This window comes from Pristiophorus japonicus, chromosome 1 (assembly GCF_044704955.1).
Source record: "Pristiophorus japonicus isolate sPriJap1 chromosome 1, sPriJap1.hap1, whole genome shotgun sequence".
Classification (NCBI taxonomy): domain Eukaryota; kingdom Metazoa; phylum Chordata; class Chondrichthyes; family Pristiophoridae; genus Pristiophorus; species Pristiophorus japonicus.
Genome location: NC_091977.1, coordinates 439,941,946 through 440,086,124, shown reverse-complemented (window position 1 = coordinate 440,086,124; position 144,179 = coordinate 439,941,946). Strand labels below are relative to the sequence as shown.

Sequence of the window (144,179 nt, the reverse complement as noted above, 5' to 3'; positions counted from 1 at the left end):
AGGTGCAACCTGATCCATCTTTATTCCAGCCCGAGAGTGCCTAAGTGACAAAGACATCCAGCTTATATACAGGTGACCAAGCACACATGCCACATGCGTACAACCCGATGACCTCCGATCACCCTCTGGTGTCTGGTGGCCCCCAAGCATTAATACATAACAGTAGTGTATATGGATTTTAGCAAGGCTTTTGATACGGTCCCACATGGCAGACTGGTCACGAAAGTAAAAGCCCATAGGATCGAAGGCAAAGTGGCAAGTTGGATCCAAAATTGGCTCAGACGCAGGAAGCAAAGGGTAATGGTTGATGGGTGTTTTTGTGACTGGAAGGCTGTTTCAAGTGGGGTCACAAGAACACAAGAAATAGGAGCAGGAGTAGGCTATTTTACCCCTCGAGCCTGCTCCACCATTTAATAAGATCGTGGCTGATCTGATCATGGACTCAGTTCCACTTCCCTGCCCGCTCCCCATAACCCTTTATTCCCTTATCGCTCAAAAATTAATCGATCTCCGCCTTAAATTTATTCAATGTCCCAGCTTCCACAGCTCTCTGCGGCAGTGAATTCCACAGATTTACAACCCTCTGAGAGAAGAAATTCCTCCTCATCTCAGTTTTAAATGGGCTGCCCCTTATTCTGAGACTATGTCCCCTAGTTTTAGTTTCCCCCATGAGTGGAAATATACACTCTGCATCTATCTTGTCCAGCCCTCTCATTATCTTATATGTTTCGATAAGATCACCTCTCATTCTTCTGAGCATCCAACCGACTCAACCTATCTTCATAAGTCAACCCCCTCATCTCCAGAATCAACCGAGTGAACTTTCTCTGAACAGCCTCCAATGCAAGTATATCCTTTCTTAAATACGGAGACCAAACGCCATAGTACTCCAGGTGTGGCCTCACCAATACCCTGTACAGTTGCAGTAGGACTTCTCTGCTTTTATACTCTATCCCCCTTGCAATAAAGGCCAACATTCCATTTGCCTTCCTGATTACTTGCTGTACCTGTATACTAACTTTTGTGTTTCATGCACAAGGACCTCCAGGTCCCTCTGTACTTTGCAATTTTTCTCCATTTAAATTATAATATACTTTTCTATTTTTTCTGCCAAAGTGGATAACCTCACATTTTCTTACATTATACTTAATCTGCTAAAGTTTTGCCCACACACTTAGCCTGTCTATATCCCTTTGCAGATTTTTTGTGTCCTTCTCACAATTTGCTTTCCCACCCATCTTTGCGTCATCAGCAAACTTAGTTACATTACACTCGATCCCTTCATCCAAGTCATTAATATATATTGTAAATAGTTGAGGCCCCAGCACCGATTCCTGCGGCACCCCACTAGTTACTGTTTGCCAAACGGAAAATTACACATTTATCCCGACTCTGTTTTCTGATAGCATGGATTGCGGATTGGCTAACTAATATATTACTCCCAACCCCGTGGACATTTATCTTGTGCAGTAACCTTTTATGTGGCACCTTATCTGTTGTGTATCTGTAAAGCATGCACTCCCATGTTCCGCCACCAGGGAGTGCATCCCCTGAAGTCCAAAGGGATCCCAGCATCCCTTGGGAGCACTGTATATAAGCCGCACCTAAGGCCTGTTCCTCACTCTGGAGTGTCTTAATAAAGACTCAGGTCACTGTTACTTTAACCTCCCTGTGTGCAGTCTCATCTGTGTTAGGAACACAATAACTGGCGATGAGTATACGAATCCAACGCAAAGATGCAGCAAACTGTGGACATCCTGGCGAACTTCTCGGAGGGTGAGGACTGGGAAGCCTATGTCGATCGGCTAGACCAATACTTTGTAGCCAACGAGCTGGACGGAGAAGGAAGCGCTGCAAAAAGGAGAGCGGTCCTCCTCGCGGTCTGCGGGGCACCGACCGACAGCCTCATGAAGAATTTTCTGGCTCCGGTGAAGCCCACAGATAAGTTATATGAGGAGCTGTATACACTGGTTCGGGAGCATCTTAACCCGAGGGAGAGCGTGCTGATGGTGAGGTATCGGTTCTACACGTGCCAGCGATCTGAAGGAGAGGAAGTGGCGAGTTACGTCGCCGAGCTAAGGCGACTTGCAGGACAATGTGAGTTTGATGGCTATCTGGAGCAAATGCTCAGAGACTTTTTTGTACTGGACATTGGCCACGAGACCATCCCACGAAAACTTTTGACTGTAGAGACACTGACCCTCAGTAAGGCCATTGCGATAGCACAGGCGTTTATGTCCAGCAGTGATAACACCAAACAAATCTTTCAGCACACAAGTTCATAAATTAACTGGAACTGTGTTTGCGAGCAGAAATGTACAGTGCAGAACTCACGAGTCTGCAACTACCAGCAGGCCTCAGGTGACCCAGATGACTGAGTCCCCAACAAAGGATGAATGCAAGACAATTCACACCTTGTTGGCATTGTGGAGGCTTCCATTCAGCCTATTCATGCCGCTTCAAAGGGTATGTTTTGCAAGAGCTGTGGAACAATGGGGCACCTCCAACGAGCTTGCAGACGAGCTGCAAGCTCTGCAAAACCTGCTAACCACCACGTGGCATAGGAAGATCGGTCCATGGTGGACCAAAGCCATTTCGAGCCTCAGAGAGAGGAGGCAGATGCTGAAGTACACGGGGTGTACACATTTGCAACAAAATGTCCACCTATAATGCTAAATGTAAAATTGAATGGCTTACCCATAGCCATGGAACTGGACACTGACGCTAGCCAATTCATCATGAGTAAAAAGATGTTTGAGAGACTGTGGTGCAACAAGACACTCAGACCAGCCCTGAGCCCCATCCATACGAAACTGAGAATGTACACCAAAGAGCTTATCACTGTCCTGGGCAGCACCATGGTCAAGGTCACCTACAAGGGCACGGTGCATGAATTGCCACTCTGGATTGTCCCGGGCGATGGCCCCACACTGCTTGGAAGGAGCTCGCTGGGAAAAATCCACTGGAACTGGGATGACATCCGAGCGCTATCACATGTCGATGAGGCCTCATGTACCCAGGTTCTTAACAAATTTTCTTCCCTTTTTGAGCCAGGCATTGGAAACTTTTCTGGGGTGAAGGTGCGGATCCACTTGGTCCCAGAGGCACGACCCATTCACCACAAAGCACGAGTGGTACCTCACATGATGAAGGAGAGAGTGGAAATCGAGCTGGACAGGTTGCAACGTGAGGGCATCATCTCCCCAGTGGAATTCAGCGACTGGGCTAACCCGATTGTTCCAGTACTCAAAAGAGATGGCACGGTCATGATTTGCGGCGATTATAAAGTAACTATTAATCGTTTCTCGCTACAGGACCAATACCCGCTACCTAAGGCAGACGACCTATTTGCGACGCTGGCAGAAGGCAAGACTTTCACCAAGCTCGACCTGACTTTGGCTTACATGACGCAGAAGCTGGAGGAGTCTTCGAAGGGCCTCACCTGCAACAACACGCACAAGGGACTGTTCATCTACAACAGATGTCCGTTTGGAATTCAGTCGGCTGCGGCGATCTTCCAGAGAAACATGGAGAGCCTACTCAAGCCGGTACCACGCACGGTGGTTTTTCAGGACGACATATTGGTCACGGGTCGGGACACCGTCGAGCACCTACAAAACCTGGAGGAGGTCCTCCAGCGACTGGATCGCGTAGGGCTGCGGCTGAAGAGGTTGAAATGCGTCTTCATGGCAACAGATGTGGAGTTTTTGGGGCGAAAGATTGCGGCAGACAGCATTCGGCCCACAGACACCAAGACAGAAGCTATCAGGAACACGCCCAGGCCACACAACGTCACGGAGCTATGGTCGTTTCTGGGTCTCCTCAACTATTTTGGTAACTTCCTACTGGGGTTAAGCACCCTCTTAGAGCCCCTACATGTGTTATTGCGTAAAGTTGAGAATTGGGTATGGGGAAAAAAACAAGTAATTGCTTTTGAGAAAGCCAGAAACATTTTATGCTCCAACAAGCTGCTTGTATTGTATAACCCGTATAAAAGACTTGTACTAGCATGTGATGTGTCGTTGTACGGAGTCGGGTGTGTATTACAACAAGCTAACGTTGCGGGGAAGTTGCAACCTGTCGCCTATGCCTCCAGGAGCTTGTTTAAGGCCGAGAGGGCCGACAGCATGATTGAGAAAGAGGCATTAGAGTGTGTGTTCGGGGTAAAGAAAATGCATCAGTACCTGTTTGGCCTTAAATTTGAGCTGGAAACCGATCACAAGCCCCTCATATCCCTGTTCACTGAAAACAAGGGGATAAATACTAATGCCTCAGCTCGCATATAAAGGTGGGCATTCGCGCTATCAACGTATAACTATACCATCCGCCACAGGCCAGGCACCGAGAACTGTGCGGATGCTCTCAGTCGGCTACCATTGCCCACCACGGGGGTGGAAATGGCGCAGCCTGCAAACTTGTTGATGGTGGCGCAGCCCGCAGACTTGTTGATGGTCATCGAAGCGTTTGAAAATGATAAATCACCTGTCACGGCTCGCCAGATTAGGACTTGGACCAGCCAAGATCCTCTGCTGTCCCTAGTAAAAAACTGTGTACTGCATGGGAGCTGGGCCAACATCCCCGTTAAAATGAAAGAGCTAATCAAGTTGTTCCAGTGGCGAAAGGACGAGCTATCCATTCAGGCAGACTGCCTGTTGTGGGGTAACCGCGTAGTGCTACCCAAAAAGGACAGGGACACGTTCATCTCGGATCTCCACAGCACACACCCGGGTATAGAAATGATGAAAACGATAGCCAGATCCCACGTGTGGTGGCCTGGTATCGACTCTGACTTAGAGTCCTGTGTACAGCAATGCAGCGTATGTGCTCAGTTGAGCAACGTGCCCACAGAGGCACCACTAAGTTTGTGGTCCTGGCCCTCCAGACCACGGTCAAGGATCCATGTCGACTATGCGGGCCCATTTCTCGGTAAAATGTTCCTGGTGGTGGTGGATGTTTTTTCAAAATGGATTGAATGTGAAATAATGTCGGGAAGCACCGTCACCGCCACCATTGAAAGCCTGAGAGCCATGTTTGCCACCCATGGCCTGCCTGACGTACTGGTCAGTGACAACGGGCCATGTTTCACCAGTGCCGAATTTAAAGAATTCATGACCCGCAATGGGATCAAACATGTCACCTCGGCCCCATTTAAACCAGCCTCCAATGGGCAGGCAGAGCAGGCAATACAAACCATCAAAGAGAGCCTTAAACGAGTCACAGAAGGCGCACTCCAAACCCGCCTGTCCCGAGTACTACTCAGCTACCGCACGAGACCCACTCGCTCACAGGGATGCCCCCGGCTGAGCTACTCATGAAAAGGACACTTAAAACCAGACTGTCGCTGGTTCACCCCAACTTGCATGATCAGGTAGAGAGCAGGCGGCAGCAACAAAATGTAAACGATGGTCGCGCCACTGTGTCACGGGAAATTGATCTGAATGACTCTGTATATGTGCTAAACTATGGACATGGTCCCAAGTGGATCGCAGGCACGGTGATAGCTAAAGATGGGAGTAGGGTGTTTGTAGTCAAACTAGAAAATGGACAAATTTGCAGAAAGCACCTGGACCAAACGAGGCTGCGGTTCACAGACTGTCCTGAACAACCCACAGCAGACACCACCTTTTTCGAGCCCACAACACACACCCAAAGGATCAATGACACCACCGCGGACCAGGAAATTGAACCCATCACGCCCAACAGTCCAGCAAGGCCAGGCTCACCCAGCAGCCCTGCAGGGCCAACAATACGCCAGCCCAGCGAGGGCACAGCCAACACATCAGAACAGACAAATGTACCGAGGCGGTCCACCACGGAAAGAAAAGCTCCCGACCGCCTCACCTTGTAAATAGTTTTCACTTTGACTTTGGGCGGGGGAGTGATGTGTATCTGTAAAGCATGCACTCCCATGTTCCACCACCAGGGAGTGCATCCCCTGAAGTCCCAAGGGATCCCAGCATCCCTTGGGAGCAGTGTATATAAGCCGGCCCCTAAGGCCTGTTCCTCACTCTGGAGTGTCTTAATAAAGACTGAGGTCACCGTTACTTTAACCTCCCTGTGTGCAGTCTCATCTGTGTTAGGAACACAATACTATCAAATGCCTTCTGGAAATCCAAATACATCACATCCACTGGTTCCCCCTCATCCGCCTGTAGGGCTCAGTACTAGTTCCCTTGCTTTTTGTAGTCTATATCAATGATTTAGACTTAACTGTAGCGGGTATGATTAAGCAGTTTGCAAATGATACAAAATTTGGCTGTGTGGTTGATAATGAAGAAGATAGTTGTAGACTGCAGGAAGATATCAATGAACTGGTCATGTGGGCAGAACAGTGGCAAATGGAATTCATTCTGGAAAAGTGTGAGGTCATGCATTTGGGGAGGGATAACAAGGCAAAGGAATACACATTACATGGTAGGACACTAAGAAGTGTAGAGAAACAAAGGGACCTTGGAGTGCATGTCCACAGATCCCTGAAGGTAGCAGACCAGGTAGATAAGGTGGTTAAGAAGGCATACGGAATATTTGCCTTTATTAGCCAAGGCATAGAATACAAGAGCAGGGAGGTTATGCTTGAACTGTATAAAACATTAGTTAGGCCACAGCTAGAGTACTGCGTGCAGTTCTGGTCATATTACAGGAAAGATGTGATTGCACTAGAGAGAGTACAGGGGAGATTTACGAGGATGTTGCCCAGACTGGAGAATTTTAGCTATGAGGAAAGATTGGATAGGCTGGGTTTGTTTTCTTTGCAACAGAGAAGGCTGAGGTGAGACCTTATTGAGGTGTATAAAATTATGAGGGACCTGGATACAGTGGATAGGAAGGACCTATTTCCCTTAGCAGAGGGTTCAACAACCAGTGGGTATAGATTTAAAGTAATTGATAGGAGGATTAGAGGATTTAGGGGATTTGACAGGACATTTTTTTACCCAGAGGGTGGTGGGGGTCTGGAACTCACTGTGCAAAAAGGTGGTAGAGGCAGAAACCCTCACCACTTTTAAAAGGTACTTGGATATGCACTTTAAGTGCCGTAACCTACAAGGCTATGGACCAAGAGCTGGAAAGTGGAAGTAGGCTGGATAGCTCCTTGTCGGCCGGCGGGGACACAGTGGGCCAAAATGGCCTCCTTCCGTGCTGTAAATTTCTATGATTCAGCGCTAAAACCGCTGCTTATTGCCTTACTGCTCAACAGGTAGGCCAATTTTTGGTGCAGCTTAATTCCCAGTCATGTTTGGCCTCGGCTTTATCCAATACATAAAGGGGAGGAGCATTGACGCAGCAGCACCTCATTAGCATTCCACATGGAAGCAAACGCGATTGCAAAGAGATAGCTGAGAGACTCAACACAGGGAGAGAGCAAGGAGGTTCTCAGACACGACTCTGGAGGCACTGGTGGCTGTGAAGAAGAGGTGGGCTGCCCTCTTCCCACAAGCTGGCATCGGCACATTTTTAAATTAATTCACAGAATGTGGGCATCGCTGGAAATGCCAGTATTTATTGCCCATCCCTAATTGCCCTTGAGAATTGCTCTATTTATTGCCCATACCTAATTGCTAATGATCCACTTTACACAACTGAGTGGCTTTCTCGGCCATTTCAGAGTCAACCAAATTGCTGTGGGCCAGACCAGGTAAGGGCAGCAGGTTTCCTTCCCAAAAGGACATTAGTGAACTAGATGGATTTTGTCACCATTACTGACAAGTGCTTTTTATTCCAGATTTATTTAATTGAATTGAAATTCCCCAGCTGCCATGGTGGGATTTGAACACAGTTCCCCAGATCATTAGTCCAGGTCTCTGGATTAGTAGTCCAGTAGCATAACCATTATGCAACCGTACCCCTTTGGGTATAGCCTAGATGTTATGTATGCAATAAAGGTTCAAACTGAGTACTGTTTAACTAAGCAAGGTACAGCCTTGCTTCTGCTTTATGAAGGCCCAAAGTGCCTGACTCACAAAGTGGCTGGCCTTTTATACCAGAGCAGCACCATGTGCGTGCTGCTCAGTGGCCTCCAACAATGACACCATCTGGTGGCTACAAACAGCATGTACATACATGACATACCCTCCTCTGAGATCTTATCACAGTCTTTCACAGGTTGAGACGGACCGGTGCTTTATGCTCCCGGGTTGAACGTCTCAGTTCGATTCTGGCCTTGTGTGACTGTGCGGAGTCTGTTGTGGCTGGTGGCTGGATAGCTGATTTGTTGGGGGTGGCGGTGGCCATGTCAGGAATTGCAAGTCCATTTTTATTGATGAACTTTGTGTCCACTGAAGGCTGCTGGTCGGTTGGTTGGTCATCGACGGTTTCTTCGTCCGACTGCTCTGGCCCGTCTGTGTGCCTCAGCTTTTTTTGATCCATGTGTTTCCTGCAAGTTTGCCCATTCTTGAGCTTAATAACAAATACTCTGCTGCCCTCCTTGGCCATGACCATACCAGCGATCCATTTGGGACCCTGACCATAATTCAACACACATACAGGATCATTAACAGAAATCTCACGTGACACAGTTGCGCGATCGTGGTACCCTTGTTGACTCTGTTTTCTGTATTCAACATGATTACTTAAATCCGGGTGTACATGAGATAACTTGGTCTTAAGACTTCTTTTCATCATCAGTTCAGCAGGCGAGACCCCTATGAGTGTGTGGGGTCTTGTCCTGTAACTCAGCAGTATGCAAGACAAGCGGGTCTGCAGTGACCCTCGGGTTACTCTCCTCGTGCTTTGCTTGATAATTTGTACTGCACGTTCTGCTTGTCCATTTGACGCAGGCTTGAACGGTGCTGACCTTACACGTTTTATGCCGTTAAGTTTTACAAACTCCTGAAACTCCCGACTGGTGAAGCACGACCCATTGTCGCTCACCACTATGTCAGGCAGACCACGTGTTGCGAACATGACATTGAGATTCTCTATGGTTGCCGTGGATGTACTGGATGACATGATTATGCATTCTATCGACTTCGAATAAGCATCCACCACCACTAAAAACATCTTGCCCAGGAAGGGACCTTCAAAATCTACGTGGATCCTGGACCAAGGTTTGGATGGCCATGACCAGAGACTCAGCAGCAATTTCGCTGGTGCTTTGCTGAGCTGCATGCAGCTGTTGCACTGATGCACGCATGCTTCCAGCTCAGAATCAATTCCTGGTCACTATATGTGGGACCTGGCGATGGCCTTCATTATCACCAAACCAGGATGTGTGCTGTGTAACTCATGCACAAACTTCGCTCTCCCTTTCTTAGGCATTACAACTCGATTGCCCCACAGTATGCAATCTGCTTGAATAGACAATTCATCCTTGCAACGAATGTACGGTTTGGCCTCCTCGCACATTTGCTTAGGTATGGCAGACCAATCCCCTTTGAGGATGCAACCCTTTACCACCAATAATATCTGGTCCTGGCTGGTCCAGGTCTTAACTTGTTGAGCTGTGACAGGGGCACCTTCACTCTCAAAAGCATCCAAGATTAACATTAAATCTGCCGGTTGTGGCGTTTCCACCCCCGGTGTGGGCATCGGCACAATTCTCTGTGCCAGGTCTGTGGCGAATGACATAATCATAGGCAGATAATGTCAGTGCCCACCTTTGGATGTGGGATGAAGCATTGATATTGATACCTTTGCTCTTGGCAAACAATGAAATGAGCGGCTTGTGATTGGTCTCTAATTCAAACCTCAGACCGAACAGGTATTGATGCATCTTTTTAATACCGTACACACACGCTAAAGCTGCTTTTTCTACCATACTGTAGGCTCTTTCTGCTTTAGACAAACTTTTGGATGCATACGTGACAGGTCGAAGTTTCCCCAACTCATTGGCTTGTTGTAGCACACAACCAATTCCATATGACGATGCGTCACAAGCCAAAACTAAATGTCTACATGGATAATAATGTACCAGCAGCTTGTTTGAGCAAAGCAGATTGGTGGCTTTCTCGAAAGCTCTGTCTTGCAATGCGCCCCACACCCAGGTGTTGCCTTTTCTCAATAGCATGTGCAGTTCTAGTAAGGTGCTCAATTTAGGTAGGAAGTTACCAAAGTAGTTGAGTAGACCCAGGAACGAACGCAACTCCATCACGTTCTGTGGCTTGGGTGCATTCTTGATGGCTTTGGTTTTCACGGCAGCGGCGATTTTCCTCCCGAGGACTTCGACCTCCGGCGACATGAAGACGCACTTCGAGCATTTCAGTCTGAGTCCCACTCTGTCCAAACGCAGTCGAACCTCTTCCAGGTTGTTCAGATGTTCCTTGGAGTCATGACCTGTGAGCAGGATGTCATCTTGGAACACGACAGTTCTGGGAATGGACTTCAGTAGACTTTCCATATTCCTCTGGAATATTGCTGTAGCTGAGCGAATTCCAATCGGGCACCTGTGGTAAATAAACAGTCCTTTGTGCGTGTTAATGCACGTAAGTCTCTTCGATGTCTCGACCAACTCCTGTGTCATATAGGCCGACGTCAAGTCCAGTTTAGTGAACGACTTCCCTCCGGCTGGCGTCGCAAACAAGTCAACAGCCTTCAGTAACGGGTACTGATCTTGTTTCGGAACCCTGTTGAGCGTAGCCTTGTAGTCTCCACAGAGTCTGACTGTGCCATCACTTTTCATCACAAGAACAATGGGGCTGGCCCATTCATTAAATTCGACCGGTGATATGATCCCTTCACGCTGGAGTCTGTCCAGTTCAATTTTGACCTTCTCCCTCATCATATACGGCACTGCCCGAGCTTTATGATGGATGGGTCTTGTCTTGCATCTGAGTCCACGTGGATCTGCACCTTGGCTCCCGTGAAGTTGCAGATACCCAGTTTGAACAGCGAGGGGAACTTGCTCAATACTTGGGCACATGTATTTTCCTCCGATGACAACGCCTTTATATCATTCCAGTCGCATCTGATTTTCTCCAACCAGCTTCTGCCGAGCAGCATTGCCTGGAACAATCCACAGCGGTAACTCGTGAACCGCACGAGTTCAACATATTACAACAAGTACAACATATTAATTTGTGCACTGCCAATCACCTTTATCAGTTCTTTGGTGTACATGCGCAGCTTGACATTAACAGTGCTCAGCCTGGACCTCACAGTCTTAGTATCCTACAGCTTATTAAATGCCCTCTCGTTCATGATCAATTGACTTGCCCCCATGTCCAGTTCCATCGATACCGGTATCCCGTTAAACTTCATATTAATCAAAATTGGTTTATTCTTGGGTATGAAAGAGTACAGTCCATATACTTCCTCCTCTGGCATCTCGGATTGCGTATCCAGATCCATGCTAGTCTGACTCTCATCCTCCACGTGGTGTGTCGCAGCTCGCTTGCTCATCTGCGGACACTTGCGCTGGAGATACCCCACTCTCAGACAGCCTTTGCAACTATATTGCTTAAATCGGCACTGCTTTGGGCAGCCACAGGTTTCGCGAATGTAGCCGGATAGGCCCTGCCATGTGCCGCTCTGCCGAACACCGAATCAATCACATTTACAGTACTTGCCGAGGTTCGGTTCTTCACCGATATTTGCTCTAAACTCCTGTCCATTGTCATACATGATTGAGCGATCTGGATGACCCTTTTTAAATCCAACTCCTCCACTGTCAGAAGTTTGTGCAGGATCACCTCGTGGTTGATACCAATAACAAAGAAGTCCCGCAGCATGTCTGCCAACACTGTCCCGAACTTGCACTGTCAAGCTAGACATCTCAGGTCAGCAACGAATTCCGCCGCGCTCTGGCCCTCCAATCGAACGTGTGTATAAAACCTGTATCTCGAGATGATGATGCCGTCGTCTGGCTTGAGGTGCTCCCGTACCAATGTACACAACTCCTCGTACGTTTTCTCTGTTGGACCACTAGGCATGAGTAGGTTCTTTATCAGACCATAGATCTTTGAACCGCACACAGTGAGGAACACGGCCAGGTGCCGATATGCATCGTTGACCCCCTTCATTTTGTTGGACACGAAGTACTGGTTCAAACGGTTCACATAGTCTGCCCAATCTTCTCCCTCTACGAATCGCTCTAAAAATCCAATCGTGCTCATATTGCAAACAAAGGTTCTTGTATTCTCATCACCAAATGTTATGTATGCAATAAAGGTTCAAACTGAGTACTGTTTAACTAAGCAAGGTACAACTTGCTTCTGCTTTATTTAGGCCAAAAATGCCTGACTCTCAAAATGGCTGACCTTTTATATTAGGGCAGCACCATGTGCGTGCTGCTCAGTGGCCTCCAACAATGACCCCATCTGGTGGCTACAAACAGCATGTACATACTAGGTTAGACCAATGCAGTCCTCCATACAATGCCACAAAGGTTTAATGATCTCACACGGCAGCTCGAAGTGAGTGAAGGCTTCATAAAATGCAATATCGCACCATCTGCACCACAAGCCTCACACTCTGCTCTATGCACCACATCCCCAGCACTCACCTATCAACAATCTCTATCTATTGCCACTCAAACCTCACAATCATAGCTTCACTTCAGTCTCACAACCTTACCACTGGTGCAACATTCACACCTCACCTTGCATACCTGACCTATTCAACTATGGCAGGCACATAACCCAAACACATTACACCACACTCACTCACATAATTCCCTTTCACTTGCAGGCTAAGGTAACGTATAATCACCGGGAGCAGCAGCAGCAGCAGACAGACCACTGAAGGAGCAAGTGCTGGACATCATTGCGCGGGAAGTCATGGCAGCCGTGGCAACGGGTGAGGTTGATGCCCTTGGGGACAACAAAGGTATGCTCATTCCTAATTTTTCTTCTCACATTCCACTTCCCCTCATCCCACCATCTCCTCTCATTTAAAAGTTGCTGATGCTGTATGATGCATAGACTGCTTCCTACCGCCACTGCCTCACCACCATAACCTGACTAATGCAATTCTGCTATCAGATAATCAAGACCAAGCACCAGCCCAGCATGTCCCCAAGTCAATGGAGGAAAGGGGGGAGAAGAAGACATAACGTCACTGCATCTGTCACTTGCAGAGACCAGCTCAGAAACTGTCATAATTTAGAGGAAGCAGGATCTGCTCAGGGTGAGGCATCGGGCATAAGTGGGGATGTGGTGAGCAACGGGACTTGGGGTTTCATTCGCTGGAATCTGAGTCTGATGAGGCGTTCATGGACAGCTCGTGCTGAAGGAGGATTTTCTGCCTGCCTCCTCCCTTCCTCCTTGTCCTCCTCTTTTTCCTTTTCCTCCTCTCCCTTGTCCTCTACATGAAGTGGTCCCACAATCCCTGCTGGAAAGGGCTGTGCCCTCATGATGGCCAAGTCGGGAAGCATGCAGCAGACCACCATAAAATGGGACACCTGCATCGCCGAGTACTGGAGGGCTCCTTCCGAGTAGTCAAGGCATCAGAACCGTTGCTTCAGGTCTGCTCGATGATGTTCCTGGCGGCAGCATGGCTCTCATTATATGAGTGCTGGGCAGGAGTGGTGGGGTTGCGGAGAGGAGTCATCAGCCAGGTGCAGAGTGGATAGCCCTTACCTCTGAGCAGCCACCCTCGGGATTGTTGTGGTGGCTGAAAGATTGCTGGCACACTGGACTGATGCAGGATGAAGACGCTTGCATCTGCGCACACTCGGAGGCCGAACTCCAAACCATCGTCAACACCTTCACAGAAGTATATGAGAGCATAGGCCTTACACTAAACATCGGTAAGACAAAGGTCCTCTACCAACCTGCCCCCGCCACATAGTACTGCCCCCGATTATCAAAATCCACAACGAGGCCTTGGAGAACGTGGACATAGAAACATAGAAACATAGAAAATAGGTGCAGGAGTAGGCCATTCAGCCCTTCTAGCCTGCACCGCCATTCAATGAGTTCATGGCTGAACATGAAACTTCAGTACCCCCTTCCTGCTTTCTCGCTATAACCCTTGATCCCCCGAGTAGTAAGGACTTCATCTAACTCCCTTTTGAATATATTTAGTGAATTGGCCTCAACTACTTTCTGTGGTAGAGAATTCCACAGGTTCACCACTCTCTGGGTGAAGAAGTTTCTCCTCATCTCGGTCCTAAATGGCTTACCCCTTATCCTCAGACTGTGACCCCTGGTTCTGGACTTCCCCAACATTGGGAACATTCTTCCTGCATCTAACCTGTCTAAACCTGTCAGAATTTTAAACGTTTCCATGAGGTCCCCTCTCATTCTTCTGAACTCCAGTGAATACAAGCCCAGTTGATCCAGTCTTTCTTGATAGGTCAGTCCCGCCATCCCGGGAATCAGTCTGGTGAATCTTCGCTGCACTCCCTCAATAGCAAGAATGTCCTTCCTCAAGTTAGGAGACCAAAACTGTACACAATACTCCAGGTGTGGCCTCACCAAGGCCCTGTACAACTGTAGCAACACCTCCCTGCCCCTGTATTCAAATCCCCTCGCTATGAAGGCCAACATGCCATTTGCTTTCTTAACCGCCTGCTGTACCTGCATGCTAACCTTCAATGACTGATGTACCATGACACCCAGGTCCCGTTGCACCTTCCCTTTTCCTAATCTGTCACCATTCAGATAATAGTCTGTCTCTCTGTTTTTACCACCAAAGTGGATAACCTCACATTTATCCACATTATACTTCATCTGCCATGCATTTGCCCACTCACCTAACCTATCCAAGTCACTCTGCACCCTAATAGCATCCTCCTCGCAGCTCACACTGCCACCCAACTTAGTGTCATCCGCAAATTTGGAGATACTGCATTTAATCCCCTCGTCTAAATCATTAATGTACAATGTAAACAGCTGGGGCCCCAGCACAGAACCTTGCGGCACCCCACTAGTCACTGCCTGCCATTCTGAAAAGTACCCGTTTACTCCTACTCTGTGCTTCCTGTCTGACAACCAGTTCTCAATCCACGTCAGCACACTACCCCCAATCCCATGTGCTTTAACTTTGCACATTAATATCTCTTGTGTGGGACCTTGTCGAAAGCCTTCTGAAAGTCCAAATATACCACATCAACTGGTTCTCCTTTGTCCACTTTACTGGAAACATCCTCAAAAAATTCCAGAAGATTTGTCAAGCATGATTTCCCTTTCACAAATCCATGCTGACTTGGACCTATCATGTCACCATTTTCCAGATGCACTGCTATGACATCCTTAATAATTGATTCCATCATTTTACCCACTACTGAGGTCAGGCTGACCGGTCTATAATTCCCTGTTTTCTCTCTCTCTCCTTTTTTAAAAAATGGGGTTACATTGGCTACCCTCCACTCCATAGGAACTGATCCAGAGTCAATGGAATGTTGGAAAATGACTGTCAATGCATCCGCTATTTCCAAGGCCACCTCCTTAAGTACTCTGGGATGCAGTCCATCAGGCCCTGGGGATTTATCGGCCTTCAATCCCATCAATTTCCCCAACACAATTTCCCGACTAATAAAGATTTCCCTCAGTTCCCCCTCCTTACTAGACCCTCTGACCCCTTTTATATCCGGAAGGTTGTTTGTATCCTCCTTAGTGAATACTGAACCAAAGTACTTGTTCAATTGGTCTGCCATTTCTTTGTTCCCCGTTATGACTTCCCCTGATTCTGACTGCAGGGGACCTACGTTTGTCTTTACTAACCTTTTTCTCTTTACATACCTATAGAAACTTTTGCAATCCGCCTTAATGTTCCCTGCAAGCTTCTTCTCGTACTCCATTTTCCCTGCCCTAATCAAACCCTTTGTCCTCCTCTGCTGAGTTCTAAATTTCTCCCAGTCCCCAGGTTCGCTGCTATTTTTGGCCAATTTGTATGCCACTTCCTTGGCTTTAATACTATCCCTGATTTCCCTAGATAGCCACGGTTGAGCCACCTTCCCTTTTTTATTTTTACGCCAGACAGGAATGTGCAATTGTTGAAATTCATCCATGCAGTCTCTAAATGTCTGCCATTGCCATCCACAGTCAACCCCTTAAGTATCATTCGCTAATCTATCCTAGCCAATTCACGCCTCATACCTTCTAAGTTACCCTTCTTTAAGTTCTGGACCATGGTCTCTGAATTAACTGTTTCATTCTCCATCCTAATGCAGAATTCCATCATATTATGGTCACTCTTCCCCAAGGGGCCTCGCACAATGAGATTGTTAATTAATCCTCTCTCATTACACAACACCCAGTCTAAGATGGCCTCCCCCCTAGTTGGTTCCTCAACATATTGGTCTAGAAAACCATCCCTTATGCACTCCAGGAAATCCTCCTCCACCGTATTGCTTCCAGTTTGGTTAACCCAATCTATGTGCATATTAAAGTCACCCATTATAACTGCTACACCTTTATTGCATGCACCCCTAATTTCCTGTTTGATGCCCTCCCCAACATCCCTATTACTGTTTGGAGGTCTGTACACAACTCCTACTAACGTTTTTTGCCCTTTGGTGTTCTGCAGCTCTACCCATATAGATTCCACATCATCCAAGCTAATGTCTTTCCTAACTATTGCATTAATCTCCTCTTTAACCAGCAATGCTACCCCACCTCCTTTTCCTTTTATTCTTTCCTTCCTGAATGTTGAATACCCCTGAATGTTGAGTTCCCAGCCCTGATCATCCTGGAGCCACGTCTCCGTAATCCCAATCACATCATATTTGTTAACATCTATTTGCACAGTTAATTCATCCACCTTATTGCGGATACTCCTTGCATTAAGACACAAAGCCTTCAGGCTTGTTTTTTTAACACCATTTGTCCTTTTAGAATTTTGCTGTACAGTGGCCCTTTTTGTTCTTTGCCTTGGGTTTCTCTGCCCTCCACTTTTCCTCATTTCCTTTCTGTCTTTTGTTTTTGCCTCCTTTTTGTTTCCCTCTGTCTCCCTGCATTGGTTCCCATCCCCCTGCCATATTAGTTTAAATCCTCCCCAACAGCATGAGCAAACACTCCCCCTAGGACATTGGTTCCCGTCCTGCCCAGGTGCAGACCGTCCGGTTTGTACTGGTCCCACCTCCCCCAGAACCGGTCCCAATGCCCCAGGAATTTGAATCCCTCCCTGCTGCACCACTGCTCAAGCCATGTATTCATCTGCGCTATCCTGCGATTCCTACTCTGACTATCACGTGACAATTTTCCATACCTCGGGAGTCTACTGTCAACAAGGGCAGACGTCAATGACTAAGTCCAACACCGCCTTCAGTGTGCCAGTGTAGCCTTCAGTCACCCGAGGAAGAGTGTTTGAAGACCAAGACCTCAAACCCGGCACAAAGCTCATAGTCTACAGAGCAGTAGTGATACCCACCATCCTATATGCTTCAGAGATATGGACTATGTATAGCAGGCACCTCAAAGCACTGGAGAAGAACCACCAACGCTGCCTCCGCAAGATCCTGCAAATCCATTGGCAGGATAGGCGCACCAACGTCAGTGATCTCACTCAGGCCAACATCCCCAACATCGAAACATTCACCACGCTCGATCAGCTCCATCATTATCCGCATGCCCGATACGAGACTCCCAAAACAAGCGCTCTACTTGGAGTTCCGGCACGGCAAGTGAGCCCCAGGTGGACAGAGGAAATGCTTCAAAAACACCGTCAAAGTCTCCATGAAAAAGTGCACCATCCCTACCGGCACCTGGGAATCCCTGGCCCAAGACTGCTCAAAGTGGAGGAGACGCATCCGGGAAGGCGCCGAACACCGCGAGTCTCTTCGCCGGGAGCAAGCGGAGGCCAAGTGCAAACAGCGGAAGGAGCGCATGACAACCCAAGCACCCCACCCACCCATCCCTTCAACCACCGTCTGCCCCACCTGTGTCAGAGACTGTAGATCCCGCATCAGACTCATCAGTCACCTAAGAACTCATTTTTAGTGTGGAAGCAAGTCATCCTCGACTCCAAGGGACTGCCTAAGAAGAAGTAGAGATCCTCAGTGACCTCTCGGATGCAGCGATGGACAGCGAACTGTGAGATGTTAGCTATTTCTCCTGCTGCAGACTGGAAGGATCCGCTGGTGAAGAAATTGAGGGGCTCCAGTGACCAGGACTACTGGGAGAGCTATGGTCGCCCTGCTTTCAGGCTGCAAGCCTGGTTGCAGGAGGTGGCAGAGTTCTGTAGGTGACCCAATATCACGAGTGGCTCATGCTAATTAAAGGCATGAGGTGCATTGTGGCTGCAAGAGGTGGTGGTGTCCTTTTGAAAAGTGAATCTGTGTTATGATACTTTGAGGAATGGTTCAACATACGAGAGAGCATGCACCAAGGTTTTCTGATAATGCACTGGAGGTCTTAGTGCAAGACGTGGAGAGGAGAGACATCCTGCATCCACAGGGTGCAGGAGGCCCTCCAGTGGGAAGAAGTTGTGGCGGAGACCAATGCTAGGATTATACCTCCAAGAACAACAACATAGATGCCACGCAGGAAGAAGTTTAATGATCTGACATGAGTTGTCAAGATGAGTGAGTTCAATCTTCAAATGTTATATCCTACCATCGTCACCACTAGCCCCAACCACTGCTCAATTCACTACACCCCCAACACCGACCTACCAATAATCTCTATTACTCAGTACTGAAGACTTCAATTCATAACCTCACCCTTACACTTAGCACTGTTCCAAGCCTTGCACCCACAGCTAACAGCTCGTAGACATTGGCAGCTGTTCAACCATGACAGTTGCAGACAATGCTGCTGTGGCCCTGCTTTGAGGCTGCAGTTGTAGCTGCAGCAGTAGACAGATTTCAGTCACGACCTTTTCTATGAAGCGAAGACATCTCATGCATTGGTCCGATCTGACATTGAGATTAGAGAATTTCTCCCTGAAGACCCTCCACGGATATGGCCTCCTACTGAGAGCCCTACTCCCCCCTCCTGCTCTCTCTCTTCCAGCAGCTTGTCCTGCCCTGCGTGGCCTTTCTTCATTCTCCTAGTTATGTTCAATTCCCAGAGGACACCCTACCAGGCCATCCATGTCTGGAAGAAACTTTTGTCAGCATAAGATTTTAAATGACCAACATCGCTAAGCCTGGACCATCGCTCGGGCCCAAAAAATGAGCGATGGTCCAGGCTTAGCGATGTTGCAGCCTTAGCGATGTTGCAGCCTTCATCGCTGGACCATCGCCCATTTTTTGGATCGCGACTTTCAGCTCGGCGATATCCCAACGATGTGAAATGGGCGAAGCGAGAGCCCAGAGATGTGACACGCCCAGCGATAGTGAAGGCAAAAGCTTCCCTAGCAATGGCCTTCTGCGCATGCGTAAATTAAAACATTTTTTTTTTTGGTGGCCATGTTTTCCCGTGTTTTAGGAGGTCAGGGGTCATCTACACATGCACAGAAAGAGGAGAGAGGTCGAGAGAGAGAGAGATGGAGAGAGAGAAGGAAGGCAGTGACAGAGAGGTAAGAGAAAAGAGAGCGAGAAAAAAACAGAGAAATATGTCTAATAGCGATGAAAGTGGGAGACATGTGGAGAGGGGACGGAAGAGGGCCAAACCCTTCTCCGAGGAGGCCAACGAGGCCCTCGTGGTGGAGGTGCACTCCCGGTGGGCCCAATTGACCGGGGGGGCGTGGAGGGGAGGAGAAGTGGTGGGAAACCAGCACCACGGGTGTATCGCAGTTAATGGGGCGAGATAGCCGATGTCGTCTCGTCTGCGTCCCACGAGCCCAGGGGCTCCGACCAGTGCCGTAAACGCTGGAACAGCCTCGTTGTTTCAGCAAGAGTAAGTATGACTTTATATTTTATTGATGAACATTCTAAGTGTTACGTATGTAACCCTTGGCAACCTGTATCATACCACCACCAGAGGGCCTACCTGTTGGAGTCCCAAGCGATCCCAGCATCCCTTGGGAGCACTGTATATAAGCAGGCCTCCCATGCTGTACCAACACTCTGGAGTTTAATTAAAGGAGCTAAGGTCACACTTACTCATTGCATACAGTACTCAGTTGTATCACTTTATTATGAGCCTAACAATTGGCGATGAGATAACGAACAACCACGCGAAAATGCAAAGAACTGTTGGTATCCTGGAGAAATTCTCAGAAGGGGATCATTGGGAGGTCTTCGTGGAGAGACTCGACCAATACTTCTTTGCCAATGAGCTGGAAGGGGACGAGAACGCTGCCAAACGAAGGACGATCCTCCTTACCTTCTGTGGGGCAACAACCTATGGCCTCATGAAGAATCTTCTTGCTCTGGTGAAACCAACAACCAAATCCTATGAAGAACTGTGTACGCTGGTCCGGGAGCACCTAAATACAAAGGAGAGCTTTTTGATGGCATGGTATCTGTCATGTATTCAACCAGCATTGTAACCCATGTATAATCTGATGTAAGTTGTGCACTGTGAGAACAATGACCACTAGGTGGGAGACACTCCTAACCTGGACCTTCAGGTATAAAAGGGGAAGCTCCACCCACCTTCATCACTTGAGTGCTAAGAAATAAAGGACAGGTCACAGACTGACCTTCTCTCAAGCATGGGCCTCGTGTGCATTTATACTGTATAGTAAGGACGTATCAATGGCAACGAGAAACTGGGATTTAAACCACGCGAGCATGGCCACGAGCAGAACTGTGTTCAGGAATGGTTGGGACAGAGATTCAACATTGTTAAAGCAGCACACAGTTCTCCAGGGAGACAAGGGCAGTTGGGCATGATCCAACATGCAGTCGAACCCAGAGGGGGAGTTCGACAGAGACAATGGCAAGCTGAACAGTGATTCACGCCATTGCAAGGGACAATGCGGCCAGTAATGGGGCCATCGACACCTGTTAATGGCGCACTCAAGGTCAGTCACAGGGGCAGTCAGGAACGATTGACTGGCAAGGGACCTTTTGTTTCCAACAGCAGCTCATGTTAGAGGCGTGGAGGCACACACTCAGCCGGAGTTTGCAGAGATGAGCAAAATACCTGCAGAAATTGCAGAAATGAACGCTGGGGGAAATCGCTGGAAGCTGAAGTTCAGCGAGTTCATGTGGAGCACGTATACAGTTCATCCACCAGGACGCCACCGATAATGATGAAAGTGCTCCTCAATGGCAACCCAGTATCAATGGAGCTAGACACGGGGGCCAGCCAGTCCCTGATGGTTATCAAACAGTTCGAAAAGTTGTGGGCGTCCAAGGCCAGGAGGCCAAAATTATCGCCGATTGACGCACAGCTACGGACTTACACAAAGCAGATCATTCCGGTGCTAGGCAGCACCACGGTAGTCGTGACACACAAAGATTCGGAGAACAGGTTGCCACTCTGGATTGTCCCAGGGGACGGTCCCACACTACTGGGGAGGAGTTGGCTTGCTGTCATGAACTGGAAATGGGGCGATGTCAATGCAATTTCCTCTGTGGAGAGAGTATCATGCTCACAGATCCTGGACAAACTTGACTCATTATTTCAACCCGGCATCGGCACTTTCATGGGGGCCAAGGTAGTGATTCACATAAACCCGGACGCCAGGCCAGTACACCACAAGGCCAGAGCGGTGCCGTACATGATGCGGGAAAAGATAGAAGGCGAATTGGACCGCCTGCTGAGGGAAGGCATCATCTCGCCAGTCGAATTCAGTGACTGGGCGAGCCCGATCGAGCCGGTGCTCAAGGCAGATGGGTCGGTCAGGATATGTGGTGATTACAAGGCCACCATCAATCGGGTGTCACTCCAAGACCAGTACCCGCTACCGAGAGCGGTGGACCCCTTTGCGACGCTATCCGGTGGCAAACTTTTTTCAAAATTGGACCTGACCTCAGCTTACATGACCCAAGAGCTGGCGAATGAGTCGAAGAAGCTGACCACCATCACGACACACAAGGGGTTGTTTGAGTACAACAGATGTCCGTTCGGGATTCGCTCGACAGCCGCGATCTTCCAACGAAATATGGAAAGCCTCCTCAAGTCGATTCCAGGGACGGTGGTTTTTCAGGACGACATCCTCGTCACGGGTTACGATACTGAAGAACACCTCCACAACCTGGAGGAGGTGCTACGCAGACTGGACCGGGTAGGGCTGCGACTGAAAAAGGCGAAGTGCGTCTTCCTAGCTCCAGAGGTAGAATTCCTGGGGATGAGGGTAGCAGCAAACAGGATCAGCCCTACTGCGTCCAAGACAGAAGCAATCCAGAGAGCACCCAGACCACGTAACACGACAGAGCTGCGTTCGTTCCTGGGGCTCCTGAACTATTTTGGTAACTTTCTTCCCAAATTGAGCACGCTGCTAGAGTCGCTACACGTGCTCCTACGCAAAGGTCGTGAATGGGTCTGGGGGGACAGCCAGGAAAGGGCTTTTAATAGAGCACGCAATTTGTTATGTTCCAACACTTTGTTAACACTATACGACCCATGTAAGAAACTTGTTTTAACGTGCGATACGTCGTCCTATGGTGTCGGGTGTGTGTTGCAGCATGTCAATGTCAAGGGTCAGTTACAGCCAGTAGCTTATGTCTCCAGAGGTCTGTACCAGGCAGAAAGGGGTTACGGGATGGTAGAAAAGGAGGCACTCGCATGTGTATCTGCTGTAAAAAAAATGCACCACTACCTGTTTGGCAGGAAGTTTGAGCTGGAGACAGATCACAAACCCCTAACGTCCCTTTTGGCCGACAACAAGGCCATAAATGCAAACGCGTCGGCCCGCATACAGAGGTGGGCACTCACGTTAGCCGCCTACGACTACACAATTCGACACAGACCGGGCACTGAAAACCATGCCGATGCACTCAGCAGGCTTCCACTAGCCACCACTGAGGGGGCTACCGAGCATGGTGCTGAGATGGTCATGGCTGTTGAAGCTTTCGGAAGCGAAGGCTCACCCGTGACAGCCCGTCAGATTAAAGTCTGGACTAATAGAGACCCGTTCTTGTCTCTAGTCAAGAAATGTGTCCTGAATGGGGACTGGGCAGCCACATACAGGGCATGCCCTGAGGAATTTAAACCATTTCACATGCGCAGGGATGAACTCTCGATCAGGCCGATTGCCTACTGTGAGGAAACCGCGTAGTCATGCCCCAGATGGGCAGAGAGGTGTTCATCAGAGAACTCCACAATGAGCACCCGGGCATTGCCATGATGAAGGCAATTGCCAGGTCACACGTTTGGTGGCCAGGGATAGACGCAGATCTGGAACTTTGTGTTCGCAGGTGCAACACGTGTGCCCAGCTGGGCAATGCGCCCAGGGAAGCCCCCCTTAGCCCCTGGCCATGGCCCGCCAAGCCTTGGTCATGCATCCATGTGGACTACGCAGGTCCTTTCATGGGAAAAATGTTTTTGGTTGTAGTAGACGCCTACTCCAAATGGATCGAGTGTGACATTTTAAATTCAAGCACATCCTCTGCCACGGTAGAAAGTCTACGGGCAATGTTCGCCGCCCACGGTCTACCGGATGTCTTGGTCAGCGACAATGGCCCACGCTTCACAAGCACTGAATTCCAGGACTTCATGGCAGGCAATGGAATTAACCATGTCAGAACAGCACCGTTCAAGCTGACCTCAAACGGCCAGGCAGAACGAGCAGTGCAGATAATCAAACAGGGGATGCTCAGAATCCAAGGGGGTTTTTAGGGAACCCCCTTGGATTCTGAGCATCCCCTGTTTGATTATCTGCACTGCTCCTGTTGGCCTATAGATCCCGACCACACTCGCTCACAGGGGTTCCACCCGCAGAGCTGCCAATGAAAAGGACGCTCAAAACCCGGCTATCCCTTATACACCCCACCATGAAAGAAATTGTCGAGAGCAGGTGCCAGCCACAATATGACTACCATGACAGGGCACGATGTATTGATGTAACTGATCCTGTTTTTGTCCTCAACTACGCTGCAGGGCCCAAATGGCTCGCAGGCACTGTGATTGCCAAAGAGGGAAATAGGATTCTGGTAGTTAAACTTACCAATGGACAAATCTGCTGCAAACACGTGGATCAAACAAAAAGGAGGTTCAGCAACCCCATAGAAGCAGCAGAGGAAGAAAACGATGTAGAGTTCACTCCACCACAGATGACCGCACACCGGAACCAAAGGGAGGAGAGTCCAATCACTGTGGGCTGTCTGGATAGGCCTGAGGCACCGCAAACAGCAGACACTCAGGCCAGTGCCCAACAACCAGAGCCCCAACTCAGGCGCTCGACAATAGAGCGTAAACCACCAGAGAGACTCAACCTGTGATCCCAATAAGACTTTGGGGGAGAGGTGATGTCATGTATTCAACCAGCATTGTAACCCATGTATAATCTGACCTAAGTTGTACACTGTGAGAACAATGATGCTGAGAATGACGTGAGTAGCACGTGTCGCGAGTTGGTCTTATCGCAGGTGAAGGGTCCACAGCCAGATAGGGAATGGAAGACCAACAGGAAGAGCAGTGCAAGGAAGGTAGTGCAGAGGTCCCCTGCGATCATCTCCCTGCAAAACAGATACACCGTTTTGAGTACTGTTGAGGGGGATGACTCATCAGGGGAGGGCAGCAGCAGCCAAGTTCATGGCACTATGGCTGGCTCTGTTGCATAGGAGGGCAGGAAAAAGAGTGGGAGAGCGATAGTGATAGGGGATTCAATTGTGAGGGGAATAGATAGGCGTTTCTGCGGCTGCAACCGAGACTCCAGGATGGTATGTTGCCTCCCTGGTGCAAGGGTCAAGGATGTCTCGGAGCGGGTGCAGGACATTCTAAAAAGGGAGGGAGAACAGCCAGTTGTCGTGGTGCACATTGGTACCAATGACATAGGTAAAAAAAAGGGATGAGGTCCTACAAAACGAATTTAAGGAGCTAGGAGCTAAATTAAAAAGTAGGACCTCAAAAGTAGTAATCTCGGGATTGCTACCAGTGCCACGTGCTAGTCAGAGTAGGAATCGCAGCGCAGATGAATACGTGGCTTGAGCAGTGGTGCAGAAGGGAGGGATTCAAATTCCTGGGGCTTTGGAACTGGTTCTGGGGGAGGTGGGACCAGTACAAACCGGACGGTCTGCACCTGGGCAGGACGGGAACCAATGTCCTAGGGGGAATGTTTGCTCATGCTGTTGGGGAGGAGTTAAACTAATATGGCAGGGGAATGGGAACCAATGCTGGGAGACAGAGGGAAACAAAAAGGAGACAAAAGCAAAAGACAGAAAGGAGATGAGGAAAAGTGGAGGGCAGAGAAACCCAAGGCAAAGAACAAAAAGGGCCACTGTACAGCAAAACTCTAAACGTACGAAGGGTGTTAAAAAAACAAGCCTGAAGGCTTTGTGTCTTAATGCAAGGAGTATCCGTAATAAGGTGGATGAATTAACTGTGCAAATAGATGTTAACAAATATGATGTGATCGGGATTACGGAGACGTGGCTCCAGGATGATCAGGGCTGGGAACTCAACATCCAGGGGTATTCAACATTCAGGAAGGATAGAATAAAAGGAAAAGGAGATGGGGTAGCATTGCTGGTTAAAGAGGAGATTAATGCAATAGTTAGGAAGGACATTAGCTTGGATGATGTGGAATCTATATGGGTAGAGCTGCAGAACACCAAAGGGCAAAAAACGTTAGTGGGAGTTGTGTACAGACCTCCAAACAGTAGTAGTGATGTTGGGGAGGGCATCAAACAGGAAATTAGGGGTGCATGCAATAAAGGTGCAGCAGTTATAATGGGTGACTTTAATATGCACATAGATTGGGCTAGCCAAATTGGAAGCAATACGGTAGAGGAGGATTTCCTGGAGTGCATAAGGGATGGTTTTCTAGACCAATATGTCGAGGAACCAACTGGGGGGAGGTCATCTTAGACTGGGTGTTGTGTAATGAGAGAGGATTAATTAGCAATCTCGTTGTGCGAGGCCCCTTGGGGAAGAGTGACCATAATATGGTGGAATTCTGCATTAGGATGGAGAATGAAACAGTTAATTCAGAGACCATGGTCCAGAACTTAAAGAAGGGTAACTTTGAAGGAATGAGGCGTGAATTGGCTAGGATAGATTGGTGAATGATACTTAAGGGGTTGACTGTGGATGGGCAATGGCAGACATTTAGAGACCGCATGGATGAACTACAACAATTGTACATTCCTGTCTGGAGTAAAAATAAAAAAGGGAAGGTGGCTCAACCGTGGCTATCAAGGAAAATCAGGGATAGTATTAAAGCCAAGGAAGTGGCATACAAATTGGCCAGAAATAGCAGCGAACCCGGGGACTGGGAGAAATTTAGTACTCAGCAGGGTTTGATTAGGGCAGGGAAAATGGAGTACGAGAAGAAGCTTGCAGGGAACATTAAGACGGATTGCAAAAGTTTCTATAGATATGTAAAGAGAAAAAGGTTAGTAAAGACAAATGTAGGTCCCCTGCAGTCAGAATCAGGGGAAGTCATAACGGGGAACAAAGAAATGGCAGACCAATTGAACAAATACTTTGGTTCGGTATTCACTAAGGAGGACACCAACAACCTTCCGGATATAAAAGAGGTCAGAGGGTCTAGTAAGGAGGAGGAACTGAGGGAAATCCTTATTAGTCGGGAAATTGTGTTGGGGAAATTGATGGGATTGAAGGCCGATAAATCTCCAGGGCCTGATGGACTGCATCCCAGAGTACTTAAGGAGGTGGCCTTGGAAATAGCAGATGCATTGACAGTCATTTTCCAACATTCCATTGACTCTGGATCAGTTCCTATCAAGTGAAGGGTAGCCAATGTAACCCCACTTTTTAAAAAAGGAGGGAGAGAGAAAACAGGGAATTATAGACTGGTCAGCCTGACCTCAGTAGTGGGTAAAATGATGGAATCAATTATTAAGGATGTCATAGCAGCGCATTTGGAAAGAGGTGACATGATAGGTCCAAGTCAGCATGGATTTGTGAAAGGGAAATCATGCTTGACAAATCTTCTGGAATTTTTTGAGGATGTTTGCAGTAGATTGGACAAGGGAGAACCAGTTGATGTGGTATATTTGGACTTTCAGAAGGCTTTCGACAAGGTCCAACACAAGAGATTAATGTGCAAAGTTAAAGCACATGGGATTGGGGGTAGTGTGCTGACATGGATTGAGAACTGGTTGTCAGACAGGAAGCAAAGAGTAGGAGTAAATGGGTTCTTTTCAGAATGGCAGGCAGTGACTAGTGGGGTACCGCAAGGTTCTGTGCTGGGGCCACAGCTGTTTACATTGTACATTAATGATTTAGACGAGGGGATTAAATGTAGTATCTCCAAATTTGCGGATGACACTAAGTTGGTTGGCAGTGTGAGCTGCGAGGAGGATGCTATGAGGCTGCAGAGTGACTTGGATAGGTTAGGTGAGTGGGCAAATGCATGGCAGATGAAGTATAATGTGGATAAATGTGAGGTTATCCACTTTGGTGGTAAAAACAGAGACAGACTATTATCTGAATGGTGACAGATTAGGAAAAGGAGAGGTGCAACGAGGTGTCATGGTACATCAGTCATTGAAGGTTGGCATGCAGGTACAGCAGGCGGTTAAGAAAGCAAATGGCATGTTGGCCTTCATAGCGAGGGGATTTGAGTATAGGGGCAGGGAGATGTTACTACAGTTGTACAGGGCCTTGGTGAGGCCACACCTGAAGTATTGTGTACAGTTTTGGTCTTCTAACTTGAGCAAGGGCATTCTTGCTATTGAGGGAGTGCAGCGAAGGTTCACCAGACTGATTCCCGGGATGACGGGACTGACATATCAAGAAAGATTGGATCAACTGGGCTTGTATTCACTGGAGTTCAGAAGAATGAGAGGGGACCTCATAGAAACGTTTAAAATTCTGACAGGTTTAGACAGGTTGGATGCAGGAAGAATGTTCCCACTGTTGGGGAAGTCCAAAACCAGGGGTCACAGTCTAAGGATAAGGGGTAAGCCATTTAGGACCGAGATGAGGAGAAATTTCTACACCCAGAGAGTGGTGAACCTGTGGAATTCTCTACCACAGAAAGTAGTTGAGGCCAATTCACTAAATATATTCAAAAGGGAGTTAGATGAAGTCCTTACTACTCGGGGGATCAAGGGGTATGGCGAGAAAGCAGGAAGGGGGTACTGAATTTGCATGTTCAGTCATGAACTCATTGAATGGTGGTGCAGGCTAGAAGGGCCGAATGGCCTATTCCTGCACCTATTTTCTATGTTTCTATGTTTCTATGACCACTAGGTGGGAGACACTCCTAACCTGACCTTCAGGTATAAACGGGGAAGCTCCACCCACCTTCATCACTTGAGTGCTAAGAAATAAAGGACAGGTCACAGACTGACCTCTCAAGCATGGGCCTCGTGTGCATTTATACTGTATAGTAAGGACGTATCAGTATCGGTTCTACATGTGTCAACGGTCTGAAGGCCAGGAAGTGGCGAGCTACGTCACCGAACTAAGGCGCCTTGCAGGACATTGCGAATTCGATGGATTCCTTGAGCAAATGCTGAGAGACTTTTTTGTGCTTGGCATTGGCCATGAGGTTATCCTTCGCAAACTATTGACTGTTGAAACACCGAATCTGAGCAAAGTCGTAACGATAGCCCAGGCATTTATGTCCACCAGCGATAACACCAAACAAATTTCGCAGCATAAAGAGGTTTCGGCAAGTACTGTACACAAAGTAACATCGTTTTCAGACAGAAATGCGTATGGCAGAACGTACACGCCGGCAGATGCACGATCTCAGATGACTCAGAGTCTGCCATCAATCGTTAATGCAAGGCAGTTAACACCTTGTTGGTGCTGTGGAGGTGATCATCGAGCCCATAAATGCCGCTTCAAACACTATGCGTAAAAAGGCTGTGGAACAATGGGACACCTCCAGCGAATGTGCAGACGAACTGCAAACCCTGCAAATCACCACGTTGCAGAGGAAGATCGATCCATGGTGGATCAGGCTGAACTAGAGACTGGAACCGAGGAGGCAGAAGTGTACAGGGTACACACCTTCACCACGAAATGTACACCAATCATGTTAAAAGTTGAACTGAATGGAATTCCAGTGTCCATGGAACTGGACACGGGTGCGAATCAGCCTATCATGAGCAAAAAGGCCTTCGAGAGACTGTGGTGCAACAAGGTACACAGGCCCAAGCTCAGACCCATTCACACCAAGCTAAGAACTTATACCAAAGAGCTGATCCCTGTTATTGGCAGCGCAGAAGTAAAAGTCTCCTATGATGGTGCAGTACACGAACTACCACTATGGATTGTGCCAGGAGATGGCCCCACACAGGTCGGCAAAAGCTGACTGGGAAAAATTCGCTGGAACTGGGACGATATCTGAGCACTCTCATCTGTCGACGATGCCTCACGTGCCCAGGTTCTGAGCAGGTTCCGTCGTTGTTTGAGCCAGGCATTGGAAGTTTCTCGGGGGCAAAGGTGCAGATCCACTTGGTTCCCGGTACATGACCCATCCACCACAAGGCACGTGCGGTGCCATACATGATGCGAGAGAAAGTTGAGATCGAGCTGGACAGGCTGCAGCGAGAAGGCATCATCGCGCTGGTGGAGTTCAACGAGTGGGCCAGTCTGATTGTTCCGGTTCTCAAAGGCGACGGCGCGGTTAGAATTTGTGGAGACTATAAAGTAACGATGAACCGTTTTTCGCTGCAGAACCAGTACCCGCTACCCAAGGCAGGCGACCTACTTGCGACCCTGGCTGGAGGGAAGATGTTCACCAAGTTGGACCTGACCTCGGCCTACATGACGCAGGAGCTGGCGGAATCTTCGAAAGGCCTCACCTGCATCAACACGCAAAAATGTCTGTTCATCTACAACAGATGCCCATTTGGGATTCGTTCGGCCGCGGCAATTTTCCAATGGAACATGGAGAGCCTGCTAAAGTTGGTTCCACGCACCGTGGTCTTCCAGGACATCATACTGGTCACAGGTCGGGACACCATCGAATACTTGCAGAACCTGAAAGAGGTTCTAAGTCGGCTAGATCATGAGGGACTCAGGTTGAAACACTCGAAGTATGTTTTCCTGGCGCCAGAGGTCGCAGCAGATGGCATCAGACCCACCGACGCCAAGATGGAGGCCATCAAGAACACGCCAAGATCACAGAATGTGTCGGAGCTGCGGTCGTTCCTGGGACTCCTCAACTATTTTGGTAATTTTCAACCCGGGTTAAGCACCTTGCTAGAACCCCTACATGTGCTACTGCGCAAGGGAGATGACTGGGTATGGGAAATCACAAGAGGCTGCTTTTGAGAAAGCCAGAAATCTGTTATGTTCCAACAAACTGCTTGTTCTGTATAACCCATGTAAACGATTAGTGCTAGCTTGCGATGCTTCATCATACGGGGTCGGGTGTGTGTTACAACACGCTAACGAATCGGGAACATTGCAACCGGTCGCCTATGTATCCAGGAGTTTGTCCAAGGCCGAAAGGGCTTACAGCATGATTGAAAAAAAAGTTCTGATGTGCATTTACGGGGTGAAAAAAATGCACCAGTACCTCTAGCTCAAGTTTGAGCTGTAAACTGACCATAAGCCGTTCATATCGCTATTCTCAGAGAGCAAAGGGATTAACACCAATGCCTCTGGCCGCATCCAAAGATGGGCACTCACTTTGTCTGCATACAACTATGTAATCCGCCACAGACCAGACACAGAGAACTGCGCTGATGCTCTCAATCGGCTACCATTGCCCACCACCAGGGTGGAAATGCCACAGCCTGCAGACTTGCTCTTGGTGATGGATTATCCAGAAAAAGCAGCAAACCTGGGGACTGGGAGAATTTTATAATTCAGCAGAGGAGGACAAAGGGTTTAATTAGGAGGGGGAAAATAGAGTATGAGAGGAAGCTTGCTGGGAACATAAACACTGACTGCAAAAGCTTCTATAGATATGTGAAGAGAAAAAGATTAGTGAAGACAAACATAGGTCCCTTGCAGTCACATTCAGGTGAATTTATAATGGGGAACAAAGAAATGGTGGACCAGTTGAATAAATACTTTGGTTCTGTCTTCACGAAGATAACCTTCTGGAAATACTAGGGGACTGAAGGTCCAGTAAGAAGGAGGAACTGAAGGAAATCCTTATTAGTCAGGAAATTGTGTTAGGGAAATTGATGGGCTTGAAGACCGATAAATCCCCAGCGCCTGATAGTCTGTATCCCAGAGTACTTAAGGAAGTGGCCCTAGAAATAATGGATGCATTGGTGATCATTTTCCAACAGTCTATCGATGCTGAATCAGTTCCTATGGACTGGAGGGTAGCTAATGTAACACCACTTTTTAAGAAAGGAGGGAGAGAGAAAATGGGTAATTATCGACTGGTTAGCCTGACATCAGTAGTGGGGAAAATGTTGGAATCAATTATTAAAGATGAAATAGCAGCGCATTTGGAAAGCAGTGACAGGATCGGTCCAAGTCAGCATGGATTTCTGAAAGGGAAATCAAGCTTGACAAATCTTCTCGAATTTTTTGAGAATGTAACTGGCAGAGTGGACAAGGGAGAACCAGTGGATGTGGTGTATTTGGACATTGAAAAGGCTTTTGACAAGTTCCCAGACAAGAGATTGGTGTGCAAAATTAAAGCACATGGTATTGTGGGTAATGTACTGACATGGATAGAGAATGGTTGGCAGACAGGAAGCAGAGAGTTGGGATAAACGGGTCCTTTTCAGAATGGCAGGCAGTGATTATGGGGTGCCGCAGGGCTCAGTGCTGAGACCTCAGCTATTTACAATATACATTAATGATTTAGATGAAGGAATTGAGTGTAATATCTCCAAGTTTTCAGATGACACTAAGCTGGGTGGCGGTGTGAGCTGGGATGAGGACATTAAGAAGCTGCAGGGTGACTTGAACAGGTTCGGTGAGTGGGCAAACGCATGGCAGATGCAGTATAATGTGGATAAATGCGAGGTTATCCACTTTGGTGGCAAAAACACAAAGGTAGAATATTATCTGAATGGCGGCAGATTAGGAAAAGGGAAGGTGCAACGAGACCTGAGTGTCATGGTACATCAGTCATTGAAGGTTGGCGTGCAGGTACAGCAGGCAGTGAAGGTGGCAAATGGTATGTTGGCCTTCATAGCTAGGGGATTTGAGTATAGGAGCAAGGAGGTCTTACTGCAGTTGTACAGGGCCTTGGTGAGGCCTCACCTGGAATATTGTGTACAGTTTTGGTCTCCTAATCTGAGGAAGGACGTTCTTGCTATTGAGGGAGTGCAGCGAAGGTTCACCAGACTGATTCCCGGGATGGCTGGGCTGACATATGAGGTGAGACTGGATCAACTGGGCCTGTATTCACTGGAGTTTAGAAGGATGAGGGGGGATCTCATAGAAACATATAAAATTCTGACAGGACTGGACAGGTTAGATGCAGAAAGAATGTTCCCGATGTTGGGGAAGTCCAGAACCAGAGGACTAAGGATAAAGGGTAAGCCATTTAGGACTGAGATGAGGAGAAACTTCTTCACTCAGAGTTGTTAACCTGTGGAATTCCCTACCACAGAGAGTTGTTGATGCCAGTTCATTGGATTCAAGAGGGAGTTAAATGTGGCCCTTATGGCTAAAGGGATCAAAGAGTATGGAGAGAAAGCAAGAAAGTGGTACTGAGGTGAATGATCAGCCATGATCTTATTGAATGGTGGTGCAGGCTCGAAGGGCCGAATGGCTTACTCCTGCACCTATTTTCTATGTTTCTATGTTTCTATGTTTCAATGATGCATTCGGAAACAAAATGTCACCCATTGCAGCCCGCCAGATCAGGACCTGGACCAGCCAGGATCCTTTACTGTCCCTGGTTAAAAAAAAACTGTGCCCTACATGGGAGCTGGTCCAGCGTCCCAGAGTAATCGCGTGGTTTTGCCTAAAAAAGGCAGGGAAATGTTCATACACGGACACAGTACCCACCCAGGCATAGTAATGATGAAAGCTATAGCCAGATCCCATGTGTGGTGGCCCGGCATCGACTCAGACTTAGTCATGCATGTGCCAATGCAACACTTGCTCTCAACTGATCAATGCACCCAGAGAGGCACCACTAAGTTTGTGGCCATGGCCCTCCAAAACGTGGTAATGGATCCACGTTGACTTTGCGGGCCCAGTCCTAGGCAAAATGTTCTTGGTTGTTGTGGATGCTTATTCAAACTGGATTGAATCTGTAATAATGTCTGTAAGCACGTCCACTGCCACCATTGAAAGCCTACGAGCCATGTTTGCCACACATGGCCTGCCTGATGTCCTTGTTAGCGACAATGGGCCGTGCTTCACCAGTGCTGAATTCAAGGAATTCATGACCCGCAATGGGATCAAGCACGTCACACCTGCCCCGTTCAAGCCCGCATCCAATGGCCAGGCAGAACGTGCAGTCCAAACCATCAAGCAAAGCTTGAAACGTGTCTCGGAAGGCTCCCTGCAGACCCGCCTGTCCCGAGTCCTGCTCAGACCCCACTCATCACCAGGGTTCCCCCAGCCGAGCTGCTCATGAAAAGGGGGCTCAAAACAAGCCTCTCTCTTGTCCACCCTGATCTCCATGATCATGTCGAGGGCATGCGGCATCAACAAAGCATATACCATGATTGCGCAAATTTGTCACGCGATATTGAAGTCAATGACCCTGTATTTGTACTCAACTATGGACAAGGTCCCAAGTGACTTGCTGGCACGGTCATAGCCAAAGAAGGGAGTAGGGTGTTTCAGGTCAAACTTGCCAATGGATTAACGTGCAGAAAGCATTTGGACCAAACCAAATTGCGATTCATAAACAGCCACGAGCAACCCGAAGAGGACACCACCAACTTTGACCCTCCAACACACACATAAGTGGCAACCGACATCACGGTTGACCACGAAGCTGAACTTGCCATCCCCAGCAGCCCGGCAAGGCCAGCTGCCCAGCAGACCAGTGAAGAATCAACTAACTCACCCACACCTGAATTTGTACTGAGACGATCGACAAGGGAGCGAAAAGCCCCAGATCGTCTCACCCTGTAAATGTGTATTATTGACTTTGGGAGGGAGTGTTGTTATGTATGTAACCCTTGGCAACCTGTATCATACCACCACCAGAGTACCTACCTGTTGGAGTCCCAAGGGATCCCAGCATCCCTTGGGAGCACTGTATATAAGCAGACCTCCCATGTTGTACCAACACTCTGGAGTTTAATTAAAGGAGCTAAGGTCACACTTACTCATTGCATACAGTACTCAGTTGTGTCACTTTATTATGAGCGTAACACTAAGTATAATAATCATTATAATGGTAATTCTCCTGGATTGAATGTAAGCTTGTTATTCTAACATAGATAACATATATCATTCTCGCTAAGAACTGGACAGGGCCATGAACCTGTGCCCATTTTAAGTCTCTCTGGTCACTTACACAGGGACCCAGCATGGACTGGGGGAGAGCTGCCTTTGCTCACTTGGGACACTTTTGGAAATTAGCTACTGTCATTGCCGACTTCAATGTAGATTGTATTCGAGAGAGATGTATGTGGCAAGCATTAGCCTCTAAACACACTGATCTTTGTTATAACCGTGCATCAATTGTGGACACAACCCCTATTAGCATATAAAGTTTGAAATTGTTGTGTACAAATGACATAACCTAGTCAAGTAGCTTATGCCATACTCTATTCACGTTTGCAGAGGAAGATATCTCATAATCGGGCACAGCAGAGGTGCACCGGGGGAGGCCCTGCTGTAATACAGCCACTGACCGACCTGGAGGAACGTGCTGCAGCACTAGTGGGGGCCCACAGTCGAACGGTCACCACCCGTGGTGTTACCGGACCATCCCATGCGCCGCGTGAGTAATGTGTCAAGCAGTGTAAATGCTATGTGACATTACTTCATTCTCAGACCATAGACGAATGATATCATGTTATGCATGCAGTCTCTGTGCGACTCTCTGCCACGCTTAGGTTGACAACATAAGAACATAAGAGCAGTCCATCTGGCCATCTGTCTCCTTCTCTGTCCGCACCCCATAAACCCTCGCTCCCTTATCATTCGGTTTATCTGTGACTGATCCAGCCTCCACAGCTCTCTGGCGCAGTGATTTCCACATAGATGTACTGCCATAGATACCACCATATGATGCATTAATATGTAACGTTTCTCGGTCACATTTATGGGATTAGTGCTGCTCCTCCTACATATGCCAGCGTGGCACAACAATGCTTTCTGCTCTAATAATCTCAATTGTGTTTTGCAGTTTTACCAGCTCCAGAGGCGTAACGGGAGGACAGACGCTCACATGGACCTGACCCACTGCATGCGTCATTCACCACGGGTGGTGAAGAGGAGGAGACCACCGAGCCCGAGGAGGAGGAGGAATACCTGGAGACACAGGAGGATGCCCCTTGCATCCCTCTGTCTGGGGAACCAGCGGACCTGATGGGGATCCCAACTGAGGAGGTACCGGCACCAAGCGGCATGCAGTTGTCGACAACAAGGCACACATTGGTGCTGTCGCAGACCTCATGTAGGCCAGGTCAGTGGCTTGAGCAAAGGCCTACCATGGACGACCGCATGGAGAGACTGACACGACTGTGCGAGGAGTCTGTCGTGATCCAGCGCGAGCAGCTCCAGGTGTTTGTGGAGTTCACGCAGGAATTGTCCCGGGTGTCTGCTCGCCAAGCAGAGGCAACGCAGCAGATGATCCTGGAGTTGCGTGAAACCCCTGCCTCCAACCATGCCATGCGGCATGTGTTCTTGGCGGTACATGGCACTGCATCCCGGGCTCCCGTGACCACAAGCACCGGCACACAGGCGGGTCAGGAGGATGCACCACCTCTTGACTCGGAAGGTCATCCCCGTTTTGTCTTCCCCTCCAACAGCCCCCCAACAGGCGATCGTCCCAGCATGTCCCCCACCACGGCAGGAAGTCTTGCCATCGCCCACTGTATGCCGACTTCGCAGCAGCACCCGGGGACCAAAACGGGTGGGTGAGGTAACGACATGGGAGGGGGTCCAGGATCTGGAGGGAAACGTGGCCGCAGGTAGGGAGGGGTTGCACTCTTTTTAATATTGTTCCTATTGTTCACATTTATTATTGGTGTTTTTGTGGGGTGTTGGTGAGGTCGGGGGTTGGGGGGGGTGGTTGGGGCTGGGCGGGGGTGAGGGTGTTTTGTTGTTTGTAATTGAAAAATAACGTTCAAAAATTGTCATTTTATTAAAACCATTTTATTTCACTTTACAACTGTTGTGCAGTGTCTTCTAATAATGTAAGTTAAAATAGAACATTAGTGCAACTGTTGTTAAACAATGTCCAAGTAAGTATGAAACGTCACTTACTTATATAAATATAATAAAACGTCTAATTGTGAGTGTATCTATCGTTTAAAGAACCTTAAATAATTCACAAACTATCTAAGCCCCTGTTTAAGAGGCCTCCTCTCTTCCTCCGATGTTCAAAATGGTGTCCATAGTGCCGAGGTCTGTGAGGAAGGCCAGGCAATAGCAACTATTCTCCAGCGATGTTCTTGGCGAGCGATCAGCCCAGCGACGTACCGGCAATGTGCCGAAAGTTGGGCTGGGCGATGTGTGGGTGATCACCTCAGTGATGTGAGCCGAAAGTTGGGCCGGGCGATCAACTCAGCGATGTGTCCAACTTTCCATTTTGGCCGATATCAGCCCTTTTTGGGTGATATATGGGCACTAGCCCAGTGATGTGAAGTGGAAAGTCTAGCCCTAAACTACTCCATGACCAACCATCCTGTAGAGTATTTAAACTTTAGCCAAGTATAGGAAAGCTCCAAAACAACGTACAACTGTACCAACAGCCAGAAGAAATAATCCAGCAACTAACCTGTAAGTAGTTCATAATCCCTTTAAATAATGCTGGTGGAGGTCCTTCATTCCATTAAATGTTGTGTTCAGCTGTGCAAGGTTAAGAGGTTGGCTAGAGTGTGGAGTTCGAAAATGGCAGTGATGGCACAAAATCAGCATTGCACACTGATTTGTGTCATCATCTCGCAGCGCTACATGTTGCTGGCAGTCGTTAAGCACACCTGCGCACAAATTCCTTTACCAAGATGGCATCCTGCCCACTTCACACTGGAAATGTGCATCTTGGACCTCATTTTCGATCCTTATGCGGCCGTGTAGCCATATAAAACGGGTGCTACATGGTCCAATTTAGCTCCCCTAGTGTTCCCATGTGTGTAGTACTCTTCATTAGTTGTAACACAGTACCTCCCTCGCTCCAAATAGACAACATTAAGCTTCCTTGAATTCAGTCAATTGAATCATACAGTTAGGTATTTCTTCATCCAATTTTAAACCACAAGCTGGTAATGCGCTTTTCAGCACATCACAGCAGCATAGTCATGCTCCACTGTTCCTGGAACAACATGAGATATCTGGGGCTTTCCAGACTTCCTCTATTCCCTAAACAATATCTTCTGAGTTCACAAATTCTTAATGCACATCATCTTCCAGCAAGCCTAGCGACTCAACCTTAAATACTTCAAGAGGTGTTCAATAAGTAAAGAGCAAAGGTATTGCCACTATCACAGGGATCTGCCCTGATAATAACGTCACTGTGTTTGAATGACATTCTGGCATTATATACAGATCCAAATCTACACCAATCCTTATTCCTGTCTGATTTCCGATTTTTCATTTGTTTATCTACTATAAAATTTGGGATTGGTGTAACCACAAGTGCATTCACCAACTCTTCAAAACTATATCGACACTGCTGGCTTTGCATCTTTTCTGTGATCTCCCACTCTGAAGTCAAATTTTCACGAGTCTCAGCTTTTAAATCAAGTCCACATTGTTCACACAAAGACAGCACCAATATATGCCCTCACGTCGGTGCCAGAAAAGGAGAAAGTTAGTTCTTATGCAGCGCAGATTCTTAAGGTCACCCTGGCAAATCAGCGTACCATGATATGGAATCCCTAGTCAAGGTTCCATGCTGACTTCTCTTTTGATCCTTTCCTGAAGAACGCCACATTCAAATCTACCACCAAGTGTTAACCGGAGCAATGTCCCCATAAGTGCAAATTTGCGGTAGTAATATTGTTGAGGCTGTCGGCGCACGCCATTATTATTGGGTAAAACTGACAGCAACTTCTGGCATCCACACATGCGCAGTTAAATATGGAAAACCAGAAGTTGTTTTCAGAGGTACCCTGCTCTTCCACAGGGTACGGTGTTGCAGTCTTCACTGATGGAATCAACACAAAATCACTGATTCGGCATGAACTTAAACTAATTACCCACTATTCTTACTCGAAAGACTGATGAAAAAAACTTAAGCCTTGTTCAATCAGGAGTAACTGAGTTTTTAAAGGTGTACTAAGTCATCATCATAGGCGGTCCCTCGAACGAGGATGACTTGCTTCCACATGAGTGCACAGGTGTTTCAATGAAGGACCCGATGTTCCAGTCCTGAACGCCAATTGAGGGGGTGGAAGATGCCTGTGCGTGGATTTTTTTAACGTGCGGTGACCGTTGCACATGGGCTTGACAAAGCTAGGCCTTTATCCAATGGCAAGGGTTAACCAGGACGACTGGAAACCTGCTCTGCTGCACGGACCTAGTGCGCACACATATCGCAATGTGGGCAGGCCCGTGCTGCCCCTGGGCCCTCGGCTCTTCTGGGCCCCATACCCTCATTCACCGCACTTCCGCCACGATGCCTCACCGCTCCTCCGCTACAAAAACACTCGCCGCACCGAAGTCATAATTACTGCTGAACAACCTCTTTGGCCCTGAAAAAATAACTTTACAACTGTGGAGTCTCATTCCCTTAGAGTATAGTGTGAGGTCATGCACTTTGGCAGAAAAAAAATCAAAGAGCAAGTTATTATTTAAATGGAGAAAGATTGCAAACTGCTGCAGTACAGCAGGACTTGTGGGTACTTGTGCATGAAACACAAAAGGCTATTATGCAGGTACAGCAAGTGATCAGGAAGGCCAATGGAAACTTGACCTTTATTGCAAAGGGAATGGACTATAAAAACAGGGAAGTCTTGCTACAGTTATACAGGGTATTGGTAAGGCCACACCTGGAATACTGCGTGCAGTTTTGGTTTCCATATTTACGAAAGGATATACTTGCTTTGGAGGCAGTTCAGAGAAGGTTCACTAGGTTGATTCCAGAGATGAGGGGGTTGACCGATGAGGAAAGGTTGAGTAGGTTGGGCCTCTACTCATTGGAATTCAGAAGATTGAGAGGTGATCTTTGTTATGTATGCAACACCTTGTAACCAGCATTCTACCGCCACCAGAGGGCGCATCTGTTGGAGTCCCAAGGAATCCCAGCATCCCTTGGGAGCACTGCATATAAGCAGGCCTCCCATGCTGTGTCAGCACTCTGGAGTCAGAATAAAGAGACTAAGGTCACACTTACTCAAGTCTATAGTACTCAGTCACATTGCTTTATTTGAGACTTAACAATTGGTGATGAGTAATAGATAACGAACCATCATGCGAAAATGCAGAGAACTGTTGGTATCCTGTAGAAATTCTCAGAAGGTGATGATTAGGAAGCCTTCGTGGAGCGACTCGACCAATACTTCGTGTCCAATGAGCTGGAAGGGAATGAGAATGCTGCCAAACGAAGGGCGATCTTCATCACCGTCTGCGGGGCAACAACCTATGGCGCCATGAAGAATCTTCTTGTCCGGTGAAACCAACAACCAAAGCGTATGAAGAACTGTGTACGCTGGTCTGGGAGCACCTAAATCTGAAGGAAAGCGTTCTGATGCCAAGATATCGATTTTATACATGGTCTGAAGGCCAGGAAGTGGCGAGCTACGTCGCTGAACTAAGGCGCCTTGCAGGACATTGCGAATTCGGTGGATTCCTGGAGCAAATGCTAAAAGACTTTTTTGTGCTTGGCATTGGCCATAAGGTTATCCTTCGCAAACTATTGAAACACCGAACCTGAGCAAAGCCATAACGATAGCCCAGGCGTTTATTTCCACCAGCAATAACACCAAACAAATTTAGCAGCATAAAGATGCATCGGCAAGTACTGTACACAAAGTAACGTCATTTTCAGGCAGGAATGCATATGGCAGAATGTACACGCCTGCAGCTGCACGACCTCAGATGACTCAGAGTCCGCCAACAAGTGTGAATGCGAGGCAATTAACACCTTGTTGGCGCTGCGGATGTGATCTTCGAACCCATCAATGCTGCTTCAAACACTATGCATGCAAAGGCTGTGGAACAATGGGACACCTCCAGCGAGTGTGCTGACCTACAAACCACCATGTTGCAGAGGAAGACCGATGCATGGCAGATCAAACTGAACTAGAGACTCAAACCGAGGAGGCAGAAGTGTAGGGGGTACACACCTTCACCACGAAATGTCCAGCGATCATGTTAACAGTTGAACTGAACGGAATTCCAGTATCCATGGAATTAGACTGACTCGCATACGAGTCTATCATGAGTAAAAAGGCCTTCGAGAGGCTGTGGTGCAACAAGGCACAAAGGCCCAAGCTGAGCCCTATTCATACTAAACTGAGAACTTACACTAAAGAACTGATCCCTGTAATTGGCAGTGCAGCAGTCAAAGTCTCCTATGATGGAGCAGTGCACGAACTACCACTATGGATTGTACCAGGTTATGGCCCCACACTTTTCGGCAGAAGCTGGCTAGGAAAAATTCGCTGGAATTGGGACGACATCCGAGCGCTTCAGTCCGTCGACGACGCCTCATGTGCCCAGGTTCTGAGCAAGTTTCCGTCGTCGTTTGAGCCAGGCACCGGAAATTTCTCTGGAGCGAAGGTGCAGATCCACTTGGTTCCCGGTACACGACCCATCCACCACAAGGCACGGGCGGTGCCATACATGATGCAAGAGAAAGTGGAGATCGAGCTGGATAGGCTGCAACGAGAGGGCATCATCGCGACGGTGGAGTTCAACGAGTGGGCCAGTACGATTGTTCCGGTTCTCAAAGGCGATGGCACGGTCAGAATTTGTGGGGACTATAAAGTAACGATTAACCGTTTTTCGCTGCAGGACCAATACCCGCTACCCAAGGCAGACGACCTATTTGCGACGCTGGCAGGAGGGAAAATGTTCACCAAGTTGGACCTGACCTCGGCCTACATGACGCAGGAGCTGGCGGAATCTTCGAAAGGCCTCACCTGCATCAACACGCACAAAGGTCTGTTCATTTACAACAGATGCCCGTTTGGGATTCGATCAGCCGCGGCAATTTTCCAACGGAACATGGAGCGTCTGCTAAGGTCGGTTCCGCACACCGTGGTTTTCCAGGACGATATGTTGATCACAGGTCGGGACACCATCGAACACTTGCAGAACCTGGAAGAGGTTATAAGTCGGCTAGATCGTGTGGGACTCAGGTTGAAACGCTTGAAGTGTGTTTTCCTGGCGCCAGAGGTCGAGTTCTTAGGGAGAAGAATTGCGGCAGATGGCATCAGACCCACCGACGCTAAGACGAAGGCCATCAAGAACGCGCCAAGACCATAGAACGTGACAGAGCTGCGGTCGTTCCTGGGACTCCTCAATTACTTGGTAATTTCCCACCCAGGTTAAGCACCTTGCTAGAACCTCTACATGTGTTGCTACGCAAGGGAGATGATTCGGTATGGGAGAAATCACAAGAGACTGCTTTTGAGAAAGTCAGAAATCTGTTGTGTTGCAACAAACTGCTTGTTCTGTATGACCCATGTAAATGTTTAGTGCTAGCTTGCGATGCGTCTTTGTACGGGGTCGGGTGTGTGTTACAATAAGCAAACGAATCGAGAACATTGCAACCGGTCGCTTATGCGTCCAAAGGTTTCTCCAAGGCCGAAAGGTCCAACAGTATGATTGAAAAAGAAGCTCTAGCATGCGTTTACGGGGTGAAAAAAATGCACCAGTATCTGTTTGGGCTTAAGTTCGAGTTAGAAATTGACGATAAGCCGCTCATATCGCTATTCTCAGAGAGCAAAGATATTAATACCAGTGCCTCTGCTCGCATCCAAAGATGGGCACTCACGCTGTCTGCATATAACTATGTAATTCGCCACAGACCAGGCACAGAGAACTGCGCTGATGCTCTCAGTCGGCTACCATTGCCCACCACCGGGGTGGAAATGGCACAGACTGCAGACTTGCTCTTGGTGATGGATGCATTTGAAAACGAAAAGCCACCCGTTACGGCCTCCCAGATCAGGACCTGGACCAGCCAGGATCCTTTACTATCCCTTGTAAAAAACTGTGTCCTCCATGGGAGCTGGTCCAGCATCCCAACAGAGATGCATGAAGCGATCAAGCCATTCCAGTGGCGCAAAAGACAAAATGTCCATACAGGCAGACTGTCTTTTGTGGAGTAATCGCGTGGTTTTGCCTAAGAAAGGCAGGGAAACATTCATACGTGACCTACACAGTACCCACCCAGGCATAGTAATGATGAAAGCTATAGCCAGATCCCATGTGTGGTGGCCCGGCATCGACTCAGATTTGGAGTCTTGCGTGTGCCAATGCAACACTTGCTCTCAACTGAGCAATGCACCCAGGGAGGCACTGCTAAGTTTGTGGTAATGGCCCTCCAAACCGTGGTCTAGGATCCACGTTGACTTCGCTGGCCCGTTTCTAGGCAAAATGTTTTTGGTTGTTGTGGATCTTATTCAAAATGGATTGAGTGTGTAATAATGTCTGTAAACACGTCCACTGCCATCATCGAAAGCCTACAAGCCATTTTTGCCACGCATGGCCTGCCTGATGTCCTGGTAAGCGACAATGGGCTGTGCTTCGCCAGCGCTGAATTCAAGGAATTCATGACCCGCAATGGGATCAAGCACATCACATCGTTCAAGCCCGCATCTAACGGCTAGGTAGAACGGCAGTCCAAACCATCAAGCAAAGCTTGAAACATGTCTCGGAAGGCTCCTGCAGACCCGCCTGTCCCGAGTCCTGCTCAGCTTTCGCACAAGACCTTACTCACTCATCGGGGTTCCCCCTGCCGAACTGCTCATGAAAAGGATACTCAAAACAAGGCTTTTTCTAGTCCACCCTGATCTCCATGATCATGTCAAGGGCAGGCGGTATCAACAAAGCATGTACCATGATCAGGCAAATTTGTCACCAACGAAGACACAAATAACCTTCCGGAAGTACTAGGGGACCGAGGGTCTAGTGAGAAGGAGGAACTGAGGGATATCCTTATTAAGCGGGAAATTGTGTTGGGGAAAATGATGGGATTGAAGGCCGATAAATCCCCGGGGCCTGATAGTCTGCATCCCAGAGTACTTAAGGAAGTAGCCCTAGAAATAGTGGATACATTGGTGATCATTTTCCAACAGTCTATCGACTCTGGATCAGTCCCGATGGACTGGAGGGTAGCTAATATAACGCCACTTTTTAAGAAAGGAGGGAGAGAAAATGGGTAATTATAGACTGGTTAGGCTGACATCAGAAGTGGGGAAAATGTTGCAACCAATTATTAAAGATGAAATAGCAACGCATTTGGAAAGCAGTGACGGGAACGGTCCAAGTCAGCATGGAGTTAAGAAAGGGAAATCATGCTTGACAAATCTTCTGGAATTTTTTGAGGATGTAACTAGTAGAGTGGACAAGGGAGAACCAGTGGATGTGGTGTATTTGGACTTTCAAAAGGCTTTTGACAAGGTCCCACACAAGAGATTGGTGTGCAAAATCAAAGCTCATGGTATTGGGGGTAATGTACTGACGCGGATAGAGAACTGGTTGGCAGACAGGAAGCAGAGAGTCGGGATAAACGGGTCCTTTTCAGAATGGCAGGCAATGGCTGTGGTGCCGCAGGGCTCAGTGCTGGGACCCCAGCTCTTTACAATATACATTAATGATTTAGATGAAGGAATTGAGTGTAATATCTCCAAGTTTGCAGATGACACTAAACTGGGTGGCGGTGTGAGCTGTGAGGAGGACGCTAAGAGGCTGCAGGGTGACTTGGACAGGTTAGGTGAGTGGGCAAATACATGGCAGATGCAGTATAATGTGGATAAATGTGAGGTTATCCACTTTGGTGGCAAAAACACGAAGGCAGAATATTATCTGAATGGCGGCAGATTAGGAAAAGGGGAGGTGCAACAAGACCTGGGTGTCATGGTACATCACTCATTGAAAGCTGGCATGCAGGTACAGCAGGCGGTGAAGAAGGCAAATGGTATGTTGGCCTTCATAGCTAGGGGATTTGAGTATAGGAGCAGGGAAGTCTTACTGCAGTTGTACAGGGCCTTAGTGAGGCCTCATCTGGAATATTGTGTTCTGTTTTGGTCTCCTAATCTGAGGAAGGACGTTCTTGCTATTGAGGAAGTGCAGCGAAGGTTCACTAGACCGATTCCGGGAGGGCCGGACTGACATATGAGGAGAGACAGATCGACTGGGCCTGTATTCACTGGAGTTTAGAAGGATGAGAGGGGGTCTCATAGAAACATATAAAATTCTGACGCGACTGGACAGGTTAGATGCAGGAAGAATGTTCCCGATGTTGGGGTAGTCCAGAACCAGGGGACATAATCTAAGGTTAAGGGGTAAACCATTTAGGACTGAGATGAGGAGAAACTTCTTCACTCAGAGAGTTGTTAACCTGTGGAATTCCCTACCGCAGAGAGTTGTTGATGCCAGTTCATTGGATATATTCAAGAGGGAGTTAGATATGGCCCTTACGGCTAAAGGGATCAAGGGGTATGGAGAAAAAGCGGGAAAGGGATACTGAGGTGAATGATCAGCCATGATCTTATTGAATGGTGGTGCAGGCTCAAAGGGCCGAATGGCCGACTCCTGCACCTATTTTCTATGTTTCTATGTTTCCATCTTTACCTCAAAAACACATGCTAATGTTTCTTTTTCGATCATGCTGTAGGCCTTCTCAGCCTTAGACAGACTTCTGGATGCATAAGCAACCGTTTGCAATTTCCCAGATTCATTACCCTGTTGCAATACACACCCGACACCATATGACGACGCATCACATGCTAGTACCAAACGCTTACATGGATCATACAACACAAGCAATTTGTTTGAACATAACAGTTTTCTAGCTTTCTCAAAGGCATTTTCTTGGCTTTTACCCCATACCCATTCATCTCTTTTACACAGTAAAGAGTGCAGTGGGTCTAAGTGTGCTTAGCCCGGTAAAATGTTACCAAAGTATTTCAGGAGTCCAAGAAACGACCGCAGCTTCGTCACGTTCTGTGGTCTCGGTGCATTCTTGATTGCCTCTATCTTCGAATCGGTGAGCCTGATGCCTTCCGCCGCGATTCTTCTCCCAGGAACTCTACTTCAGGTGCCAGGAAAACGCACTTCGAGCATTTTAACCTGAGCCCCACACGATTAGGCCGACTAAGAACCTCCTCCAGGTTCTGCAGATGCTCGGCGGTGTCCCGACCTGTAACCAAGATGTCGTCCTGGAAGACCATGGTGCACGGGACCGACTTCAGCAAGCTTTCCATGTTCCTCTGGAATATCGCCGCGGCTGATTGAATCCTAAACGGGCATCTGTTGTAAATGAAGAGACCTTTGTGCATGATGATGCAGCTGAGGCCCTTCGATGATTCCTCCAGCTCCTGCGTCATGTAGGCCGAGGTCAAGTCCAGCTTCGTGAACGTATTTCCTCCCGCCAGCATCGCAAATAGGTCGTCTGCCTTTGGTAGCGGGTATTGATCCTCCAGGGAGAAACAATTGATAGTTACTTTGTAATCGCCACAGATTCTGATGGTGCCGTCTTCCTTGAGGACTGGAACAATCGGACTAGCCCTCTCATTGTATCCGGTCCAGCTCGATCTCCAACCTCTCTCATCATTTACGGTACCGCTCTCGCCTTGTGATGGATGGGTCGCGCCCCCGGAATCAAATGGATCTGCACTTTTGCTCCTTGGAACTTCCCAATGCCCGGTTCGAACAGCGAGGGGAACTTGTTTAAGACCTGGGCACATGAAGTGTCGTCGACGGACGAGAGTGCTCGGACATCGTCCCAGTTCCAGCGTATCTTTCCCAGCCAACTCCTGCCGAACAGCGTGGGGCCATCACCCGGTACCACCCAGAGTGGTAATTTGTGCACCGCTCCATCGTAGGACCCCTTTACGGTAGCACTGCCAATTACGGGAATCAGTTCCTTTGTATACGTTCTCAGTTTAGTACGAATTGGAGTCAGGACTGGCCCTGAGCCTTTGCTGCACCACAGTTTATCGAAAGTCTTTTTGCTCATTGTGGACTGGCTCACGCCCGTGTCCAGCTCCATTGACAGCGGGCGTCTATTTAATTCAGCCTTCAGCATTATCGGGGGACACTTTGTGGTAAATGCGTGTACCTCGTATACCTCTGCCTCCTCAGCCTGAGGCCTGGTTCATCTTGATCCATCGTGGATCTGTCCTCTACAACATGGTGGTTTGCAGGATTAGCATAGAAACATAGAAAATAGGTGCAGGAGTAGGGCATTCGGCTCTTCGAGCCTGCACCACCATTCAATACGATCATGGCTGATCATTCAACCTGAGTACCCCTTTCCTGCTTTCTCTCCATACCCCTTGATCCCTTTAGCCGTAAGGGCCATATCTAACTCCCTCTTGAATATATCTACGAACTGGCCTCAACAATTTTCTGCGGTAGAGAATTCCACAGGCTAACAACTCTCTGAGTGAAGAAGTTTCTCCTCATCTCGGTCCTAAATGGCTTACCCCTTATCCTTAGACTGTGACCCCTGGTTTGGACTTTCCCAGCATCAGGAACAGTCTTCCTGCCTCTAACCTGTCGAATCCCATCTGAATTTTGAATGTTTCTATGAGATCCCCTCTCATTCTTCTAAACTCCAGTGAATACAAGCCCAGTCGTTCCAGTCTCTCCTCATATGTCAATCCTGCCATCCCGGGAATCAGTCTGGTGAACCTTCGCTGCACTCCCTCCATTGCAAGAATGTCCTTCCTCAGATTCGGAGGCTAAAACTGAACATAATATTCCAGGTCAGGCCTCACCAAGGCCCTGTACAACTGCAGTAAGACCTCCCTGCTCCTATACTCAAATCCTCTAGCTATGAAGGCCAACATTCCATTTGCCGCCTTCACCGCCTGCTGTTACCTGCTTGCCAATTTTCAATGACTGATGTACCATGACACCCAGGTCTCGTTGCACCTCCCCTTTTCCTAATCTGTCACCATTCAGATAATATTCTGTCTTCCTGTTTTTGCCACCAAAGTGGATAACCTCACATTTATCCACATTATACTGCATCTGCCATGCATTTGCCCACTAACCTAACCTGTCCAAATCACCTTGCAGCCTCTTAGCGTCCTCCTCACAGCTCACACCACCACCCAGCTTTATGTCATCTGCAAACTTAGAAACATAGAAACATAGAAAATAGGTGCAGGAGTAGGCCATTCGGCCCTTCGAGCCTGCACTGCCATTCAATTAGTTCATGGCTGAACATGCAACTTCAGTAGCCCATTCCTGCTTTCTCGCCATAACCCTTGATCCCCCTAGTAGTAAGGACTACATCTAACTCCTTTTTGACTATATTTAGTGAATTGGCCTCAACAACTTTCTGTGGAAGAGAATTCCACAGGTTCACCACTCTCTGGGTGAAGAGGTTTCTCCTCATCTTGGTCCTAAATGGCTTACTCCTTATCCTTAGACTGTGACCCCTGGTTCTGGACTTCCCCAACATTGGGAACATTCTTCCTGCATCTAACCTGTCTAAACCCATCAGAATTTTAAACGTTTCTATGAGATCCCCTCTCATTCTTCTGAACTCCAGTGAATACAAGCTCAGTTGATCCAGTCTTTCTTGATATGTCAATCCCGCCATCCCGGGAATCAGTCTGGTGAACCTTTGCTGTAGTCCCTCAATAGCAAGAATGTCCTTCCTCAAGTTAGGAGACCAAAACTGTACACAATACTCCAGGTATGGTCTCACCAAGGCCCTGTACAACTGTAGTAACACCTCCCTGCCCCTGTACTCAAATCCCCTCGCTATGAAGGCCAACATGCCATTTGCTTTCTTAACCGCCTGCTGTACCTGCATGTCAACCTTCAATGACTGATGTACCATGACACCCAGGTCTCTTTGCACGTCCCCTTTTCCTAATCTGTCACCATTCAGATAATAGTCTGTCTCTCTGTTTTTACCACCAAAGTGGATAACCTCACATTTATCCACATTATACTTCATCTGCCATGCATTTGCCCACTCACCTAACCTATCCAAGTCACTCTGCAGCCTCATAGCGTCCTTCTCGCAGCTCACACTGCCACCCAACTTAGTGGCATCCACAAATTTGGAGATACTACATTTAATCCCCTCGTCTAAATCATTAATGTACAATATAAACAGCTGGGGCCCCATCACAGAACCTTGCGGTACCCCACTAGTCACTGCCTGCCATTCTGAAAAGTATCCATTTACTCCTACTCTTTGCTCCCTGTCTGCCAACCAGTCCTCAATCCACGTCAGCACACTACCCCCAATCCCATGTGCTTTAACTTTACACATTAATCTCTTGTGTGGGACCTTGTCGAAAGCCTTCTGAAAGTCCAAATACACCACATCAACTGGTTCTCCTTTGTCCACTCTACTGGAAACATCCTCAAAAAATTCCAGAAGATTTGTCAAGCATGATTTCCCTTTCACAAATCCATGCTGACTTGGACCTATCATGTCATCTCTTTCCAAATGCGCTGCTATGACATCCTTAATAATTGATTTCATCATTTTACCCACTACTGAGGTCAGGCTGACCGGTCTATAATTCCCTGCTTTCTCTCTCCCTCCTTTTTTAAAAAGTGGGGTTACATTGGCTACCCTCCACTCGATAGGAACTGATCCAGAGTCTATGGAATGTTGGAAAATGACTGTCAATGCATCCGCTATTTCCAAGGCCACCTCCTTAAGTACTCTGGGATGCAGTCCATCAGGCCCTGGGGATTTATTGGCCTTCAATCCCATCAATTTCCCTAACACAATTTCCTGACTAATAAGGATTTCCTTCAGTTCTTCTTTGCTACACCCTCTAACCCCTAATATTTCCGGAAGGTTATTTGTGTCTTCCTTTGTGAAGACAGATCCAAAGTATTTGTTCAATTGGTCTGCCATTTCTTTGTTCCCCGTTATAAATTCACCTGGTTTTGTCTACATTGGTCTTCACTAATCTTTTTCTCTTCACATATCTATAGAAGCTTTTGCAGTCAGTTTTTATGTTCCCTGCAAGCTTCCTCTCATACTTTATTTTCACCCTCATAATTGGACCCTTTTTCCTCCTCTGCTGAATTCTAAATTTCTCTCGGTCCGCAGGTTCGCCAATTTATATGCCTCTTCCTTGGATTTAATACTATCCCCAATTCCCTTGTTAGCCACGGTTGAGCTACCTTCCTCTTTTTATTTTTACTCCAGACAGGGATGTATAATTGTTGAAGTTGAAGACCTTACATATTTTATGCCATTAAGTTTCACAAGCTCCTGAAACTCCTGACTGGTGAAGTACGACCCATTATCGCTCACCACTATGTCAGGCAGACCATGTGTTGCGAACATGACATTGAGATTCTCTATGTTTGCCGTGGACGTGCTGGATGACATGATAATGCATTTTATTCACTTCAAATAAGCGTCCACCACCACTAAAAACATCTTGCCCAGGAAGGGACCTGCAAAATCTACATGGATCCTGGACCAAGGTTTGGATGGCCACAACCACAGACTCAGCGGCGATTCCGCTGGTGCTTTGCAGAGCTGCATGCAAGTGTTGCACTCAATGTCGTGTTCGCGACACATGGTCTGCCTGACATAGTGGTGAGCGATAATGGGTCGTGCTTCACCAGTCAGGAGTTTCAGGAGCTTGTGAAACTTAATGGCATAAAACATGTAAGTTCTTCAACTTCAACAATTGTACATCCCTGTCTGGAGTAAAAATAAAAAGGGGAAGGTAGCTCAACCGTGGCTAACAAGGGAAATTCGGGATAGTGTTAAATCCAAGGAAGAGGCATATAAATTCCTGGCCGCCATACATGGGATCTGGCGATGGCCTTCATCATCACTATACCCGGATGTGTGCTGTGTAACTCATGCACGAACTTCTCTCTCCCTTTCTTGGTCATTACAACACGGTGGCCCCACAATATGCAATCTGCTTGAATAGACAGTTCGTCCTTGCGACGAATGTACGGTTTGGCTTCCTCGCACATTTGCTTAGGTAAGGCAGAGCAATCCCCTTTCAGGATGCAACCCTTTACCACCGATAAAATCGGGTCCTGGCTGGTCCAAGTCTCAACTTGTTGAGCCGTGACAGGGTTCCATCACTCGCAAAAGCATCCACGATTAACATTAGATCCGCCGGTTGTGGCGTTTCCACCTCCGGTGTGGGCAACGGCAACCAGCTCAAAGCATCGGCATAATTCTCTGTGCCAGGTCTGTGGCGAATGACATAATCATAAGCAGATAATGTCAGCGCCCATCTTTGGATGCAGGATGAAGCGTTGGTATTGACACCTTTGCTCTCGGAAAACAATGAAATGAGCGGCTTGTGATCAGTCTTGAATTCGAACCTCAGACCGAACAGGTATTGATGCATCTTATTAACACCGTACGCACACGCTATAGCTTCTTTTTCTACCATGCTGTAGGCTCTTGCCGCTTTAGACAAACTTTTCGATGCATACGTGACAGGTTGAAGTTTCCCCGACTCATTGGCTTGTTGGAGAACGCAACCAATTCCATATGACGATGTGTCACAGGCCAAAACTAAACATTTACATGGGTCATAAAGTACCAGTAACTTGTTCAAGAAAAGCAGATTGGTGGCTTTCTCGAAAGCTCTGTCTTGCAATGCGCCCCACACCCAGTTGTCGCCTTTTCTCAATAGCATGTGCAGTGGTTCTAGTAAGGTGCTCAATTTAGGTAGGAAGTTACCAAAGTAGTTGAGTAGACCCAGGAATGAACACAGCTCTGTCACATTCTGCGGCTTGGGTGCATTCTTGATGGCCTTGGTTTTCACGTCAGTAGGTCTGATGCCATCAGCGGTGATTTTCCTCCTGAGGAGTTCGAACTCCGGTGCCATGAAGATGCACTTCGAGCGTTTCGGCCTGAGTCCCACTCTATCCAAACGCAGTAGAACCTCTTCCAGGTTGTTCAGATGTTTCTTGGAATCACAACAGGTGATCAGGATGTCATCTTGGAACACGACGGTTCTGTGAACGGACTTCAGTAGACTTTCCATATTCCTCTGGAATAGTGTTGTAGCTGAGCGAATTCCGAAAGGGCAGCTGTGGTAAATAAACAGTCCTTTATGCGTGTTAATGCACGTAAGTCTCTTCGACATCTCGACCAACTCCTGTGTCATATAGGCCGACGTCAAGTCCAGTTTTGTGAACGACTTCCCTCCGGCTAGCTTCGCAAACAAGTCATCAGCCTTTGGTAATGGGTACTGATCTTGTTTCGGAACCCTGTTGATTGTAGCCTTGTAGTCTCCACAGATTTTCACTGTGCCATCACTTTTCAGCACAGGAACAACGGGACTGGCCCATTCATTAAATTTGACCAATGATATGATCCCTTCACCCTGGAGTCTGTCCAGTTTAATTTTGACCTTCTCCCTCATATACGGCACTGCCCGAGCTTTATGATGGATGGGTCTTGCATCTGAGTCCACGTGGATCTGCACCTTGGCTCCTTTTAAGTTGCCGATTCCCGGTTCGAACAGTGAGGAGAGCTTGCTCAATACTTGGGCACATGTATCTTCCTCCGATGACAATGCCTTTATGTTGTTCCAGTCGCATCTGATTTTCTCCAGCCAGCTCCTGCCGAGCAGCGTTGGGCCATTGTCTGCAACAATCCACAGCGGTAACTCGTGAACCACACCGTTATATGACACATTCATTTGTGCACTGCCAATCACCTTTATCAGTTCCTTGGTGTACATGCACAGCTTGCCATTAACAGGGCTCAGCCTGGGCCTCACAGTCTTAGTATCCCACAGCTTATTGAATGCCCTCGCGTTCATGATCGATTGACTCGCCCCCATGTCCAGATCCATCGATACCAGTATCCCGTTAAACTTCACATTAATCAAAATTGGTTTACTCTTGGGTATGAAAGAGTACAGTCCATACACTTCCTCCTCTGGCATCTTGGATTGCGTATCTGTATCCATGCTAGTCTGACTCTCATCCTCCACGTGGTGTGTCGCAGCTCACTTGGTCATCTGCGGACACTTGCGCTGGAGATTCCCTACTCTCAGACAGCTTTTGCAACTATATTGCTTAAATCGGCACTGCTGGTGCCGATGATTTCCCCCACAACGCCAACATGGAGAAGTCGGATATGTTCCCACTGGCGGACTTTGGGCAGCCACAGGTTTCGCGAACGCAGCCGAATAGGACCTGCCATGTGCCGCTCTGCCAAACGCCGAATCAATCGCATTTACAGTACTGCCGAGGTTCGGTTCTTCACTGCTATTTGCTTTAGACTCCTGTTTGTCGTTATACGTGATTGAGCGATCTGGATGGTCCTTTTTAAATCCAACTCCTCCTCCGTCAACCTCGTGGTTGATACCGATAACAAAGATGTTCCGCAGCATGTCTGCCAACACTGTCCCGAACTTGCACGGTCCCACTAGACCTCTCAGGTCGGCAACGAATTCCGCCGCGCTCTGGCCCTCCGATCGAACGTGTGTAGAAAACCTGTATCTCGAGATGATGATGCCGTCGTCTGGCTTGAGGTGCTCCCGTACCAATGTACACAACTCCTCGTACGTTTTCTCTGTTGGATCACTAGGCATGAGTAGGTTCTTTATCAGACCGTAGATCTTTGAACCGCACACAGTGAGGAACACAGCCCGGCGCCGATCTGCATCATCGACCCCCTTCATTTTGTTGGCCACGAAGTACTGGTTCAAAATGGCTCACAGTTTGTCCAATCTTCTCCCTCCACGAATTGCTCTAAAAATCCAATCGTGCTCATTTTGCAAACAAAGGTTCTTGTATTCTTGTCGCCAACTGTATGTATGCAATAAAAGTTCAAACTGAGTACTGTTTAACTAAGCAAGGTACAATCTTGGCTCTGCTTTATTTAGGCCCAAAGTGTCTGACTCTCAAAATGGCTGGCCTTTTATACCTGAGCAGCACCATGTGTGTGCTGCTCGGTGGCCTCCAACAATGACGACATCTGGTGGCTACAAACAGAATGTACATACATGACAGTAGCCTTCAGGGCTGCTGACCGAGGGCCGTGTGGCTCTTTGTTGGCCAACGTGGACACAATGGGCTGAAATCGCCTTCTTCTGCGCTGTAGATTTCTATGTTTCTGCTGCTTCCTGTGCACTCTGCATTTCTGAGAGGAGCTGGAATGTTGTAAAATAGCTTTAAGGTTTAAAGAGAGTGTTAGAATATAGTGGCCAAACTTTACAACTGTCAGCAGAACTTCTGTTTGGAGGATTATGTTTACTTGCATCTCTAATATTATGAGCCCTTACAGGTACTGGTACCTTCACCTCAATTTTAGTCCACTGTATCTAACAATCTACAGTTACTTAGTCTGGAGGTTAAATTTCTCGGTGTCCGTCTTTGAGTTGGCTGCCGCTCCGTAGATCAGGTCAAAGTGTGAATCATTTACTCCCTGTCCTTACTGAGAAATGAGCCCGCAATCTGTCTTTTTCCGGAATGACTGAATTTTGAAGGGATGTTATCCCAGATTATGCCAAGCCCCTCTCTTTGCACTCCTTTAGAAAGACTATTGGCCTGGATTTTGCAGTCAGCGGGGAAGGAAAGGCGCTCATCTTGAAAAAAGCTGCCTACAAAGTTTTAGCAGGCTTTAGAGCGCAGACTTCCTCTTTTCCAATGTCAGTTTGAATTCGGAGCCTTCTACAGGGGATCTGTGGCGTCCAACAAAAGGGCGGCAGCAGGCAGGCTGAGTTTGAAGCATCCTCACAGGTGGCAAACCAGGAATTAAAAATTACATTTACATAATTGTATGGAAAGCAAAATAAAGATTGGAACATGCACGTGAGATTAAGGGAGAATTTTTAAAAAAAATCTGCAACATTTTAATTTTCTTAGCATAAGAAATAGGAGCAGGAGCAGGTCATCCAGCCCCTCAAGCCTGCTTCACCATTTAATACGATCATGGCTGATCCGATCATGGACTCAGGTCCACTTCCCTGCCCGCTTCCCATAACCCCTTATTCCCTTATCGGTTAAGAAACTGTCTTATCTCTGTCTTAAATTTATTCAATGTCCCAGCTTCCACAGCTCTCTGAGGTAGCGAATTCCACAGATTTACAACCCTCTGAGAAAATACATTTTTCCTCATCTGTTTTAAATGGGCGGCCCCTTATTCTAAGATTATGCCCCTTAGTTCTAGTCTCCCCCATCAGTGGAAACATTCTCTCTGCATCCACCTTGTCAAGCCCCCTCATAATCTTTCGATAAGATTGTTACGTCTCAAATAAAGCAATGTGACTGAGTACTGTCGACTTGAGTAAGTGTGACCTTAGTCTCTTTATTCTGACTTCAGAGTGCTGGCATAGCACTGCTTATATGTAGTGCTCCCAAGGGATGCTGGGATCGCTTGGGACTCCAACAGATGTGCCCTCTGATGGTGGTAGAATGCTGGTTACAAGGTGTTGCATACATAACATCACTCACCACCAAAGTCAATAGTACACTTATTTACAGGGTGAGATGATCTGGGGCTTTCCGCTCCCTAGTCAATCATCTCGGTACAAACACAGGTGCAGGTGAGTTGGTTGGGCCTTCGCTGGGCTGCTGCGCAGCTGGCCTTGCTGGGCTGCTGGGGATGATGAATTCAGCTTCGTGGTCAACCGTGATGTCGGTTGCCACTTGTGTGCATGTATCGGAGGGTCGAAGTTGGTGGTGTCTGTTATGTATGTAAACCTGTAAATACAATGTTTAATCACCAGAGAGCTCATCCACTGGAGTCCCAAGAGATCCCACACAGGTACATAAGGAGGCCTCACAGGCTGGAGAGGCACTCTGGAGACCTGCAATAAAGGACTACGGTCACACACTACTTTGAGGTTACAGTATCTGGTCAGACAGTTTATTCAATACATAATAACTGGTGACGAGATACAGATGTCGAACCCCAACGCAACAATGCAGAGAAGCGTGGGCATTCTGGAGAAATTTTCGGAGGGAGATGATTGGGAAACCTTCGTGGAGCGACTCGACCAATACTTTGTGGCCAATGAGTTGGAAGGAGAAGCGAACGCTGCCAAACGAAGGGCGATTCTCCTCACCGTTTGCGGGGCACCAACGTATAGCCTCATGAAAAATCTGCTCGCTCCAGCGAAACCCACAGAGAAGTCATATGATGATTTGTGCACACTGGTGCAGGAGTATCTAAACCCGAAGGAAAGCGTTCTGATGGCGAGGTACCGGTTCTACACGTACAAGAGCTCTGAAGGCCAGGAAGTGGTGAGCTACATCGCTGAGCTAAGGCGCCTTGCAGGACATTGCGAATTTGAAGGACACTTGGAGCACATGCTCAGGGGCTTCTTTGTACTTGGCATTGGCCATGAAGTAATACTTCGCAAACTTTTGACGTAGAGACACCAACCTTGAGTAAAGACATAGCGATAGCCCAGGCGTTCATCTCCACCAGTGACAATACGAAACAAATCTCTCAGCACACGAGTACTGCTGCAGGTACTGTGAACAAAGTAATGTTGTTTTCAAATCGTAACATACAGGGCAGGACTCTCATGCCTGCAGCTGCACATCCGCAGATGTCTCAGAGTCCACCATCAAGGGTGATGAATGCAAGGCCATTAACACCTTGTTGGCGCTGCGGAGGTGATCATCGCTTCCATTCATGCCGCTTCAAAGGATACATTTGCAAGGGCTGTGGAACAATGGGACACCTCCAACGTATGTGCAGGCGAGCTGCAAACCCTTAAGGAAAGGTAACTTCAATGGTATGAGGCGTGAATTGGCTGGGATAGACTGGCAAATGATACTTAAAGGGTTGACGGTGGATAGGCAATGGCAGATTTTTATAGATCACATGGATGAACTTCAACAATTGTACATCCCTATCTGGAGTAAAAATAAAACGGGGAAAGTGGCTCAACCATGGCTAACAAGAGAAATTAGGGATAGTGTTAAATCCAAGGAAGAGACATATAAATCGGCCAGAAAAAGAGGCAAACCTGAGGACTGGGAGAAATTTAGAATTCAGCAGAGGAGGAAAAGGATTTAATTAGGAGGGGGAAAATAGAGTATGAGAAGAAGCTTGCAGGGAACATAAAAACTGACTGCAAAAGCTTCTATAAATATGTGAAGAGAAAAAGGTTAGTGAAGACAAAAGTAGGTTCCTTGTAGTCAGAATCAGGTGAATTTATAATGGGGAACAAAGAAATGGCGGAACAATTGAACAAATACTTTGGTTCTGTCTTCACTAAGGAAGACACAAATAATCTTCCGGAAATACTAGAGGTCCAAGGGTCTAGCCAGAAGGAGGAACTGAAAGGAATCCTTATTAGTCAGGAAATTGTGTTAGGGAAACTGATGGGATTGAAGACCGATAAATCCCCAGGGCCTGATCGTCTGCATCCCAGAGTACTTAAGGAAGTGGCCCTAGAAATAGTGGATGCATTGCTGATCATTTTCCAACATTTTATTGACTCTGGATCAGTTCCTATGAACTGGAGGGTAGTTAATGTAACACCACATTTTAAAAAAGGAGGGAGAGAGAAAACGAGGAATTATAGACTGGTTAGCCTGACATCGGTGGCGGGGAAAATGTTAGAATCAGTTATTAAGGATGAAATAGCAGAGCATTTGGAAAGCAATGACAGGATCGGTCCAAGTCAGCATGGATTTATGAAAGGGAAATCATGCTTGACAGATCTTCTAGAATTTTTTGAGGATGTAACTAGTAGAGTGGGGATAAGGGAGAACCAGTGGATGTGGTGTATTTGGACTTTCAAAAGGCTTTTGACAAGGTCCCACACAAAAGATTAGTGTGCAAAATTAAATCACACGGTATTGGGGGTAATGTATTGACGTGGATAGAGAACTGGTTGGCAGACAGGAAGCAGAGAGTCAGAATAAATGTCCTTTTCAGAATGGCAGGCAGTGACTAGTGGGGTACCACAGGGTTCAGTGCTGGGACACCAGCTATTTATAACATACATTAATGATTTAGATGAAGGAATTGAATGTAATATCTCTAAGTTTGCAGATGACACTAAGTTGGGTGGTGGTGTGAGCTGTGAGGAGGATGCTAAGAGGCTGCAGGGTGACTTGGACAGGTTAGGTGAGTGAGCAAATGCATGGCAGATGCAATATAATGTGGATAAATGTGAAGTTATCCACTTTGGTGGCAAAAACAGGAAGGCAGAATATTATCTGAATGGTGACAGATTAGGAAAACGAGACCTGGGTGTCATGGTCAATCAGTCATTGGAAGTTGGCAAGCAGGTACAGCAGGCGGTGAAGAAGGCAAATGGAATGTTGGCCTTCGTAGCTAGAGGATTTGAGTATAGGAGCAGGGAGGTCTTACTGCAGTTGTACAGGGCCTTGGTGAGGCCTGACCTGTAATATTATGTTCAGTTTTGGCCTCCGAATCTGAGGAAGGACATTCTTGCAATGGAGGGAGTGCAGCGAAGGTTCACCAGACTGATTCCCGGGATGGCAGGATTGACTTATGAGGAGAAACTGCATCGACTGGGCTTGTATTCACTGGGGTTTAGAAGAATGAGAGGGGATCTCATAGAAACATTCAAAATTCAGATGGGATTCGACAGGTTAGAGGCAGGAAGACTGTTCCCGATGCTGGGAAAGTCCAGAACCAGGGGTCACAGTCTAAGGATAAGGGGTAAGCCATTTAGGACCGAGATGAGGAGAAACTTCTTCACTCAGAGAGTTGTTATACTTTGGAATTCTCTACCGCAGAAAGTTGTTGAGGCCAGTTCGTTAGATATATTCAAAAGGGAGTTAGATATGGCCCTTATGGCCAAAGGGATCAAGGGATATGGAGAGAAAGCAGGAAAGGGGTACTGAGGTTGCATGATCAGCCATAATCTTATTGAATGGCGGTGCAGGCTCGAAGGGCCGAATGGCTTGCTCCTGCACCTAATTTCTATGTTTCTATGTCAGCACCGTTCAAGCCTGCGTCCAATGGACAAGCTGAACGTGCAGTACAAATTATCAAGCAAAGCATGAGGAGAGTAACCCAGGGGTCACTGCAGATTCGCTTGTCCTGCATATTGCTGAGTTACAGGACAAGACCCCACACCCTCACAGGGGTCTCGGCTGCTGAACTCATGATGAAGAGGTCTTAAGACCAAGCTATCTCTGGTACACCTGAATTTAACTAATCACGTTGAATACAGAAGACAATGTCAACAAGGGTACCACGATCGCACAACTGTGTCATGCGAGATTTCTGTTAATGATCCTGTATATGTATTGAACTATGGTCAGGGTCCCAAATGGATCATTGGTACGGTCATAGCTAAGGAGGGCAACAGAGTATTCGTTATTAAGCTCAAGAATGGGCAAACTTGCAGGAAACACATGGATCAGACAAAGCTGATGCACACAGGCAAGCCAGAACAGTTGTACGAAGAAACCATCGACGACCAACCAACCAACCTACCAGCAGTCTTCAGAGGACTCAAGGGTTATCAGTGAACCCGGAATTTCCATCATGGACCTGGCCAATAAAAATGGACTTGCAATTCCTGACATGGCCACTGCCACCCCTAACAATTCAGTCATCCAGCCATCAGCCACAACAGACCCCGCACACTCACCCAAGGCTGGAATCCAACTGAGACGGTCAACCCGGGAGCATCTCAACCTGTGAAAGACTGTGATAAGATCTCACAGGGGGGTATTGTCATGTGTGTACATTCTGTTTGTAGCCACCAGATGGCGTCATTGTTAGAGGCCACTGAGCAGCACGCACATGGTGCTGCTCAGGTATAAAAGGCCAGCCATGTTGAGAGTCAGGCACTTTGGGCCTAAATAAAGCAGAGCCAAGGTTGTACCTTGTTTAGTTAAACAGTACTCAGTTTGTACCTTTATTGCATATATTGCATATATAACAATTACATATAAACCTATTAACAATAAACAATGGCAAAAAGGTAAAGAGCATCCGGCCCAACCAGTCCCCCCCACTGCGACACCCCCTGCACCGCAACATTCTACACTCCACCCCAACCGGGGCCATATGATCTCTTGGGAGGGGCAAAAAAACAAATTAAAAACCCAGGCCAATTGGGGGAAAAAATATGGGAAAATTCCTCTCTGAGCCATCCAGGCGATCAAAACTAGTCCAGGAGATCACCTTGAGTTAAGCCTGCCATGGCAGAGCAGGCTCAAGGAGCCAAATGGCCTAATCCTATTTCTTGTATTCAAGTTTCTGGAGTGGGACTTGAACCCACAACCTTTTGATTCAGAGGCAAGTGAACTATCCACTGAGCTACAGAAGACATAATCTGTCTGAGAGGTAGGGACATTCCAGAGCTTGGGTCCTAGGCAGCACAGCCGCCAACACTGGTATGGTGTGAAGGAAGTAAGGGATGTACAAGGAACCAGAGTTGATGAAACAGACTTCTTGGAAGGTTGTAGGAGGAGTGCAGATTTGCTGGCTATGACTAGATAGGGATGGAACCAGGCGAGGGCACTCTGACCCAGCTGGACAGCAGTGGAGAGGTGTTGGAGGAGGACAGAGTGGTCAACCGTGATCAAAGGCTGCAGACAGGCTGAGAAGGATGTAGAATAACGTTTGTGATTCTGATGAGGGCCGCTTCAGTGCTGAGATAGGGGCCACAGTGAGTGTTTGAGAGACAGACCATCCTTTTTGAAAATTCGATAAATATTTGAACCAGAGAAAGGTACAGGCTGTGGGGAGAGAGGGGCTAGTATTATATTAGATTAAGGTTTTAACAGGACGGGATGTTTGTTTCACCGCCCAGTTTAATGATGTCACCCCAATGTTCGTTTGGATCAAGCAGCAAACTTTGGGCCTTGAACAAACCAGACCGCAAGCGGAGTCAAGCGTTGCGAATGGAAGCGACGGCCAGGATTCGGCAGGCTGCTCAGTGGCTGTCAGAGCGTGGCGATTCGCAAGCTCGGTGCTTTGACTGACGTTGCGCAGGCGCAGTGCTTTGTTACTGGCGGTGCGCAGGCGTGGTGTTTTGTCAGTGGTGGTGCCGCGCGGGCTGGGGGCAGGGTTTGAATGAGACCGAGCTCAGTGGCAATCGGAGAGCTGAACAGGAGCAGCGCTTGGCGGCAACATGCCCATCTTCACAGGTAGGCCCGGTGGCAACCTCCCCTATTTCCCCCTTTTATTTCAGTCTGGAAGTGGGGCGATTAGTGCGCCCTAGGCCTTGGGCTCCCCGGGCTGGCCTGACCAGTGAAACCGTGCTTGGTTCATTTGTCAGTAGGCAGGCCCTGTGGGGACTGGAGGCGGTGACCGAGCTGAAAGCAATGAGGTGGAGTTTGATTTTTCTTTAATATCCACCGAGGCCCCGGGGCCGGGTGTGGAGTGGTTGCGTTTAACTCATTTTATTTAATGCGGGTTATTTTAATGGAGATTAATGTGGAAAATGTTTCCTTTTCCCCGTCTGTTTCCGCTCTGATATTTTTTTTTGTTCGTAGCTGAGCAGCTGTGCGTGTCCTTCGCAGAAAACCTGCCACAATGATTGTGCAGAAACCTGTCGCACGGCCGCTGCTGCTACTGCCCCCTTCAGCTCTTCAACCTCTTTTTAAACGTATATTTCAGAAGGACTCGACTTTTTATGTATAAACATTCAGATGTTAATTAAAAATCCATTTTATAACTCAATGAAGCACAATTGCTGAATTAATTTTAATTTCACAGGCTAAATGACCAGTGTATATAGTTTTAATGCCCACTATCCTCCTTTAGTAAAATATTTTACTCCTGCACAGTTGGATAGAAATATGTACACTGCCGGAAATGTGGATTTAAATGAAGAGGTTGCACATTAACCTGACATCGGTTTGATGGTTCTGATGATTTAGATAGATATTAAAGATCGAATGGTATGTTTCAAAAAGCAATGTTCTGTTAAAATGAAAAACACATTCGCTGATTGTTTGCCACATTGATATTTGTGTGATCTTGCTGTCTGCAATGTTGCAGTATTTCCCAATAGTCATTACACTTGGTGATTAATTGTATCTGAAGTGGGTTGAGATGGTTCATAGAAATAAGTTGCTATTTAATGTAAGTCTATAAATAAAATGTCTTGAGCAAGAACTGATACATCAGTTTAATAATTTAGGTGTCCTCATTGATTCATTGGGTCGCACTCTCGCCTCGAGTCAGAAAGTCATGGGTGCAAGTCCTACTTCAGAGACTTGAGCATATAAGTGAGACTGGCACTTCAGTGCAGTACTGAGGGAGTGCTACATTGTCAGAGATGCTGTCTTTTGGGTGAAATGTTAAACCAAGGCCCCGTCTACCCTTTTAGGAGGATATAAAAGTGCCTATTGCACTATTTTGAAGAGTAGGTGGGGAGGTCCCATGTTTTTGATTCTCCTGAGTGCTGGAAATGATAATACAGCTTTATTATACTGTCATCAGCATGCATATAGAGATTGAGCCTGTGCCAAAGGACGACATCACCAAGCAATAGTGAGTAGTTGAGAAAGAGGAAGGGGTCAAGAATAAATCCTTGGAAGACTCAGGAGGTGAATGTGTAGAGTGCTCGAAAGTAAGCCATTGCTGCAAATGTGCTAGCTGCATTGGGACAGTTAGGAGTGGAACCATTGTTTTTTCATTCATGTAATGTGGACGTCATCAGCAAGGTTAACAGGCTTGAGGGGCTAAATGGCCTACTCCTGTTCCTATGTTCCCACAGCCAGCATTTATTGCCCATCCCTAATTACCCTTGAAGGTGGTGGTGAACCCTCTTGAATAAAACTGAGTGGCTTCAGAGGGCAGTTCAAAGTCAGCCTGGAGTCGCATATAGGCTGGCAGATTTCCTTCCCTAAAGGACATCCGTGAACCAGATGGGTTTTTATGATCACCATTATTGATAACTTTTAAAATTCAAGATTTATTTAATTATCTGAAATTAGCCAGATGCTGTGGTGGGATTTGAACTTGTCTCTGGATCATTAGTCCAGGCCTCTGGATTAAAAGTTCAGTAACAACCACAATGCTACTGTACCTCCTTATGAGGACAGTCCAGTGGAGCTGGACAACGGAGGAGGATAGTATATACTGACTATCATTCACAGTGCCGAGGCCAAGGAGGGATACCTCACCATGGTCACAATCATGGAGAATGTCAAAATCAATACTGAGGAATAGGTGCTAGATATCCGTGAGATGAGGGCCAAAATCCATGAAGTGTTGATGGTCATCATCATGAAGTTGTTAGGAATACCAAGTATGCTGCACTGAATTGTAAACAAGACTATGGTACCGGTTGATAAAACAAACCTAGATGGCCACTAACTTATTAGTCTTCCATCAGTAACTGCCAAAATAATGAAATATATCATTAGAAATAAAGTTGAGGAGCAAATTTATCAAAATAACCTAGTAATAATGGCAACCAGCATAGTTTCAGAAGGAGCACAACTTGCCTCACCACTTTCTTGACTTTTTTGAGAAAGTGAAATCCTATGTGGTCATTAGAGATAACAACTACTTGCATTTATATAACCTTTAATGTAGTAAAACATCCCAAGGTGCTTCACAGGAGCGTTACAAAAGAAAATTTGATAGAGACACATGAGATATTGGGGCAGAGAAAGAGTAGGTTTTAAAGAGCGTCTTGAAGGAGGAAAGAGAGGCGGAGAGGTTTAGGGAGTGAATTTAGAGCTTGGGGCCTCGGCATCTGAAGGCATGACTGCCAATGGTAGAGCAATTAAAAATTGTAGATGAGCAAGAGGCCAGAGTTGGAGAAGCGCAGATATCTTGGAGAGTTGTAGGCAATTTTGGTGTGAGTTAGGATACGGGCAGCAGAATTTTGGATGGTAAGTTTATGGAAGATGGAAGTCCGGCCAGGAGTGCGTTGAAATAGTCAAGTTTAAAAGGTACGGATGAAGGTTTCCAGCAGCCGATGAGCTATATAGTACACCCATACCTCTAGAACTCCTTTGAAAGGTTTCACATGCAAAACTGCTACACAAACCTAAGGCAATGAATATCTAGGTGAAACAGGAAGTGGATAAGGAATTGACTGAAATGCGAGTTATATTCTTTTGAGAAAATATATCGATTGCGCTGCCTCAAGGATTGGAGTTGGGGCCCCTGCTGTTCTGATCTATATAAATGATCTGGATTCAGAAATGTAAAAAAATTCCAATAAATTTGCAGGCAGAGCTAAACTTGGGGGGGTTGCAATAAAAGAAAGAAAGACTTGCATTTCTTTAGCGCCTTTCATGACCACCGGACGACTCAAAGTGCTTTACAGCCAATGAAGTACTTTTGGAGTGTAGTCACTGTTGGAATGTGGGAAACGCGGCAGCCAACTTGTGTACAGCAAACTCCCACAAACAGCACTGTGATAATGACCAGATAATCTGTGTTTGTTATGTTGATTGAGGTATAAATATTGGCTAGGACACCGGGGATAACTCCCCTGCTCTTCTTCAAAATTGTGCCATGGGATCTTTTACGTCCACCTGAGAGGTGGTTTAACGTCTCATCTGAAAGAAGGCACCTCTGGCAGTGCAGCACTCCCTCAGCAATGCACTGGAGTGTCAGCCTAGATTATATGCTTGCGTTCCTGGAGTGAGACTTGAACCCACACGCTTCTGACTCAGAGGCGAGTGTGCTACCCACTGAGTCACAGCTGACATTGACAGTACAGTCTGGCACAGCAGCTAAGAATATTAGACCATATTTTCAAATGGGCATAACTATGGTGGCAGCAGCAATGCTTTACATATTGGAAGGAAAAAATGGGGAATATAAAGAATGGTATCCAACTAGTAAAGAATGGTATCCAACTAGTTAAGAATGATGCATGAAGAGATCTAAGAGGGATAGAAAGTTACCTGTGACTATGTACAATTAGCATAATACTGCCTTATATTGCCAAATTAGTAAAGTTGAAGTCTGAGACAGTCATGCTGAAGCTGTATAGTGCTCTGGTTAGGCCGTACCTCGGGTACTGCATTCGGTGATGGTCACTAATGTACAAGGCACACATGCAAGAGCAGTGCAGAGAAGGACCATCAGGACTGAGATATGAGCGATAGAAAAAAAATTGGGCTCTTTAGTCTTGAAAGTAGGCAAGAGAGGAGACCTTATAGGGATGTGTAAGATACTATATGGAATAGAAATGGTTACTCCTGATACAAGAGTGCAAATTAGCTAAATGAAGCAGTTCTTCCACAAAATGATTGACAGCTGGGATGGTCTTCCTGCTCGGTTAGTGAAAGTAAAAACCCATGTCGTTAGCCAATATAAGTACTTCCTCAGGATCAGCTATGAAGATATTTCCGAGATTTAGTCAACTAAATGCATATAGTACTTCTATATTTTGCTGAAAGCAATGTATGTTTTCATGAATTGGCAAAACATTTATGCACTTGTGTTCCTAGTGGGAGAAAATAAATCAACTTCAGGAATACCGGAAGACAATTTAGAAATTTTACAAGTGTTATACTATATGAACTTTCAAATTACTGTGGCACATTTTGCTGTTGAATAAATTAAAATTTATTTCTGCTTCCTAGTAAATGTCAAATGGGGGAAGGAGAAGTTTGATGGATTGGAGTTGAACACTGATGATCCACCTGTAGTTTTCAAGGCACAGTTATTTGCATTGACTGGAGTTCAGCCTGAAAGACAGAAGGTTATGATTAAAGGAGGCACGCTAAAGGTACGGTTTCTTTGTACTAATAATGCTATATCGGATAGTTTTATCAAAACTGTTTTTACGCTTTGTGTTTTTTTTGTGAGGGTGGATCATTTAAAAATGTTCTGCTTTTATGTTCCCTTCCATCCCTTGCAACCTGAAACCTAGAAAACAGGTCAACGAAGTATCCAAAACTAACCTCCCCATGGTGAATCACTTTGTCCCTGCTTATTTTGCCACATTTATTATTTTAAAAACTAGAGCTAGAAGGTTATATAAGTATGTTGAAGGGCTATCTTCAGATTGTCCGTTCTCGCTTGTATCGCTAGAAAGAACAAACATTTCAATTAAATGTTCCATGTTACTAGCTGATGCACTTTATTTTGTGTGCCTCAGTATTGGTTCACCAAGGTCCAGCTTAAGTGGTTTGATTCGTTTCATCTCTTTTTTGGTGCTAAGCCAGTATCAGCATTTTATAACAAATTCCTTGCCATTGAGCCAAAGGATTGTGAACTCACTTTGACTTGATCAAGAAAAATTCTTTAAATATGACCGTGCTAGATTTCTGTTAATATATAATTCTCCCCATCAATCATCAGTAGAAAAATGTAGTATACCAACCAACAACATATTCATAAGATGACCCCACCCCAAATTTCAACCTAAAAACTAAAAAAATATGAGGCTTGTATACAAGACTCGAGTCACAGTTCTAAAACATCAAAATTGTTCTCTCTCTATTGGATGACATCCACATCTAAATTTTATGGGCTGGATTTTCGGCTCATTTGTGCCACTGCTTGTGCCCCGCAGGCGCGGTAAATGGTGTTTCTAGGCGTAATGCTGGGCGTCCAGCTTTTAGCGCCCGTCTGGCAAATTCTGCTCATGTTTTGCGGTAGCGCAAAAACTTACTGCCCTGCCCTCTAGTTTCATCGAGATCATGACGTCAATTGTTATACAACACTCCACTAGCGCCCCGGATGAAAAATTTGGCCCTGATGCCTCATTAAACGCCCGTCCCAGGGAACATCTGAAAAAACAGCCGTTCCCAGGGTGCAGCAGGTGGTATTGGTGATGTATTTAAATGTAGGGATCAGGATCTTGCATCGCAGCTCACATTGACTGCATGAATCTCAGACTTGCAAACGGCACTTTTATCTGCCATTACAGTGCCCTTACAACTTCAGTGTGAGAATTTAATGGGGGCATTACTAGTTCGACAGCGTATCATGCTCCATGCTATTGCTAGGCGGCGTTAAGCTAAAAGAAGGGCTCTTGGCCATGTCGACACGGATGAGGAGAGGTCGAAGACATCTGGGGAAGAGGCCTTGCCCCCCCCCCATGTGTTTGCAGGCACCAACGCTCATACCTCCAGCTCTCTGAGGAGCAGTGTATGAGAAGGCTACGCTTCCGAAATGAAGTTCTGACAGAGATATGCCATCTCCTACAGGCAGACCGATGCTTGGACCGTTCTGGGGGCAACCTTCAATACTCCCCTCAACAGGTATCTGAATTCATTGTGGTGTGCTGAATGTTGCGCAACTTGGTCATCATGAGGGGCCAGGCATTGCCAGTGGGGATTGCATACCCACCTCAGGAGGAGGAGACTGATGAAGAGGAGCCTGGCGAGGCCCCCATTGGATAGCCACACCATTCACTGGGGAGACAGCATGGAGATGCTGCCGCAGTAAGAGTCGCAGGTCGCCAGCTCATAATGGACCGGTTCTCCTAAATGGAGGAAACTGAAGAATGGAGTTAATATTGGACATGTTATGTGCCCCCATAAAGGTGTATCTCTAGTGAACACCTAATTTTTTGCCGAATTTTGCAGATGAGGGCGCAAACTTTTTCCAGGCAGTATCAGGACTGCTCCGAAATCTCAAAAGCTAAAAATCCAGCCCTATATCTGTTCTTTCTCATTTCAAATCCGTACATTCCTCTATTTCTCCTGCAGTGTGATGTTTAAATATCGTCTCCTTCCTGATTTCAGGTCTGGCTTCGACTGCTGATTTTAAATCTCTCTTCGCTCTATCTATTGTGCTGAATTGTGTCTCATTTTAAGTCCGCAGTGGAACCTTGGACTGAGGTCAGAAGGGAGTGTTGTTATTTAAATATCAGAGGAGCCGCTGATGGGAATATCTTCCCGTACTACTATTTTTGGATAATTTGTTCCACTGAGCACAACTGAAGTGAGAATAATACTCGCTTATAAGATGAAAACCCACCTTACTTTTAGTCCGAATGAGGTACACAAATTTCTCATCTTGTGTGTTAGTGAATGCATGACTAATTTCCTGTCTCCATGGACCTGCAGCCTTCCCTCACCTCGTGTCCCCAATGGCTAAATGCTCCAGGCACATGTCATCAACACGTAGCCATTTTGACCAGTTGCTCAAATATGTTGTAATATGTTCGTTACAACTTGGGAGTAGCCAGCCTATTTGAATGTATACTATAACATGCTGAAAACCTGTTATCTGTACCACTGTTGTCTACCAAATCATAGATCTTTCCCTATGAGAGATATTCCCAATGGCTATTACTGTTGTCTTCTGACATGACTTCGAGGTGTGGAGCCTGTTTGAAATTCATCAAAATGGCTTGCTTTGATAATCTTTGTTAGAAACCTATCCTAGTATCAAGCTCTTTTAAATTTCCTTAGCAGTTTTTTTGAAAACCAAGCTTTTTAATTCTCTATCTCTATTTTTAGGATGATGAATGGGGCAGCATCAAGATAAAGACGGTAAGTAAGATGAGAAACTATTAAAATAATTTAATGCAATAATATTTATCATGGAAGCCTTTAATCCTAGAGTATTTGTTTGAAACAGTAGAATATCACTAATGGGCAGCTGAGTGGTACCCAGTTTCAAATGAAAAGGCTCAGCTTGAATTTGTTATTTTTTTAAAAGTTAGTCATTCTTGAGATATGGGCATAACTGGCAGGCCGGCATTTATTGCCCTTTCCTAGTTGAACCTTGAGAAGGTGGTAGTGGGCCTTCGTCTTGAACTGCTGCAGTCCGTGTGGTGAAGATGCTCCCACAGTACACATGCATACGCTATGTGAATATGAGCATTGAGGTCATGTGACCAGTGACTGTCTATTACTAATCAAAAATACAATTAGCCACACCTGGATTCCCAATTAGCCACATGTGACTAGTGGCTAATTTACTGGACAACTCTGCACTATGAGCATACTGTTTTTGCCGTGGAGCTGTGGCATTGTCGCTAAAAATCAAACTGGTTCACTAATGTCCTTTAGGGTGGAAAACCTGCCGACCTTACCCAGTCTGGCCTATATGTGACTCCACACAAACATCGTTGACTTTTGAAGTGGCTAAGCAAGCCACTCAGTTGTTTTCTGGGATTCTCGGGCTGGCAATAAATGCTGGCACTGCTAGTGATGCCAACATCTGAGGATTAATATTTAAAAAATGGTGGGATTTCGGCGTTCTCTGGATTATTAGTCCAATAACCTATCCATTACTTACCTGAGTCATTCTCTACTTGAGGTTGAGGTCTGAGCTAAAACAAATTGGATACTTTATCTAAAATTGAAAATAATTTTAAAAGGACACAAATGCTTTAAACTTTTTTTAAAATGCCTTGTAGGAGATTAGTGGATACATTTTCACTAAATTGATAGTAATTTCAGTATAGCAATCATGCAGAGCAAATTAGATTCTGGACGTTGAAAAGTTTCACTACAATGAGCATATTTCACGCCTTTCTAAATTGGATTTCATTACTTCATCTGCTTACTCAAATTACTTTGTCATTGTGTCACCTTAACTCAGTTGGTAGGACTCGCCCCCACCCCCCCCCCCCCCCCGAATCAGGAGGGTGAGAATTCCAGTCCCACTACAGATTTAAGCACACAATCTCGGCCGACATTTCAGTGCAACATTGTAGAAGATACCATATTTTGGCTGAGACATTAAACTATGGCTCTCCACAGGTGGTGTTAAAGATCCTGTGGTATTAGGAGGCTCATATGCAGCATAAACATTCGCCTGAATTTTGTGGTGGTAATCACGGTAAAACTGTCAACGTTCCCCTCTGAAACTGACTGCATGTGTGGAAGTTACGGTCAGTCATTCACTGCTCTGCCACAGGTTGTGCTGTGGAACTCCCTAGAGCTGGCAATAAGTTGAAATCACATTCAATGACGAAAACGTCCCCCTTTATGATAGAATGTCGCTGTTTAAAACCCCCCTAAAACTTTTGAGCTTTGTTGAGGGGTGTAATTGCTGATGAACTGCTCTGGCCCTGAAAAATTAATTTTATACTTGTGGGATATCAAATTTTTCTAAGAATGATAAGTTTTTAATATATTTAAGAATGCTAAGTTTTTAATTTTTTTTTAAAGTTTGTTTGATATTTCAGCTTCTACCTTAATCATATGTATATAGCCCAATCTTTATTTTGCTCTCTGTAAAATTTATAGAAAGTAAATTAGATTCTGTGATTGGCTGCATGGCCAACTCAATGACATCGCTATTGCTGGATGCTTAGGATTCACTTGATTTGTCACCAGATTCAAAGATAGGTCATAGAGAGCTGAAATGCACACCACTGAGATTGCTAGATCTTTATGGGCAGCTTTCTTCGAGGTCAGTGGCGAGTGCCAACGCTTGGTTGCTGACTGCAATTTCCGGGCCAATGTCATGGACCAATTGGGATGAATGGCATATTTCTGTGCTGTACATTCTATGTAATTATATTGAAAGAACAACAAGTTTTCATTTGTGACTAACTGTTTTCGCTACTGATGAGTTAACACCATTGGGCACAAGTGTAGATGGTGACCTCAGTGGATAATAAACTAGGATAGTTTCCTTGTTTGAATCCCTCCAATCAGGCTTCTGCCCCTGCCACAGTACTGAAATTGCTCTTACGAAGGCCACAAATGACATCCTAATTTACTGTGACAAAGGTAATTATCCCTTCTCGTTCTTTTGAGCCTGTCTGCAGCCTTTGACACGGTTGACCACAAAATTCTGCTCCAACGCCTCTTCACCATCGTCCAGCTGGATGGGATTGCACTCACCTGGTTTAATTTCTATCTTTCCAACCATAATCATAGAATCACTTGCAATGGCTTCTCTTCTTGATCCCACTTTGTCACCTCTGGTGTCCCCAAAAGGATCTATCCTTGGCCCCTTTCCTGTTTCTCATCGACATGCTGCCCTTCAATGACATTATCCGGCAACACAACTGACTTCACATGTATGCTGATGATGCCCAGCTCTACGTCTCCTCTACCTCTCTCGAACTCTCTACCATTTCTCTACTATCAGATTGCTTGTCTGACATCCAGCACTGGATGAGTAGAAATTTCCTCCAATTAAATATTGGGAAGTCCGAAGCCATTGTTTCGAGCTCTCTCCCCAGCAACTGTCTAATGCTGACCAAGCCTGTTCGTAACCATGGTGTCATATTTGATCACGAATTGAGCATCCTATCTCATATCCACTCTATCATGAAGACTGCCCATTTCTACCTTCGTAATATCGCCCGTCTCCACTCTTGCCTTAACTTACCTGCTGCTGAAATCCTCATCCATGCCTTTATCACCTTTAGACTTGACTATTCCAATGCAGCCCTGGTGGGCCTCCCTAGTTCTACCCTCCATAAACTTGTCATCCAAAACACTACCGCCCATGTGCTAACTCACCAAGTCTCGTTCACCCATCTCCCCTGTACTTGCTGACCTACATTGGCTTCCAGTTAAACAATGCCTCGATTTAAAAAAAAAAAACTTTCATCCTTGTTTTTAAATCCCTCCATGGCCTCGTCCCTCCTCATCTCTGTAATCTCCTCCAGCCCTCTAATCCCCCGAGACCCCTGCTCTCACCTATTCTGGACTTTTGAACATCTCCGATTTTATATGCTCCATCATTGGCGGTCGTGCCTTCAGCTGCCTATGTCCTCAGCTCTGGAATTCCCTCCCTAACTCTCTCCACCTCTCTACTTTTCTTCTTTAAGACTCTCCTTAGAACCTATTTGGTCATCTGCCTTAACATCTCCTTATATGGCTCTGTCAAGTTTCTTTTAATAACACTCCTGTTAACCACGAGGGACTATGGAGCGTCCTCCTCCGTTTCGGCTGTCCCAAAAGTTTGTTGCCATCCACCGCCTGCTCCACGACAACATGCAAGCCGTGATCCTGACCAACGGATCCACCACAGATCTAATCCACGTCTGGACCAGGGTCAAGCAGGACTGCGTCATCGCGCCAACCCTCTTCTCGATCTTCCTCGCTGCAATGCTCCACCTCACACTCAATAAGCTCCCTGCTGGAGTGGAACTAAACTACAGAACCAGTGAGAACCTGTTCAACCTTCGTCGCCTCCAGGCCAGATCCAAGACCGTCCCATCCTCTGTCATCGAGCTACAGTTCGTGGACGATGCTTGCGTCTGCGCACATTCAGAGGCTGAACTCCAAGTCATAGTCAACATCTTCACCGAGGCGTACAAAAGCATGGGGCTTACACTAAACATTCATAAGGCAAAGGTCCTCCACCAACCTGACCCCGCCATACAGCACTGACCCCCAGTCATCAAGATCCACAGCGCGGCCCTGGACAACGTGGACCACGTTCCATACCTTGGGAGCCTATTATCAGCAAGGGCAGATATCGATGACTGGGTTCAACATCGCCAGCGCAGCCTTCAGCCGCCTGAGGAAGAGAGTGTTCGAAGATCGGGCCCTCATCTGGCACCAAGCTTATGGTCTACAGGACTGTAGTGATACACGCCCTCCTGTATGGCTCAGAGTCGTGGACCATATACAGTAGACACCTCACATCGCTGGAGAAATACCACCAACGATGTCTCCACAAGATCCCTGCAAATCCCTAGGAGGTCAGGCGCACCAACGTTTGTGTCCTCAGTCAGGCCAACATCCCCAGCATCGAAGCCGTTGGGCGGGCCACATTGTTCACATGCCTGACACAAAACTCCCAAAGCAAGCTTTCTTGCAATACCTTTTTACAATGGGCAATTTGAGTTGTATTAATGTGAATAGATGTTTGTTTTATTTTAATATTTGATAAATTTCAGCTTTATTTCTGTGAATTTCATTTATTAATTAAGCTTTGCCATGTTCCTTATAGTGCCTTGTCAAAAATGGCTCTTGTTTCTGTGAATCTTCCTTAGTATCCTCCTTCTTTCCTGAAAGGCAAGTCTGTTTACTTTTCTCCAACTTTAACCTTAATCTTGGTGAAGCACTCCCGTCTCTTTCTCAATTCTGTTCTACCATTATGACTGTCATTAAATTTTATCCCCACTAAGTTTGGTCCTCTGCTCTTTGAACTCCAATAAGACTGTTGCTCCTACTATTATCCCTCCCATTTTCTGAACTCACATCTGTTTTATGCCATTGGTTCAAGTTCTTATTACTGCCAGTTCATTTTTCTCTCCTTGGAAATTTTCACACTGTCAATTAAGAAAGGTAATCTCTATTAGCCTTCAAACTGTCACCCCATATAGATACTTTAAGTTATGGAAGCTGCTGTTACCTGTCACATTATCCATCACCTGGAAAGTTCTGTCCTAATTCACCATCAGGACACAAAAGAAAGTTTGTCCTCTGCTCTGCCACCCTTCTCTATCCTCTGACCTCTCTATTGCAACCGTTCTCTGGTAAGTGCTTATCTGAACTTTCCTTTCTTGCTCCTTATAAACTTCAAATACACTGCTGCATTCATTCGCCTCCCTATATTCTTACACTCATGAAATTAAAATTATTCATTACAGAATCTCTGACTCCTAACTAATTCTTTCTCAGGACCTCAAAACTACACAACTCCTTGCATCCATCAGTCTTTAATTCCTCCCACAGTTTCCAGGTTTTTAAAACCCAAGTTTGACATTACTTTATCACTACTTTCTGAAGTATCCAGGCACCTTTTTACTTTTTTCGGTCTTGATGGTGTCCCAGACTATGACCTTGGTCTTCACCTCTGTTTTCTTAATTTTAAAAATAATGCTCATCCAGCATAAAATGTAGGCAGGTGAAGAATTTGACGTGTCTGCTGGGATATGAAGGTTGTCTAACTACAAACCCATGTAATTAAAATTTACAGGGAATGACTCTGCTAATGATGGGATCAGCAGAGGCATTGCCTGAAGAACCAGTTGTACGTCCAACCTTCATGGAAGACATGACAGAAGAACAGCTAGCTTCAGCTGTAAGTATTTGCAAAAGTTACATTATTTCAATAATGGCATGTTTGCTGTATGGAGGTGGGGTGGGACAGTTAAAAGGTGCAGCATCTTTAATGTTCAGTAGTGTGGGAGCTGAGGATGGATCACAGAATTGGGCTGGGGCCTCAGTAGCAGAGAGTGGAAGAGGCAAGGCTGGAGACCTGATCATTAACGCAGTTATGTAAAGAGGCATTTTTGCTTGTGCGCGAATTGAAGTCCTGGATACATGGTATCTCCTGGGACTTTTTTTAAACCATCTAAGATGGATTCCTGCCTGAGTCTGTTGTTTGTTCAGATTGGGTCAATTATATTGGCATCTTAAAGTTAGTTAGTTAGTTAGCTGGTTGGCGATGGTGAAATATGGGAGGGGGGAGGGAAGAGGGATGTATCCGGAATCCCAGATGTTCAGAGGCCCAAGAGAGTCCCGTGTTATGTCTGTCAAAAGGGGTGGGAAGTTTTCTGGGTAAGCTTTCTGAATTTTATGAATTGTTGAAGTTTTTATGCGCTATACAGTATTGGTTTTTAAAGTTATAATGGAGCGGTGACGAACTCTCATGGCAGTTATGTATCAGTGATTTTTGTTTGTTTGAATGTTATGAGTTGTCAAAAATGACTAATCATTAATGACTACATATTATTATGGTTCTGTTTGGTTGAAATTCTGATGTGCTGGGTTGATGCTTTGTGCATCACACCAATATGCATTCGAAATATTTTTAATAGATATAAATGACCATTAGATCAATGAATATGTAAAATTGTACTATGCACAATATCCAATAAATTTCAGTGTTATAAATACAAACTATCAAGGGAGAGTGGAAGGGATGGGGTGGTAAGAGTATGGGGAGATCTAGCACTGAGAATGGAAAAGCCAGAGCCTTACAACTGGGAAGCTGAATGAATCCAAAATGGGCAGAAAGCAACAAAGGTGTGGGTGTTATTGGGATTTTGGGAACACTTGGGTTGGATGTGGAGTTTGGGTGTTTTGTATTGACATATAGGGGGCGAAATGGTCCCTTTTTCAGAGGCCCGCTGATGCCCTCGGGGTGTTAACCGGGCGCAAGACATTTTTTGGCCCAGAAGTGGGGGGGGGTGTGGGTGGCGGTATGCTACTGGGAAATTGCCCGGGAGTTTGCGGAAGCGCTAACGCGGGTAGTGTCCTGGGCCACCGTGCAACTCGTGATGCCGTCATCGCCGTGCGCGGTGATCCCTCGGTGCCACGCACCGCCCCCTTACAGCCCCATGGGTCGCGAAGCTGGCCGCATCCACTTGTGGGGTGGAAGTTAAAGGGGAGGTCGCCAGCGCCCCGCGCTGCCATCTTGGTTTTTTTGCCGACTCTTGGGTCGGCTTCCCTATGTTCATTTTCGTGTTGTCCGGGACGCCATCATGCAGCTCAACACTCTGTTCTAGGTGCTGGGCTGCAGGCCCGGTACCACACTACCCTGGTGGTATAGTGGAGGTCATCAGAGACCTTGCAGAATGTGCAGCGGAGCATCCATGTAGCACTGCACTACTTGCCACAGCATCGTCTCGGGACTTGCCCCTAAAGGAAGTGGAGCGTGCGAGATTGCGCTCGACTTCCTTTGAGGGGCGGTAAGCCGAATTCAGTGGGCGGAACTTCAGCACCCCGGCAGGTTACCGTCCCCAATCCGGGTGCAGGGCAATAGTTTTCATCACAGTTGCAATAGGAAGCTACCAATAATAAGCTCCTTATCCATGTGCTATCTTGTATGTGTTGTTGAAGTCAGGCTTCAGTTGGCTGGACTAAGGGTGGAAGGTTGGAGGTGGGAGTATTAGATGCTGGGGATGTTAGAGGCCCATAAAGTGCACTGCGCCATGGGGAAAAGCTGCTGAGGTGATTTAAATATGGGAATTTTCTGTGTTTTTTTTTCTCCCTCCTAAAATGTTGAAGAATTTAGCTTGTTATAAATGTTATTTTATCAGTATATACTAGATGTATGCGCAGTTGTTTCTCCTGTTTTTCCAGAGTGATGAAATCTGTTATCAAATTTAGAATATACATTCACATTTGCTTTCCCTCTTGTTTCCCCCACTCCTACTCGAGGTTACTTGCACACTGTCCAATCTCTACCAAGCCAGCAGCAAAATTGCTGTGGGAGCTAAACAGACTGACTGGTTCTTACTGCATTTTGTAGAATTATAGAATGATGCAACACAAAAGGAGGCCATTTGGCCCATCATGCCTCTTTGAAAGAGCTCTCCAATTAGTTCCACTCTCCTGGTCTTTCCTCATAGCCCTACAAATTGTGGTGGAATGTTATGAATTGTCATGCCTGTGGAATGGTGTGTGGTGAAAGGGACCTAAAATAAGATTTGAGGATGAGATTGTAATTTTATTTCCAATTCTCTGGCTTCCATGTATACCACTTTCAGTTACAAGTATGTTGTAAACTACTATTGCAGCTATTTTTCTGGTTCCAATGCTAGTCTATTCAGTTCACCACAACATTTATAAGCACATGAGGAAGCTTGCTGTAGTCTGTCAGAGGTACAATCTTATATTAACATAGGGCATTCCACTTAGCTCACAGCAGATTGGAAAACTGCAAATGTAATGCTCCTATTTTTTTTTAAAAAAGGAGGCAGACAAAAAGCAGGAAACTATAGACCAGTTAGCCTAATATAAATGACTGGCTATTGTTTTTTTTTATTGATAGATGGAGCTTCCATGTGGGCTCACCAATCTCGGAAACACTTGCTATATGAATGCCACAGTACAGTGTCTACGTTCAGTGCCTGAACTCAGGGACACCCTGAAAAAGTAGGTGACAAAAAAGACTGCAGCAGGATTTAAAATATGTACTGGTTTGTTGGGAAGGCAATTAAATTTCCCGTATCAAAATATATTAATCTGAATGTAAAGTAATATATGATTTTTATCAGGATTTGAATCGGATTCACTTAATTTCTCATATTTTTACATTGTTTCAAGTCTGATCTACTTCAAAGCACGACAAATTGACCAGGAAATGAAGGAATAAGAGGAAGTAATTGTAATAACTGAAAAGTTTGATTTTTAATGGTGAATGAACAAGTATGTGTTGCAAAAGATTATAAAAGAGACTAGATGGTTTCCCATGGGAAGAGTCACTTATGTTTGCACTTGCACACCTGGTTCCTGCAGGTTACAAGTGCGACGTCCAAAATCTGCAGTTCCGGAATCTGGATACCGGGCCGACCCGTGGCGGGGTCGTCTGGAAACCGGAAAATTTTCCGAAATCCAATCTCCCCTGGGCCTCGTTCCGCCCCCGACCTCTGGCAGGCCCCGCCCAGACACACACATCCCCGCCCCCCCAAAACCCGGCCTCTGCCCGAGCAGTCCCCCACCCGGCCTCGGCCCAAACGATTCCCCACCTCTGGCTGGCAGCCCGATCGTCCTCCCCCCGACCTCTGGTGGCCCTCCGACCCCCTCCCGACATCCAGTCTGTGGCCCGACCACCCCCACCCCTCCGGCGGCTCAACCGAACCCCTCCCTGGCCTTGGCCCGACCCCCCCCCCCCAACCCCCATCTCGGTCTCAAGGTTTCTGGATTTCGGATGGCACACTGCAACATGGATTTAGGATGCCTATCTCAATTCCAAAATGTTCTGCGATGGAGGAAGAAAAGTAAAAGCTCTTAGAAAAGTGACAAAAAAGCAAGAATGTATTGGATATATTAAGGAGCCATGGGGTGCAATTTACATCCTACAGGTTAACTGGTCTGATAACTTGAGAATGAATTATGATGAACTTTGCAACTGGGATTTGGATTTTGTTCTGTGGCACATGATGCATTTAGAACATTTTAAATAATTATTTAAAATGAACAATATAGATAACTAGGTTGCAGAGAGATTGTTGCGTTTTTTTTCTTCAGTGCTGGTTGCTCTTAATCTATGAAATACTAAGCACATTTCCTGGAGATGTCATTTAATTATATTGCAAGTACCCCAGATGTCACTGTTTGTTAACAAAATAATCTTACCAAGGTTTCTATCACCAAGAATCAAATGGTTGAGCATTAGCTATTTACATTAATGAAAATGTACATGTATACTAAAATATGGTTTGCCAAAAATCGGCAATAGTGAATTTTTATGCAGTGCCAGAACAGAATGAAAACAAAGGAATAATTCTTACTACATACTGCATATTAACAATTATCGAAAAAATTGCACCATCTTTGTGCATCTGTCCAATTTTCTGAAATGTTTTATTTTTCTCAAATGCTTCTAGATTTAAAGGTGCCTTGAGAACTTCAGTAGCTATGACTCCACCACAGTATATAACGGCAGGTGAGTAGTTCAGTGTTGATATTTTGTATAAAAATTTCAATTTAATTCCTACAATTCATCTTTGGCTTAAATGCTTCTTTCCCCCTCTCCCAAAAAACAAGAAAATTTGATAGTTTGTTGTGTCTGACTCAAAAAATTGCATCCCTCCTGATCACTCGGTAGGTAAATATAGTGCATTGTTTGACATTGAGTCTTGATGACCAAGAAGAACCTAGCCATAATGTTTATTTCATGCTGATCCAATCAGCTATCTAATCTCAGCTGGCTGTGAAGGTCCACCATTGAACCTGGTCTTCTGGAGTGGAAAGCGGGTAAAAGTCTGTCAGAATGTCCTCTTTTGATTGTTGTCTAAGAACCCTTGCTGGAAAGGCTGAACTCCAAATTATTGTCAACATCTTCATCCAGGCATACGAAAGCGCGGGCCTTATGCTAAACATCCGTAAGACAAAGGTCCTCCACCAACCTGACCTCGCCACACAGCACTGCCGCCCAGTCATCAAGATCCACAGCGTGGCCCTGGACAACGTAGACTACTTTCCATACCTCGGGAGCAGCAAGGGCAGACATCGACGACAAGGTTCAACACCACCTCCAGTGCGCCAGCGCAGCCTTCGGCCACCTGAGGAAGAGAGTGTTCGAAGATCAGGCCTTCAAACCTGGCACCAAGCTTTTGGCCTACAGGGCTGCAATGATACCTGCCCTCTTGTATAGCTCAGAGACGTGGACCATAGACACGTAGACACCTCAAATCGCTGGAGAAATACCACCAACGATGTCGCCGCAAGATCCTGCAAATCCCCTGGGAGGACAGATGCACCAATGTCAGTGTTCTCGATCAGGCCAACATCCCCAGCATAGAAGCACTGACCACACTCGACCAGCTCCGTTGGGCGGGCCACATTGTTCGCATGCCCGACACAAGACTCTCAAAGTTAGCGCTCTACTCGGAGCTCCTACACGGCAAGCGAGCCCCAGGTGGTCAGAGGAAACGTTTCAAGGACACCTCAAAGCCTCCTTGATAAAGTGCAACATCCCCACTGACACCTGGGAGCCCCTGGCCAACAACCGCTCTAAGTGGAGGAAGAGCATCCGTGAGGGCGCTGAGCACCTCGAGTCTCGTCACCAAGAGCATGCAGAAAACAAGCGCAGGCAGCAGAAGGAGCGTGCGGGATAACAGACTTCCCCCTCCCATTGATTGGGTAGTACCTGTTTGGGGGCAACGGGTGCTGTTTTAGATTAAAAATGCCGTCTTGTTGAGGGTGTAGCGTCTGAGTTGGGAGCGTGCGCCAGAAGTATGTAGAGTAGGCAGATCGAGACATCAATGATTTGATGCCAGCGCTGCCATTTTCGTCTTCAACACTGGAATTAGCATCCTGTGTTAACCTCGCACAGCTGAACATGTGTTCAACAGCTGCAAGGGCTCCCTACCATCGATGTTTAAAGGGATCATCAAGTCGGGTTAGTTGCTGATTAATTTCCACTGGCTCTGTGTAAGTTTGTTGAAGTGTTTGCAGCTTTCTAGAATTGTTTAAAGTTGGTGAGGTGGCGCAGTGGCGCTGCAAATGGAGAAGGTCTTGCTTCTGACTTCAAGGGTTCTGCTCAGACCACTTGCTCCCAGTCATGGGTGCTCTAGTTGTTATCCCCCTTGGCCTGCAGCATGACAGGAAGATGGAGCAAAGGCAGCGAAGAAGACAAGCTGCTCGCAGAGAAAAGGGAGAGGAGGAGGGTTCTCAGCAGGATGTCTTACCCACTGTCCGTGAGCAATTCTCTTACTTCAACCTGAGCCAGGAACAGTGTGTGAGGCATGTGCACTTTACGAATGAGTTGCTCATAGAACTCTGCCACCTCCTGCAACCAGATCTGCAACCTCACACCAGGGCAAGGACAGTGTTGGCAGTGACTGTGAAGGTAACCTTGGCCCTACTGGAAAGGGTGTGCTCCTAAGCTCTGCGCAAAGCTCTCTGCAAGGTTGGTGCCAGACTCCTCTATGTTCCTTGACATTGCACTCAGACTTTCTGGCAGGCCTGCCAATGCACCAACCATTCTGTTGTGCATACCCATCAGCGTTCTTCTGTAGACGTCCCATCGAAGTCCTCATCTGAGTCCTCTGAAGCAGAACTTGTGTGTGACCTTGCCCTCCGGGGAGCTGGCACCTACCCTTTCCCCCTGTCCTGGCTATAGCTCACTTGTGTCTGGTGACTCAACACATGCAGATTCTGCCTCTAAGCTATCCTCTAAACGCCATGCAGTACCAGTATCTTAGCTGGTGTCTGTGAGTATCTGATCGAGTGATCGTATTTCTTCTTCACTCTCTTCTCCCTCTTGTACTCCCACTGGCTGGGCAGGTTGGATTTCTTAGTATCTGAAATGAGAAAGGCACAAGAGTAAGGTTGTGGGGAGGGAGGAGGTGGGGGAAGCAAGAAATGCATGCTTACACATGTGCAGCTTGTGAATCAGAAGAGATTGTGGGATGAGGGGGAAGTAGGATGTGAGAAAGAGGATAACATGAGGATACCAGCATCTTGTACTCTTTCAGCCCCACCGCTGGCCATAGGCTCAGCCATGCCCCTTCCAAGAATGGCCTGCACCCTCTTTTTTTCAAGAAGAGGGTGAGGTGATGCAGGCAAACCTGTTCCCTGCCAGTTAGGTTCTGCTGGCATCGGTTATGTGCCACCTTTTCTGGCAAGAGAAAGGGAAGTATGTCAGTGAGTGTGGTGCAATATGTTTGGATGATGTCCCTGCGATTGCCAAATTTGCTAGAATTCTTTGAGGATGTAACGAACAGGGTGGATAAAGAGGAACCAGTGGATGTGGTGTATTTGGACATGGACGAAGGGACTGATTGTAACGTAGCCAAGTTTGTCGATGATTCAAAGATGGGAGGGAAAGCAATGTGAGGAGAACACAAAAATTCTGCAAAAGGACATAGGCTAAGTGAGTGGGCAAAAATTTGGCAGATGGAGTATAATGTTGGAAAGTGTGAGGTCATGCACTTTGGCAGAAAAATATCAAAGAGCCATGTTATTATTTAAATGGAGAAAGATTGCAAAGTGCTGCAGTACAGCAGGACCTGGGGGTACTTGTGCATGAAACACAAAAGGTTAGTATGCAGGTACAGCAAGTGATCAGGAAGTCCAATGGAATCTTGACCTTTATTGCACAGGGGGTGGAGTATAAAAGCAGGGAAGTCTTGCTACAGCTTTACAGAGTATTGGTGAGGCCACACCTGGAATACTGCGTGCAGTTTTGGTTTCCATATTTATGAAATTCTTGCTTTGGAGGCAGTTCAGAGAAGGTTCACAGGTTAATTCCAGAGATGAGGGAGTTGACTTATGAGGAAAGGTTAAGTAGGTTGGGCCTCAACTCATTGGAATTCAGAAGAATGAGGGGTGATCTTATCGAAACATATAGGATTATGAGGGGGGTTTGACAAGGTGGATGCAGGGAGGATGTTTCCACTGATGGGGGAGACTAGAACTAGAGGGCATAATCTTAGAATAAGGGGCCACCCATTTAAAACTGAGCTGAGGAGACATTTCTTCTGAGGGTTGTGGATCTGTGGAATTCGCTGCCTCAGAGCTGTGGAAATTGGGACATTGAATAAATTTAAGTCAGAAATAGACAGTTTCTTAAACAATAAGGGAATAAGGGGTTATGGAGGGCGGGCAGGGAAGTGGACCCGAGTCCATGATCGGATCAGCCATGATCATATTAAATGGCGGAGCAGGCTCGAGTGGCTGTATGACCTACTCCTGCTCTAATTTCTTATGTTCTTATGGTTGAATAACTGACAGTGTGAAAGCTGAGAGATCTGGGTGTGAGGCATGCAGCAGTGGTAAATTTGTGAAGGTGATTGTATGAATGTGACGTATGAGTTGTGCTTGGTAGATTGTTGGTAGCTGAGTGATGAGGCTGTGGTGCAGATGGTGGAATATGGCTTTTGAAGATGAATTTACTGACCTTGAACACTCGTGTGAGGTCATTAAACTTCTTCCTGCACTGCATCCAGTGCCACGGGGGAACACTGCTGGCATTCACTGCAGTGGCTATCTGCTCCCATTGCACTTTGGTCTGTTGCCTGGAGGGCCTCCTGGCTCCCTGTGGAAAGAGGACCTCTTTCCTCCTATTGATCTCCTGCTCCAAGGCCTCCAGCGCTACATCAGAAAACCGTGGTGCACACTCTCTCCCCTGTTGTGCCATCATGAATTGATTTTTTTTTTAAACTGTCTTCCCCAGCTAGTCGAAGGATGATCTGCAGGCAGAATGCGCCTCCCCTTTAAGATGTGCAGACTGCCTTTTAAGTAGTGCAGGCTAGCTTTAATTGATGCTAGCCTCGCATGAACTTGGGGTCGGTCCCCTGCTGAACGTTCAGCCGGGCCCCCCTGCTGAGTACATTCAGCCAATCAGCAGCTCATTCAGCGATGAATGCCAGAATCATGCAAATGAGCAGGCAGCGCAAAGTGTGTGTGCTGCCTGCAACCTTCTGAATGGATGAGGGTTGCTATTGCATTGCGATCCGGTGGCAAATGAATTTCTAGGCCGTTGACTTTTCAGCCCTGATGTGTAGAAAATACAATTTAGGTCTTGCTTCGCAGGTTCAGCACAGCCCCACCGCTGCTCACTTAAAGTTCTCGGCTTTCCCTCCCTGCAGGTTTATCCTGATTCCAGATCCAGCCTCACTTTTTATATACTTTAGGTGTCCCCATCACCAGCAGGTCTCCAGCCTTAACTCCTGCTCTTGAAAACTCCTAATTCTCGTTTCTCTTCATCCCTTCTTGCTACAGCTGCCTGCCTGCACCCGGTCCCTAGCCCTGATTGTTTAAAATTAATCCCTTGCTTCATATACCAAACTGACTCATCCAAAATTTTATTTCCCTGCAATAACCAGGCCTGAACTATTCAAAATAATTTCTTCAGCCACCAACTCCAGGCCATGTTATTTTTACATTTTAATTACATATGTTTCAAACCCCAGTCTTAACATTTTTCCCATCAGGCTCAACCAGACCCTCCAATTTATCATGTACAATGTCATGGGAAACCCACTAATAGTAATAAAAATGATAAATTGTAGTGTGCGTGTTTATTACAGCTTTTCGAGACCTGTTTGAATCAATGGATAAAACATCCTCCAGCATTCCACCAATAATTCTACTGCAGTTTCTTCACATGGCCTTCCCACAGTTTGCAGAGAAGGGCGATCAAGGACAATATCTTCAACAGGTAAGTTATCTAACAGCATCTTAAAATGTATTTTCTGCTGTCTTTCTCATCCTGTCAAAAAGAAGAATGTAAAATATTTTGTATTTTTTGTATTTAGTAATATAACTAAATTCTAATAGGATATTAAGTGATTTTATTAGATTTGTTATTTCGCTGGTCTGGAATATTAGCTGCTTTTTTTCCCTACCATCTAATTATGATGGGCCATAATCCTTCTGAATACGATTTAATAATGATACACCACCCATATAACCAAACTGATCTCCTTCCCTCCATATCAGCGACAATCGCGTGATTCAGGTACAGCTTCGAAAATCCGGAGTTCCAGAATCCGTACTGTTCTGGAATCCGGAAACTGGATGATCCGTGGTGGGATCGTCCGGAATCCGGGAAATGTTCCGGAATCCGGACCCCCACCTCGGGCCACCGCCGACCTCGCCCCCGCCTCGGGCTGCCACCAACTCCCTAGGCCCCGCCGGACCCCCAGCTCCTTACCTCAGCCTGCTGGACAGCCCCTTTTCCCCCCCCCCCCCCCCGCACTTTACCTCGTCCCCGCCCGTTCGCTCCTTACCTCGCCCCCCCCCCTGCTTACCTGGGCCCAGGCATTTTCGGATTTTCGGACTTGGGACGTCGGAAAGACGTTCCGAAATCCGGAAATACATGGACCTGGGTTTGGGCGTTTCTGGATTCGGGACTTCAAAGATGTTCCGAAGTCCGGAAATATCCAAAATCCGGAGCGGCCTTGGTCCCGAGGCATCCGGATTTTCGGGGCTGCACCTATACTTAATCTGCCAAGCCTACCAGGTTTTGTGTTGGAAATGGGTCAGGAACAGGAGTGGGCTATTCAACCCCTTGACTCAACGCTATTCAGTTAGATCATAGTTGGATCAATACCTTAACTCCATCTACCCGACTTAGTTCCATATCCCTAAACACTCTTGCCAAAGAAAAATCTAACGATCTCAGTCTTAAAGTTTTCAATTGACCCAGCCTCAAAAGCTTTTTGGGACGAGAGTTCCAGATTTCTATTACCTTTGGTCCGAAGAGGTGCTTCCTGACATCGTTGAGCCCCCAGCTCAAATTTTAAGGACCATGCCACCTTGGGTACTTTCTCCTCCTTTGAATATCTCAACTTGTTCCATCCCTCTCGCCTCATTTAAAATTCTTGTCCTCTACCGCCCACCCAAATATGATAAATTTTATCAAGGATATATCTTCATTGCTTTCCTCCCTCAGCCTCTGCACCAAGCGACTTCTCATACTCAGTGATTTCAACCTCCATCTCAATTCATCATGCTCTCCTGAGTTTACTACGCTCCTGTCCTCCCTTAATCTCTCCCTCCATGTGAATTGCGCAACCCATATTCATTGGCCACCCCCTTGACATTGCCATCTCTCGTGGCCTCGCTATTTCTACCATATCAATTACAATTACAGATAAGGCCATCTCTGACCATTTCCTTGTTTCGCTCTCCACCCACATCCCCTTCCCTAATACAACCCTACTTCCTTCTGCATCCGCCCCTGGAAAAAAAACTCAACTCTTATTAACTCCAAACTGTCCAGCCTTTGGCCCTCCTATCACCATGATATTTCTGCAGCCACCGATCTGCTCAACCACACCCTCACCATCATCTTTGATGTCCTAGTTCCTATTAAAACCATAACCCTCTCTCACCCTGGCTGTTCGCCCCGATACAGCCCTTATCTTCGCTCCCTCAAGTCCAAGGGGCGCAGACTTGAACGGATGTGGTGGACAACTGGTTTAGCCATTCACTGACAGATCTGGCTGGACCACCTAAAGTATTATCGGGTCCTACTCTTGTCTGCAAAAACTGCTCACTATTCCAGCATCATTCTGGATTGCAAATATAACACCCGGCTACTATTCTCTACTGCTAACTGTCTTCTTAAACCCCTCTCCTGTCTCCACCACACTCCCCTCCAACAACAAGAGTGAGGAGCTCAAACTTCTTTGTCTCCAAGATTGAGACCATCCAATCAGCTGCCTCCTGAGTTCCCTTCTTTCCCCTAGCCCACCGGCCAAACTTCCTCAGAGGCTCCCCTCTGCCCTAGCCCTTAACTTGCATCTTTCTCTAGTTTTTCTCTGATCTCCCCTCTTGACCTCTCCACGCTCATATTGTCCATAAGACTCACTTCCTGCTCCCTTGACCCTATTCCCACTAAACTGCTGACCACCCAACTTCCTTTTTTGGCTCCCATGTTAGCCGACATTGTTGACGATTCTCTCCTCAGGTACTGTTCCCCTCTCCTTCAAATCAGCAGTCATCACACCTCTCCTCAAAAAAACCCAACCCTTGCCCCATCGTGCTTGCTAGCTTACCACCCCATCTCCAACCTCCCTTTCCTCTCCAAAGTCCTTGAACTTGTTGTCGCCTCCCAAATCCATGCCATCTTTCCCGGAACTCCATGCTTGAATCCCTTCAATCTGGTCTCCGCCCCGCCACAGTACCGAAGCGGCTCTCATCAAAGTCACAAATGACTGTGACAAAGGTAAACTATCCTTCCTTGTCCTCCTGGACCTGTCTGCAGCCTTTGACACAGTTGATCACTCCATCCTCCTCCAACGCCTCTCCACCATCGCCCAGCTGGGTGGGACTGCACTTGCTTGGTTCCATTCTTGTCTATCTAATCGTAACCAGAAAATCTCCTGCAATGGCTTCTCTTCCCACTCCTGCATCGTTACCTCTGATGTCCCCCAAGGATCTTTCCTTGGCCACCTCCTATTTCTCATCTATATGCTGCCCCTTGGCGATATCATCCGAAAAACAGAGTCAGTTACCACATGTACACTGACGACATCCAGCTCTACCTCTCCACCACTTCTCTCGACTCCTCCATGGTCTCTAAGTTGTCAGACTACTTGTCCGACATCCAGTACTGGATGAGCAGAAATTTTCTCCAATTAAATATTGGGAAGACCAAAGCAATTGTCTTTGGTCCCTGCCACAAACTGCATTCCCTAGCCACTGACTCCGTCCCTCACCCTAGCGTCTATCTGAGGCTAAACCTGACTGTTCGCAATCTAGGCGTCATATTTGACCCTGAAATGAGCTTCAGGCCACATATCCGCGGCATAACTAAAACTACCTATTTCCACCTCAGTAACATTGCCCGTCTCCGCCCCTGCCGCAGCTCATCTGCTGCTGATACCCTCATCCCATGCCTTTATTACCTCTAGACTTGACTACTCCAACGCACTCCTAGCTGGCCTCCTACATTCTACCCCACATAAACTTGAGGTCACCCAAAACTTGGCAGCCAGTGTCCAAACTTGCACCGGCACCCGGTTAAGCAACGCCTCTATTTCAAAATTCTCATCCTTGTTTCCAAATCCCTCCATGGCCTCGTCCATCCCTATCTCTCTCATCTCTTTCAGCCTCACAAGCCCACGAGATGTCTGCGCTCCTTAAATTTTGCCCTCTTGAGCATCCCATATTATAAATGCTCAACCATTGGTGGCCGGAACTCCCTCCCTAAACCTCTCCGCCTCGCTACCTCTTTTTCCTTCTTTAAGACGTTCCTTCATACCTACCACTTTGACCAAGCTTTTGGTCATCTGCCGTCATTTCTTCTCGTGTGCCTCAATGTCAAATTTATGTTTTGTCTTATAACATTGCTGTATAAATAATTGTTGTTGTTGGACTCCCCTCTGGAGGAGGAAGTTTTTCTCTAGCTACCTCATTTAATTATCTTCAACACCTTAATTAAATCACCCCTCTGTGTCTCATACTAATACAAGCCCAGCCTGTGTGACCTGTTCTCATAATTTAACCCCTTTAGCCCCGATATCATTCTGATGAATCTGTGCTGCACCCCTTCCAAGACCGACAAACCTTTCCTGAGGTCCAGTACCCAGAACTGAATGCTGTACTCTTTATAACCAGAGCTTTATACAACTGTAATATAACCTGTAACAAAACATCCCCTTTTTTATTCCAGTCCCCTTGAGATAAAGACCAACATTCCATTAGCCTTTTAAATATTTTTTGTACCTGTCCACTAGTTTTTAGTGATTTCTGTACTTTGATCCCAAAATCTCTCAGTTCCTAGCTTTTTACCATTTCGTAAATAAACTGGTCTATCTTGCTTAGGTCTAAAGTGGATGACCTCACACTTCCCCATATTGAACACTCTGACAGTTTTGCCCATGCACTTAACCTATCAATATCCTTTTGTAATTTCCTACCCTATCTACACTATTTACCGTGCCACCTAACTTGGTGTTATCAGCAAACTTTGATATATAACCTTCATTCAAGTCATTTATAAATATAGTGAAAAGCTGAAGCCCCAGTATAGAGCCCTGGGGACACCATAAGTTACATCCTGCAAACTAAAGTACATACTTACTGGGCTGGATTTTCGGCTTTTGAGATTTCAGGGCAATAATGGTGACGGGGCATTCCTGATACCGCGTGGAAAAAGTTTGCGCCCTAGTCTGCAAAATTCAGCAAAAAATGAGGTTCCATGATTGGGGGTGCGAAATAAGGTGTTACATAAAGGAGTTTTTGCGCCCCAGCCGAAAATCGTGGCGTTAAAAAAAGTTTTGTTGCTTTAAGGAACTTCATTGTTGCTCAGTGCCCTGCAACGTAACGTTGTATATTGTATGATATTCTTTTGGTGGGTGAAATTTTTGTTACTTTGTTGCAGTAAAATTAATGATTCATCCTTTGCCATTGGTGTCTTGTGTATCATTCCAACGTTCACTGGAGATGTGCCTTTATGCGTGTCCAGCATTAGCTCCATCCCTCAGTTTCCTACATTTGGGAGAACCTTTATGAGCTGGCGATGTGTGACTCTTGGTCCGGCAGCATCTCCACGCTGTCTTCCACCGTGGATGGGGTGTGCCTATACAATGGGGGCCTCGCCAGGCTTCTCTCCGTTATCCTCCTCCTCCTGAGCTGGACCTGCAATCCCCACTGGCAATGCTTGGGCCCTCATGATGATCAAGTTGTGCAACATACAGCATGCCACAATGAATTCAGATACCTGTTGAGGGGAGTATTGAAAGCTGCCTCAAGCGATCCAGGCATCGGTTTGCCTGTAGGAGATGGCATATCTCCGTCAGCACTTCATTTCGGAAGCGCAGTCTTCTTGCACACTGCTCCTCCCGAGAGCTGGAGGTATGCAGGTTGGTGCCTATAAACCCGTGGGGGGAGTAAGCCCTCCTCCTCCGACGTCTTCAGCCTCTCATCCATAGGCCAACATGGCCAAGAGCCCTTCTTCTAGCTTGACGCCGCCTGGCAATAGCATGCAGCATGATACGCTGGCGAACTTGTAATGCCCCCATTAAATTCTCTCATTGACGTTGTAAGGACACTGCAATGGCAGATAAAACTGCTGCTTTCAAGTAGGAGCTTCACGCAGCATAATGTGCGCAACCGTTGCAGTCAGTTTGACCCGAGATGTAGGATCCTCATCCCCCTATTTAAAAATGCCGTTAATACCGCCTGCTGCATCCTGGCGCGGGCATATAATAAGGCATTAGGGCCTAATTTTTCTTCCGATGTGCTAGTGGAGCGTTGCACGACGATTGACATCATGATCTTGGTGAAACTAGAGGGTGGGACGGTAAGTTTTTGCACCGCGCAAACCATGAGCCTAATTTGCTGACCAGGTGGTAAAAGCTGGATGCTTGCCATAACGCCTAGAAACACACTTTACCACCCCTCTGGAGTGCTAACAGAGGTGCAAGCAAGCCAAAAATCCAGCCCATTATCCCTACTCTCTGTCCCCTACCTCCTAAGCCAATTCCCTAACAGTATCAATAGGAAGCTTCCAATTCTATGTGCTTTCATTTTTATTAACTTCTCTTGTGTGGAACCTTATCAGATGTCTTCTGGAAGTCCCTATAAATAATATCCATAGACATTGCCTTATCTGTCAGGTTAGTTATCTCAGAAAATTCACCTATGTTTGTTACATTAGCTTTTTATTATTACATTCTCTCACTCTAGTCGTTCCCCCGGTATACCCCTCATCTCCACTCCCTTAAGTCCAAGGGACACAGACTTGAATGTCTTCGCCGGACAACTAGCCTAATCGTCCATCACCAGATTTGGCTAAATCATATAAAGCGCCACTGGATCCTGCTCTCCATCACTAAAACTGTCCACTATTTTAAGACTGTCCAGGACAGCAAAAATAACACCAGGCTTCTCTTCACCACTGACCGTCTTCTCAAACCACTCTCCCCTGCCTCCTCCTCCCTTACCTCCAACAATAAATGTGAAGAGCTCATGACTTCTTTGTAAAAAGATCAACAACATCTGTTCACCTGACTCTGCTAGTATTAAATTGCCGACCCTTTATCCTGAGACTATGCCCTCTAGTTCTAGACTCTCCAGCCAGGGAAAACAACCTCAGCATTTACCCTGTCAATCCCCTCCAGAATCTTGTATGTTTCAATTAGATCACCTCTCATTCTTCTGAACTCCAGAGAGTATAGGACCAATCTACTCAATCTCTCCTCATAGGACAACCCTCTCATCCCAGGGATCAATCTAGTGAACCTTTGTTGCACCTGCCTCTAAGGCGTGGATGTTCTTTTTCAGATAAGGAGACCAAAACTGTGCACAGTACTCCAAAGCCCTGTACAATTGTAGTAAGACTTTCTTACTCTTGTACTGTAATCCGCTTACAATAAAGGCCAACATGTCATTTGCCTTCCTAATTGCTTGCTGTACCTGCAAGCTAACTTTGTGTTTCCTGTACAAGGAAACCTAAATCTCTCTGAACACTAACATTTAATAGTTTCTCACCATTTAAAAAAAAAAATATATATAATTTCTATTCTTTCTATTCTTCCTCCCAAAGTGAATAACCTCATATTTCCCCACATTATACTCCATCTGCCACTTTATTGCCCACTTATCTGTCTATATCCCTTTGCAGGCTCTTTGTGGCCTCACAGCTTACTTTCCCACCTAGCTTTGTATCATCAGCAAACTTGGATACACTGCATTTGGTCCCTTCGTCTAAGTCATTAATATAGATTGTAAACAGCTGAGGCCCAAGCACTGATCCTTGTAGCACCACACTCGTCACACCCTGCCAACCAGAAAATGACCCTTTATCCCTACTCTATCCATGCTCATATTATCCTCAATCCTATGAGTTTTTATCTCGTGTAGTAACATTTTATATGGCATCTTATCGAATGCCTTTTGGAAATCCAAATATACTGTGTCCACTGGTTCCCCTTTATCTACCCTGCTGGTTACATCCTCAAAAAACTTTAATAAATTTGTTAAACACGATTTCACTTTCATAAAACCATGTTGTCTCTGCCTAATCATATTATGATTTTTTAAGTACTCTATTACCACTTTCTTAATAATGGATTCCAGCATTTTCCAGATGACTGATGTCAGGCTAATTGGCCTGTAGTTCCCTGTTTTCTCTCTTCCCTCCTTTCATTTGCTACCTTCCAATCCGCTGGGACCGTTCTAGAATCTAGGGAATTTTGTAAGATCAAAACCAATGCATCCACTATCTCTGCAGCCGTCTCTTTTAGAGAACCCTAGGATGTAGGCCATCAGGTCCAGGATATTTGTTGGTTTTTATTCCTTTAGTTTCTCAAGTACTTTTACTCTGCCCCTTGGTTCCCCACTATTTTTGGTATGCTTTTTGTGTCTACTGTGAAGATAGATACAAATTATTGTTTAAAGTCTTTGCCTTTTCCTTATTCCCCTGTCTCAGCCTCTAAGGGACCAACACTTACTTTTGCTGCTCTCTTCCTTTTTACACACTTGTAGAAACTCTTACACTTTTTTATGTTTCTCGTTAATTTACTCTGATATTCTCTCCTATCTCCCCTTTTGCCCTTTCAAAGCTCATCTTGTCTATGAGACAGACCTCCTGCTCTCTTGACCCTATTCCTACTAAATTGCTGACCACCCAACTTCCCTTCCTGGTTCCTGTGCTAGCGGATATTATTAATGGTTCTGCTCAGGTATTGTCCCCCTTTCCTTCAAATCTGCTGTCTTCACCTCTCCTCAAAAAAAAACTCTTGACCCATCAGTCATTGCAAATTATTGCCGCATCTACAACCTACCTTTCTTCAAAGTTTTTTGCACATGTCGCCTCCATTCTATCACTAAGACCGCCCTTTTCTACCTTCATAATATCACCCATCTCCATCCTTACTTCAACATATCTGCTGCTGAAATCCTCATCCATGACTTTATCACTTCTACGCTTGACTATTCCAACGCACTCCTGGCTGGTGGTCTAGTTATACCCTCCATAAACTTGAAGTCATTCAAAACTCTGCCACTCATGTCCTAACTCTCCAAGTCCCGCTCACCCATCACCCCTGTGCTTGCTGACCGACATTGGCTCCCAGTTAAGCAACGCCACAATTTTAAAATTCTCATCCTTGTTTTCAAATCCCTCCATGGCCTCGTCCCTCCTTGGATTGGAAGGTAGCAAATATAACTTGCTATTCAAGAAAGGAGGTCGAGAAAACGGAACTATAGACCAGTTAGCCTGACATCAGTGGTAGGTAAAATGCTAGAATCTATTATGGACATGGTAACAGGATACTTGGAAAATCATATGATTGGGCAGAGTCAACATGGATTTATGAAAGGGAAATGCTATTTGTCAAATCTATTAGTTTTTTTGAGGTTGTTACTAGCAGGGTAGATGAGGGGGGACCAGTGAAAGTAGTGTATAAATGTATTTTTAGAAAGAATTCGATAAAGTGCCACACAAAATGTTATTACTCAAAATTAGAGCTCATGGGATATATTAGCATGGATTAATTAATAGACAGAAAAAAGGAGTAGATATAAACGGGTCATTTTTGGATTGGTAGGCTATAACTGGTGGGGTACTGCAAGGATCAGTGCTTGGGCCTCAGCTGTGTACAATCTATATTCATGACTTAGATGAAGGGACCAATTGTAATGTATCCAAGTTTGCTGACTATACAAAGCTAGGTGGGAAAGTAAGTTGTGAGGAGATGTAAAGGGATATAAACAGGTTAAATGAGTTGGCAAGAAAATGGCAGATGGAATGTAATGTGGGGAAATGTGAAGTTATCCACTTTGGTCGGAAAAATAGAAAATCAGAATGTTTTCATTCAGAGATTGGGAAATGTTTGTACACAAATCACTGAAAGTTAACATGTAGGTACAGCAAGCAATTAGGAAAGCAAATGGTATGTTAGCCTTTATTACAGAAGGACTGGAATACAAGAGTAAAGAAGTCTTACTGTAGTTATATAGGGCCTTGGGTTTTTTTTTTGGCGTGGAAGCAAGTCATCCTCGTTTTGAGGGACCGACTATAATGATGAGGGCCTTCGTGAGACCACACCTGGAGTACTGTTTACAATCTCCTTACCTAAGGAGGGATATACTTGCCTCATAGGGAGCACAATAAAGGTTTACCAGACTGATTTCTGACATAGGATTATCCTACGAGGAGAGATTGAGGAGACTAGGCCTATATTTCCTAGAATTTAGAAGAATGAGTGGTGGTGTCATTGAAGCATATAAAATTCTTAGTGCTTGACAGGGTAGGTGCTGGGAGGTTGTCTCTCCTGGCTGGGGAGTCTAGAACTAGGGGTCACAGTCTCAGAATAAGGAATCAGTCATTTAAGACTGAGATGAGGAGAAATTTCTTCACTCAAAGGGTTGTGAATCTTTTGAATTCTCTACCAGAGGGCTGTGAATTCTATTCAAGACAGAGATCGATAGATTTTTGAATATTAAGGGAATCGAGGGACATGGGGATTGTGCGGGAAGCCATGATCTTATTGAATGACAGCAGGGTCGAAGGGCCGAATGGCCTACTTGTATGTTCTTAAATACTGTTCAGATAGTAGGGTTAATAACAGCACCCAGCTGCAATCCGTAAGGAGCAATAATGCTACTTGAGTTTGAAAGCTTAATAATTATATACCCAAATATGGTACACACAGTTCCTTCAATTTTATTTTTGCTGGGATTTATTTTTTATTCAATAAAATGAGTCTGGTTGATCTGATTCCTATCCAGTGTAACTTGAAGGGCCAAGATAATCTTTGTTAAATTTGTAAATGTGAAATGTAAAATTTAGATGTGCATCTCTGAAGATTATGACTCGTGTGAGATTTCAAATAGTCCATTTGTTCCCTCTTTTAGGATGCTAATGAGTGTTGGGTACAGATCATGAGAGTGCTGCAACAGAAACTTGACCCTTTGGAAGCAGAAGCACCTATGGAGGTAAAGATGCAGCTAGAGTAGCTGTTTCTATTTGTACTTTTTTCCGAGCTGTGCATAGTACCACTGCCTTAACTACAACATTACTACTTTGGTTGTTTACATCAAAACTGATCTATATCCTTCTTGCACACTTCAGTTATCATTGGTGCACTTTGTTTCTCTCTTCCCATATCTTCTGAAGGCATTGACTCCTCCCAGGAGATTGTTTCCATAGGTGCACTACAATTCTTTCGTGACCATTAATGACATCTAAACTTTGTGACTATTTGACACAGGAAACATCACAGTTGAGTCCAACCTTTAACCAATGTCAACACATGCATTTCCAACAGTGGATAGTGATCAGAAGTGAGAACATTGGCATTTCCCCACACCATCCCTCATATATAGTTGCAGAGAATCCAATTGTAGCCTCAGTGTCCTAAAATTAGAGAGGTGTGGTTTGAGAAAGACCAGTACCATCACTCTGGCTGTGGTCAGGTTACTCGCACAAACAGGATTGCACCTGGAACATTTATGGTTACAGTGCTTCGACTACTTACTGTTTAAACATGCTGCAGCATTGAGAGTCTGCATTAGTAATACTTGATGATTTGATTAAATGATTTAATTGAGGTTTGGATACTGTGGCAACTGATTTGGCACTATTTATGGAATTCAACTTTATGCATAGAACTAGTAGGAAGAGTAAGGAGGCAACATACTCCTTGGAAAATAGGAGTCTAAGTTCGGTAGAGGAGCACGGATTGAGATACACAAATCACAAAGTAGCAACGCAGGTTAAGGCCATAAAAAAGCAAACAAAGCACTCTGGTCCACTTCTAGAGGGATAGAATTGAAAAGCAGAGAAGTTATGTTAAACTTCTATAGACCTTGATTAGTTCACAGTTCTGGTCTCCATATTGTAAAATGATATAAAGGCTGCGCTGTACATTTTATGTAATGCTATGGACTATAACAATTTCCAAATGCTGTAGTGGATTTGTGATTTAATAAACATGCAAGTAACAAGTTGATAATATCCTTTCCTGTCAGCAAAATTTAGAAACTTCCAAATGATTTCAAAGCATTTGTAGTCAGTTAATCTGGGATAAACTCCTGTTTCCTGTGTTTTATTTTCTCTCCTGTAGACTAATTCAGAGGGAGCAGCAGCTTCAACAACCAAGAAAAATTTAATTGATCAGTTCTTTGGTATAGAATATGAAACCACGTATCCTTTTCTTAAAAAAACATCCGGAGCAAAGCAGGTGGAACACCTTTGTTGGGAAAAATCGAATGAAGCAAACCGATAGTTTGTGTTGTAATACTTAAATATAATACATCATTTTATCTTTTCTAATTCCCCCCCCTCAGCCTCCCCTTAGGTTGCCTTTCCACTTGAGCATAAATTTGTGCTCCTCGGCCTTTGCCAATACCACCATGTTAATTGAATGCTAGAAGCTTTGTGAGAAAAGATGTCATTATTTAGTTTTCCCCATCCTGCTTGTCTCCTACTCTGAAGTGTCTGACCTCTTGAAAGAAGAGTGTAAACAGGCATAATTTTCTTTATCCCCAGCAAAACCTTCACTTTTTCCCAATCCAGTTGATCCCACAGGTATGCTACCATCTTTGCTTCATTAAGTCAGCGACTTGAGGTCAGAGACTTGAGCGTATCTGGTGTAAAACTAGCTTAGCCATTCATCTCCAGATCCAACTGTTCGGGCCTCACTGTTCTGTCAAAACAGCACACTTGCTACCAAGATCATCCTGGTGAGAAAAGATAACACCTGGCTAATTTTCTCCACTACTGACCATTTTTTTAATCCCCTCTCACCTCACCATTTTCTTTTATTCGGTTATGGGATGTGACAGTCATTGGCAAAGCCAGCATTTATTGCCCATCCCTAATTGCCCTTGAGGAGGTGGTAATGAGCTGTCGTCTTGAACCGCTGCAGTCCATGTGGTGAAGGTATTCCCACAGTGCTGTTAGGGAGGGAGTTCCAGGATTTTGTCCCAGCAATGATGAAGGAACAGCGATATTTTTTCAAGTCAAGATGGTGTGTAACTTGGAGGGGAACTTGTATGTGATGGTGTTCCCATGCGCCTGCTGCCCTTGTCCTTCTCGGTGGAGAGACTGTGGGTTTGGTTGGTGCTGCCGAAGAAACCTTGGTGAGTTGCTGCAGTGCATCTTGTAGATGGTACTGCAGCCACGGTAAACCGGTGGTAGAGGGAGTGAATGTTTAAGGTGGCGGATGGGGTTCCAATCAAGCGGGCTGCTTTGCCCTGGATGGTGTCGAGCTTCTTGTGTTATTGGACCTGCACTCATCCAGGCAAGTGGAGAGTATTCCATCACACTCTTGACTTGTGCCTTGTAGATGGAAAGATTATGGGGAGTCAGGAGGTGAGACCCTGCCTCTGATCTGCCCTTGTTGCCACAGTATTTATGTGGCCGGTCCAGTTAAGTTTCTGGTCAATGGTGACCCAGGATTTTGATGGTGGGGGATTCAGCGATGGTAATGTCGTTGAATGTCATTGGGTGATGGTCAGACTCTCGCTTGTTGGTGATATTGCTTGGCACTTGTGTGGCGTGAGTGTTACTTGCCACTTACCAGCCCAGGCCTGAACGTCATTTAGGTTTTGCTGCATGCGGGCATGGACTGCTTCATTATCTCCAGTTAAACATTGGGAAGACAGTGGTCCTGCCCAAACTCAATACGCTCGCCATTGATTCCATACTCCTCTTGGCCATCGTTTCAGACTGAACAAGGCTATTCGTAATCTCGGCGTCCATTTGCTGAGCTTCTGACACCATATCGTCTGCAGCACACTGTTCATCTAGTTCCACCTCTAATATTGCCCGCCGCCGCCTCTGCGCTGCCGATTTGCTACTGAAACCATTTGTCACCTTCAGACTCAATTATTACAATGCTCTCCTGGCTGGCCTCCTATCTAACCCTCTAAACTTCAGCTCATCCAATACTCTCTATCGTATCCTACCCCACACCAGATCCTGCTCACCTATGACCTTTGTCCATGCTGACCTATATTGGTTCCCAGTATCCTAACAGCTCCAATTTCAAATTCTCATTATCTTGTTGAATTACCTTCATAGCCTTGCAGTCTCTTAATCTCCTCAAGCCATACAACCCACACTCCCTCCTCCCTGAATTCTATATTCCTCTGATTCTGCCCTTTTGTGCATCACTCCCTCCTTTCACTACACCTTTGGCTGCTGTGCCTTCAGCTGTCAAGGCCCTACACTCCCACCCTAAATCCTCCCCGCTTCTCTGCTCCTTTAAAGCCCTCCTTAAAACCTGTGCCTTTGACCAAGCTTTTGGGCATCTCTGATAATATCGTCTGTGACCCCATTTTTGTATATTGCCTCTGAAGTACTGTGGGATTTATTTTAAGTTAAAGGAGCTATATAAAGCAAGTAGTTATCAGTGTTTATAGACATCATCATTCCATATATACTTTGTGACCAAATAAATTTGGATGAAATAAGTATTAAGATTATCCATCAGAAGAATGAGAGATGATCTTATCAAAACGTATACGGTTATGAGAGGGCTTGACAAGGTGGAATCAGAGAGGATGTTTCCACTGATGGGGGAGACTAGAACTAGGGGGCATAATTTTAGTTTTAGTTCTAAGATGAGGAGGAATTTCTTCTGAGGGTTGTAAATCTGTGGAATTCACTGCCTCAGAGAGCTGTGGAAGCTGGGTCATTGAATAAATTTAAGACGGTGATGGACAGTTTCTTAACTGATAAGGGAATAAGGGGTTATGGGGAGCGGGCAGGGAAGTGGACCGGAGTCCATGATCGGATCAGCCATGATAGTATTAAATGGTGGAGCAGGCTCAAGGGGCTGTATGGCCTACTCTTGCTCCGAATTCTGTGATTCCGTGCTCCCAGCTGGGAGCCATGGTCAAAAGCAGTTTAGATAATCTGCACTAGTGCTGCCATATTTCTGACTCGCACTTCCTTTTGTACACAGCTGCACATTGGTGAATTTCTCCTTGTGTGCACGCTGCGTCAAATATAGTGTTCCTAATTTTACAGCGTGTTGGCCAATTTATTTGAAGCTCTTCTCTGTTAATCTAATTGAGTCCAATGAAGTTGATTCATCTTTGGGTTTTTTTAAATGTTAAGTAAAAATCTAGAATGATTGACTGTAGCCATCAGTGCCCCTTTAAGTTATTAGCTGTGACATCCTTTTAAATTTTGTTTTTCTGGCTGAATAATCTTGTTTGAACAGTGCTGACAATGAGGAGGCAGGGGGGTTGAATTAACAGGACCAGAGGCGGTAATTAGCCAAGTGTATTTCTGCAATTGCCATTTGAAGTTGTACCTTGTAGTCACGGGTTGAAGCAGATATTAAATCCATATAACTGGTCATCAGCACTCACTAAAATTGAAAGAAAAATGAACAAACATTAATAGAATTTTAAAAATCTTGTTTAGGATACTTGTAATCCATATATTGCTTTGTCAATACTGGCTTCATATAGGTTCAACCTTAATAATTTTCAAAAAGCATGAAGTGCACTGAGGCAGAAGATGAGGAGGTAACAAAGGGCAAGGAAACGCAGCTTCAACTTAGTTGTTTCATTAATCAAGAAGTCAAATATCTTTTTACAGGGCTGAAGTTGGTAAGTACCAAAACTTGTCAAATTAATTCATGTTTAAAGGCTTTTAAAGAAAGTTGTGTCACATGAAATTATGACAAATTAGTTGGATTGAAAATCGCTTCAGCATTAGAAGCTTCAACTGTTAGAATGTATTGTTTTCTTGTAATTAGAGGTGAGTTACATCATTTTAGAACTCCTTAAAAGATAGGGCCTTAAACTAAATAGTGGGGGGGGGTTCAGGTGAGGGAAAGTTAAAGAGAAAGGACCAGGCAATAGTGCAGGAGTAATGATAACCAGCGTGTGACAGGAGGGATAGAGCATACAACACAAGAGTACACCAGTAAATAGGGTTGGCGTAGGGGAAAATTGTAAAAAGACAAAATTAAAGGCTCTTTATCTGAATGCATGCAACACTGGTAACAAGATAGATGAATTGATAGCACAAATGGAAATAAATGGGTATGATCTAATAGTCATTATAGAGATGTGGTTAAACTCTTCACACAGCATGGATAGAGGATTGTTTAACAGACAGAAAACAGAGAGCCGCAATAAACTGGTTTCTTTCAGGTTGGCAGGCTGTAACTAGTGGGCTGCTGCAAGGACCATTGCTGGGGCTTCAGCTATTTACAATCTATATCAGTGACCTAGATGAAGGGTCTGAGTGCAGTGTATCCAAGTTTGCTGATGCAAAGCTAGGTGGGACAGTAAGCTGTGAGGAGAACACAAAGTGCCTGCAAAGGGATATAAATAGACTAAGTAAGGTGGCAGATGGAGTATAATGTGAGGTTATTCACTTTGGTAGGAAGAATAGAAAAACAGAATATTTTTTAAATGTTGATGTTCGGAGAGATTTGTGTCCCCTTGTGCAGGAAACACAGAAAATTAGCATGCAGGTACAGCAAGCAATAAGGAAGGCAAATGGCATATTGTCCTTTATTGCAAGGGGGTTGGAGTACAGGAGTAAGGAAGTCTTTTTGCAATTGTGTAGGGCCTTGATGAGACCCCACCTGGAGTACTGTGTGAACAGGTTTGGTTTCCTTATCTAAGCAAGGAAATACTTGCCTTGGAGACGGTACAACTGAGGTTCACTGGATTGATTCCTGGGATGAGAGGGCTATCTTATGAGGGAGATTGTGTAGAATTGGCCTATATGCTCTGAAGTTTAGAAGAATGAGAGGCGATCCAATAGAAACATACAAGATTTTGAAGGAGATTGACAGGGTAGATGCGGAGGGATTATTTCCCATGGCTGGAGTGTCTAGAACTTGGGGGGCACAGTTTCAGGATAAGAGGTAGGCCTTTTAAGACAGAGATGAGAAATTTCTTCACTCAGGAGGTTGTGAATTTTTGGTATTCCTCTGCCCCAGAGGGTTGTGGATGCTGAGTCTCTGAATATATTCAATGCTGAGATAGATAGATTTTTGGAGTCTAATGGAATCAAGGGTTATGGTGATCGGGCGGGAAAATGGAGTTGAGGTCAATGATCAGCCATGATCTTATTGAATGGTGGAGCAGGCTCGAGGGGCTGTGTGGCCTACTTCTGCTTCTATTTCTTATGTTATAATTGTCAACAAAGCAGTAGAGAACATTGAGGGCTAAAAATGTGCTCAAGAATTGCCAAAACTGCATTAGCTGTACTAGGTCAGCAAATAACCTTTTAATTTTTAATTTCTCAGCGTCTTCAAGAAGAGATCACCAAACATTCTCCTACATTGCAAAGAAATGCTTTGTACATAAAATCTGTAAGTATCCTATTAGCATAAATGGTTACATTTGGGGGTTAGAGTGCATTTGTAAATTACCAGTAGATTAAATATGGGCTTTAAGAATAAAGACGGATATTGTACAAACTCTAAATAGGTAGTATATTCAATGGGTAGTGCTTTTAGATCTTATCTGTGAAATAAGATTGCAGTGTATTTTTTGTCAAGCTAATACATCCTGTTAATTGTTGCAACTGCTATATAAAATGGTTGGGTAAATGCGTGTTATTTTCCCCTACCCCCTTTTTTTGTCAGTTTTCTTCCCCCTTTCCTAAGATGCTACACCCTTGCTGGCAGTGCAGACCCCCCATAAAATGGCCAGTTAAAGGAAAGAACTGTATTTATATGTTCTTGTTCTTGGAGCATCCCAAAGTGCTTTACAGCCAATTAATTACTTTTGCAGTGTAGTCACTGTTTTGTAGGCCATTCTTTATCTGTGAGCCGAGTCAGGGAGTGTTGATCGGGCTAATATCCACAGCGGTATCACAGCTGAGCCCAATCCTATCTTCACTTGATGCGCATACATGTACACTTCCAACGTGGATTGCTAGATGGTGATTGTGAGAGAGGACTTTATTTAAATTTCCCCCCCCCCCCCCCCATTCCCTCAAACCTAGGAATGCTGTAGCCAATTGTTGTGGCCCTTCCTGCAGTCCACACAGTCAGCTAATTCTGGACACAAATTAAATTAAATCTTTAACCAATTCAATGCTTCTTGGATACTAGTAATTTTCATACAAATAGAATTCTTTCCTCATTTCTCCCTTAGTTTTTTTTTTGCAGTGGAATACTTTGGAGTATCAATCAGTGACCGATAGAAATGCTGGTTTGATTTTTCTGCCCCAACTTCCCCATTTACCATTGAGAGAAAAAAGGATTGGCCTAGAACCATGCTGTGGACGAGACAGTTTGGCTATTGGAACTGTGCAGATGTTCTTGATTTGTCTTTGTTTTCTGCAGAAGTGCTCTAATATGGTAGATGTCTGGAAATAGACAGATAAGTGGCACAAACTGAACAAATCATTATGGAGTTCTATTGGGTAAAGCAGCTCTGGGATGAATTGCAAAACTATGTAACCCTACATATGCTCTAATTAAAGTTTGATCATTTGGCTTTTTATTTCATTTCATTTAGTCTAAAATCCAGCGTTTGCCTGCCTACCTGACTGTTCAGATGGTGAGGTTTTTCTACAAGGAGAAAGAGTCTGTAAATGCCAAAGTTCTCAAGGTTTGTAATGGTGATCTATTGCAGACCAGCGCGTAAGTTGTTTTTTTTAAAAAAAAACTATTTCTGCATTTGATTCTTTAGATGCCCATTTCACAGATTGAGTGACCTTAGTTTTGCTTGTTGAATTATTCATTTGTTTTGGTTACCAAGCAGACAGCAATGCTTGGGAGGTTAATTAAACTAAAATCTTCCAAATGGGACCTCTCTCGAAGTAAATCTAACACACACAGAAAAATAATGTTCATGAAAATTATTCATATCATTGTCTTTTTAAAGAAAATGCAATTTACAAGCAACGTTTTTTGACATACTTGCCCAACTGCGCCCCCAAAAAAATCATCCAACTTTTCCCGTTTGAATTATTGATTTTGGCGCCGCGTAGCCTGTCCTTCAGCTCTGGGGGTGGAGCCTAAGATCTGCGCCAAAAAGATCGGGTTGCCAGGGTAACGAGGGACACACTGCGGGCTGAGGCTGGAAAGTGAAACATACAACCCATTCTAGCCAGCTCACCTGCACAAGTACATTGCAGCAGCTTACCAGCATTAAATTATTGAGTTTATGCCAAAAGTCTATTCCTTTCCCTCACCCACCCCGGTGCAGCTCCTACCCTTGGCTGAAAGGCACCCACCCCGGTGCAGCTCCTACCCTTGGCTGAAAGGCCTCCCTTCTTCTGGTGCCAGGTGCCGCACCTAACATTGGCCGACAGGCCCCCCTCCCCTCCAGGTGCCATTCCTAACCCTAGCAGAAAGGCCTCCCTCCCGTGCTGGATGCTGCTGCTAACCCTGGCCGAAAGGCCTCCCTGCCCGCTCTTGGAGGCGGTGCCGCTGCTAACCTTGGCCAAAAGGCCTCAATCCCCTCCCCTCCCCTCCCAGTGCCGGGTGGCGCTCCTAACTCTGGCTAAAAGGCCTCTTTCTACCCCCCCGCCATCTCCCCTCTCCTCTTCTCCCCCCCCCCCGGTGCTGCTGCTGTCCGGGCCGTGGAACTGGATCTTCTGCACTGATGCTCTTACCTGAGCCGGTTTTGTTAACTGCCCCGAAGGTTTTTCCAGAGTGGTCACATACGCCGCCTTAAGAAAAATTGGAGTATATCGGAACTGGCCAAACTTACTTAAATGGCCAGAATTGGCGCGGGTGGCAGGTCACGCCCCCAATGAGGTAAAAAAAAAATTGGAGCCTAAAAAAATCCTACCTAAGTGAATTAATTACGCCAGTGCAGAAACTTTGAGGAAACTTGGAGATTTTAATTTACTCCACACAAAAAAACGGTGCATGCCAAAAAATATGGCACAGATAATTGGGGAAAATTGAGCCCATTGATCTGGCTTAGAAACATACTGGAATCAAAGTTAGATGGGAGAGTTATATCAGATTGGTGTAAACTAACTTTTTTTTCCAGGCTTTGTTTCCCCTTTTTAAATTGAAATAGCTTGTTACAAAATATACTGGAACAATTTCAAGAAATTGACTCCAATCCAAGTTGAAAGCAGTGTGACAAAGACACCACAGAACTGAATAATTTTGCAGTGTAGAAGATGATAATTTGGTGACAGTTTTGCTGAAGCAATCCAAACATAATCCCATGGTTGTGCTCTCTCCCCATAGACAATTTCCTTTTCTTCAAATATTTGTCCACTTTCCCCTTTTAAAGATAGTGGTCTTTGCCTCAATTATTCCGTTCTGTATTCTCCAGCAACTCTTTACAAAAAGTAATTTTAAATTGATCTCTCATCACTGATTCCACAACCAGAGGAAATGGTCTTTCCCGACTCATTCTATCGAAACTCTTCATAATTGTAAAAACCTTAATCTCCTCAACCTTCTATGCTAGAGTGGAAATAATCCCAGTGTCTCGAGTTTCATATCTATAGTTTCATATCCCTGGTAACATCTTAGTGTGTCTTCAATGCATGCTTTCAATGCACTCAAAATCGCACAGTCACTTCAACATAAAATTCAGCATTGTTTCTTTCCTTGTTGGACCCATACATGTACTGTAATGCAGTGTTTGTTACTTGAATAGTCCAGAGGCCTGTACTAATAATCCAGAGATTGAGAGTTCAAATCCTACCATGGCAGTTTGAGAATTTGAATAGTAACAATAGTCCAACAGTATCATGTTGGACTATTGTTAATATTCATTAATGTCCTTCAGGGAAGGAAACCTGCTTTCCTCACTTGGTCTGGTCTACAAGTGACTCCTATACCAACGTGGTTGACTCTTAACTGCCCTCTGAAGTGGTGTAACAAAGAGCTACAAAAAATAAACTATAGCAATTCAAGACGGCCCACCTTAAGAAATCCGATTTCTTAGCTCTCTCCATATGGATTTTGTCTGCAATTTTGTTTTGAATGCTTTGTATAGTCACGTATATTGAGGGATAGTGGCAGCATGGATAAGAAATTGGCTAGGTAACCGGAAATGGAGATTAGTGGTGAATGGTTGTTTTTCGGACTGGAGGAAGGTATACAGTGGTGTTCCCCAAGGGTCGGTATTAGGACCACTGCTTTTCTCGAATCCGGCAACCTCGGGAGCGAGGCCTAGCCGGTTTTTGTGTTTTTCCAGACTTTCGAAACGTGTTTCTGACTTCCGGAAACACCCGAGCCCAGGTTCGGGTATTTCCGGATTTCGGAGTGTCAAAGGTGGGGGGATGGGGTTGCTCTCCGGGAGCTGCTTGGATCGCCAGCCCCGCTGCCGTGAAGATGTTTGGGTGAGGCTCCGCTGCTGTGGAGTCGGTTGTCGGGGCGGGGCCCCGCCGCCGTGGAGGTCGGTCGGCGGGCAGCCCCCGCCGCCGAAGAGGTCGTCATCGGGCGGACCGGCCCCACCGAGGAGGCCCCAAGGTTGGCAGGGTCATTCGGATTCCGGAACACTTTACGGATTCTGGACAATCCTGCCACGGATGGTTCTGGATTCCGGAACTCCGGATTTTGGACGCTCAACCTGTATAAATGATTTGGATGTGGGTGTACAGGGCACAATTTCAAAATTTACAGATGACACAAAACTTGGAAGCATAGTGAACAGTGAGGAGGATAGCGTTCAAGATGACATAGACAGGCTGATAGAATGGGCGGACACATAGCAGATGAAATTTAACGCAGAAAAGTGTGATGTGATGCATTTTGGTAGAAAGAATGAGGAGAGGAAATGTATACTAAAGGGTACAATCCTAAAAAGTGTACATGAACAGAAAGACCTAAGGGTATATGGAAGAAGAGGAGGAGGAGGAGGAGGGGGGGAAAGAAGAAGGAGGAAAGGAGGAGGAGGAGGAGGAGGATGGGGGGGGGGGGGGAAAGAGGAGGAGGATGGGAAGGGGGAGGAGGGGGGCGTCGAAGAGGAGGAGGAGGGGGGCGGGAGGAGGAGGGGGGCGGGGAAGAGGAAGAGGAGGAGGAGGAGATGGGGGGGGCGGGGAAAGAGAAGGAGGAGGGGGGCGGGGAAGAGGAGGAGGAGGAGGAGAGGGGGGCGGGGAGGAGGAGGGGGCGGGAAGAGGAGCGGGAGGAGGAGGAGGAGGGGGGGACGGGGCGGGAGGAGGAGGAGGAGGAGGGGGGCGGGAGGAGGAGGAGGAGGAGGAGGAGGAGGGGGGGTGGGAGGAGGAGGAGGGGAGGGGGGCAGGGAGGGGAGTAGGAGTGGGAGGGGGGCGGGGAGGTGGAGGAGGAGGAGTGGGGGGGGGGGAAGAGGGAGGCTGAACGGGCCGCGCCGAAGAGACGCTAACGCGCATGTGCAGAGGTCCTGGCACACTGTTCAGCGTCGTGACCTGGCTCTAAGGGCCTGGATCGACCAGACGGAGGGGAGAATACCAAGGTAAATAATAGGCGCCGGTGCTGTTCTAAAAGTTTGGTGCACCACACAGAGATGCGCCGTTCTAACCCTGGGGGCAAACTTGGGCCCTATGATTCTATATGTAGATACCACTTAATCTTGACGACAATTTTTTTTTAAAGTTTTCTCATTTAAATTTTTGATATCCCTTGTCCCTTCTTCAACAATGTTTTTTTTCTTCTCATGATTTCAAAGCTAGTTTCTTTTTGTAATATTTTATTACTCTTTCAATTAATTTTTTTGGCTTGTATTTCAACAGCTTCATTTATCCTGCTCCCTCTGTAATGCCAGTGCTAGCTCTTTTAGCTTCATTTATCCTGCTCTCTAGTGCCAGTGCGAGCTATTCTCCATTCCCCTGCCATACTAGTTTAAATCTTCCCCACTGCTTTATTTATCCTCTCTCAGGATGCTGATGCCGTTTCTGTTCAGCTGAAAGCCATCCCATCCGTATGACATTTCCTTGTCCACGCTCTCTCCAATGCTCTACAAATGTAAGGCCTTCCCTCCTGCACTTGTCCTGCAGCCGCTTATTGATCTGCCTTATCTTCCTCTCCTTAAAGTGTCCCTTGTGTGTCACAAGAAGCAGTCTCTGTATAACTACCCTTTTGATCTTGCTTTTTATTTAGTGTCAAAATGGGTCCAAGTTTCCCCAGGAGTTGCTCCTTTTTTTTTTGGAGCAACTTGATTTTTCTGGACTATCTTTTTACTTGCAATTCTAGCCATTTAATTTGCGCCAGTGTAAGTGAGTCAATTAGGTTTTTTTTTTTAGTTTCATTTTTTTTTCAAAAGACGGCGTTCTTGGCCACTTATCCCTGTTTTAGGTATTTGGCCAGCAAATAGTTGCTCCAAACTAACTTAGGCCAGCGTATGTTGCCATTTCTGTCCGCACAGAAAAACCTTACCTAGAGTTAAGGAATCGGCGCAAGTAATTACGTTTAAAGTACCACCAAGCACCAAATAAGCAATTAATTAACATAAAATAGAAGGAACCCTACACCTAAAGCACCAAAATCAATGAGCAAATAACAAATAAAAAATAGAAGTCCTACCTTAGGGAACGCAGTGGGTCGCCGATGAAGGAGCCCATTCGGCCCGGGCTAGGGACGGCATGCTTCGGGCCCCTTCCACACAGCTTGCAGCGCGTACTCACCGATTCGGCCTGCCAGGAGCTACTGTGCATGCGCGCAGACTCTAGCGCACATGTGCAGAGGTCCCAGCACTGTTTTCAGTGCCGGGACCTGGCTCCGCCCCCAATCCATTCGACCACGCTGCGCCACGACTGAAGAGAGGCTGGGGAGCGGCCAGAGCACCGATGTCTTTTTTCGGCGCGCTTGGAGGCGGACAAAAATGGTGCACCTTGGGTGAGGGCGCCAGAAAAACAGGTTCGGGAAACTCTAGGCCTATCTCCTTAAACTCTCTCTGCAATGTGATAAAATTGGGTTCCAGATGTTAGTGTTGGAGTTTCCAATTTTAAAACTTAGTTTTGGAAAAGTAATTGTTTTGTTTTAAACTGTTTCTACATGTGCTTAGCTTTAGTTGACCATCTTTTTATAATTTGCTGTTCAGTAAAGTAACTTCTAACCTCCAGAGTTACAAATTGTATTAGAGATCTTTGAGCTGAAGGTCAGTTACTGTAAACAATTTTGTGGTTTAATTTCTGCAGCAGTTAAAAGAACAGATTTGTTTCTTACTATCCTCAGGATGTCAAGTTTCCTTTAATGCTGGATGTATATGAACTATGCATTCCAGAGCTACAAGAAAAAATGACTCCCCACAGGTCAAAATTCAAGGAGCAAGAAGACCGAAAAATCGATACGCAGACAATAAAGGTAATCTGCAAAGGACCATTCCAGCGAAGGACCTTCTTCAGTGCAACTTGGCTGATAACATAACTGCTCAATGAATCAGACATAAAGTTGACCTGTCAAACTGTGGTACAGACTTGTCAAACTGTGGTACAGTTTGACAGGTCATTAGATACAGTGAATTTGAATGAGATAATGCCATACAATATTTTCCAAGAAATTAGTGACAACGTTCTATTGTGCTAAAGGTAAAGCATTTCAGTGCTGAGGAATGGAATGGCACCCGTCAAATACTCGTGGTCCAGGTGTAACATAGTTAAATGCACAGTAAAACTCCCTCTACACGACCCCAACAATGTGTCTCAGCCCCAATTCAGAACAGAACCCCTATCCCACCCCTGCCATATTTTTCTATTTCCTACGTCAATCATCCTGTAGCTGCTCTGAGAGTTTGCACATATATTCTTGAATTAGATGCAATTTTAGTGCTGTGACCATGCTTACTAGGATCCTGATTGTTGTTGCCCAAAATCATTTCACAATAGCACATTTACATCTTTAAGTTAGAGGTGTAACAGATTCAAAGCAACTGTGGGGAGATGGGAGGAAAGAACAAAAGTGGAAGGTCTGTGATAGGGTGAAAGGCAGGAGTGATTAAATGACAAAAAGTATAATTGTACAAAGCAAAACGAGATGGTAATAGGACAAGTAAAGATGAGTCTAGAAGAGGTATAAATGGGAATGGCAGAATGAACAGCTGCCATCTGAAAAATTAGGGGCAGAGGTTATAGTTTGAAATTGTTGAACTCTGTTGAGTCCAGAAGGCTGTAAAGTGCCTCATTGAAAGATGAGGTGCTGTTCCTTGACATAAAATTAATTATTGCTTTTTGTTCACTCAACCTGGAACATAGCCATTTTTAATCACTAAAGTAGATATTTTGTTGTATAGTAACTAATGCATTCATTTTTATTATTAGACTGACACTAAAAATGGAAGTGGAGAGCCAAAAGAAGTCAAGTACGAGCCATTTTATTTCCCTGATGGTAAGTAGATAATTAACAGGTTGAACCTCCCTTATCCGTAACCCTCGGGACCTGACCTGTTCCGGATAAGGGATTTTTCCGGGTGAGCGGTGGTCACGTTAAATTGGATGGTACAGAGCAAGGGGATATTGGGGCTAGCTGGCTTGGGGCTGGGGGGCGGGGGGGGTGGATCACAGGGTCAGACCAGCGATTGCGGGAGTCGACAGCGAGGAAGGACTTCAATTTGTTCATGTTGGAGTTCTGCGCATGCGCCACCCAGTGGTCAGGGTGGTTCCAGATGAGGGAGTTCTGGATTTTTTTTTATGAGGTATATTTTTAGTAACTTCCTTTTTTAAAAAAAAACCTATATATTCATGAATCGGGCAACAGTCCCAGTCAAAGTGTGCTTTGAAGCTATCCATCAAGATTGAATATCAAATTAGAAGAGATAACATGTGATGTATAGAAACATAGAAACATAGAAAATAGGTGCAGGAGCAGGCCATTCAGCCCTTCTAGCCTGCACCGCCATTCAATGAATTCATGGCTGAACATGAAACTTCAGTATCCCCTTCCTGCTTTCTCGCCATAACCTTTGATCCCCCGAGTAGTAAGGACTTCATCTAACTCCCTTTTGAATATATTTAGTGAATTGGCCTCAACTACTTTCTGTGGTAGAGAATTCCACAGGTTCACCACTCTCTGGGTGAAGAAGTTTCTCCTCATCTCGGTCCTAAATGGCTTACCCCTTATCCTCAGACTGTGACCCCTGGTTCTGGACTTCCTCAACATTGGGAACATTCTTCCTGCATCTAACCTGTCTAAACCCGTCAGAATTTTAAACGTTTCTATGAGGTCCCCTCTCATTCTTCTGAACTCCAGTGAATACAAGCCCAGTTGATCCAGTCTTTCTTGATAGGTCAGTCCCGCCATCCCGGGAATCAGTCTGGTGAATCTTCACTGCACTCCCTCAATAGCAAGAATGTCCTTCCTCAAGTTAGGAGACCAAAACTGTACACAATACTCCAGGTGTGGCCTCACCAAGGCCCTGTACAACTGTAGCAACACCTCCCAGCCCCTGTATTCAAATCCCCTCGCTATGAAGGCCAACATGCCATTTGCTTTCTTAACCGCCTGCTGTACCTGCATGCTAACCTTCAATGACTGATGTACCATGACACCCAGGTCTCGTTGCACCTTCCCTTTTCCTAATCTGTCACCATTCAGATAATAGTCTGTCTCTCTGTTTTTACCACCAAAGTGGATAACCTCACATTTATCCACATTATACTTCATCTGCCATGCATTTGCCCACTCACCTAACCTATCCAAGTCACTCTGCAGCCTAATAGCATCCTCCTCGCAGCTCACACTGCCACCCAACTTAGTGTCATCCGCAAATTTGGAGATACTGCATTTAATCCCCTCGTCTAAATCATTAATGTACAATGTAAACAGCTGGGGCCCCAGCACAGAACCTTGTGGCACCCCACTAGTCACTGCCTGCCATTCTGAAAAGTACCCGTTTACTCCTACTCTTTGCTTCCTGTCTGACAACCAGTTCTCAATCCACGTCAGCACACTACCCCCAATCCCATGTGCTTTAACTTTGCACATTAATCTCTTGTGTGGGACCTTGTCGAAAGCCTTCTGAAAGTCCAAATATACCACATCAACTGGTTCTCCTTTGTCCACTTTACTGGAAACATCCTCAAAAAATTCCAGAAGATTTGTCAAGCATGATTTCCCTTTCACAAATCCATGCTGACTTGGACCTATCATGTCACCATTTTCCAGATGCACTGCTATGACATCCTTAATAATTGATTCCATCATTTTACCCACTACTGAGGTCAGGCTGACCGGTCTATAATTCCCTGTTTTCTTAATTGTGGCACAATTGTGGCACAATTTCATCAGTTCCTGGGGATCGCCACAAAAGCGAGTTGAGGGTAATAAATTAGCATGGATAGAGGATTGGCTAACTAACAGAAAACAGAGAGTCGGGATAAATGGTTCATTCTTGGGTTGGCAATCAGTAACTAGTGGGTTGCAGCAGGGATCAGTGCTAGGGCCCCAACTATTTACAATCTATATTATCATCATCATAGGCAGTCCCTCGAAACGAGGATGCCTTGCTTCCACGCCGAAAACTGATGAGTTCACAGATGTTTCAATGATATTCCGGATCCCGAACTACATCCTGAAGGGCGGAAGACGCCTGTACATGGATTTTTTTAACGTGTAGTGGTCGTTGCTACCCCAGCCACCACACATTAATCTATATTAACGACCTGGATGAAGGGACCAAGTGTAATGTAGCCAAGTTTGCTGACGATACACAGATGGGAGGAAAAGCAATGTGTGAGGAGGACACACAAAACCTGCAAAAGGACATAGGCAAGTGAGTGGGCAAAAATTTGGCAAATGGAGTATAATGTGGGAAAGTGTGAGGTTATGAACTTTGGCAGAAAAAATCAAAAAGTAACATTATTTAAATGGAGAAAAATTGCAAAGTGCTGCAGTACAGCGGGACCTGGAGGTCTTTGGTGGGTGAACACAAAAAGGTTAGTATGCAGGTATAGCAAGTGATCAGAAAGGCCAATGGAATCTTGGCCTTTATTGCAAAGGAGATGGAGTATAAAAGCAGGGACGTCTTGCTACAGTTATACAGGGTATTGGTGAGCCCACACCTGGAATACTGCGTACAGTTTTGGTTTCTATATTTAAGAAAGGATATACTTGCTTTGGAGGCAGTTCAGAGAACGATCACTAGGTTGATGCTAGAGATGAGGGGGTTGACTTATGAGGATTGGAATTCAGAAGAATGAGGTGGTCTTAATGAAACATATAAAATCATGAGGGGGCTTGACAAGGTGGATGTAGAGAGGATGTTGCCATTGATGGGGGAGACTAGAACTAGGGAACATAATCTTAGAATAAGGGGCTGCCCATTTAAAACTGAGATGAGGAGGAATTTCTTCTCTCAGGGTTGTAAATCTGTGTAATTCACTGGCTCACAGAGCTGTGGAAACTGAGCCATTGAATAGACAGTTTGTTAACCGATAATGGAATAAGGAGTTATGGGGAGCAGGTAGGGAAGTGGACCGGAGTCCATGATCGGATCAGACATGATTGTAGTAAATGGCGGAGCAGGCTCGAGGGGCTGACTCCTCCTATTTCTTATGTTCGTATTGGCAAAGATGGCTGAAACATGCAGAACTTTCCAAGGGAGTTTAATTGCATATTTATTTGGTAATAGTTCAGGCTGGTATGAAATATATGTCAAGTTTGACATACTAATCTGTCATCTGTGCAATCACGAGAATTGGAATCAGTTCAGAAAAAGACTGAAAATGAGTCATTTATCAACAGGCAGTTATGAGATTGAGGAACCAGGTGACCAATACACATATCTTTAAGTCCACTTAAACAAAGATGCAGCTCCAATGTGCTGGTAAGGGTGTGACCTATACATACCCACAGTATGAAAGATATGATTGACAGTTTCCATGAAATCGATGTTCTATGCACTCTGCTTTCTCTCTCATTTTTCTCCTTGTGGAATTTTAAGTTAGAAAGATTAAATGTGCTGTTTGTATATTATTTGCTGCATATCAGTCACATCTTGTTCTTGCAAACTGTTTTGGGGATGGTCTTGTATGCTTTCAGCCCAGTTTGTGGCTCTGATTCTGAATGAAATTGTAGGGAAGCTTTGGCCTAGTTTGAAAAATAAAAACAGATTCCTGCATTTCTTTCAAGCCAACGATATGTCAGTGCCAGTCATAAATGTGCCTGTCATACAGATATTATAATATAACGCAAAGATCTAAACTCTATCCCTCACAACATGCCACAGGGTTTATCTTTCCTTCGAGTACAACATGCATGTCAACATTTTGAGGACGGTAAATAGAACTTGGCTGCCCCACTCAATAGATGTTAAATCAATGGAGTAATGATGAGTTTAGTGAATTGTTAACTTTGAACAATAGAAACATAGAAATTTACAGCACAGAGGGAGGCCGTTTCGGTCCATCGTGTCCGCGCCGGCCGACAAAGAGCCGCACTGCCCTCGGTCAACAGCCCTAAAGGTTACATATAAACCTATGAACAATGACGGAAAGGCAAAGAGCACCCAGCCCAACCAGTCCGCCTCTCACAACTGCAACACCCCTTATACTGAAACATTCAACACTCCACCCCAATCGGAGTCATGTGATCTCCTGGGAGAGGCAAAAACGAGATTTAAAAATCCTGGTCAATTTCGGGAGAAAAAAATCTGGGAAAATTCCTCTCCGACCCATCCAGGTGATAGAAACTAGTCCAGGAGATCACCCTGGCCGTATTCTATTCCCTGCAGTACTTGCTGCAGGGAATTGAGTACAGGGGCAGGGAGGTGTTGCTACAGTTGTACAGGGCCTTGGTGAGGCCACACCTGGAGTATTGTGTACAGTTTTGGTCTCCTAACTTGAGGAAGGACATTCTTGCTATTGAGGGAGTGCAGCGAAGGTTCACCAGACTGATTCCCGGGATGGCGGGACTGACCTATCAAGAAAGACTGGATCAACTGGGCTTGTATTCACTGGAGTTCAGAAGAATGAGAGGGGACCTCATAGAAACGTTTAAAATTCTGACGGGGTTAGACAGGTTAGATGCAGGAAGAATGTTCCCAATGTTGGGGAAGTCCAGAACCAGGGGTCACAGTCTAAGGATAAGGGGTAAACCATTTAGGACCGAGATGAGGAGAAACTTCTTCACCTAGAGAGTGGTGAACCTGTGGAATTCTCTACCACAGAAAGTTGTTGAGGCCAATTCACTAAATATATTCAAAAAGGAGTTCAATGAAGTCCTTACTACGAGGGGGATCAAGGGGTATGGCGAGAAAGCAGGAATGGGGTACTGAAGTTGCATTTTCAGCCATGAACTCATTGAATGGCGGTGCAGGCTAGAAGGGCCGAATGGCCTACTCCTGCACCTATTTTCTATGTTTCTATCTATGTTTACCATTATATCTGCGCCGTCCAACAAAAGGTCATCCAGTCTAATCCCAATTACTAGCTGTAGGTCTGTAACCCTGCAGGTTACTGCACTTTAAGTGCCCATCCAACCATCTCTTAAAAGTGGTGAGGGTTTCTACATCCACCACTCTTCCAGGCAGCGAGTTCCAGATCCCCACAATCCTCTGCGTAAAGAAGCTCCCCCTCAAATCTCCTCTAAACCTTCTACCAACCACCTTAAAACTATGTCCCCTCATAATAGACCCCTCCACCAATGGAAATAGACCCTTACTATCCACTATGTCCAGGCCCCTCAATATTTTGTACACTTCGATGAGGTCTCCTCTCAACCTCCTCTGTTCCAGTGAGAACAAACCCAGCCTATACAATCTGTCCTCATAACTAAGATTCTCCATTCCAGGCAGCATCCTAGTAAATCTCCTCTGCACCCTCTCTAGTGCAATCACGTCCTTCCTATAATATGGCGACCAGAACTGCATGTAGTACTCCAGCTTGTGGCCTAATCAAAGTATTATACAATTTAAGCATAACCTCCCTGTTCTTATATTCTATGCCTCAGCCAATAAAGGCAAGCATTCCGTATGCCTTCTTAACCACCTTATCCACCTGGCCTGCTACTTTCAGGGATCTGTGGACAAGCACTCCAAGGTCCCTTTGTTCATCTACACTATTAAGTGGCCTACCGCTTAATGTGTATACCCTTTCCTATTAGCCCTCCCAAAGTGCATCACCTCACACTTTTCTGAATTAAATTCCATTTGCCACTGCTCTGCCCACCTGACCAGTAGATTGATATCCTCCTGCAGCCCATGACTTTCCTCTTCATTATCAACCACACAGCCAACTTTAGTGTCGTCTGCAAATTTGTCAATCATACTCCTTATATTCAAATCTAAATCGTTGATATATACCACAAAAGCAAGGGACCCAGTACTGAGCCCTGAGGAATCCCACTGGAAACATCCTTCCAGTCACACAAACATCCATCAATCATTACCCTTTGCTTCCTGCCTCCAAGCCAATTTTGGATGCAACTTGCACTTTGCCCTGTATCCCATGGGCTTTAACCTTCATGACCAGCCTACCATGTGGGACCTTATCAAAAGCCTTGCTAAAGTCCATATTTACTACATCGTACGCACTACCCTCATCGACCCTCTTGGTTACCTCTTCAAAAAATTCAATCAGGTGAGTCAAGCACAATCTTCCCTCAACAAATCCGTGCTGACTGTCTCTAATTAATCCTTGCCTTTCCAAATGCAGATTTATCCTGTCTTTCAGGATTTTTTACAGTAATTTTCCCACCACTGAGGTTAGGCTGACAGGCCTGTAATTACTCGGCCTGTCCCTTTTTCCCTTCTTAAACAAGGGTACTACACTAGCAGTCCTCCAATCCTCCGGCACCATGCCCAGATTCAAAGAGGACTGGAAAATGATGGTCAAGGCCTTTGCTAGTTCCTCTCTTAGTTCGCTCAACAGCCTGGGATGCATTTCATCCGGGCCTGGGGACTTATCTACTTTCAAAGCTGCTAAACTCCTTAATACTTCCTCTCTATATTTCATTCATCCAAAATTTCACACTCTTCCTTGATAGCAGAATCTGCATTTCCCCTTTCCTTTGTGAAAACAGATGCAAAGTATTCGTTTAAGAACCTTACCAACATCTTCCACCTCCACACAAAGATTACCCTCATAGTCTCTAATAGGCCCTACCCTTTCTTGAGTTACCCTCTTACTCTTTAATATATTTGTAGAACATCTTGGGGTTTTCCTTAATTTTACTGGCCAAGAATTTCTCGTGCGCTCTCTCAGCATTCCTAACATCCTTTTTAATTTTGCCTCTTAACTTTTTATATTCCTCTAAAGATTCTAAAGTATTTAGCCGTTGGTATATGACGTAAGCGTCCCTTATTTTCTTAATCCTCCCCTGTAAGTCCCCAGACATCCAGGGGTCTCTAGAATTATTTTTCCCAACCTTTTTCTTTAAGGGCACATGTTTGGCCTGAGCATTCTGGATCTCCTCCTTGAATGCCTCCCACTGTTCCTACACTGATTTACCCACAAGTAGCTGTTTCTAGTCCACTGTGGCCAAATCACTCCTTAACTTAGCAAAATTAGCTTTTCCCCAATTCGGAACTTTTATTCAAGGCCTCTTCTTGTCCATAATCAACTTGAATCTGACTGAATTATGGTCACTGGCACCCAAATGCTCTCCCACTAATACCCCTTCAACCTGCCCAGCTTCATTCCCCAAAATTAAACCAAGACCGCCCCTCTCATGTTGAGCTTGCTACATACTGACTAAAAAAGTTCTCTTGAATGCATTTCAAGAATTCTGCACCCATTATACCCTTCACACTAAATTTGTCCCAACCAATATTTGGATAGTTAAAATCCCCTACTATTACTACCCCCATGGTTTTTAGACTACATATTTGCTCCTCTACCTCCCTCCCACTGTTTGGGGGTCTATAATACACGCCCAGCAGTGTGATCGCCCCTTTTGATGAAAAATGTTTTGTATTATGGGTAGTTCTGTCTTGCTTATTTTTGTGGCTGAGAATGTATCCAAGGTGTGCACGATTTTATAAGTTTTGAGTCGAGACATGTCTGATTCTGCCACTTGACATCACAACCATTCGTGCATATATCCACTCGGGTCCTGAACCAACTCTAATTCACCCATTTTCTTCAATAATATGGATTTTTTTTTTAAACAACTTTTCTTTAAAGATATCTGCCTATAATACTTGGGAAGCTGAATTGTTTGTTTCAATAAATATGTTTGTAACCCTCTTGTTAATTTGGGAAGTACAGTGTTATTATGGCAGAACACATGGAGAGCAATGATGGAAACAAATTTATATTTTCCAAGCCATTTCCAAGTTATTACCAATATTTCTTCACTACTTTCCTCCCTCTGCGTCTGCACCGAACGACTTCTCAACCTCCATCTCAATTCATCATGCTCTCTTTGCTCTGAGTTCACTAGCCCCCTATCCTCCTTTAAGCTCTCCTTCCATGTAAACTCCCTGGCTCATATTCATGGCCACCCCCTCGATCTTGCCATCTCTCGTGGCCTTGCTAATCCCATCGTGTCAATTGCAGCTAAGGCCATCTCCGACCACTTCCTCGTATCGCTCTTCACACACATTTCTCATCCCCCCCCCCCAAAAAAAACCCTACCTCCTTCTGTGTCCGCCCTTAGGGGAAAAAAACTCCCGACTCTCTTACAACTGCACTTATGAACTCCCAACTGTTTAGCCTTTGGCTTTCCATTCACCATGACATTTCTGCAGCTACCGATCTGCTGAATTACACCCTCACCACCACTGTTGATGCCCTTGCCCCTATTAAAACACTGACTCTCTCTCACTCTGGCCGTTTCCCTTGATACAGCCCTGATCTTTGCTCCCTTAAGTCCAAGGGACGCAGACATGAACGGATATGGCGGACAACTGGTTTAGCCATTCACCACCAGATCTGTCTGGTCCACGTAAAGCATTATTGGGTGCTGTTCTTGTCTGCCAAAATTGCTCACTATTCCAGAATCATTCTGGAATGTAAAGATAAGCTCCGGCTTCTAATCTCCACTGCTCACCATCTTTTTAAACTCCTCTTCCCAGACTCCCTCCTCATCTCCGACAATAAATGTGAGGAGCTCATGGACTTCTTTGTCTCTTCCTTCCCCTAGCCCACCGGGCCAAACTTCCTCTAAGGATCCCCCCTGCCCTAGCCCTGACCTCGCGTCTTTCTCCAGTTTCTCTCCGATCTCCCCTCATGACCTTTCCGAGCTCATCACGTCCATGAGACCCATTTCCTGCTCTCTGGACTCTTTTCCTACCAAACTGCTGACCACCCAATTTCCTTTTTTGACTCCCATGTTAGCTGACATTGTTAACGGTCCTCCCTCCTCGGGTACTGTCCCCCTCTCCCTTAAATCTGCTGTCATCACCCCTCCCCTCAAAAAAAACAACCTTTGACCCCTCTGTCTTTGTAAACTACAACCTTATCTCCAACCTCCTTTTCCTCTCAAGTCCTCGAATGAGATGTCGCCTCCCAAATCTGTGCCCATCTTTCCCACAGTTCCATGTTTGAATCCCTCCAATGCGGTTTCCGTGTCTGCCACAGTATCAAAACGGCTCTCATCCAAGTCACAAATGACATATTTTGTGACTGTGACAAAGGCAAACTATATCTCCTTGTCCTTCTTAACTTGTCTGCAGCCTTTGACACAATTGACCTCTCTATCCTTCTCCAACGTCTCTCCACTGTCGTCCAGCTGGGTGGGACTGCACGCGCCTGGTTCTATTCTTATCTATCTAATCATAGCCAGAGAATCACCTGCAACGGCTTCTCTTCCCATCCCCGCATCGTTACTTCTGGTGTCCGCCAATTATCTATCCTTGGCCCCCTCCTATTTCTCATCTACATGTTGCCCCTTAGCGACATCATCTGAAAACACAGCAGTTTCCACGTGTACGCTGATGACATCCAGCTCAACCTCACTACCACTTCTCTCGACCCCTCCTCGCTCTCTAAATTATCACACTGCTTGTCCAACATCCAATTCTGGATGAGCAGAAATTTTCCCCAATTGAATATTGGGAAGTTCAAAGCCATTGTTTTCGGTCCCCGCCACAAACTCCGTTTGCTATCCACTGACTCCAACCCTCTCCCCGACTTCTGTCTGAGGCTGTACCAGACTGGTTGCAACCTTGGTGTTATATTTGACCCTGAAATGAGCTTTCGAGCATATAGCCGCAGCATAACTAAGACCGCCTATTTCCACCTCTGTAACATCGCCTCTCCGCCTTTGCCTCAGCTCATCTGCTGCTGTGTCCTCATCCATGCCTTTGTTATATCAAGACTTGACTATTCCAATGTGCTCCTGGCTGGCCTCCCACATTCTACCCTATTTAAACTAGAGGTTATCCAAAACTCGGCTGCCCGTGGCCTAACTCGCATCAAGTCCTGCTCACCCATCTTCCCTGTGCTCGCTAACCTACATTGGCTCCCGGTTAAGCAACGCCTCGATTTCAAAATTCTCATCCTTGTTTTCGAATCCCTCCATGGCCTCGCCCCTCCCTATCTCTGTAATCTCCTCCAGCCTCACAACCCCCTGAGATGTCTGCGCTCCTCTAATTTTGCCCTCTTGAGCATCCCTGGCTGTGCCTTCTGTTGCCTCGGCCCTAAGCTCTGGAATTCCCTGCCTAAACCTCTCCGCATGTCTCCTTCTCCTTCAAGACGCTTCTTAAAACCTACCTCTTTGACCAAGCTTTTGGCTACCTGCCCTAATTTCTCCAAATGCAGCTCGGTGTCAAATTTTTATCTCGTAATTCTCCTGTGAAACACCTTGGGATGTTTCACTACATTAAAGGCGCTATATAAATGCAAGTTGTTGTTGAGTTGTTTGGGCCCCTCCCAGAAATGGACCCTGTATCTGGGCCACCAAATTCTTAGCACCAGGCAAGGGTCTATACCTTTTACTTTATTTTCCATCTTATTGTCGGTACCTTACATCGGTGTTTAGCTCCATTGGCCTAATGGACTCGATGGTTGCACTCTTACCTCTGCCACTCCAAAGACATGAACACATAATCTGGGCTGACACATCAGTGCTACACTGCCTTTCAGATGAAACATTGAACTAATTCCCCATCTGCCCTCAGGTGGACACTATTTGAAGAAACTGAGGGGAGTTCATGGATTGTCCTGGCCAACATTTTCTTCAACCAACATCACCAAAAACAGATTCTCATCATTTACCTTATTGCTGTTTTTGGGACCTTACCGCATGATAATAGTCTGCTGTATTTTCCTACGTTACATCAGTGTCTACATTTCAAGAGCCCTGAGGTCGTGAAAAACCCTATATTAACACAAGTTAATTATTTCTTTAGTAATGGATTATTTGTAGCAACTGACTCCTTTTTAACAATAATAAAATGTGGGGTTTTATCCAAAACCTGTTTTGCTTGGAATTTAGCAATCTTGAGAAGCTTTATTTTAGTGTTCGATACACCACCTAGGAAAATTCTGTCCTTGTTACTATTATTAAAATAAAATGACAGTCACTTATTATTGTTATTAAAAGACTAATGACTCTTCCATGGCAGTGCTCATGATAAGTCAGAGGATGCACTGTTTTATAAGAAGGGGAAGACTGAGTTACAACACAGCTGTGAATAAACCATATAGGTAACACAATGTAAAATATATTAGTGAGACTTTGGATCGTTTTATTAGAATAGAGCATGAAGTGAGTTGAACTAATGTAAAGTATTATGTACAGCGTGAAAACAATGTCTTGGATGAATCTGGAAATTAGTTCCTCTAGAGACCTTGGCATTGACCTGTAAAAGGTGGTTTTCACACATGGCCTGATATCCTCCTCCTGTGGTGCACTTTTGAACGAGTTCCCTTTTTGTTCTGTCAGCTGCTGCTCTTTGCTTATCTGCATTTGTACAGAAATTGAGGCTGTCCGTGGTAGAGCTGGTACCTCCCTCCTTTGACCCATGGTCATTGTGCTTTTCAAGGCTGAGTAAAGGCTTTATGTGAAGTTTGTAGCTGGCCTCCTTGTCAATCTGGGAGGTGGGACAGCCAGGCAAGCGGCCACAGCTACATTGGTGGGGCCAGGTGCTAGCAGAATTTTGGGCAGGAGCATCAAGGCAGCAGAGGAATCAGCAGTGGGTGACAAGACAATAAAATAAGTGAAAATATATACAGTTTAAAAAAAAAACTTAAAATTGATCAGTTTAAAAATAAAACTTTCCTGAATTGTAGAGAAAATTGATAAAGTAAATGACATATTGGAGCTCTGTGACTTGTACTATGTGGTGGTCACAGGCCTTCAATACTGTTACAGGCAATGTTCACAAGGGAATTTCCATTATAAATGTTTACATAGCAACTTTACATTGTAAATGTTGACATAAAACATTGCTCAAAAATTATGATGAGGAAGAGGAAGTGGGCTGAAAGTTCACAGCACATGTATAACTTTTAATATACTAATAGATTTCCTGTGTCAATTCTCATTACTTAAAATACTGAAACCATCACATTCCATCACATTCAATCACATACTACTTTGCCATTGTTCATGATTCGCTATACATTCGATATTGAAAAGCGAGTTGCAGTCTTGTGTGAATAGCTGCTGATCTAATGTGATTGAGAGAATCATCCAGCATAGAAGGAGGCCATTTGGCCCATCGTGCCTGTGCTGGCTCTTTAGAAGAGCTATCCTGTTAGTCCCCATAGCGCTACAATGTATCCCCTTGAAGTATTTATCCAATTCCCTTTTGAAAGTTACTATAGAACCTGCTTCCACCACCCTTTTAGGCAGTGCATTCCAGATCATAACTTACTGCATTCAAAAATTATCTTCTTCTCCCCTCTGGTTCTTTTGTCAATTAACCTTAAATCTGTGTCCTCTGGTTACCAACTCTCCTGCCAATTTCTCCCTATATAGTCTTATCAAAACCCCTCCGAACTTTGAACACCTCTATTAAATTTCTCCCCTTAAACTTCTCTTCTCTAAGGAGAACACCCCCAGCTTCTCCAGTCTCTCTACATAACTGGTACAATTCTATTAAATCTCCTCTCCATTCCTCTACACTCTCCAAGTTCTTGACATCCTTCCAGAATTGGACACAGCTGAGGCCCAACCAGTGATTTATGAAGGTTGAGCATAACTTCTTTGCTTTTGTTCTCTGTGCCTCTATTTATAAAGTCATGGATTCAATATACTTTTTTAGGAACCCTATCAACTTGTCCTGCCGCCTTCATTTTCCATTTTGTCAGTATAACTTCAAAATGAGTTGCTATCATATATCTGTGGCTAAGCCTCACTAAGGCAGTCTATATTAAGGGTCAGCTTTACAGACAGCAGTTCTTTTGATCTGATTTAGTTTGAGCCACTCCAGCAAGGAAGCTACGCCAAATTGAAGCTATAGCAAGTAATCTTCTGTTTAAAATCCATGTTTAAAAAGAAAGCAAGTGGTATCTTAATTATTTAATATATCAAGAAGGGCAGTGGAGTGTATGATTCACTGTTTTATATCGTATGCTATTCATTCATCTGTTACGTTGAAACAAAACCATTTGTTGGTTCAGAGCCTGAAGAACCTCTGAAGAGTGTATATTCAGTGTTTTACAAAGAGAGAATCATGGAGTGGCGCATGATGCTTTCCAGTACACAGCCAGTACACAGAGTAAGGTTCTCTGTTATGAATCTTGAATCTTGCTATTGCCTAACTAAATATTGGGCAGGAAAGGGTGCACTCCAGATCAAAGGGCACACAAGATCCACTTACAGGAGCAGCCGATGATCCTGTAACCTGAGAAAATATTAGTAAAAAAATCCAAAAATGTGTTTATAGTTTGAATTTCTTAGCTTGTGTGGTTCATAGAAAATAGGTGCAGGAGTAGGCCATTCGGCCCTTCGAGGCTGCACCACCATTCAATATGATCATGGCTGATCATGCAACTTCAGTACCCCATTCCTGCTTTCTCTCCATATCCCTTTCGCCGTAAGGGCCACATCTAACTCCCTTTTTGAATATATCTAACGAACTGGCCTCAACAACTTTCTGCGGTAGAGAATTCCACAGGTTCACAATTCTGAGTGAAGAAGTTTCTCCTCATCTCGGTCCTAAATGGCTTACCCCTTATCCTTAGACTGTGACCCCTGGTTCTGGACTTCCCTAACATCAAGAACATTCTTCCCGCATCTAACCTGTCCAATCCCGTCAGAATTTTGTGCTTTTTCTAGGAGATCCCCTCTCATTCTTCTAAATTCCAGTGAATATAAGCCTAGTCGATCCAGTCTTTCTTCATATGTCAGTCCTGCCATCCCGGGAATCAGTCTGGTGAACCTTCGCTGCAAGAATGTCCTTCCTCAGATTAAGAGACCAAAACTGTGCACAATATTCAAGGTGTGGTCTCACCAAGGCCCTGTACAACTGCAGTAAGACCTCCCTGCTCCTATACTCAAATCCTCTCGCTATGAAGGCCAACATGCCATTTGCCGCCTTCACTGCCTGCTGTACCTGCATGCCAACTTTCAGTGACTGATGTACCATGACACCCAGGTCTCGTTGCACCTCCCCTTTTCCTAATCTGTCACCATTCAGATAATATTCTGCCTTCCTGTTTTTGCCACCAGAGTGGATAACCTCACATTTATCTACATTATACTGCATTTTCCATGCATTTGTCCATTCACCTACTCTGTCCAAGTCACCCTGCAGCCTCTTAGCATCCTCCTCACAGCTCACACTGCCACCCAGCTTAGTGTCATCTGCAAACTTGGAGATATTACATTCAATTCCTTTGTCTAAATCATTAATGTATATTGTAAATAGCTGGGTTTCCCAGCACTGAACCTTGTGGTATCCCACTAGTCACTGCCTGCCATTCAGAAAAGGACCCGTTTATTCCTACTCTTTGCTTCCTGTCTGCCAACCAGTTCTCTATCCACGTGAATACATTACCCCCAATACCATGTGCTTTAATTTTGCACACTAATCTCTTGTATGGGACCTTGTCAAAAGCCTTTTGAAAGTCCAAATACACCACATCCACTGGTTCTCCCTTGTCCACTCTACGAGTTACATCCTCAAAAAATTCTAGAAGATTTGTCAAGCACGATTTCCCTTTCATAAATCCAATCTGACTTGGACCGATCCTGTCACTGCTTTCCAAATGTGCTGCTATTACATATTACGTGGAAAGTTGCAGTTCTAGCTTTAATTTTAATTTGCAGAATTCCTTGAAATGGAATCACTTATTGTAGATCAGCCATTTTTGATTCAATTTTTTTCACCAGGTGGTCCATATGATTCACTGGAGTTTGTACCAAATGTTGCTACCCACTTTGGTTGGACCAGTCAAAAATGGAGCATTCTTTGCAGAAAACTAAATTACTGTGTTTCTCATACGAAGCAATTTTGTAAAGTACAATAGTTCTTTCCTGTGGTGCAACAATCCTAGGCAAACTAGTAACCAAGCGCTTTTTGCTCAACTGGATGGTTGAGTGCATTTTGTATTGCTACCATCTTGAAGGGAAGAAACCAAGGGGCTTGTTAAGAGGTTACAGCTGCATCCTGGGCATCTCTCAATCAAGTTCTAATTCATACTGTCTGTGAATCTACCTTTATTAAGTATTACCATTTAGATTGGAGTGCCGCACAAATCTGTTTTGACTGCTGATGTTGTGGCTCCTCGCTGGAGTCTCCCCTATTAAAGGTACTACATTGGTGTACTCCTACAGTATGTGGGTGGTTAATGGACAAAGGTAGACTATCTTCCTTTTTAGGGTCAGCAGCAGTTTACAAATGATGTGCATCATCTACATGAAGTAGCACAACGGTACAGGCCCTGGGACTTTATACAGTAGACTAGGAAGAGACCATGTGAGATGCTGCCTTTCAACAGTCTAATGATAGCATTTTATGTGGATGGAAGGCATACCAGAACCAACTAACTAACCAACTAGTGTAAGTTCGGTTTTACTCCTATGGTGTGTAAGAGGATACATGTATGCATAATGAAGACCCTAACAGATTTTTCCTATTTTTTTAATTCTATTTGTGATGCTTCAAAACCTGTTTATGATGCCCTCTGTTTTTGGCTTGATATTAGAATATAACACTGGTTCACTGATAAACAACTTAGTGAACCAGCTTGCCCTTTTTCCTGGAGTAACAGTTGTGACCATGCTTGGATATTTGAAATTATACTCAAGCTAGACATACTGAACAAGCCAGAAAGCAGGTGCAGGAATTAGTATTTTACTTGATTTTTAAGAACCGAATTGGTTAGAAAAAAAGTTTATAAATGAATGATTGCCGTCACTTCATGATATGTGGATGTATAACATTTTTTAAAAACAGTATTTTAACTTTTTTTAGTTAGTTCTAGGACCCTCTACTTCAAAGCCCAAATTACCATCTGCAACCTGGCTGACGAGGTTTTCCCATGCCTCTTTCAAATATTGGTCTGAATTGACTGCTAACAAACATACTAGGGTTGGTGTCTTCGCACAGCACTGAGTGCAACTGAGAGAATTAACTTGACAATGTGGTAATTGAGGTTGTATTATGTATGCTGATTAAGAAATTAACATTAAATTAATTCTGTGTTTATTTTAACAGATTTAGGCTCAAATAACAGTGGATACTATGATCTAATGGCAGTGCTAACGCATCAAGGCAGGTCGAGTTCATCTGGTCATTATGTAGCTTGGGTTAGAAGAAAATCAGGTAATGTTTCTTGTTTTTTATACACATTTTGCATTGACCAACTAATAAAACAAAGATACTTTCAGTAAGTCAGTCAGAAACTATATTATTTTTCACTGCAGAGTAGCAACATTTTGGAACTATCCCGTAGAGTAGTTGGGTATGGGTCCATCTGATCAGTTTCCTATTTAAGTTGAGTCTGTGAGGAGAAATGGTGAGCAGAATTCCAGTAGCCTTTTTTGGGTCAGTTTTCTTTCCAGAAAGACGTTGAGGGCCAAAACATGGGACATGCAGGTCAGTGGGAGGCGACAGTAGTTTTTTTTTTAAAAGAAACGGATTTTGTAGAATGGAGAGCTCTTCATCAGGGATCCATAGCAGTGAAGAAACTGTTGTGTCTCTGGGATTGAATGCTTGCACAGCTCTATTGCAGGAATAGATTGGTTTCTGTGTCGCTATGGATGCTGGATAAAGAACTCCCCTTTTGACAATAGCCATTTCACAAAACCTGCTGCCGCCTCGCGCTAACCTGCATGTACTGACCTCACCAGCCTCCCGATTCAAGGGAAGTGTGTGCGACAGCGAAAGGGGCTGTCCGTTCCTGCCCCGGCACACACCCATACACTATTTTAGCGGCTGCTGGCAGCTCCTCTCCCTCTGGCCCTGTCATCGTCTTCTTTCCTTTGACTTCTAATGGTGGATCCGCTACTTTGAGGAGCTTTGTGGAATGAAGGTGGATGGCTGTCCTGGGTCTGTCTCTCTGCAGCTCTATAGTGATGGGCAAGCCCGAGAGTCCCAGCTATCAGTCAGTCTTCCTGTAGGCTCAACCAGAAAATTGCAGTTTCACTCCAACACATAATATGACCTGTGTTTTCCCTTCCAGATGTTCACAAACCATTCTAAGACTTGTCTTTAGAAGCTTTAATATACGGACACAATCTGTCATCATATTTCCTCCTTCTTTTTTTTTGTCCTGTGACTTGCCTAATGCTGCTAAGTAGAACTGAGAAATGCAGTTCATTACTGAAGTTACACTCTGCTCCAAGTGAAAGCAGTGTGAAATTAAATGGGAATTTAGAGTGCAAAGCTGTTAAGTAAACCGAACTGAATGCTGGTGTGCGGGATTCTGGAATACGAGTTGCATTTTACTCCCAATGCAGGAATGTAATGGATACTTCAACATTTAATCTTGAGAACTTCTTTGCAACATGGCAATGTATTGTTCCACTGGGGGGAGGAGGAGGAGGAATTCAGCAGAATGTAATCATCTAGTCTCTTGGACCCAAATTGATTGCGGCTTTGTAATAGTGGTGTGTACACCCGAGAATTGTAATCCCAGAAAGGACGGTGTTGTGTAGTGTAATATATAAAGCCTTCCTTTTTCTTGTGGCTAGTGCTTGCAAAGTAAAAATTGGTCCCAAACAGACCAGGAAATGACCAGGATCAAGCAAGATAGCAGGGCAACAGTAAGAGTGCAGCAATTGCATGACGCCCATTGTCACTGGAGGATGAAGGATTGTTAAAAATAGCCCTGGTTGTTGCTGCTCATCATTATCCGATGACCCCGATTAGAGAGTGAACATTTGCGTAAGCATCAGCCCAGCTATGCTGTCTCCTTTTTATTATCCACACTCGTATATAAATAATAGCCCAAGTGCTAGAAATCTGCCATGCCAATGAAACTAATCCTGAGTACAAGGAAGAAGAGGAGAAAACTGATAGTTAAGAGTGCAGTTTTTATATAATTAATTATTATAAAAACGAGGATACAACGTACCTTTGCCTACCCCCTCCCCTCCTAATATGAATCCTCAGTTGTATCACATTGTGTAACTGGGCTGGTGTTGGGGCACACTTTCCATTGCATACTGAGCAGATATATGCTGCAGATTGGACCACGAGAATAGGAACAGGAGTAGGCCATTCAACCCCTCGAACCTGTTCCGCTATTCAATGAGATCATGGCTGATCTGTATCTTAACTCTGCCTTGGCTCCATAACTTTTAATACCCATAGCTAGCAAAAATATACCAATCTCAGATTTAAAATTATTTGAACTAGTATTAACTGCTTTTGCGGGAGCAAACTCCACACTTCTACCACCCTTTTTGTTTCCTAACTTCTCTCCTGAATGGCCTAGCTCTAATTTTAAGGTCATGTTCCCTTGTCCTAGACTCCCCCACCAGTGGAAAAAAATTCTCTGTGCACCCTATCAATTCCTTTCAAAATTCAGAAAGCCTCAATCAAATCAAACCAACCCTTAACCTTCTATATTCCACAGAATACAAGGCTATGTTAGTTTATGTAATCTCTTTTCATAATCTAACCCTTGGAGCCTTGGTAACATTCTGGTGAATCCTTACTGCACTCCTTCCAAGGCCAATATATTGTTTCTAAGTGCCCAGTACTGTACACACCACTCCTGATGTGGTCTAACTAGGGCTCCTCTAGTAATAAAAGCTAACAATCCATTAGCCTTTTGATTACTTTTGAACCTGGCTACTACATTTTAATGATCTGTGTACATAGACCCCATAATCTCTTTGGACTGCCACTGTTCCCAGCATTTCACCATTTAAATAATACTCAGATTTATCCTTTTTTTGGTCCAAAATGGATGAGCTCATGCTTGCCTCCAGTGAAATCCATCTGCCGCAATTCCAACCACTCACCTTTTGCTTTTTGTTCAATCAATGTCTTTTTATAATTTTATGCTCCCGTCTACACTACTTACTGTACCACCAATCTTTGTGTCATTGGCAAACTTGAATACATGGCTCTCTGTTGTGTTATCTAAGTCATTCATAAATATAGTAAATAGTTGAGGTCCCAGGAATATTTGAGGGCTATTTTAACTAACACATAAAATACTCCTGCGAGATGAGGGAAAGTATAAAATCATGAAAATTATGTGAGGAAAAAAAATCTGCCACCAAATTAGGAAATTTGAGTGTTCAATAGAGAAGGACTTACTTTCCTGGCTCCACATGCTGTTAGAATGCAATCGCCACAAAACTGCAATTGAGAATTGGCTTTTGGCAATTTATCCCTATATCTTTTTACCTGAAGATTGAATGTGTTTTCTGAGGATGTGCATCTTGCTCTCAGATCTTAATCAGTACCTATTCTGGTTGGCTGTTGAGAAGTGAGGTGCTGTCCAAGGAGGGCATTTCCAATTGTTTTTTTCTTCCCTTGCTCACATGCTTCTTCCTTGTAGGGAGGTGTCCTTCCATAAATGCAGTTTAGAAGTAAGTGGAGTAGGGTGTAGAACCCATGACCTTCCCACTCTTAAACGACAGCCCTTGAATATGTTTTTATTTTAAAATCAGTAGAACAGTTGCTGCTTATTTAAAAAGTTAATACTGGACAGAAGGTTTTATTCCTTTCAAGTATCAATTTGATTCAACATTGATAGTTCCAAACCACGTGTGGGCTTTGCTGCTGATATCTTTGTTCATAAATGTTATATATATGTAGCGTGTGTCTAATTTGTATAGATGTACAGTAGAGCTGTCGCAAAATGTTAAAGTCTTGCCTATTGCAACTGCATTCCAAGCTAAACTGACAGCTTTGAAGTAAATTTAGAAAATCAATCAGCACAGCCTACACACGTATATTGCAACAAATGTTTGTATGTCATGAGCACTTAAATGTGGAGATTTTCATTTCTAATTTTTATTGAATTTTTTTTTTAGATGAGTGGATCAAATTCGATGATGATAAAGTCAGTGTTGTGGCACCTGAAGATATTTTGAAGTTGTCTGGTGGTGGTGACTGGCACATAGCCTATGTTCTATTGTATGGGCCTCGTAGACTAGAAGTAATTGAAGATGAAGCCCCGCAGTGATATCATAATTGACCACAACTACCTTCATTTTCTTTATCCTGCATGGCTATTACTGTTGTATGATGCCTTCACTTTCTGTAGCTTACCTTACTCAGAGGTAAGACTGCGAAGGGAAGGAGTTGCCTCAACTGTGACCCTGGTACTGCTTCACATCTACGAAACCTTTCAAAAACAAATCTGGCATTAGTTGAGGAAGACCTGTGGATTTGATCTGTTCTTAATTCTGACATTTCTTAATGTGGAATAATAATTTAAAAAAAGCAAGTGATCCATAATTCTTCTGTTTTGTTCCTTTATGTTAAATGTGGTTTACAGTCACGTGGTTAAAAGCAACTGGTTATGTGATGCTGTACAAGAGAGGAACAGAAAGTTAATACTGTGTTGAATGGGATTTCTTTTCATTCTTTGACTAATTACATATTAGAAATTAAAAATACAATGTAAACTTTACATTGTAAACTTTACATTGTAACTACAAGCCAAGTTCTAATATTTTTTCCCATTATTGTATTGCTGCTCCAGCCAAAACCAGTTTGCCTAAAACCACATTTTGCTGTACAATGTAAAATCATAAAACTTATGTTTCACTAAAAGTTTGTGGTTTAACTTTATTATATAAACAAGAATTGTTGAAAAATAATCTAATTGTCACTCTGAACCCAAGTATGTGATTCATCATCACCTGATAATTTGTTATGTAGGCATTGAATTTAAAACCACCGACAGTGCGGAGTTCCTGAGCTCAAGTGGGGGAAATTATTAAGTGGGGGCCTCCTGTTTCTCTAGAGGAAAGAAGAGTCAGTTAGCAGCTGCTTTTTTGCACTCCCTGGAGGTCAGTTCAAATCAGCCTGGGTAAGTAGCTGGCCAGGTTGCCTGTACTCCCAACAGTTGGTGTGTGGTCTGGAGTCAAAGAATCATACAAATTTACAGCATTTAAGTGCTTCATTGGCTGGGAAGCACTTTGGGTTGCCTTGAGGTGGTGAAAGTCGCTATATATAGAGCAAGATTTTCCAAGTCTTTTTCATTTTCTTCCACTTCTCACCGAGACCATAACGATGGATGACATCTCACAGAGAGGGCATGGCGTCAATTGTGAAAGAACAGCACGGTCTGTAATGTCACTGCCTCGTCCTGCCCTCCACTCAGGCAGAATCATCGGGATTGCACATGCTCCCCAGCCCGGCGCCCATTCCCGCTCGCGGTAGTCCAGGTAGTGGGACAGAATGCTGCCCTTTTACTCTTTTTTTAATTTATAGATAGAGTGCCATTTCATTACAACTTTGATTGAAAACATTACTATTTATACAGTATCATAACATATCAGAGATCAGAAAAGCCATAAAGACCATAAAACTAACTTACTAATATGGTGGCTATCCAACATGTGATTGAAAACAATGGAGGTCCAAATAATGACCACTTTGGGGCTCCATTCAACACAGTCATTGGCAGGGGGAGGAGAAGCAGCAGTGGCGATGGGGTGATTGCAGGGTGTTTGAATATTTTCACTTCCCTTTATTCAGTTAACTGTTGCTTGCTCATTACACACACATCATGTCCCCAAGCAGCCAGCCTCTCTCTGTTTGTGCAGTGGCAAAGAATGGAAAGTCAAAGGATTGGTGCAAGATAAGAGCATTGTGGCATCTGCCAGGAAAGTGGGCACAAACCTGTATGATGCACTGCTGGTGATCACACAATAATTAAATGGAAGTCCTTGTAATTCATGAAAAGGCAACAAGCTCACCTGCAGGAGTTTGCATGGCAATGTGGGTGCAGTTAAGGACGCCTTGGATTTGTGGGAAGTCTGTAATCTGTGAATTCAAGAGACCTATCCTCCTGCAGTTTCCATTTCTTCATGGAGAACATAATGAAATGGTTTACTTTAGTAAACATGGCATTAGTCACCTGCTTAATGCAAGCATGAACTGCAGATTGACTGTTACTGGTATTGCCTCTTGCAACCTGAAGGAGCTGGAGGCCAAGAAGTTGAGGGCTGCAGTAATTTTGATTAACTGGCAACGCAGTGACAGCTGTGGCAGTTGGTTGCCGGTCTTATTGTAGGAGGTGTCTTAGGTCTTTGACAACCTCTCGAAGTGCAACCTCCTTATGCGCTGCTCCTCTGACTAGTGCAGGTATGTAATTCTGGGTTTATAGGCCTATGCACCTTGTTGGAAAGGTAAGGATTTCTAAGAATTCTCTTCCTCCGCAGCTGCAGTTCCCTGTGGTCCTTTCACCTTTTGCTGTTGCTTCTCTTTAATCAGAATGGTCTAGCCAAAAGAATTCCTATTTTATGAAAAAAGTATTGTCGGTACCATGTTAAGCTTTGTGAAGGTTTTCCAGCAACCACAACAATTTTAAAAAGTTATTTTGTAGCCTAAAATGGCCGAACCAAGATGTTTGCCAAATATTTACAATGATGTAAATGAGAGCCTCTATGTAGTATTGGAAATGGGTATCTCACATCTGCACTGCCTGTGATGTATTTGGGGGGAGAGAGGAAGTAACGGTGGTACTGTAGATCTATACAAAAATGGTGTTTGGGTCCTAACATCATCATAGGACCTGCATTTGAATCTATTTGGCCTCTTATATCTTCAGAACAATTCACAAGCACACACAAGCCTAAAGATGGCAGAACACGCCGGAACTCAAGTCAGATGACGTGTTCCCTCTTTATTTGCGCACAGCACTGGCTGCAGTGCCACAGTAGTCCAAGAGTGGAGCTATATATATTGCACTTCTTCCTCCTTAATGAAGAAGTAATTAGAACAAAATAATCATCATACATAACTTGCATGGTTATACATAACAAAAGATATGGACTTATTTTGCCATATTTACAAATCAAGCTTAACCACTTGTTTTCTGTTTCGAAGAGGATACCTTCGCTCTCGAACAGAACCTTCCAAACATGGTGTCGAATTTAAACTCAAGGGCTGCCCTTGATTTCCATTTGAACTCTGTAACTTCAGACTGTTTGTCTGCCTGCCTCGGACTCAGACTTAAATTCTGACTTCCTCTTGGATTTGTTTCCAGTACATTTGATGTAGGATATGCTACTGGTCCTTGTATCAAAACTATCTGATGAGTCAGAAATAATTGAATCATTCCCACCTTCAACTAATTTCACATCTGTAGGTAAAATATGATAAATGTGAACAAACCTAACCTGTCCATGATCAAACATCTTGACCAAATAAGTGCGAGGACCACATATTTTCACCACTCTTCCTGGTAACCACTTTATCCATTTATGGTGATGGTTCTTCACTCACCTTCTGATTTAATTTCACACTTCTCTCTTTTACTCTACCTCTATCATGATTCTCTTTCTGTCTTAATTGTTTCTCTTCTACGGACTGCCAAGTTTGGTTTTAACAACGAGAATCTGGTTCGTGGCTGTTTGAGAAACAACTCTGCTGGTGTTCTACCAGTAGTTGTATGAGGAGTATTACGATACATCATTAGAAAATTAGCCAATTTGTGGTCCAATGACAACTGTCATTTCTTTGGATTTGGATCCAAGATTTGTTTGATGAGGGCACGTTTTACAATTTGTACTGTGCGCTCTACTGCACCATTTGAAGCAGGGTGGTATGGTGGAATCTTGGTATGTTTCACACCATTTTTACTCATGAACTGTGCAAATTCTTCTGAACAAAATTGTGGTCCATCATCAGAAACAATTTCTTCTGGGAGGCCAAATGAAGAAAATAATCTTTGTAAAATGTCTAATGTGTTACTTGTTGTTTTCCACCTTGGAAACACCTCGACCCACTTCGAATGGCTATCTATCACAATGAACAATTGTTGTCCTTCTAGCTCAGCAAAATCGATATGTAGCCTTTGCCACACCCTAGGAGGCAATTTCCATAGCTGGAATGGTACGGATGGTGGTTGTTTGCTTACCAATTGACATGTCGTACACTGACTGACGATGTACTCTATATCTTTATCAAGACCCGGCCACCGTAAGTAACTGCGTGCAAAACTCTTGGTCAAGCACTTTCCCAGGTGCTGGTCATGGAGGTCTCCTAATAATTTGGACCTGAATTTATTTGGTATAACCACTCTTGCATCCCACATGATACAATCTTTATCGACTGATAATTCATTCCTACAAATGAAGAATGGATGAATATCTTTGTTACCTGGTTTGGCTGGCCATTTGCAATATAATCATACACCTTTGACATAACTGGGTCATGTTTGGTTGCTCTACCAATCTTTTCAGCTGTGACTGGCAGTTCATCAATGTATGAAAAATAGAACACTTCCCTATCGGGTGTAACTTGTGATGGGGAAGGCAATCTAGAAATAGCATCAGCATTACTGTGATCAGCAGTCTTTTAATATATGTATATGCTGACAAAATCAAAGCCCATCTCTGCATTTGGGTTGCCGCTAGGGACTTTGGATGGAGCTTATGGTCTGTAATGATGGTAAACTTGCGACCATACTAGTATTTGTGGAACTTCTTGACCCCAAAAATTAATGCCAAAGCTTCCCTTTCAATTTGCGCATAATTACTCTCACTGGCACTGAGAGTGCGTGAAGCAAAAGCAATTGGTCTCTCCTCCCCACCATGTAGTACATGAGATCACTGCCCCAACTCCATATGGAGAGGCATCACATGCTAGCTAGACCTCCTTAGAGATGTCATAGTGAACTAACATGGTGCTCTCTACCAATTTGCTTTTACACTCCTTGAATGCTGTATCGCATTCTTCTGACCACTTCCAATGGACCTGTATTTTTTCATAGTTCATTCAGTGGATGTAACACTAGCCAAATTTGGCAGGAACTTTCCTTAAAAGTTCAAAAGATCCAAGAATGATCGAAATTCAATGACATTCTTGGGAGTGGGTGCATTTCTGATTACATCCAGCTTTCTCTTGGTTGGATGTAAACCATCTTTATCTACTCTGTGTATCTTAAGTACTCCACTGAGTTTTAAAATAACTCACACTTGCGAGGTGACACTCGTACTCTGTGCTTCTCTGGCCGTTAGAGGATTTCATTCAATATGAATTTGCCTATTTGGTGCTGAAATTAGTATGTCATTTAAATAACATACTACCCCTTCAATACCTTGCAAAATCTGGTTCATCACCCCTTGGACTATGACGGGGACGGAAAACACTCTAAATGGTAGCCTATTAAATTGATATAGGCCTAGATGAGTATTTATAGTCCAGCATGATTGGACTCCTCATCTAGTTCAAGCTGTAAGTAGGCATTCGTAAGATCCAACTTTAAGATCTGACCACCTGTTAGTGTTGTGAACAAATCTTCTACATTTGGCAATGTATTGGGGAGATTACCCTCTAGAACCTGGTTTACAGTTACTTTATAATCACCACACAATCTTACCGTACCATCGGACGTAGGTACAACAACAATGGGTATAGATCCAAGAAATAATGTTCTCAGTCTAGTTTTTTGAGTTCTTGCTCAACTTACTCCTTGAGTGCATATGGTACAGAACGTGGTTTGCAGTAAACCGATCTAACGTCTTTCTGTACCCTGACTCTCGCCTTGAATCAGACTGCCTGTTTCGCAGAACACCTTCGGATAATTCTTAATGACATCATCCTTTGATGCAAATCTCATTTTAACACACAAAATCTCACTCCAATCCAATTTGTGATCCCAACCAATTTCTTCCCAGTAAGGCAGGCTTGTCTCCTGCCACTACTAATAGAGGCAAGCTCTGAACTTGATCCTTTTATTTCACCGGTACGGTGATATGACCTACCACAGGAATGTTCTCTCCCGAGTCGCCTCGGAGCTTTATCTTGGATTCTCCAATGGAAAATCACGCAATTTGTCGAGGTATAGCGACTCGAGGTATAGTTGATTTCCATGGGTATCTTGGTTCCTGCAACATCGATGTGGATTATGATACCTTTCAAATTGCTGTTTGTTAACCTCGTGCCCCAGATGATGTGTAGCTCTAAACCCTCATCCTGTTGTTTTTCTTCCATGCTATGTAGTCTCTGGGGATTTCTACTTACAGCTTTGAAAGCTGGTTTACCCTTCAGTCGGCATGCCTTCTCAAGATGCCCAATTTTCCTGCAGATAAAACACTCTGCCTTCACTTTGAGCAATGTGTTGTCCCAAGCACCGAAAGCAGGACTTCAATGCTCTGTTACCGTTGCCAGTTTCTGAGACCTTGGGCCCCAACTGCCTTTTACTTTTAACATGCAGGCGATTCATCTCAGTTGTCTGATGACTGGAAATAGTATGAAATTCTCAGGAATATTGGTCGGCCATGTTCATTGACATAACTGTCTGACAAGCTAAATCAAAAGTCAAGTTAGGAGTCGTCAATAACTTTCTTCCGATCGCAACATTTTTAATCCCACAAACAAAGCGGTCATGCAATGCTCGGTCTTGAAAGCTTCTAAAATTACAATGAATAGATAGCTTTTTTTAATGCTACAATGTACTCTGATATTTTCTTCGGTTAACTGATCTCTTATTCTGAAACGATAACTTTCAGCAATTTCTAGGGGCTCAAGACTGTAGTGCTGTTCTAAATCTTCTTAAGAGTTGTCATTTGGCTTGACAGACACGAGCAAATTTTTCAGGGTTGCATATACCTCGGGCCCTACTTCAGTTAAGAAAATCGCCCGTTGTCTTTCCAACACCATCCGGTTATGATTTTCATTCTTGAGGATTTCGATAATATTTGCGATGAAAAGCATTTCTAGCCGCTCCACATACACTCCGAAACTTTCACAGTCATGTTGAAACTCCCCCAAGCCCCCTATTCCCATAGGCGCAGCCATCTGGACTCTGGCAGTTCAGACAAGTGTGCTTGTAATTTCTCTTGGATTTGTAGCTGTTAATCAAAACAGGGAAGCTCTCAAAGTCTCTCTGTTGGTTGGCTGAATCCTCCACCAACAAAAATTGCAGCTTTTTTCCCCCGATCATCCCATTCTCATCGCCACTGTTATATCTTCAGTACAACTCACTAACACACACAAGCCTGAAGATGGCAGAACACACCAGAACTCAAGTCAGGTGACCTGTTCCCTCTATTTGTACACAGCACTGGCTGCAGTGCCACAGTGGTCCACAGGTGGAGCTATATATATTACAAGGCCCTTGCCTGTCTCTGGTGGGAACGCTGACCACCTGAAAATTGGAATGGGTGGACCTGCTGATTTTTGTCTCCATCACCCTGTTCATAGCAAAAAACAGGGCGGTAGGCAGATAAAATTATGTCCAGTGTTTTAAGTATAGGAGTAGAAAAAACTCTGCATCTGGTCAGTCCCAAAAATAAATACATGTTGAGACACTCTCATCCGGAAACATCCATGTTTCGGCATTAGTTGGGCTGAGGGAATGGCGGGTTTATTTTTTTTAAATATTTCATTGGCTGCAATGGCTGCCATCAGTGTAGTGTGTTTGGCGATCGGTTGGGAGCGGCTATCAGTCACTGAATGCGTGTGCTTTGGGAGCTGCCCAAGGTGCCAGTACGCATTCTCAGACACACAAACCTGGGTGAGTGAGACCTCCCGTGGTTCGGGAAATTCTCTGTTCCGTACCGGTCAGGTCCAAGGGTGCCAGACTGGAGAGGTACAACTGTAGCATTCAGTACTCCAAATGAGGTCTGGCCATTGCTTCATAAAGTGCAGTAACATTTATATTTTATACCTTTTATGATGGAGCCCGTCTCATTATTCTTTTTGTACTTGTGAACTAGTTTTTAACAATTTTTATTTACATAGATCCCTAAATCTTTTTTTCTCCTTGTCTCTAATGGCAGCTGGTCATTATCCTGCCATTCACACCCTATCTTGACTAATATTTTTCTAATTCCTGATATTTGAATTTGGACCAACATCCCTTTTGTCTCTCTAATCTCTCCTGTCTTCCAACCTATCACAGACCTTCCCTTTTGTTCTTTCTTCCCCTCCCCCTTTCAGTGCTTGTTCTTTTCGAATACTCTCCAGTTCTGACGAAGGGTCATCAACCCGAAACATTAACTCTGCTTCCTCTCCACAGATGCTACCTGACCTACTGAGATTTCCAGCATTTTCTGTTTTCATCCCTAAATCCCTCTTCATCTCCACACATTATTCTCATCTGCCAATCTTGTGACCAATGTATTCTAACCCACTGCTTTGTTCCTTAAATTGCATCTCCCATTCTTTCATCGACTCAATCAATATACCTTTTGCAATTTTCTGTTTTCCCTTTTGCAATTCACTGTACCTTCTAGATTCATCTGTAAACTTGAATTTTTTTCCAATCCACTTTATCACATAGAATTAAAAGTTTGGACGTGGGAGGATTTGTTGCTGTCTGCCAATCCAGGAATGTCCCTTTTATGTCAACAGTTATCATCTTACTCCAAAGAATTTTCTATCTGCAACAAGGTTACAATTTTTTTAAACTTTTATATTAATGGAGAAGTTGACACTCCACAAATATAAAAATTAATTTTTCAGGGCCATAACATTTGAGTGCCAGTCAATACACTGTTGCACCTATTCCAACAAGGCTCAATATTTAATTGGGTATTTAACAGTGATATTACTGTGGAAAAGCCCATGTTTTCATCAGTTTCACTGATTATACTATTGGGGACGGGGGCCACAGTGCAGCTTGTGTTGGAGCAATGAATGAATTACCACAATTTCAGGATTTAAATGCACACACACTAACTCTTAAAAGTTGCCGTCAGTTTCAGTGGGGCAGTAATGGCGAACATCCACTGCAAATTCCAAGCCAATATGATTGGGCAGAGTCAACAGATTTATGAAAGGGAAATTGTGTTTGGCATCTGTTAGAGTTTTTTGAGGTCATAACTAGCAGTGTATATAAGGGGGAAAACAGTGGATGTTATTTGAATTTTCAGAAAGCGTTCGATAAGGTGCCACATAAGAGGTTATTACACAAAATTAGGGCTCTTGGGATTGGCCGTGGCACATTAGTATGGATTGAGGATTAGTTAACGGGTAGAAAAGACCAAATAGGAATAAACAGGTCATTTTCGGGTTGACAGGCTGTAGTTAGTGGGTTACTGCAGGAGTTGGTGCTTGGGCCTCAGCTATTTACAATCTATATTAATGACTTGGATAAGGGGACCGAATGTAATGTGTCCAAGTTTGCTGATGATACAAAGCTTGGTGGGAAAGTAAGTTATGAGGAGGTGCAGAGAGATATAGACAGGTTAAGTGAGTGGGCAAGAACATGGCAGATGGAATATAATGTGGAGAAATGTGAAACGACCCACTTTGGTAGGAAAAGTAAAATATTTTTAAAATAGCGATTGGAAAGTGTTGGTATTCAGAGGGACATGGGTTTCCTTGTACATAAATCAGAGAAACTTAACATGCAGGTACAGCAAGCAATTCGGAAAGGAAATGGTATGTTAGCCTTTATTACAAAGGAATTGCTGTGCAAGAGTAAATAAGTCTTACTGCATTTATATAGGGCCTTGGTGAGACCACACCTGGAGTACTGTGTACAGTTTTGGTCTTACCTCTACTTACTTTACAGGGACTGCAACAAAGGTTCACTAAACTGATTCCTGGGATGGGAGAATTGTCCTGTGAGGATTGAGTAGATAATGACTATGTTCTCTAGAGTTTAGAAGAATGAAAGACGATCTCATTGAAACGTAAAACTTTTCAGGAGTAGAATTAGGAAACATGGGGTGATAGAAATTTGGAATTCTCTCTGTGAATGGCAATTAATGCGAGTTCAATTGGGGCCTCAGCTATTTACAATCTATATTAATAACTTAGATGAAAGGACCAAGTATAATGCCAGTTCTGACAAAGGGTCATCGACCCATAGAAACATAGAAAATAGGTGCAGGAGTAGGCCATTCAGCCCTTTGAGCCTGCACCGCCATTCAATGAGTTCATGGCTGAACATGCAACTTCAGTACCCCATTCCTACTTTCTCGCCATACCCCTTGATCCCCCTAGTAGTAAGGACTACATCTAACTCCTTTTTGAATATATTTAGTGAATTGGCCTCAACAACTTTCTGTGGTAGAGAATTCCACAGGTTCACCACTCTCTGGGAGAAGAAGTTTCTCCTCATCTCGGTCCTAAATGGCTTACCTCTTATCCTTAGACTGTGACCCCTGGTTCTGGACTTCCCCAACATTGGGAACATTCTTCCTGCATCTAACCTGTCTAAACCTGTCAGAATTTTAAACGTTTCTATGAGATTCCCTCTCATTCTTCTGAACTCCAGTGAATACAAGCCCAGTTGATCCAGTCTTTCTTGATATGTCAGTCCCGTCATCCCGGGAATCAGTCTGGTGAACCTTCGCTGCACTCCCTCAATAGCAAGAATGTCCTTCCTCAAGTTAGGAGACCAAAACTGTACACAATACTCCAGGTGTGGCCTCACCAAGGCCCTGTACAACTGTAGTAACACCTCCCTGCCCCTGTACTCAAATCTCCTCGCTATGAAGGCCAACATGCCATTTGTTTTCTTAACCGCCTGCTGTACCTGCATGCCAACCTTCAATGACTGATGTACCATGACACCCAGGTCTCGTTGCACCTCCCCTTTTCCTAATCTGTCACCATTCAGATAATAGTCTGTCTCTCTGTTTTTACCACCAAAGTGGATAACCTCACATTTATCCACATTATACTTCATCTGCCATGCATTTGCCCACTCACCTAACCTATCCAAGTCATTGCAGCCTCATAGCATCCTCCTCGCAGCTCACACTGCCACCCAACTTAGTGTCATCCGCAAATTTGGAGATACTACATTTAATCCCCTTGTCCAAATCATTAATGTACAATGTAAACAGCTGGGGCCCCAGCACAGAACCTTGCGGTACCCCACTAGTCACTGCCTGCCATTCTGAAAAGTACCCATTTACTCCTACTCTTTGCTTGCTGTCTGACAACCAGTTCTCAATCCACGTCAGCACACTACCCCCAATCCCATGTGCTTTAACTTTGCACATTAATCTCTTGTGTAGGACCTTGTCGAAAGCCTTCTGAAAGTCCAAATACACCACATCAACTGCTTCTCCCTTGTCCACTCTACTGGAAACATCCTCAAAAAATTCCAGAAGATTTGTCAAGCATGATTTCCCTTTCACAAATCCATGCTGACTTGGACCTATCATGTCACCTCTTTCCAAATGCGCTGCTATGACATCCTTAATAATTGATTCCATCATTTTACCCACTACCGATGTCAGGCTGACCGGTCTATAATTCCCTGTTTTCTCTCCCTCCTTTTTTAAAAGTGGGGTTACATTGGCTACTCTCCACTCCATAGGAACTGATCCAGACTCTATGGCATGTTGGAAAATGACTGTCAATGCATCCGCTATTTCCAAGGCCACCTCCTTAAGTACTCTGGGATGCAGACCATCAGGCCTGAGGATTTATCGGCCTTCAATCCCATCAATTTCCCCAACACAATTTCCCGACTAATAAGGATTTCCCTCAGTTCCTCCTTCTTACTAGACCCTCTGACCCCTTTTATATCCGGAAGGTTGTTTGTGTCCTCCTTAGTGAATACCGAACCAAAGTACTTGTTTAATTGTTCTGCCATTTCTTTGTTCCCAGTTATGACTTCCCCTGATTCTGACTGCAGGGGACCTACATTTGTCTTTACTAACCTTTTTCTCTTTACATACCTATAGAAGCTTTTGCAGTCCATTTTAATGTTCCCTGCAAGCTTCCTCTCGTACTCTATTTTCCCTGCCCTCATCAAACCCTTTGTCCTCTGCTGAGTTCTAAATTTCTCCCAGTCCCTGGGTTCGCTGCTATTTCTGGCCAATTTGTATGCCACTTCCTTGGCTTTAATACTATCCCTGATTTCCCTTGATAGCCACGGTTGAGCCACCTTCCCTTTTTTATTTTTACACCAGACAGGGATGTACAATTGTTGTAGTTCATCCATGCGATCTCTAAATGTCTGCCATTGCCCATCCACTGTCAACCCCTTAAGTATCATTCGCCAATCTATCCTAGCCAATTCACGCCTCATACCTTCAAAGTTACCCTTCTTTAAGTTCTGGACCATGGTCTCTGAATTAACTGTTTCACTCTCCATCCTAATGTAGAATTCCACCATATTATGGTCACTCTTCCCCAAGGGGCCTCGCACAACGAGATTGCTAATTAATCCTCTCTCATTACACAACACCCAGTTGAAGATGGCCTCCCCCTTAGTTGGTTCGTCAACATATTGGTCTTGAAAACCATCCCTTATGCACTCCAGGAAATCCTCCTCCACCTTATTGTTTCCAGTTTGGTTAGCCCAATCTATATGCATATTAAAGTCACCCATGATAACTGCTGCACCTTTATTGCATGCATCCCTAATTTCCTGTTTGATGCCCTCCCCAACATCACTACTACTGTTTGGAGGTCTGTACACAACTCCCACTAGCGTTTTCTGCCCTTTGGTATTCCGTAGCTCCATAGACCCGAAAACGTTTACTCTGCTTTCTCTCCACAGATGCTGCTTGACCCACTGAGATTACCAGCATCTGCATTATTTTGCTTTTGTATAATGTATCCAAGCTTGCTGATACAAAGCTAGGTAGGAAAGTAAGCTGTGAGGACACCGGGCCGGATTTCCGGCTTTCGGGGTTTTTTGATGAAAATGGTAGCGATACGTGAAACTTAGCGTTTGCGCTGCACAATCGTTTTTAGCCCAAACTTTCGGTGTTTACATCTGCGTTGCATCAGTAAGGGGCGTTGCACAAGCATTCACAGTGCAAAAACCCGAGTTTTGCTAAATTTAGAGAGGTGTCTTGGGAGGGGGGGGAAAAAAAAAACATTTACAAGACCCGTAAGTATCTAATCGCTGCAAAAAATTAAAACTTTAACTTAACTTTTTTGCAGATTTTCGTACTTGCCTCTGCTGGTAGGGCTGCACCAACAAGTTTGGCGTGGTGTACGGGTCAGGAGAGCCGAAACCCGGACGCAAATGCAGAGTTGTTGCACGTTGGCGCACCTCTCTCTGGTGGTACTTGGAAGCGCTGCTGCAAACAGGTACCAGAGGATCCTGCGCGCAACCGGGTTTTCGCCGCGGAGGGTCAAATCGCAGCGAAAACCCAGTCGCAAACTTCTCAAAAATCTGGCCTATAGTCTGCAGAGAGATATAGACAGGCTAAGTGAGTGGCTGAAAGAGTATAATGTGGGGAAAGTAAGGTTATTCACTTGTTGGAAGAATAGAAAAACAATGTTTTAAATGGTGAGAAACTTAAATGTTGGCGTTGGGAGGAATTTGGTATCCTTGTACATGAAACATAAAAGTTAACTTGCAGGTACAGCAAGCAATTAGGAAGGCAAATGATATGTTGGCCTTTATTGCAAGGAGGTTGGAGTACAAGAGTATTGATACATGAAGTTACCCTAGCCTAGCAATAGTCTGTTCAAGATTCAAATAAGGCTTTGCAGCTTAAAAATTTGGGAGTTCTGCCACTTACTGTCACAAAGACACTCCATTACATGATGGCTGAAGGCTTTTTAGATGTGCACGGGTTAGAAAGAATGTAGATTTGTCTGCACCAAGATTGAAGCACACTGCAGTAGCCAGAGACTACAATATAAGGCAATGCCAGTTTCAGTTTGATAACAGTGTATAAGTACGTATAAGCTTTTCCTTTGGTCAAGCACCACAAGAAGTGCATGCCGATGTTCTAAGCGTGCTCTGTGACAATACTCCACTTGGAAATTGCTTTGTATGTTGAAGCGAATACTTTACTTGTGGATTGCTTTTAATGCTGAGGTTAATAATAAAATGAAATAGCCGTAAGACTGAATAACTCAAGTGAACAAAAGAGGGTTGCTTTTAATAGGAGTAAGGAAGTCTTGCTGCAATTGTACAGGGGTTATGTCACACCTAGAGTACTGTGTACAGTTTTGGTCTCTGTACCCAAGGAAGGATAAACCTGCCTTGAGGCAGTGCAGTGAAGGTTTACTAAATTGATTCCTGGGATGAGAGGGTTGTTCTATAGGGAGAGATCAAGTAGAAGACGACTATACTCGCTGGAGTTTAGAAAAATGAGAGGTGAACTCATACAAGATTCTGAGAGGGCTTGACAGGTTAGATGCTGAGAGGCTCTTTCCCCAGGCTGGAGAGTCTAAAACGAGGGGTCAGAGTCTCAGGATAAGGGGTTGGCTATTTAGGACTGAGATGAGGCAAAATTTCTTCGCTCAGGGTTGTGAATTTTTGGAAATCTCTATCTCAGAGGGCTGTGGATGTTCAATCGTCAAGTATATTCAAGATTGAGATTTTCAGACTCTTTAAGGGAACCAGGTGATCTGGTGCAAAAGTGTTGAGGTTGAAGATCAGCTGTGATCCTATTGAAAAGCTGAGTAGGCTCGAGTGAATTATTTTTCTCCTGACCGGAATATCCTACATGTCGGCTAAATTAATGAGGTACAAAAGACTTTCTTTTTAATCACACATTGGGTACCCTGTGTTGCTAAACATTGTGCCAGGCTATCATTTCAATTAAGTATCTTGTGTTGAAACTGGTCAACAGTATACTCCAAAGAAAAGGTGCTGGGTGAGGACTTTTTCAGCTTTCTGTAAATTCAGCGGTAGTGGTGCAGCACTGCACAAAGGCCCGCGCAGTACTACCACGATCCAAGACTCCTTCCCTCCCTTAAAGGGCCTGGGCCCAGTTAAAACCACAATCTGCTGACAACAACTTGAGTAAAAGGTAGTAATCTCAGGATTGCTCCCAGTGCCACGTGCTTGTCAGAGTAGAAATAGCAGGATAGTTAAGATGAATACGTGGCTTGAGGAATGGTGCAAGAGGGAAGGATTCAAATTCCTGAGACATTGGAACTGGTTCTGGGGGAGGTGGGACCAGTACAAACGGGACGGTCTGTACCTGGGCATGACCGGAACCAATGTCCTAGGGGGAGTGTTTACTAGTGCTGTTGGGGAGTTTAAACTACTAAGGGGGGATGGGAATCTATGCATGGGGGCAGAAGCAAAAGGTAGAAAGGACACAAGGAAAGGTGGAGGGCAGAGAAACCAAAAAGGGCCACATTCCAACTTAATTCTAAAAGGACAGAGTGTTAAAAAACCAAGCCTGAAGGCTCTCTGTCTCAATGCGAGGAGCATTCGTAATAAGGTGGACGAATTAACTGCGCAGATAGCAGTTAACGGCTATGATGTAATTGGGATTACGGAGACATGGCTCCAGGCTGACCAAGGCTGCGAACTCAACATCCAGGGGTATTCAATACTCAGGAAGGATAGACAGAAAGGAAAAGGAGGTAGGGTAGCATTGCTGGTTAAAGAGGAGATTAATGCAAATAGTAAGGAAGGACATTAGCTTGGATGATGTGGAATCTGGACGGGTAGAGCTGCGGAACATCAAAGGGCAGAAAACGTTAGTGGGAGTTGTGTACAGACCAAAATAACTTTCTGGAAATACTAGGGGACCGAGGGTCTAGTGAGAAGGAGGAACTGAAGGAAATCCTTATTAGTCAGGAAATTGTGTTTGGGAAATTGATGGGATTGAAGGTTGATAAATCCCCAGGGCCTGATAGTCTGCATCCCAGAGTACTTAAGGAAGTGGCCCTAGATATAGTGGACACATTGGTGGTTATTTTTGCAACATTTTATTGACTCTGGATCAGTTCCTATGGGTTGGAGGGTAGCTAATGTAACCTCACTTTTTAAAAAAGGAGAGAAAACAGGGAATTATAGACCGGTTAGCCTGACATCAGTAGTGGGGAAAATGCTGGAATCAATTATTAAAGATGTAATAGCAGCGCAATTGGAAAGCAGCGACAGGATCGAGCCAAGTCAGCATGGATTTATGAAATGGAAATCATGCTTGACAGATCTTCTGGAATTTTTTGAGGATGTAACTAGTAGAGTGGACAAGGGAGAACCAGTGGATGTGGTGTACTTGGGACTTTCAAAAGGCTTCTGACAAGGTCCCACACATGAGATTAGTGTGTAAATTAAAGCACATGGTATTGGGGGTAATGTATTGACGTGGATAGGGAACTAGTTGGCAGACAGGAAGCAAAGAGTAGGAGTAAATGGGTCCTTTTCAGAATGGCAGGCAGTGACTAGTGGGGTACCGCAAGGTTCAGTGCTGGGACCCCAGCTATTTACAATATACATTCATGATTTGGACAAAGGAATTGAATGTAATATTTCCAAGTTTGCAGATGACACTAAGCTGGGTGGCAATGTGAGCTGTGAGGAGGATGCAGGGTGACTTGGACAGGTTAGGTGAGTGGACAGATGCAGTATAATGTAGATTAATGTGAGGTTATCCACTTTGCTGGCAAAAATAGGGAGGCGGAATATTAGCTGAATGATGACAGATTAGGAAAAGGGGAGGTGCAATGAGACCTGGGTGTCATTGAAAGTTGGCATGCAGGTACAGCAGGCAAATGGCATGTTGGCCTTCATAGCGAGGAATTGCGTATAGGAGCAGGGAGGTCTTGCTGCAGTTGTACAGGGCCTTGGTGTGGCCACACCTTCAATATTGTGTACAGTTTTGGTCTCCTAATCTGAGGAAGGACATTCTTGCAGCGAAGGTTCATCAGACTAATTCCCAGGATGGTAGGACTGACATATGAAGAAAGACTGCATCAACTTGGCTTATACTCACTGGAATTTAGAAGAATATAAAATTCTGACTGGATTGGACAGGTTAGATGCAGGAAGAATGTTCCCAATGTTGGGGAAGTCCAGAACCAGGGGTCACAGTCTAAGGGGTAAGCCATTTAGGACCGAGATGAGGAGAAACTTCTTCACTCAGAATGTTGTTGAGGCCAGTTCATTAGATATATTCAAAAGGGAGTTGGATGTGGCCCTTATGGCTAAAGGGATCAAGGGGTATGGAAGGAGGTAAGGGAGAAAGCAGGAATGGGGTACTGAAGTTGAATGATCAGCCATGATCATAATGAATGGTGGTGGAGGCTCGAAGGGTCTACTCCTGTACCTATTTTCTATGTTTCTATGAACTGACAGTATTATAAAAGAACACAAAAAGAGGGGGAATTTTAGAAAAAGGAAAAGAAAACATTAAAACTAAAAGAAAAGCAATAAGATGGTGTGGATTCTTAGTGACATGTATACAATATATGGGGAAAAGTAACTATCAAACAATGGAAGAGGAAAAACAAAGATTGTGGATTTCCTCAAGACACATGTCAATTATTAATTTTCTTTTGCTTAGCCTTGTTGAAATGGACAATAGTATATAAATCATCCCAATCAAATATATTCTGGGATTTAATTAATGGAAATTTACACCACTG

The 144,179-nt window shown here is 45.1% G+C and overlaps 1 protein-coding gene across 1 annotated transcript; it reads left to right on the top strand.

Moving 5' to 3' along the window:
* Positions 1–59,918: 59,918 nt before the first annotated feature.
* Positions 59,919–127,511, top strand: usp14 (ubiquitin specific peptidase 14 (tRNA-guanine transglycosylase)). Its single transcript, XM_070892914.1, has 16 exons — positions 59,919–60,050; positions 64,464–64,609; positions 67,296–67,328; positions 72,679–72,783; positions 75,481–75,584; positions 77,039–77,097; positions 82,190–82,320; positions 92,475–92,555; positions 93,686–93,765; positions 97,073–97,187; positions 98,846–98,911; positions 100,068–100,160; positions 105,677–105,805; positions 106,759–106,825; positions 122,988–123,095; positions 126,767–127,511. Exons 1-16 carry the CDS (start codon positions 60,035–60,037, stop codon positions 126,916–126,918), a joined length of 1,485 nt encoding a protein of 494 aa, XP_070749015.1. The 5' UTR covers positions 59,919–60,034; the 3' UTR covers positions 126,919–127,511.
* The last annotated feature ends 16,668 nt before the right edge of the window (positions 127,512–144,179 follow it).

What these genes read in the sequence shown, in the direction of transcription:
- usp14 (XM_070892914.1), top strand. An exon ending in CTCAGGGACACCCTGAAAAA is followed by an intron (nt 75,585 to 77,038) that starts GTAGGTGACAAA and finishes AAATGCTTCTAG; the next exon opens with ATTTAAAGGTGCCTTGAGAA. An exon ending in AAGCAGAAGCACCTATGGAG is followed by an intron (nt 92,556 to 93,685) that starts GTAAAGATGCAG and finishes TCTCTCCTGTAG; the next exon opens with ACTAATTCAGAGGGAGCAGC.